This window comes from Pecten maximus, chromosome 8, assembly GCF_902652985.1.
Source record: "Pecten maximus chromosome 8, xPecMax1.1, whole genome shotgun sequence".
In the NCBI taxonomy this organism is placed as follows: domain Eukaryota; kingdom Metazoa; phylum Mollusca; class Bivalvia; order Pectinida; family Pectinidae; genus Pecten; species Pecten maximus.
In genome coordinates, this window is record NC_047022.1 from 11,869,378 (window position 1) to 12,013,556 (window position 144,179).

General features: G+C 37.5%; 3 protein-coding genes and 1 long non-coding RNA gene across 4 annotated transcripts; 2 read left to right on the plus strand and 2 right to left on the minus strand.

Moving 5' to 3' along the window:
• Nucleotides 1–17,259: 17,259 nt before the first annotated feature.
• Nucleotides 17,260–19,900, plus strand: LOC117333779. Its single transcript, XR_004534002.1, has 3 exons — nt 17,260–17,339; nt 19,203–19,331; nt 19,687–19,900. It is a non-coding gene; the product is annotated as an uncharacterized LOC117333779 (long non-coding RNA).
• Nucleotides 19,901–27,088: 7,188 nt separating this feature from the next.
• Nucleotides 27,089–27,591, minus strand: LOC117332121 (clumping factor B-like). Its single transcript, XM_033891003.1, has 2 exons — nt 27,561–27,591; nt 27,089–27,462 (listed from the first exon to the last, which is right to left on the minus strand). Exons 1-2 carry the CDS (start codon nt 27,589–27,591, stop codon nt 27,089–27,091), a joined length of 405 nt encoding a protein of 134 aa, XP_033746894.1.
• A 2,508-nt stretch (nt 27,592–30,099) lies between these two features.
• Nucleotides 30,100–57,592, minus strand: LOC117333524 (A-kinase anchor protein 10, mitochondrial-like). Its single transcript, XM_033892850.1, has 13 exons — nt 57,444–57,592; nt 54,857–54,979; nt 54,536–54,625; nt 52,255–53,019; nt 51,531–51,629; nt 44,705–44,789; nt 43,915–44,175; nt 42,621–42,765; nt 41,881–41,989; nt 41,331–41,514; nt 38,800–38,879; nt 33,852–33,889; nt 30,100–33,611 (listed from the first exon to the last, which is right to left on the minus strand). Exons 1-13 carry the CDS (start codon nt 57,472–57,474, stop codon nt 33,495–33,497), a joined length of 2,127 nt encoding a protein of 708 aa, XP_033748741.1. The 5' UTR covers nt 57,475–57,592; the 3' UTR covers nt 30,100–33,494.
• Nucleotides 57,593–63,313: 5,721 nt separating this feature from the next.
• LOC117332553 (VWFA and cache domain-containing protein 1-like) lies at nt 63,314–105,992 on the plus strand. The gene is made up of 24 exons (XM_033891505.1): nt 63,314–63,369; nt 80,950–81,078; nt 81,895–81,957; nt 82,794–82,959; nt 84,309–84,523; nt 86,653–86,815; nt 87,311–87,527; nt 88,848–88,976; nt 89,861–89,946; nt 90,426–90,558; nt 90,853–91,135; nt 91,748–91,862; nt 93,139–93,304; nt 97,170–97,303; nt 97,624–97,796; nt 97,995–98,105; nt 99,641–99,763; nt 100,304–100,418; nt 101,176–101,271; nt 102,051–102,173; nt 102,476–102,588; nt 103,035–103,154; nt 103,297–103,415; nt 103,757–105,992. The coding sequence occupies exons 4-24, from the start codon at nt 82,906–82,908 to the stop codon at nt 104,218–104,220; spliced, it is 3,252 nt and encodes a 1,083-aa protein (XP_033747396.1). The 5' UTR covers nt 63,314–63,369; nt 80,950–81,078; nt 81,895–81,957; nt 82,794–82,905; the 3' UTR covers nt 104,221–105,992.
• Nucleotides 105,993–144,179: the final 38,187 nt, after the last annotated feature.

Here is a 144,179-nt window from a genome sequence, read left to right on the forward strand (position 1 = left end):
CATCTTGGATTTTGACAATTGAAGTTTGTTATCGCTATTTCTCAGAAAGCACTGAAGGGATCTTTCTCAAATTTCATATGTAGGTTCCCCTTGGTGCCTAGATATGCATGTTGCATTTTGAGACCAATCGGAAAACAACATGGCCGACAGGCAGCCATCTTGGATTTTGACAATTGAAGTTTGTTATCGCTATTTCTCAGAAAGCACTGAAGGGATCTTTCTCAAATTTCATATGTAGGTTCCCCTTGGTGCCTAGTTATACATATTGCATTTAGAGACCAATCGGAAAACAACATGGCCGACAGGCAGCCATCTTTGATTTTGACAATTGAAGTTTGTTATCGCTATTTCTCAGAAAGTACTGTAAGGATCTTTCTCAAATTCCATATGTAGGTTCCCCTTGGTGCCTAGTTATGCATATTGCATTTTGAGACCAATCGGAAAACAACATGGCCGACAGGCAGCCATCTTGGATTTTGACAATTGAAGTTTGTTATCGCTATTGCTCAGAAAGTACTGAAGGGAATCTTTCTCAAATTTCATACGCAGGTTCCCCTCGGTGCCTAGTTATGCATATTGCATTTTGAGACCAATCGGAAAACAACATGGCCGACAGGCAGCCATCTTGGATTTTGACAATTGAAGTTTGTTATCGCTATTTCTCAGAAAATAATGAAGGGATCTTTCTCAAATTTCATATGTAGGTTTCCCTCGGTGCCTATAGTTATGCATATTGCATTTTGAGACCAATCAGAAAACAACATGGCCGACAGGTAGACATCTTGGATATTGACAATTTAAGTTTGTTATCGCTATTTCTCAAAAAGTACTGAAGGGAACTTTCTCAAATTTCATATGTAGGTTCCCCTTGGTGCCTAGTTATGCATATTGCATTTTGAGACCAATCCGAAAACAACATGGCCGACAGGCAGCCATCTTGGATTTTGACAATTGAAGTTTGTTATCGCTATTTCTCAGAAAGTAATGAAGAGATCGTTCTCAAATTTCATACACAGGTTCCCCTCGGTGCCTAGTTATGCATATTGCATTTTGAGACCAATCGGAAAACAACATGGCCGACAGGCAGCCATCTTGGATATTGACAATTGAAGTTTGTTATCGCTATTTCTCAGAAAGCACTGAAGGGATCTTTCTCAAATTTCATATGTAGGTTCCCCTTGGTGCCTAGTTATGCATATTGCATTTTGAGACCAATCGGAAAACAACATGGCCGACAGGCAGCCATCTTGGATTTTGACAATTGATGTTTGTTATCGCTATTTCTCAGAAAGCACTGAAGGGATCTTTCTCAAATTTCATATGTAGGTTCCCCTTGGTGCCTAGTTATACATATTGCATTTAGAGACCAATCGGAAAACAACATGGCCGACAGGCAGCCATCTTTGATTTTGACAATTGAAGTTTGTTATCGCTATTTCTCAGAAAGTACTGAAAGGATCTTTCTCAAATTCCATATGTAGGTTCCCCTTGGTGCCTAGTTATGCATATTGCATTTTGAGACCAATCGGAAAACAACATGGCCGACAGGCAGCCATCTTGGATTTTGACAATTGAAGTTTGTTATCGCTATTGCTCAGAAAGTACTGAAGGGATCTTTCTCAAATTTCATATGTAGGTTCCCCTCGGTGCCTAGTTATGCATATTGCATTTTGAGACCAATCGGAAAACAACATGGCCGACAGGCAGCCATCTTGGATTTTGACAATTTAAGTTTGTTATCGCTATTTCTCAGAAAGTAATGAAGGGATCTTTCTTAAATTTCATATGTAGGTTCCCTCGGTGCCTTAGTTATGCATATTGCATTTTGAGACCAATCGGAAAACAACATGGCCGACAGGCAGCCATCTTGGATTTTGACAATTGAAGTTTGTTATCGCTATTTCTCAGAAAGTACTGAAGGATCTTTCTCAAATTTCATATGTAGGTTCCCCTTGGTGCCTAGTTATGCATATTGCATTTTGAGACCAATCGGAAAACAACATGGCCGACAGGCAGCCATCTTGGATTTTGACAATTGAAGTTTGTTATCGCTATTTCTCAGAAAGCACTGAAGGGATCTTTCTCAAATTTCATATGTAGGTTCCCCTTGGTGCCTAGTTATACATATTGCATTTAGAGACCAATCGGAAAACAACATGGCCGACAGGCAGCCATCTTTGATTTTGACAATTGAAGTTTGTTATCGCTATTTCTCAGAAAGTACTGAAAGGATCTTTCTCAAATTCCATATGTAGGTTCCCCTTGGTGCCTAGTTATGCATATTGCATTTTGAGACCAATCGGAAAACAACATGGCCGACAGGCAGCCATCTTGGATTTTGACAATTGAAGTTTGTTATCGCTATTGTTCAGAAAGTACTGAAGGGATCTTTCTCAAATTTCATACGCAGGTTCCCCTCGGTGCCTAGTTATGCAAATTGCATTTTGAGACCAATCGGAAAACAACATGGCCGACAGGCAGCCATCTTGGATTTTGACAATTTAAGTTTGTTATCGCTATTTTTCAGAAAATAATGAAGGGATCTTTCTCAAATTTCATATGTAGGTTTCCCTCGGTGCCTATAGTTATGCATATTGCATTTTGAGACCAATCGGAAAACAACATGGCCAACAGGCAGCCATCTTGGATTTTGACAATTGAAGTTTGTTATCGCTATTTCTCAGAAAGTACTGAAGGGATCTTTCTCAAATTTCATACGCAGGTTCCCGTTGGTGCCTAGTTATGCATATTGCATTTTGAGACCAATCGGAAAACAACATGGCCAACAGGCAGCCATCTTGGATATTGACAATTGAAGTTTGTTATCGCTATTTCTCAGAAAGTACTGAAGGGATCTTTCTCAAATTTCATATGTAGGTTCCCCTCAGTGCCTAGCTATATATAGTTTTGCATATTGGGACCAATCGGAAAACAACATGGCCGACAGACAGTCAGGGCTGTTTCTGAATTTACACAGATTAGTAAGACTTAGAGGAAGGGAAAAGTAGAGAAAAGATCAATCTGACATGGAACCTATAAAGATCATTCAATGGTGGGCGCCAAGATCCCTCTGGGATCTCTTGTTTTTGGGGTTTTTTTTGTGGTGATTATCATGCGAAATACCCACCTAAATCACAGGACCACTGGATATATAACTATAACGACGAACTAAAGTTGTTACAGCGTGTCGTTTGTTCTTGTTTTATCGGTTTTGAACAAGAATACGCCAATAAGTCAGGGAAGCAGTAATGTTACTATCCGGGAATGCAAAATTAAAAATTCAGAAATTGAAAGCATCACCCTTATAATGCAGCTTAGTTGTAATAAAAAAGATCAAGGTAAGTGGTTAATGTTTACGTGATTCTAGAGTCCTTGTATTTAAAGTTCTATAGGGTATATGATTAGGGTTTTGTTGATAAAAGAGAACACGTCGTCAATACACAGATAGGTTAAATTGAAGGACGTTGTTACCTATTTTGATGAGGCCTTCAATGAAAAACGATTAAGTCTGCCAACAAAAGGGCACAGACTATTGTTAGAAGATCTGGTCACCATACTCAACAAAATGTTGTCGATGAGAAATCAATTTAATCGGCAAAATATCTGTGGGCCCTGGTCGTATGCTTAGCAAAATACACTCTCACAGTTTCTAACTATGTACTTATAACGCCCTTTTCTTGGAAAAGAAAGATATCATCACAATCTAACAAGCTCAAAGGCGTTCATGAAGATTGGAGTAAGGAATTATAGTGTAAATAGTGGAATTTTTGGAGCTGCCCATTTCCCAGATAACTGTTTGAGTTCTTTCAAATCAACATTCCATTAATTCCACTTTTGGAAAAAGGTCTCCCAGTACTTAGAATGGTAGTAAGAAGTTTGGATAAAGGCTTAATTGAACAACTACTCGAGCCAAGCCCCTGTGACTCGAGCCAGTAATAAAACGTTTATAACGATTCTTATTTAACATCAACGAGATACAAAACTACATCCTTCTTACTATCTGGTATTTTGTAAGGTTGCCATACTGAAGAATGATTGGTCAGTGTTTCGTCTTTAGGAAGAAGAAAAATGAGTAGATAGGATTAGCCTGGCTATCGAGCTACCCCTAGTTCTTTTTGAAAACAGTAAATGTAAAAGTGTCGGACGAGGATTAAATCATTAGATGCCTTATCTGTAGGCAAAGCCAAACAAAATACAGACGTGTATTTTCTTTTCCTTTTTGGATTGTTGGTAACTTATTCTTTTCCGAATTACGGATTTAATCCGCTCTGATATTACAATCACTGCAGCATGTTCTCACACATTCGGCTAACCTCGGCCGATACTGGTAAGTTAGATATAGGTACGAAATCGGCCGAGATGTGACGAGTGGTTATCGCACTATCCATTGTCAGGCGTATTCTTTGACGGGACCGTTTAATGGAATGAGTGGAGATTTCGGACCATTCATGAAAATACCTCTCAGTTATCATTTTGAAAAATGCAAAGATCGCCAGTTACGACATGTCTAAATGGACCGTAGATGTTGCTGGAGGAGTTGTGTGAAGGTCATCGAAATCAGCTGTTGCAGCAGTTTCTTGTAATATTTTAAAAAAAAAAAGGTGGCAATGGGTTTAGAATTCTGGTAAAAAAAAATACATTTTCATCGAAAGTACAAAGTTATGTAAACTTGGACAGACTTATCGCGGAGAATATTAATGGTGTTAATGACATCTATTCCCTTGTTGGTAAATTAATCTCTCAAAAAGTGTCGAGTTACTTGAAAACTGGCAATTTGTACAGGAAGAATTGAAAAAGTCTAATTAGTGCATTGTCATCAACAACAATAACTTTACGAAATCTCCCTGCTTATTTCAAATGGTCATCAGGGACAGTTTTAGGCGAATCCTCTTGTAATGTACGTAACACTCAAGAGAGAAGCAAATACAAAATAGTTCGAACATGATGGACACCTAATTAATGTTGTAGGGTCGTCATTCGATCTCTACCTAGTCGGCCTATTGGAGTTGTCGATGACTACGGCAACGTCGACTATGACAACAAGGACGTTGTATTTTGCTGACTGCATCATTGGGAGCACAATTTTCCTTCCAACGGCCATTGTTACCATGGGGCACATCAAGTTTGTTGTAATGTTCTTCTCTTTGTCTCCGATACGGCATTCTTATTGTTGGATTATTCAAAAAATGAGAGGTGTTTTTCCTGTCCGTTATCCTTGCAAGTTATAGCCAATTTATCATATTGTTCCGTGGTCGGGTTATTTTCCTTGAAGGACAGCATTATCACATCAAAAAAGGAGAAACAATGTCTCAACCGTTCTTCCGATCCCGTCTTCGGCGTTTATTTTCTATAGAAATTATCGTTGCCCGGGTGTAAAATTCATCGACGCCCAGGTGTAAGCACCGGCGCCCGGTCAGTACGATTGATTTGGTTTGTTTTTGTTAAACGTCCTATTAACAGCCAGGGTCATTTAAGGACGTGTCAGGTTTTGGAGGTGGAGGAAAGCCGGAGTAACCGGAGGAAAGCCACCGGCCTACGGTCAGTACCTGGCAACAGCCCCACGTAGGTTTCGAACTCGTAACCTAGAGGTGGAGGGCTAGTGATAAAGTGTCGGGACACCTTAACCACTCGGCCATCGCGGCCCCCTAGTACGATTGAACCCGGTGTTATTGGTATTGAGTATACTGACTCTCATATATAGTATTAAGTTGTCAGGGAGGTTAAGTTGTTGATACAAACATTGGCTCCCTCCACGATCCACTGCAGAACAATAACCATTCATACAGGTAGCTTGTGGTGTATGCTGTGTCTGGTCGTTTGTGTTTCAATTAAAAGTTGTTTTAATTGAGAAAAAAATGTTAAGACATGAATTTCTAAAAAAAACATTGATGATGAGAATAAATAAAAGCCGAAAGGGCCTGCATTGCTCGCCTGGATATTACAGTGATTGTGTCAGCGCTTGCATTTCAGCTATATTAAAAATACTTTCCAAGCTCGGGATCTACACATTCTTCGTTTAGCTAACATTCATATTATTTCCAAAGGAGATGAAAAGCAAATAAAGTTAAAAAAAAATTTTAAAAAAAATAAAAAAATAAATAAATAAAAAATAAACCCAATATTTATAACCAATTTTGACATCTATATTCTGCGCGGAATATACTTGTATCCAATTCATGTTGCCCAAGGATGCTGCACAAAGATTCTGTCAAAATTCCTTTATCCATTTAGGAAAAGAAGATGTATAAATAGGGGAACCCGCCTCTTCAATTCTAGGAGAGCCTGTCGCTGTCCTTTCATAGAATATTGGATCTCATAGCCCAAAAATCCTCCAGACCAAATTTGGTCAAAATCCACCCGGCTACTGAGATGTACTTTAAATGGTTTATCTCTAGTATGTCTGTTGTCCCTGTCCCTCCAACAAATGACGACTCAGATCTATCATTAATACACTATCAGCTCCCATGGTATTCACATTGTTATAGCTTTGGTTTAGAAATGTCGATGATAACTTTAAACAATTAACAAGTTTTTTTCTCAAAGCGGTACGGAAGCCTAGAACATGCAATTATATTCTTAAGACTGCTCATTGCAAAGCATGTGAATCGCAATGTGACATTTACCGAAAACTAGGGATTTTTCACATTTTATCATAGAATATTATCAAAAAGATTTGATGTTGACAAAAGGGATGTAACTTTCCTATAATGGATTATGGTGATATGATCATAAATACTATGGTTCATTTACGTTTCGTGGTAGTTCTCTACCCGTTCAGTATAAAGTGCCGTTTGGTGTGTCTCGCTACCTTTAGGTATGATATCTCGGTGTGATGACCCATCGTTGGTAGCATATCGTCCTCCTATGACCCTGGCTGTTGTGAGGACGAACGTAAAAACTCCCAACTTTCAACATCTAAGCACGAGCAGAAAGCAATCAATCAAAGAGTTATGAAGACACGTTGTGATCTAAATCTGTTTAGATACAATCTAGTTTCTCATTGGATAAACCAGTTTCTCTATATCAGAAACGCACCAGATTGTCTTCACACACACTTTAATTATTCGTTTTTGTTTTTGTAAAATGACAGCTACGAAATTCATGATATATCATATTGTCTAAGAAGCCTTTGAACAGACTAATCAGTTTGATGCACGCTGACAAGACTATGACTCATTATTTAAAAATTTAAAGTTTAAAGTGTGAAAAACTAATATCATCCACTTATGAGGAAATAGAATAATGCGCCCACTTCATAGGGAAGTAAGACATTGCGCTCACTTCCTGAGGAAGTAGAACATTGCGCCCATTTTCTGATGAAGTAGAACATTGCAGACACTTTCAGAGGAAGTAGAATATTGCGCCCACTTTCTGAGGAAGTAGAATATTGCGTCCACTTTTGTAGGAAGGAGAACTTTACGTCAACAGAAATCACACAGTATAACAATATTGCCTACCGACTTTTCTACTCATATTTAAGGAATATGTGCTAACGGTGTTTTGTAATTTATTAGCGTAGTCCGTCGACGGAGCAGACAAATCATCTTGGCGGCAGTTAAAATTATTGACTCAGTTATAATATAATCAAAAATGACATTTAAGAATGTACTCCTCTGTGATGTCAACAAATCCCTTTTTATTTTTCATATACATTTTTGGAATCAGGAATAAATTGCAGAAAACGTAAGAATAATTATATATGTCCGTGAGCTATGACCGGTCAAAGATACCAATTTGACATAATATGTAATTTTAAGTGAATTTTGCTGTTTCGACCTTATGCAGGACGAATACATACAATATCTTCCATATGTATTGTCAGAAATGAATTGATGCTTGCAGAACTGACAAAAACAGTATTTTCTTTTTGAATTATGGACGTTAAATTACCTTAACCTGCATTTACACTCAGAATAGCAATAGTTACTCTTCCCTTTAACTTTCAATGGCAAAATACTCAGTCTTTAACCATTTTTTTTTGCAGATTTAACGCTTCATAAAAAAACTTCTGCTATCAAACTTTGTAAAATGTTTAGCAAACAGCGGTAAAAATGGAAGGTACGTGTGCTTCCTTTTTTTGTCCCATCATTATTTGTGCTATTTTTCACCATTTCGGTGTCAGAAATTCAAAGTGCTGAAATTATACCAGAAATGAAATGAAAAATAAATAAATAAATAAATAAATAAATAAATATATTGAGCAATACAAAGTTGTACAACAAAAATAAAAATGGTTTGAGTGATCAGTTAAGAGTCAAAAAAGGAAACTTGGGCTTTCCTTGAAGGGCAAGAAATACACTTTTTCAAAATGGCCGCTGAGTTGGTAATTTATCACAACTCTTGTAAAAAAAATCTATAAACAAATCACGTTTAGATTTTTCCTTCAGATAAGTGTTCGCTCATAAAGTTGACAATTTTCTTGTTAAATATTACAAAAAGTAATAATAATAATAAAAGAAACTAAAAAGCAAAACAAACAAACAAACCCTTTCACTAAACTGAAACAGAGGAGTACATCCTTAAATGTAATATTAACAATCAGATGAAGACGTCATACATACTATTGATGTTGTGTGACAACTAAACGCGTTGTTAATGATATACGAGTATGCGCGCTTTTTATTTGTATTTTCAGTTTACCGGTTCCGAAATATTGTAACCCATCACCTCATAATGCTTTGTGTAATCAATACGGCTACCTGATAGTAGTTATGAGTTCAATGACTACACCCACCTGTTAGACGGCATAGAACACACGAATCAACACGCATAAGCAACTGAAATAACTACATGTACTAGTAACATTTGATATCGTCAGAATTGAAAACTGGTCAAATAGTATGACTAAAGACAGGATAAACATTACGAAGTTTAGAACAAAAGGTTTCAGTACTCGAATAGGAAGACTGGGTTTGACATTGAACATATTCAGTATTATATATATTATTGACAACGTAAACTGAAAAGAAAAACAGGAAGGTAGAATAGGGAAAAAACGTGAGAATACTGCGTGGTACCGGTATTTGGCGATCCATGTAAAAACTTTTTGATAAAACATTGAAGTACAACATTATTGCAGATATGAACACATCGTGTACTAAGTTATAGTAGCCGGATAGGGTGACCACGCAGACTTAAGGTCGAAATCGCTAATGCGAAAAAACGCTATGACGAAATTGCGAAATTTATTTCGTGTTTTCGTCTTAGTGTTTTCGCGATCGTGATCTACAACCGAATACAATTTACGGAATGCCTGTAACTGTACATACATATTATACCCTTGGATGGGCCTGATACCTGTTTATATAGAAAGGCTTAACATGCAACCTAAAGCATTTCCTCAGACAGGGGAATCACTAATCGGGTATTAGCAATGCACTTGGGGTAAATAAACATGTTCCTGTGCACATTGAGGGGTTATATATATGTATACAATAAATAGGTCATATACCTTAACAGATAAAGAAAAAAACTCAAAATGATTTTCATGCACACTTACTAGAGAGATGTGGGTGTCCATTAGATACATTGAAATGGGGAAGTAAATTATTACCGTATACTATATAGAGGTTACACAACGAGTGGTTGTTGGATATGGAATTTATTTCACACGAGTAAGTTATTTTTTAAAAGTTACAAAAGACACGATCTTTAGCGAGTGTTTTTTGTAACTTTTAAAAAATAACTTACGAGTGTGAAATAAATTCCATATCCAACAATTTCGAGTCGTGTGACCTGTTTCTACCACAGTAATATCGGCTTGAATCAAAGGGAAACGTGGCCAAGTATAATTTCGCGTATGCAAATAAAGTGTACCGGTGACGTCCGGGACCCGGTGATGTGACGTCATTAGATTATTGATGACGTCAATAACAATTGCAGCTTGGGTCAAAGTTCACCGTGTTAGCCAATCAAAATGCGTACAGAGTTTATACCACGTGTGGTATAAACAGATTGTTAATCAACAGCTGTAATGATTAACTGATGGTCTGAGAGTTGAATAATACAGGGTATTGTGGTAGAAACTCCTTTCTACCACAATACGCAGTGTTATTCCACTCTCAAGCCATTGTATAAATGTGCCAACTGTTGGATAAATATTTGTTATATGCCACTAGTGGTATATGACCTTCCGGTCTTTTGATTGGTCAAGAATTCGAACTTTGACCCGAGTTGCAGTTGTTATTGACGTCATCAATAATCGAATGACGTCACAACATCGGGTCCCGGCCATCACCTGTACACCTTATTTGCATACGCGAAATAATACTTGGCCACGTTTCCCTTTGATTCAAGCCGATATTATTGTGTTAGAAACAGATCACACGGCTCGTGATCTTTGGATATGGAATCTATTTCCAACTCGTTGGTTATTTTTTAAAAGTTACAAAAGACTAAAGCTCGTGTCTTTTGTATCTTTTAAAAAACAACCTACTCGTGAGATATAAATTCCATATCTAACAACGCCTCCTTGTGTAACCTCTATTTCTACCGCAATAGGTTGGTGTTATTCAACTCCCTTTTTGGTTTGGGTTATTTTGTTTAACGTCCTATTAACAGCTAAGGTCATTTAAGGACGGTCCTCCCGTGCGTGCGACATGCATGCATGTGGTGAGTGCGTATGTGTGTTTTGGGAGGCTGCGGTATGTTCGTGTTAAGTCTCCTTGTGATAGGCCGGAACTTTTGCCGATTTATAGTGCTACCTCACTGAAGCATACTGCCGAAGACACCCAGCAGGATACCTCACCCGGTCACATCATACTGACAACGGGCGAACCAGTCGTCCGACTCCAAATATGCCGAGCGCTAAGCAGGAGTAGTAACTTCCATTTTCTAAAACTCTGGTATGTCTCGGCCAGGGGACAGAACCCAAAGCCTTCCTCACAGGGGCGAACGCTCAACTAAAGGTCAAAAGTGAGGCACTGTCAAGGAGACATTAGGAAGAAGAAAGCTGTTAAGAAAGAAGAGAGAAGATAAGATCCCAAATTTAGTCGCCTCTTACGATCATGCAATGGGGGCAGCAGGTACAATTCTAACGCCCTACCTGCAGGGAAATTCAACTCCCAAGGCATGAAATAATCATTACAACTGTTGAATAACATTCAGTTTATACTACACACGTTTTGATTGGTTGACACAGTGACATTTGACCCGAACTGCAATTGTTATTAACGTCATCAATAACCAAATGACGTTACATCACCAGGTCCCGGCCATCACTTGTACACCTTAATTGCAAACCCAAATTAGACATGGCCACCTTCCCCATTGATTCAAGTCGATATTTAAAATATAACTTACTCGAGTAAAATAAATTCTATATCCAACAACCACTCGTTGTGTAACAACAACCCCCCTCCTACAATTGTCAAAGTAAGGGTACATCAGGTATGAATCTATCGTGAAATACACTAGAATGCGGGATTTTGCATTTATCTGCTAACATTTTTTTCCGGGGGAATACCCCCGGAAACCCCCGTAATTTGGCACGCCCCCCTTACTGAAAATCCTGTATCCGCCCCTGATTACGTGTGACAGTGGAACCAATAGTGATCATATTTACTCATGAACTCATTGTGTCAAACAGGTACAAACATCTTTTACCCCATTCAAAATCCTTAATAAGAGTCAAATGTATTTTCAATTGTATGAAAAATAGGTACAATTCACCGCTTGACAAATGATCGAGTGTAAGTGATATACTGTACCTAGTGTTTTGTCACTTCTTACGTACACTGTCCATGTTTAAAAGATTAAACAGTGGTGAGCGTTATTATGTTATATATTTACCACATGAAATGTTATGTTTTTGATGTATATTGAAGTTGGACAACGCAAGCTACCCCCAAAGAGGCGTCGTCATCGATATAAGCGTTGATAGTAACAATATACTTTATTTTGACGCAATCAGCATATTCTATCGCAAGCATGTAATTGTCAGAAATCGAGATTAAAAACATCATATTGAATGCACAGGCAAGGTGAATAAACACACCTTTAATGACATTACAAGGAACACCAGACAGATTAAAAGAAGCCTATGTAGTGAGGGTTGGTTAAAAAATAAACAATTCTGCGCATGCTCGTTTTCATTCATAGAGTATAGAGATAGACTATAAAAGATCATCCCTTTTGTGGTGCATTGCGAACAGGAGACGTCACATCAGACATCCCCACAACGACTGAACTGTAAGTACTTTATTATATGCTGTTGTTACTTAAAGTATAGACTGCACACATGTAAATATAATCTCGATATGTTTTTTTGTTCTTTTATCCAGAGAGAACATATTTTATAACACAGGAGGGCTTTCTAACGCCATTCGTCTTGTTGCACAGTCATTTCATTTTCATGCATCATAATTCTATATTTCTTGTATTATATCGATATTAATTATTGGTATTATAATATTACGATGGTATTCATTTCAGTGTTCTGTACTCTCAACCGTTTTCTTTCATTCTCATTTCTTTACACTCGTTTTTTTTTACCCGGTATTCTGAGAGATCCATGTATAATTGTGACGAAACATTTGATGTTTTGAAATCTGGCTTTTTCACACGTTTTATGATTTTGTTCATTTCCCTGTATTAAAAATACACGTATGATACCAGACGTATGGTGTGATACTTTTTTCAATAAATCAATCACATTTCTTGATGAATCTAATCAATTTCAATGCTGGCAAAATAGTCATCAAAATAAATGTGGAAGAGGAGATGTAACAGCTGAGCTGGGGAGATGTTAATTTCATGACATGGTCTTTGATATTGGATTTCAGATGAACGTCAAATACATATGCATATTTGGCTATTCGCTATTAAAATGAATTAAACGATAATGATAAGTCGTTATTAGATTGACCACTGTATTTCATGGGTTGGAATATAGACATGGGAAGGTTTTTTGGGTTTTGAAATGATGCAATAATGTACATAACGTTTACAGAATGAGTGGTTGTTGGATAGGGAATTTATTTCACACGAGTAAGTTATTTTTCAAAAGTTACAAAAGACACGAACTTTAGCGAGTGTCTTTTGAAACTTTAATAAAATAACTTACGAGTCTTGCGATCTGTTTCTACCACAATAATATCGGCTTGAACAAAGGGAAACGTGGCCAAGTCTTATTTCGCGTATACAAATAAGGTGTATTGATGACGTCAATAACAATTGCAGCTCGGGTTAAAGTTTTAATTCTTGACCAATCAGAAGACTGGTAGGTCATATTCCACTAGTGAAATGTAGCACATATATATCCAATAGTCGGCACATTTATATAATGACTTGAGAGTGGAATAAAACAGGGGTTTGTGGTAGAAATAGAAAATTTAGAATGTGGTGGACATATATGGCACAGGGAGGTTAGCTTTGAAAGTTTCAACTGTCTAAGCTCAAGTGGCTGTTAGAGGAAGGAGATTCTAATGAGTGATTGTATGTTTGGATGTCTGCAGGGGTTTGAAAGCGCGTGAATTTGGCTGAGAAGATCCTGTTCTCGTCTCTTATAGAGTTAGGAAATCAACGGCAGGAGATATATATAACAAGATTATTCAGAACTGCCAGCCTGAATTATGTTCTGGTTAATTGACGGAGAGGCCAGTGAAATTATTTCAACATTTCAGTTACAGATCTGATGTTTTTATATTTGTTACAAACGAACCTTGCAGCACGACGTTCGACTTTCGCCATATTGTTCATTTGGTTAGTACAATAAGGTCCAAGGCTGGTGAGTGAATTTCGGAAAAACTACGTTTTTGTAGGCATTTTTTTTTTTTTTTTTTTTTAGGAGAACTGACCTTTAAACCTATGGATTGATTGACTTTAGCAGTCATATCTATATCGAAACGTTTGCCAACTTTCAGGTTGGATTGTATGTGGTATAGTGACGCCGAATATGCAATTTCTTTGACGTCGGTCAAGATCTTCAAGGAAGTACATTTGTCCGGTTGTAAACTCATCAACCAGTCAATCTCCCATTTACCGGTAGTTGTAAGATAAGACCTTAACAGGTTCCTGGGATTTGCTTGGTTTTTTCTTTTAAACAATGCTATCATCGGAAAAGAGGTGGAGAGATCATTAAAAACATAAGGACAGACCCGATTATCGATCATTGGCACCTGATGTTACTGCCACTGTCGATACTCGATGGAGGTATATTGGAGAGAGAAAACAAGAAATCCATCTGGGTTTCTCATTTTGGTTATCATTTTAGATGATTTAAGAGGCGTGGGTGAGAAACCTTATCAAACCTTTCGTAGGGTCCATAATGTTGGTATCTGTTTGGACAATGGTCAAGTTATACAGTCAAACCTCGATGATTCGAAGTTCGTTGATTCGATTTTCTCGCTGTATCGAACTTTTTGCTTGGTCCCAAATTCCTCACTATATAACACCGCTACTTACGAAGTATGTATGATTCGACAAATCGAAGTTTTCGATGTATCGAACCTTTTTCATGGACCGTTCGCTATGATATTATAGGTAACTGACATGATTCGAACAAATAGTTATCTTAAATGCTCTGACAGATAATAGGGATTACAGTATACATGTACATATTTTTGTTCGTATTTGTCCTCTTTTTTCGATTTCGATTGGGAATTACGCTACCTTTTACTGTGGGTTTCTTTGGGTTTTTTTGCACAGGAAAATGAGCATGGCACTGATATCAAGAAAAGATGTAGTATTTACCATACTCTTATACAGCACATTGTTCAGCAGGACGCAGACACAGGACGTTTGTTCTTGTCAGAATCCATTTCAGCAAGAGCATTTCGATCAACTATGTGGTATGTTGTCTTAACACATTATTAGATATACAAATAACGTTTTGTAACAACTATAATATTGAAATATCATACATGTGTTTTGTTAAATTATACTTCAATCTTGCCTGTAAAAAGCTTTTCATTAGCTTAAAAAAATAATGTTATCGGCCAAATGACGTCGACGTTTGTAACGTTACTTTTGATTGGCTAATACCGCGGCGAAATAATTTATACTAAGTAATAAGAGAAACGATTTCATCACTGAAAGTGGATTTTCGTAGGGACTGTGTACTATAGATTGAATTAAAAGGATTAAATTAAATTCAGTTTTATATCATGGAGCCATAACACAAATAACTGAATGTATTCTCATCATTAACCTCTTCGCGGTTTACTTAGAATACACTTCCTTTTGTGTTATGGCTCATAGCATAAAAACATACCTAAGTATATTCAAATTAATCCTTAAATATTGTATAATATCCCATAACATCATATCATATCCCATTAAATTATATTATATCCTTTAATATTATATGATATCAAAGTATATCATATAATATTCCAATATATTATATTATATCCCATTATAGCCTATCATCTTCTATTATATCATAGTATATCCCAGTCTATTATATTATATTCCATTTTATTATATCCATTATATTATATTATATTCCTCTATGTTCTTTTAAACCCCGGTTTATTCTATTATATTCCAGTATATCATATTATATCCCAGTATATTATATTTTATTATATGATTGGTATGAAACACTATCACTCATTGGTCCAAATGAGATCACATGGCATTAATTATTTCCTTGGAAATACCCCATGACATCACCGAGGAATCAATATAATGTTTTGTCAGTTACGTAGAATCTTATATTGACTCCTGCTGAAAAAAGAAATCATTTGTGCTGAGATGTATTTTTAGCAGAAGTCAATGTAACATTCCACGCACCTGATGAAACGTAATGTTGACCTCCCGGTGATGTGATGAGGTATCTTAAAGGAATGTTTTTCAATTGTTTTTTTTTTCAATTAATATAAATCATAGAATGAAGTAAACGCAGACTTTAGTTTTCGACAATGCATAGTTTTACGGACCTGTCCTGAATATCCCCCCTCGGCCTTCCGTAAAATCATGGATTGCCCTCAACCAAAGTCTTATTTGTATACTATCCCAGTACATTATATTATATTATATCGCAGTATATTATATCATATTCCAGTATATTATATTCCAGTATATCATACTATATACCAGTGTATTATATTATATCTCATTATATTTTAATATACCCCAGTACATTATATCCCAGTTTATTACATTATATGTATTCCATTTAATACTATATACCAGTTAATTTTATTATATTCTATTATACTATGTTATATCCCAGTATATTACACTATATCCGAATATATTATATTGACATGTCGTTTTAATACAGAACTTGTCTCTAATGAAGGTGAGTACTGTACTGGTGTTGTGCTGAGTACCGTGTATAAACTACTTTTCTATCTGACTTTTTTTTATCTAGTTAATAACTGTAACTTATGGCTGCACATTTGATTGAGTTTAACGCTTTTATTCAGTAGGTAATCGTCGTGTTATTTGCATTTGGCTTATTCAGTAAACAATAACTATTTTGTGACTGAAAATTATATTTTGTCCATAAAACAATGCTCACAAAGAATAAGGCACTTTAGTTCATTGAACAACATTCGCATGAAACTTTGAATATGACGCTTTTGCTCCATTAAAAATCACGCTTGTAACTTTGAGTTTGACTCTTTGGTTCCATAAAAGAAATCTCGCATGTAACTTTGAATATAACGCCTTTGTTCTATAAAAAATCACGATTGTAACTTTGAATTTGACTCCTTGGTTCCATAAAAAAAAACGCTTGTGACTTTGAATATGACTCATTTGCTCCATAAAAAAATTCCGCTTGTCACTTTTAAAATGACGCTTTTGTTCCATAAAAAAAATCCGCTTATGACTTTGAATATGACACCTTGTTTTCCATGAAAAATTAACGCTTGTGACTTTAAATTTGACGCTTTTGTTCCACAAAATAGTCTCGCTTTCGACTTTGAATTTGACGCATTTGTTCCATGAAAACAAATCCCGCTTTTAACTTATATTATGACGCTTTTGCTCCATAAAAATTCTCGCTTATGACTTTGAATATGACGCTTTTTGTTCCATAAAGAAGTACCACTTGTGACTATAAATGTGACGCTTTTGTTTCATTAAAAAAAATCTCGCTTGTGACTTTGAATTTGACGCCATTGTTTAGTCAAGAACAAAGGAAATTAATTTAATTATTATTCACAAGTACTTGGAGATATTGCGGTGATCAACATTATGTTTCATTCATCTGCATGCAATATTTAACGAAATTCATAACGTCTAATTGTAATTTTTATTGACTTCGATTTTCTTAATAGATAATGCTTACTCTTATTTTATCAACACTTATACAATACCCGTATAAACTATTGATGTTATAGATGTATCCATTAACTCCCAGCGGTGTGATGATTGCAGTGAGAACGGTGAGATCATAGTTACTGATTCAAAGACAATTTAATGTTGATGTTTTACTTGATTGAAAAATTCAGCGTTTTTCCCCCAAATTAAGTAAAAATGTTTCATTTTGCAAAATATTATCAAAACGGATAACAAATTTCTACATTTTGAATTGATATTTTGCGATGTTATTGCTTCATTGCAAAAATCGAAAAATTGAACCATTTGAAAATCATAGCAACCTCTAACTCTATGCTAGGAAACAGTCAGAAATTAGTTATCTTCATCAACTGAAACATTAAAGTTGTATTAAAATTACTGATAAAGGAAATTATTATATTATATTTTACAACATTGTATTATATTATATAACATTATACATGTATTCTTTAATATGACATAATATTATACTTTATTATACTTTATTATACTTTATTATACGTCAAGGGGAAAAGGCTTAGTATAAACTTTGACAAAATGTGCCTAATTCTCTTGATAAACATAGAAACAAAATAAATATGTTGAAATCAAAATGTTAAGATTGTAATTACATATGTCATTTCCAAGGATGTATTAAACCTTGGGACCAGGTGAGATTAAAATGGTGTCAATGATTGTTACGTCATTTTCGATGAATTAGTAAAGTTTAGTTATGATTTATCGAAGAAAAGAATCCGTTTAAGAAAGTAAAAAATCAAGAAGTATGCTTTAAAATTTAATTTATTATTTTTGCTTTTGGATCGGTAACGTGAAACATTTAAATTAATTATGGTACTTCAATTTTAAGAATAGTGACAAGGAACTTTTTATGTGATTTTTTGTCCAAAATAAATGCTACATGTAATTGATGCATCCACAATAAGAAAATAACGACTTAATGACCCAACGCGTGCATGCAAATGATACTATTAACTGAAAAGTGAAAATTGTTATACATATACATGTACACGTTATTAGATGGCTGACATCAGTAAAGAGAAATAACCATTACCCATTCTCTAATTGGAAAGCATGCTCCAAATATGTGGTTGTAATATAAAGTGTATAAAACTAATACAAAAGGTCCATTGGCTTAAACAACCATCTGATTGCTACCAAACTTCCTTATCCAATATCAGGCATATATAGTCAAGACTGTGAGTACATGTATTCCATTCAAACAAATTTGAGTCTAACAAGAATTGGAGAAATTGTAATATATATCTGATTACTTTGGGCCATGAATCTTAGCCCCTTTTTCAGTAAGGGCCAATATGTGTATATCATTATACTGCCTTCCTATAATGATAATTCTAACCCAAGGTGCTTGCCTCGTCTGTATACTGAATATATTATCAAGCTTAAGGGCATTGAAATTCAATCTGCGTAATGAAATAAATTTTCGGGGGAATTGTGATTGACATTTCATATGTATAGATTATCCTGCTGTTCGCTCCTCCCAATCGCAATCGTTTATAAAAAAAATTCTGTGTCAGACTCTGTCATTTTTTAATCTGCATAACACATTTTTTTATTCCAACGATGACTGGCTACTTAATTTCAACCAACCAATCAGCGAGCGGAGTACATGTATTCTGACCAAGTTTTTTTCAAACTCAATTATAATGGAAACTCATAATTTTAGTTACGCAACTTCCATCTATGAGTATTTGATTCTATCGTATATTGGTATATCAGTCAATTTCATCCTTTTGAGCCCCGTCCATCAGCCCCTGGGGATCTGTCAAAGTCGATATGTGCAATTTGTCAAATTGCCATCCCTCACTGATTATTTTAATGACGTTTGACGGACTGCGACGGACAAAAGGGAATTAGAATAGGTCACATCGTCTCAAGTGACCTAAAATACAAATAATGGAATATCAAATTAAAACAATTTTATGTTGCAGTTACGCAGCGTTTCAATGACCACAGGTGTGCTACACGATATTTAGCTTCATCCATCTATAATCACAGAATATGTCCATCGCCCGTATCCACAAACCTCGTAAGGTACTACAGATGTGAAGTTCGAGAAGGTAAGCGCCGCTGCTAGAACGTTACATTAAAAAGTAGGTAAGAACTCCACTGACGATTAAACAGCTGTCATTTCCGGCTAAGTAAGCACCGGACGTAACGCTTGGTCATTACTTAATCCAAAAGATGTTATTTGTGGGACGGTAAAACAACACGAAACGCATGAATTTGTAATATACAGCCGAAAAGATTTATATATGTAACTCCAAATTCCTCTATGGTCCTCGTATAAGGTTCAAAAAGAGAGACAACAGAGGCCCTTTTGATCGGTAACATTGGCTTTCACACGCACACACGCACCCGCACACGCACACATAAAGCAAAACATTTTCTAATATTGATTCTGTTTATTTGTAGGAATATACACCTGCATTGTTCCCAGTGTGATACCAGGAAATCTTTCCATAGCCTTCTACAGCGCACTAATTCTGAACTATCACCCGAATGCATGTAGATCCTATCAAACAACGATGCAATCTGTGCTACATGATGCTATACCACAGCACACAAGTTCGCTTGCAGATTGTTGTGTAAAACTTTCAGCCTGTATAAGTCCTCTTCGTGTGCTTCAGAATGTTCCTAATGCCATAACACTGACTTTCGAGGTATCACAGAGTTACATGGTGATAGACAGTGACGCCGTTCTTGCCGTAAACTACATCTCCGCTTGTCACAACACGATATCTAGTGCAGATTCCAGCCCCGATCCATATCTCATGGCAAGGCTCCGAGGTTGACGAAACATATGAAAAATGCCCACACTATAGAGGAAACGCCAAGACCCTAGTATAAAAGAAGAAAGAAGTATTTGATAATTAAAGTGATAACAACAAACTGAACTTATGTTTTCGTTTGTCTTCTTTCTTTCTAAGATGTCTAGGGATATATGGTAAAGTGGAACAATGAAAACAATACGAACCAAAACAATGGGGGTCACCTAATTCTAAGTGGCATATTTTCATTGCAATTATCCATCGTCGTGCGTTTTGGGTCATACATCCTCGATACTCTACATGTTACATTTCATTTCGCTTTCTGCATCCCTGGAATATGTCATGACAAAATCGAAGGCACAGTCACCATCATCCGGTGGGTCAAACAAAGACTTGTTTATAACGAATTTGCTGACCTTGAAATTGTCGCTCCCCTATAATGTAACAATATTTGTAGATTGACCGGGTGGTTTCCGTGAAGTTTGTATCGCTCCTCTAAAATGTTACTATATTTGTAGATTGACTGGGTAATTTCCGTGAAGTGTGTATCGCTCCTCTAAAATGTTACTATATTTGTAGATTGACTGGGTAATTTCGTAGATGTTTGTTCTCTTTCCTCTAAAATGTTACTATATTTGTAGATTGACTGGGTGATTTCCGTGAAGTTTGTATCGCTCCTCTAAAATGTTACTATATTTGTAAATTGACTGGGTGATTTCCGTGAAGTTTGTATCGCTCCTCTAAAATGTTACTATATTTGTAAATTGACTGGGTGATTTCCGTGAAGTTTGTATCGCTCCTCTAAAATGTTACTATATTTGTAAATTGACTGGGTGATTTCCGTGAAGTTTGTATCGTTCCTCTAAAATGTTACTATATTTGTAAATTGACTGGGTGATTTCCGTGAAGTTTGTTGTCGCTCTCTAAAATGTTACTATATTTGTAGATTGGCCGGGTGATTTCCGTGAAGTTTGTATCGCTCCTCTAAAATGTTACTATATTTGTAAATTGACTGGGTGATTTCCGTGAAGTTTGTATCGCTCCTCTAAAATGTTACTATTTTTGTAAATTGACTGGGTGATTTCCGCGAAGTTTGTTGTCGCTCCTCTATGTTTCCATATTTGTAGATTGGCCGGGTGATTTTCTTAATATAAATTTAATAGCTAGATATGTGCTTTTGATTTTGCTCTGCCATATTCTAGGAGTGGAGAACGCAAAACGTTAAGATAACACTTTGAGCATCGAGGACGTTTGTCGTGCGTCGATTAATATGGGGTTTGAAGGAACTTTCCTTGGCTATATATAGGCATCAATATTTTTTGTTGTACAATCGGTGAGTTATTACAAAACGCGCTGAAACTATATGACGTCAACTAGCCGTCGGTGTCTAAGAAGAAGCAACACGTAATATTGTGAATTTTACTGTCCTTGTCAACATGGTCTCCGAAGTACGGATCTCAATTTTATTCTATTCCGTATTCACCAGCATGTCGAAATGCAGTACACATACATATTTTATCATATTTCATTTTTGCAAGATGTCGGAAAATACAGTCAACATGATTCAAAACTATACTTAAAATGCAGCTCACAACGCCATGACAAGTACAGACTGTATATTGTATTTTTGATCAATGCAAACGAAATCGTCAATGAATTTCTCTAACGACTTTCTTATATGTTAAGTATAGTTATGAAAATGGAAATTATCTAAATATAGCTTTTAAAAAGTATATGCAAACAACACGATAAATATTACATATACGATTATGATGTTCACAATTGATGAAATAGATACATTTATAAACTTATCGATGGAGGACAAACAGTGGGAAATAGTTATCGGATAAATTAACACATTTTAAGAAGTTTTAATGGGGAAGGGAATGCTCACGTCGCCAGATTAAATTTGATTTTAAACGGTTTTCGTATCCGCAACAACCAGCCGTATATGAAATGCTTGCTACCTTTCCTACTATTGTTTTCGAAACCGCTGTTAGGTATTCGCTAATGGAGACGCTTCTTGATAATATCAACTATTTGCATTTTGTGCAGAATAATAGAATCACGGGTAAAAGAGTTAACGAGACGCCAACAGAACATAAAAATGAATAGATTCCAACCTGTAGTAGGAGTGGTCTTAAATTACTATTTTATGTTTAAGTCTGTTTAATACAACTGATACAGCAGTTGTCGCCTGTTTACATTGTCTTCCAAGGTGTAACATCGAACTGTTAGCAAACGAATCAAAACGGAGGCTGTTTGAGGAAGGCTGTCGGAAATAACAACCGTTTATTATTGTCTAGGATAATGATTTTAACCAGATTGTCGGAGTGTGTAATGGTTATCTGATTTTAACCAGATTGTCGTAGTGTATAATGGTTATCTGATTTTAACCAGATTGTCATAGTGTATAATGGTTATCTGATTTTAACCAGATTATCGTAGTGTATAATGGCTATCTGATTTTAACCAGATTGTCGTAGTGTATAATGGTTATCTGATTTTAACCAGATTGTCATAGTGTATAATGGTTATCTGATTTTAACCAGATTGTCATAGTGTATAATGGTTATCTGATTTTAACCAGATTGTCGTAGTGTATAATGGCTATCTGATTTTAACCAGATTGTCATAGTGTATAATGGTTATCTGATTTTAACCAGATTGTCGTAGTGTATAATGGCTATCTGATTTTAACCAGATTGTCGTAGTGTATAATGGTTATCTGATTTTAATCACATTGTCGGAGTGTGTAATGGTTATCTGATTTTAACCAGATTGTCGTAGTGTGTAATGGTTATCTGATTTTAACTAGATTGTCGTAGTGTGTAATGGTTATCTGATTTTAACCAGATTGTCGGAGTGTGTAATGGTTATCTGATTTTAACCAGATTGTCGTAGTGTGTAATGGTTATCTGATTTTAACCAGATTGTCGTAGTGTATAATGGTTATCTGATTTTAACTAGATTGTCGTAGTGTGTAATGGTTATCTGATTTTAACTAGATTGTCCTAGTGTATAATGGTTATCTGATTTTAATCAGATTGACAGGGAATGGGATCAAAGCATTGGAAACGCACACATACTAAAACAACAACATCAAAAATCATTTGTCGTATTTATTCGGTTTTGATTATACGTATGTTAAATGGCAAAGGTACCAGTCACAATTTATCAGTTGCTTGCGATATGTACATATAATAATGTATCATATATTCATGTGTACGTAAACAGTAGCCGAGGAAAATAAATTCTGTCTGATACCTGTGTTATATGTATATGCATATGAATATTTTAAACATTCATTTTGTTATAATTGTGATTCCGTAACAAGCATAATAATTTACAAAATAACCAACAACATGCATGCATTTCTTTTTAACAATACCACATTATTTAATCATATACGAATATTGACTTGTACGTTTGTAACGCAGACTAGTCGTAATCTCACTATAAATATATATCTCCAGCACGTGTACTCATTCAGTCTTACCAATTCATTAAGGAAACCAATATATGTGGATTCACTTGAGACTTAATCTTCAGCATCCCTGTGAAGTATGTATTATTTAAGTTCATGTAAATATCGAATCCAGTGATATTTTACAAGCCTATAAAGTCACTACTTTGCTGCAATTTGACAGAAGTAACTTGATCAATTATTGGTTTATAGCACTGCTATTTATGGGTCTTGCTGTTGACGTGTAATTTGTTAAGCTGTGTGTTATCTTCGGCAAAAAATGCGTAAAAATGAAAGTTAAAGGAGAACACCGTTAGTTCATGTGGATCACGTATATTGCACGGAATACCAAAATATCACTGGATGAGCTATTTAGATGAACCTTAAAGTTGTTTATAAAAACACTTGTCATGCAATGGGTTAACATGAATCGTTGAGTTCTTACATCAAAGTTTTACTGCATTTACATAAATATACGCAGTAAAAATCTTGTTTTTGTAAGATGTTAAGATATATACCAGGTAATATTTAAATATTAAACACAAACTTAAGTATATACCAGTAAACAATTATACACGGGATAACAACCACAAACATTTAGCCATTCTGTTCCCGTAAATGGATAAATGTTTATTATCAAAAAGACATTTGGATAAATGTTTATTATCAAAATGACATTTTGCTTCTTATGAAAACACAAATTCTAATTAAAATCTATTACAGTTGGTTGTAAATGAACTTTCCTAATAAACTTGCGTTACGGAGTTAATAGACGTCAACAATGAGTATGGCATTGTCTATAGCAAAGAAACAATAACAAACATCTATAATCACAAATACAATTATCAATGTCTGTACACTCAAATATAACATGTCTGACACAAAAACACAATCATCAATGTCTGTACACTCAAATATAACATGTCCGACACAAAAACACAATCATCAATGTCTGTACACTCAAATATAACATGTCTGACACAAATACACTATCCCTAATGTCTGTGCAATCAAAATATATACGTGTAACAGGCCAGACAAAAAAATCACAAATAATAACGACATTGCAAACATAAAAAACTGTATTACACCTGGATATTTTATACCTGCAATTCAATAACATCTATAACGGTTATTAAAAAAAACAATTGACAATTAAAAACCACAGATATTGTGCAATCAAGATGAAAATGATCGATTTCTACCTGATGAGGTCTTTCAGAATGAAAAAAAAATAGGTGATGAGATCTCGGCAGAAAAAAATTCTTACTTGATTGTGTGTTCAACACAGCATCCGAAACGTTGAGTAGGGAAGCCCAATAAACTAAATACATAAAAAAAAACTTATTTCGTGTTGATTTCACCAAACTTAACTCCACCCTCATATACCTGCATGATACATTTTTAACTGTCTTAACAAAAGCATTGTTAAAATAAAGAGAAACCTCATTGTTAAGAAATCTAATTAAGTCTGCACCAATGTTTTTACTATCGATAATTACAAGTTAGAGAATTTCCTTCTGATCCAGAGCATTCATGAAACAACTTAGCCCCATATCTCACTAAAGCGTCAATATACACAGACTAAACCACTTGAACTCGCTCTATTGTTGGAAGTGTAGAAATCTTACAACACTACTTACGACAGTTCATAATTGTATCAGCTGCTATATAATCCCATCTCTGTATCCTTTACAATCACGTGACTGAATGTATCTGTCACCAGCAATTTGGGAAAAACATCTTCAGAAATAATACACTAACACGATCTTTATGTTGAATGTCTAGTTATTGTTATATGTCAAATGAATACTCCAAATATTCTATACATCAGATATTAACCTTACGTTCATTTTTTTAGGAAAAAAATATACTTCTTGGCAATCCTATTTCTATTTATTTCATGCATAACAAGAGATCCCAGAGGATCTTGGCGCCCATCATTGAATGATCTTTATAGGTTCCATGTCAGATTGAACTTCTCTCTATTTTTCCCTTCCTCTTACTAATCTGTGTAAATTGAGAAACATCCCTCCAGTACTTTTCAAACAAGAGGAACCTATATATGAAATTTGAAATTCAGTGATAATGGCTGTCTGTCAGCCATGTTGTTTTTAGATTGGTCCGAAAATGCAATACATGGGACAAAGGGGAACCTACATATGAAATTTGAGAAAGATTCCTTCAGTACCTTCTATGAAATAGCGATAACAAACTTCAATTGTCAAAATCCAAGATGGCTGCATGTCGGCCATGTTGTTTTCCGACTGGACCCAAAATGCAATATGCATAACCAGGGACCAAGGGGAACTTACCTATAAATTTCTGAAAGATCCCTTTAGTATTTTCTGGGAAATAGCGTTAACAAGGACTGTTCACGGACGGACGGACGGACCACGGACCACCATCGCAAGGCAATTTGAATAGCAATATGAAATTACATATTATTGCATGCTCTTATTTTCTTCCATATTTAACTTACAAAGGATACAATTTGTTTATCATTGTGTCAATAAACAACATGAAGTTGGGAACACATTGGCCATCTTAATAATGCAGTAGGATTCTGCTCTTGATTTATTTACCTCTTCTTCGCCGTTCTACTAATGATAGGAGTCAATGCGTGGAAACTTTTTGGAAGCGTCTGCCTTGTGATCTCAATAAGATAAAGATGCTTGGAAAGCAGTAAGTCAAATTTGACGGGTGTTTTTACTGTAGCACCTTTGTCTGTTTATTTTGAAGAAGGTACACAGTCACAAGATATGCGTACCTCACATTGTGTGTCAGCATACTTATGTAGCAATAGTGTCAGCAGGTCAACTTTATATGTCAACATATTGACGTTGCCAAGGCAACCATTATGATTTATATATAAGGAATACCTTCTTTTTCGTAGAACTGAAATTCTCAACTGTTACTGATGGTATTATTAACAGAGCTATTATTAGACATGGAGGGAATACAAGTATTTCATATTATTGTCCATTTTTTACAACAAATTAACCATTGGTATTAAAATAACCAACTGTTCCTCACTTAACAAAGTAGATGACGACTCCCCACCTCACCTCTTATCCTGAACATGACCTTTTGTGTGTGGCTTTTTAAAGTGTTCTGCATCGACATCACCATCTACATCAAATTTTGAAGGAATATATATTGAACTGATATGTATTATGGTTTAGACACACATCCCCACAATTTAATAATCATCCAAATATTTTGACCCCTTAATCTTATAATAAAAATTTACCTAAAACCCAATCTCAATCATTTGACCTCTAACTCCTTTACATGACTTCTTCAATGTTTATAAGGACCCGCATGTAATGTACAATAAACATTTCACAGGAAATGTAAAAGCAAACAGAATTTATGACCTAGAAGTTTAAAAAAAAAAAAACTTTGAACTATTGACCCTCTGACATGACCTTGGTACAAAAGAGTGGTTCATTTATGACATTTGTACATTTGTGACATTACTTCTGGAAATGTGGAAGCAGTCCTCAGTTATTGCCTATGAAAGCAAGGTATCAAACTCTAATTGGTAGACAGAATCTGATTGGTAGGCAGAATCTGATTAGTAGGCAGAATCTGATTGGTAGACAGAATCTGATTGGTAGTCAGAATCTGATTGGCAGTCAAACTCTGATTGGTAGACAGAATCTGATTGGTAGTAAGAATCTGATTGGTAGTCAGAATCTGATTGGTAGTCAGAATCTGATTGGTAGACAGAATCTGATTGGTAGTCAGAATCTGATTGGTAGTCAAACTCTGATTGGTAGACAGAATCTGATTGGTAGTCAAACTCTGATTGGTAGACAGAATCTGATTGGTAGTCAGAATCTGATTGGTAGTCAAACTCTGATTGGTAGTCAAACTCTGATTGGTAGTCGAAATCTAATTGGTAGTCAGAATTTGATTGGTAGTCAGAATTTGATTGGTTGTCAGAATCTGATTGGTAGTCATGATGTTGTTAGCTTATCCATCTGTCATTTCTTTAAGCAAGATTTTCATTGTTTCAATCTTTGTACAGTGGTCCCCCTATTTACCACCACTCTCAAGAACGACCACTCCCTGCATGCGACCAAGTTTCGCGTTCACCGACGTTTTCCAACAATAAATTACCCCTTCTAAACGACCACCCCGCTGTATTAAGAAAATTACTATAGAAAACTAACAAATTTCAAATCCTAACAGAAATAGCAAGTTACATATTTCATGAAAATATCGCGTGAATTTTCAAAATGACTAATTCTGATCCAGTGACTGATTGTCAGGTTTAATGCTGTTTGCTTTATAGAAAATACATATTTGATGCATCAAGAAGAATATTTTATTAATCTATATTATTAACGGAGAACATTGTATAAAAGAAACACACAGTTTCAAAATTCTCTCAACCCTGGCAATCCTTATATTTGGAAATTAAATTATGTATATGTCTGAGAAAATAAATCAATTAGACTGAAGAAAAAAATCTTATCTTCTTCTCAACACTGTATGCGGATACCTTTCAGCAATAAATATATATATACACCTATCTTCTTCTCTACACTGTATGTGGACACCAAAAGTAATCTGTGCTTGAAAAACTCATCAGTCACAGCAAAAGAAAAATTGTAACATTTCAGTTTGAAAAAAGAGGGTCACACATTAGGATGAATTCCCATAATTACAGTTTTAGGAAATCAGACTCATTGAAGTGGGGAAATGAAAATACATAATCAACCATTTGATCTGATAAAAAAATCAATGCAAAATTAATATGTATATCAAAGACTCTACATGTATGTCAAGTTGGAACAAATTCAAATTAAGTTGTGATGCAAATAAATTGGTATGATTACAGAATAAAAGATAACATAATCAACACTAAACTATCATTTCGCCACACGTAGACCTGAAATGACAGTGTTTATGCAGGAGGGGTGTTGTTCAATGTATACTTTTGAAATTGAAATGTGTTTTGATGGAAAAAAAAAATCTTAATTCCAAAACAGGGTAAAATTATTTGAGCATTGATGTCATTTTTTTTAGTTTCATCGGGGTATGAAACAAATTTTGTAAATTTTGCAAACTGTATGAATCCGCGTAGCAGATTTTTTTTAGTTTCATCGGGGTATGAAACAAATTTTGTAAATTTCGCAAACTGTATGAATCCGCGTAGCAGATTCTTACAGAAGTTTGTAAACAAAATTTGTTTCATACCCCGATGAAACTAAAAAATAATTGACATCAACGTTTATAATTAATTTTTGAAAATGATTTTCTAATTTAAAACATGTTTTATGTACAATTTTACTGGTTTTAAATGGGATTCTTTTTCTCAAATCAATACGCAACATCAATTGTCGTATTGTGAAGTTTTTCGCGCCATTCTCGGAATTTCTTTCATAGAAGAATGAAAAGAATTTTTCGACCAATCACATTTGAGTATTTACCATGAAAACAAAGAAAAATTAATTATAGACACATACAAACAATTTCAACACTGAATTGCTATGATAACATTGTCGATGTCTATGCCAAATAGGAAGGGTGAGGGATGTAAAACTAACACCAATAACTTCACAGTTTTGTGGTGAGAGGTGAATGCTGAGTAAATATCATCAGTTTATAATATTAAGGATATTGAAAAAAGGAGCTCAAAATTCTTACAAATGCATGCATGACAGTTACATGTTCTATACAAGGCTTATAGCACCACAAACAAATCTGGATAGAGAAATTCTACAGAGAAACCTAGTAACCGGACAAAACAGAAACCTCAGTACACATGAAACTACAGAAACATTTCTAACATTAGAGTTAAACATTAACAAAAAATTCAGTTTTAGGTATACTGAGTTCCTAATGTATTTTTCACTAAGTTGAAGTACATGTATATGTACTTGCAAACATATGGCATGATTCACAATTAACCAATTACACATATCCTCATTTTAATGTATACTTTCACCTCAACACATGAGCGCAAGGACAGTTTTTATTTTAACACCACTTTTATCAACACACACTATCTCACACACATGCCTATGTATATATCAAAACTTTACACTAAAAAAAAAGTTTTTTGGATGACAGTAAATATGAGAGATTATAAGATAACACAGACCAGGAATCCCTAATATTTCCAGCCTGATTAGACACCCTCTACAGGTAAAGGAAAGACAACTTTATCATTGTTAGTTTTACAACATTTTAAGTCTATACAGTCAAACCTGTCATATGTGACCTTCCAAGGGAGTCAATAAAAAGGTCACATATGACAGGTGGTCTCTTCATCCAGGTTCAAAGAAAATGACCCGAAAAGCAAAGCTCATAATTATTCTGCCACATATGTAAAATGTATCAGCTACAAGTATCAGTACAAATATGAAAAGGAATTTCCTCAGTCATCAATTAAGATTGTGAATATAAAAAAATCTGTAAGAAACCTCTAGAAAAAAAATCAATATTCACTTAATAAGATAGAAAAAAGTCGCTTTTCAGCATTTGGGACACGGAAATGATGGTCGTTAGTCGCATCTGACAGGTAGTCGCTTAATTCAGGTCACTAGTATAGTAAATAACGTTGGGAGGAAAATTATGACTTATGAATTATGAACGGTCGCATATGAAAGGAAGTCGTTTAATTCAGGTGGTCGCTAAGGCAGATTTGACTGTATATGGAAGTGCTATGAATACCCAATAGTATTAGAATCCCAAAGGCTCGGAATGTTTAGGATTATCGTTAATATATGACATCAGTAACTAATAGCAACACTGCAACTGATGCATGTTCCAATAGCTATAGGCTTTTATCTAAAGTGTAGTTAATATTATAGGGCTTAAAGGGTCTTACTGTGGGAAGTAACCGTGAGTACCCAGAGAAAGCCCACATGGTCAGGCAGGCCCAATCAGTGAATTAAACCCTGGCCGCTTAGGTAAAAGGCGGGAGTTTATCAATGTGTTACCCGACAACTAGTTTAATGACATTATTCATAATTCTGAAACTGGGTCATAACCCTGAAAACGAATCATAACCCTGAAATTCAAGTCATAACCCTGAAAACTAGTCATAACCCTGAATTCAAGTCATAACCCTGAATTCAAATCATAACCCTGAAACCAAGTCATAACCCTGAATTCAAGTCATAACCCTGAAACCAAGTCATAGCCCTGAAACCAAGTCATAACCCTGAATTCAAGTCATAACCCTGAAACCAAGTTATAGCCCTGAAACCAAGTCATAACCCTGAATTCAAGTCATAACCCTGAATTCAAGTCATAACCCTGAAACCAAGTCATAACCCTGAAACCAAGTCATAACCCTGAATTCAAATCATAACCCTGAAACCAAGTCATAACCCTGAATTCAAGTCATAACCCTGAAACCAAGTCATAACCCTGAAACCAAGTCATAACCCTGAATTCAAGTCATAACCCTGAAACCAAGTCATAACCCTGAATTCAAGTCATAACCCTGGATTCAAGTCATAACCCTGAAACCAAGTCATGACCTTAAATTCAAGTCATAACCCTGAATTCAAGTCATAACCCTGAATTCAAGTCATGACCCTGAATTCAAATCATAACCCTGAAACCAAGTCATAACCCTGAAACCAAGTCATAACCCTGAAACCAAGTCATAACCCTGAATTCAAATCATAACCCTGAAAACAAGTCATAACCCTGAAAACTAGTCATAACCCTGAATTCAAGTCATAGCCCTGAAACAAAGTCATAACCCTGAATTCAAGTCATAACCCTGAATTCAAGTTATAACCCTGAAACCAAGTCATAACCCTGAATTCAAGTCATAACCCTGAATTCAAGTCATAACCCTGAAAATGAGTCATAACCCTGAATTCAAGTCATAACCCGGAAATGAGTCATAACTGTGAATAGGAGTCCCAGTGATCAGAACCCTAAAAACTATTTATATTTGAGACACTGACAATCATGGCCCTCAGTTATGTAACAAACTACTGTGGTCTTTAAAAATGAAATTGGCACTTACTTACATGTATATTATATACACAATACATGGACTGTGGGTTAGGATTTGTACCATGTCCCTGTAACAATCTTTACACCAACACTTCATAACCCAGATCACAGACATTATCTCATACCGTATTGACAAATCATTTTCGAAGTAAAAAAGTTAATATCAACAAACTTTCTGTTGTAATTTACAGTGTATAAAACATGATCATTCTCTGTCAAAATTCATCTCTAACATGGTATTACTTCGGATTTTTATCTAAAGATGTTTTTCTATAAGTCATGCTTTCCGGAAATTAATAAATCAAATTGGCCTTTATTGGTATATCTGTATAATCTATTTTCAATTGTACATGCGTTCACACATTTGTGTGTTTTGTTCAAATACAAGAATTCTTCACCTTTTATAAAGTTTTACCAATAAATACTGTCACATTTGACTGGATTATCTGCCATAAAATATGTTGATTACAAGAAAAAGCTTTGTCAGAACATTAGGTTTTGTTTATGATTTTTTTTTTTCACTTCAGCCCCAACCAATTTCTACATATCTTCCTACTCCCATAAATAAAGTGTAATGGCGGCGACTAATATCACTTGCTTCGTAACCATGCTGAAAGATTTCTATATAGCGATGGAAAATAAATACTTGTAAACGTGGAAATTTTACGAGAGGGGGAAATTTATGCTAATTACGTGGAGTCTTTTTGATCGCGAAAAATTCTCTTATTCGTATTATTTTTATATCAATTTGCCTTACCTTAAACTACAAATGGGTGGATTTATCGCGAAAATTACCCCCAAGTGTATAGTTTGCATATTGAAATCGCAAAATTAACCCCCCACTTTTACAATACACATTTATTTCATTTTTTTCTAAAATTACAAGTGGGATACTTTTTCATTCTGAGTTCACAAATGAGAAAGGATTGCACGTGAGATTATGGCACTAAATGTAAACCTTACATATAAAATTCCAAGCAATATTGGTTAGAGAAAGTTTATCATACAGATAGTACGCAAGTGAAGGGGAACACATGTACATAAACACATGTGTACTATTATATGAACGAAGACATTTGATTGTTTTGATTATCCATAATTTTCTTTATATGCAAATTATATCTGTAACATGAAACTAATAAAGTTTACATGCATTTCTCAAAGTATCCAAGCCAAAAAAAAAAAAAAAAAACATTAGCAGACACCATTTGGGTGAGGCCGATAGCTTCAGAGAATAGGAAATAATATTGAGAGAATTTTTTAATGAGTCAACACTTCATATCAATTTTGATTGATAAAACCTGATATCTATATGATATGTTGTGTATCAACCCAGTCTGATTAAAATCACCTGTTCATGGGAATTTACTACTGGGTGTAGTATGCAGAAAACAGAGCCATGAACAGGTGATTATAATCAGACAGACTGGTGTTTCCTGTAAATATAAAAAAAAACATTACAGAACACATAGATAATGCTGAGTTTCCAAGTTACATGTCCGAAAAAAAATACATATTTCTGTTTAAGACTCTTAAGTATGTGGGTATGGAAGGCAATAATATTCCACCCTAAGGTATCGATGTGATAAAACTACTGAAAGAGAGCATAATATTACACTGTATTTTGTAAACCTTGGTGGAATATTCCAACATTTCATACCTATGCATATAAGAGTATTTTTTTCGCATATCTGATGACCTTATCAAACATTCAGCCACTATCTGACTTATCAGATGGCCGCCTTTGTGACCTCTCAGCACTGTTGATTACAGTATTACACGAGCACCAATGTTGTATGTACAGAGACAGAAACCATGCTAAGTATGGGATCATTAACCAGTATTAAACACAGAAACTCATAGTTGGCTTTCGCACAGATAATATGAATAGAGGTGAATCACAAACGGCTTACACACTCCATACATCAGGTCCCCATATCACTATCAACTATTGCTAACTTACATCATCTCCATAACCACATATCACATCGTTAGCTCCCGTCGTCCAGATCTTGCTCAGGGTTTTTTAATGCACCAATAGTCTGCGTGACAGAGGTCACATCATTGATAATCATCTGAGCTATCTTTAATGCCATATCTTCTTGCTCCTGGAAAAAAAAATTGAATGAATCTTACATATCACTAAATGGTAACAGCATCACAATGCTTAAAATTAAGCATTTAATTTACTACAATATACAAGAGTTTTAGAGATGTGGATCATTACATGCCAATTATATTTATCAATAAAATAAGGATAAAAACGAAAATGAGCATAAAAAAGTCCATCCTGATTTTTTCATGTTCATGAATAATGTTCAATAACTAGAAAACTTCCACTCCCTTACCTTTTCTTTTGCTTTCTTTCTCTTAAAGAGGCCAGTTGCTGAGATAGAAAATACAGTCAATAATCAAAGTACTGAAAGTACTGAAGACACAAACGAAAACAAATTATTTTAACTGCTTTTGTTTAGTGGGGACATGGTCAACTTTGTATGGAACATCACCAATACCTGATTAGGACTAGGACAAAATATTGGCAAGAAAAGAAATTCATATCTACTTTTGATTGCAAGTGCGTCTTGGCAGCTAATTTTCAGAATAGGTACTCGGGTAATCTTATTTGACATCTTCAATGGGTTAATGTATACGTAGTTGTAGATGTAATATGAAGGTCCTAGATTACCTGTAAAATTAATGAGGCCTTTCTTTTCAAACTTTTGAGGATCCCATGCCTATAAGCGCTTCACAAATTATCATTATCATTAGCATTTGAAAAAATATTTATACATTTGATGTAGCGCCCCATCTAGCTACCAGCTTTTAGATAAGAGAGAGCTCAGGTTAAAAACATTTGTGTGATTGTTTTAGGATTTTATCGTGTGTGCGAGCCCTGGTTTGAATGACGTTATGTCAAGGTTTTGAATGATATTTTGTGGCAGATTGTTCTATCCCTTCAGTGCCTTCTGTAAAATAGCGATAACAAACTTCAATTGTCAAAATACAATATGGCTGCCTGTCGGCCATGTTGTTTTCCGATTAGTCTCAAAATGCAATATCCATAACTAGGCACCGAGGGGAACCTACATATAAAATTTGAGAAAGATCCCTTCAGCACTTTCTGAGAAATAGTGATAACAAACTTCAATTGTCCAAATCCAAGATGGCTGCCTGTCGGCCATATTGTTTTCCGATTGGTCTCAAAATGCAATATGCATAATTAATGTAAGCACCAAGAGGAACCTACATATGAAATTTGAGAAAGATCAATTCAGTGCTTTCTGAGAAATAGCAATAACAAACTTCAATTGTCAAAACCTAAGATGGCTGCCTGTCGGCCATATTGTTTTCCGATTGGTCTCAAAATGCATTATGCATAACCACCCACCAAGGGAAACCTACATATCAAATTTTAGAAAGATCCCTTCAGCACTTTTTGAGAAATTGCGATAACAAACTTCAATTGTCCAAATCCAAGATGGCTGCCTGTCGGCCATGTTGTTTTCCGATTAGTCTCAAAACGCAATATGATGCATAACTAGGCACCGAGGGGAACCTACTTATGAAATTTGAAAAAGATCCCGTCAACACTTTCTGAGAAATAGTGATAACAAACTTCAATTGACAAAATCAAAGATGGCTGCCTATCGGCCTTATTGTTTTCCGATTGGTCTCAAAATGCAATATGCATAACTAATGTTAGCACCAAGAGGAACCTACATATGAAATTTGAGAAAGATCAATTCAGTGCTTTCTGAGAAATAGCAATAACAAACTTCAATTGTCAAAACCTAAGATGGCTGCCTGTCGGCCATATTGTTTTCCGATTGGTCTCAAAATGCAATATGCATAACTAAAAACCAAGAGAAACCTATGAAATTTTAGAAGATCCCTTCAGTACTTTGAGAAATAGCGATAACAAGAATTGTTTACGGATGGAGGGACGGACGGACCACTGACGCAGGGCGATTTGAATAGCCCACCATCTGATGATGGTGGGTTAAAAACACCTGGGTCTGATAAACAGACTCTGGAAGCGTAGAATGCGGATGTAGACAGGGCAGGGTATACCATCACGACGGGCACATTAAACTAAGCACTATATTCAAAACTTAGAATTACATGCTCATATCAGCTCAGACTTGAGACAGTTTCTTAAGAGTGAACATGATTTTCACTCTACGTTATATGTTTACACTCCATACTGTGTAGCTACAAATCATCTATACAACAAAAACACATTCATTCACATGTACAGTTCAAATCAATTTGAAGTGGAATTTTGTTTTTCACTTATGTACATTGCATCAAATATTCTCCGCAATAGTATATGTACCATATACATAACTATAACTGCATGATACATATATATGTATGTATGGTATATATATCATGTTAATTAATGTTAGTGAGATGTGAATGTAGCTATATGTATTGATATCATCGATTTCAAAATCAGAGGTTTTTTTTTAATCTGCAGCATCTGTCAGATGAAAATGTAGTTCGAATGCCCAAACTGGATGAACTGTACATGTAGTAGCATTCTTCAAAGTCCATTATGAATGCTTTTCATACAAATGTATTTCTTTCAATTGTTCATGTGTTTGAATTATTAGAACACTGAAGTAATTTTTATTTTCATAAAAATGGAAGTACTGCTTATCTTTAAAACTAAATTGGATATTGATAAGATAAATTTGCCAAAATGTTAAAAATCAAACCTTATTAAGTAGAATCTAAACAGTTGTAAATGGCTAAGCCCACTATTCTTAACAACAAAATTACTTATTTTGATTCTCTGTCAAATATAATCAGGTTACTTGAAGACTTTGTCAGAAAAGTTAACACATATATACATTATTAATAGTTGCTTTAATTAAATTAATCTGAATTTGAACATTAAACCGACTTAACAATTTAAATGAAAAAAATGTGTTTTCACCATTTACCATAATTGACAAGAAGAAAATAATTATTTAACTCAACCTATGATATAGTATGTAACAGTCATCAAGACAATACTATTATCTTTAGTCATGCCAAGTTATTTCACAATAGGATATATGCACAACACAAAAAAGTTTTACAAATTTTTGTTGTTTAGAAGAATAATGAACTTAGTAATTTTTGCTGTTCTTCTCAAATAATATGTACTAGTGTTGTAAAGAAAAAAGATTAAATAATAATAATAAATCTAAGTGATAATAAATTATTTGCATTGATTTATCAATACTTTACTGTGCATTAGTTTAAAGGTTAATTTAATTCAGAAGCTGAAATGATTTAAGACAGAAAAAACCGCAGATGTAGGAATATAACATTTCCACTGCCTTTAAATATCTCTGGTTAAATTTAGCAATCAGTACATTTCCATGAAAAATGGTGTTTTCTAAACAGTTACTGCCCTTTAACCGTCCCTGAAGCGTTGAAAACTCCACCAAACATAATAAAGGTCTATGTAGATGTACATCTTAGACCCCTTTCTTTTTTTATAATATGCTTCGACTGTTATGTAATATTTCAAATGATAATGATAGATCATTTTCTATTTTTTTTAAACCATCACGAATATTAGAAAAAAAGAATCAGTCGCTATAATTAGAGATGAAATTTTCAGTGACGTCTACATCTGCATGCAGACAGCCACGTAAATGCGGTACGCGTTCTGTAAACGAAAAACTTCATGTGCATTACGTAGGATATAATCAATAGATCCGAAGTCAATATTAATATTCACAAGTCCATTTGACATTTCGAAACCCTATTCAGTGAGAATTTATTTAACTTTTTATTTGCAAACATGCGTATGGTACTCGACTGCCGTTGTTGTGATATTGTCATGATGAATAGACAACTTTTTTTCTTTCGTAAAAAAACATCTATATAATCTAACCATCTGCAGACTACATCAATCACATGCAAGTTAATATTTCAGTGAGAAAATGACATTCAAAGTTGGGTTTGATCACCTACTCTTTCTTTTATTATTGTTTACATTACTGAAAGATGGCGGACAAAATCGGATGCTGGATGAGTGATTTTTCAATGTACAAAATAACAACGATATTCCGACGAAACTTTATCAATATTATAACCCATTCAGTAACATGCCACCAAAGAAAAAAAAACACATAGATGTCGATGATGAAAATTCAGCGTGATGTTAGTAGATTTTTCTTCCGGGTCACAGGTAAGCAGCAATATGGCGCCAGCGAAAAGTCGATTGTATCATTCCGCGTGAAATCTAATGCGTTCAACGCGGAAAAATATTCTTACGTATCATCGACAGAACATACTTAAATTAAATACTTTGAAAACTATCTATTTGTGAGGTTCTGTTGTTTTGTCATATATCTAACGAAACTGCAGTGTTGCATTTGACTCCGTAAGTCACGGGACTATTTTTTTTTTGCGATAGAATATGATTGTGAAGTGGCAGTGGAAGTTGTGTCAGAGCGAACGAAAATGCCAAAAAAAACACATTGTCCTGTCAGCTTTTAAAATACAACAAAACAAAAGGTGATTTTTTTTAATAGCTGAACTTCACTGTATGTCATTTTTTATCGTGAAGTTAAACAAATATTTACTGCATAACATTACGGAGTTACTGTAAAGCAACGTTTAGATTGGCCAACAGCAGTATCCGCCAGAGCCCTCAAAAGCGCTGACATAGACTCAAACTTACGTTTGTGTCTACGTTTGTGTCAACAAAACAAAAGGTAATTTTTTTATAGCTGAACTTTACTATATGTCATTTTTTATCGTGAATATTTACGATATTTACAAATATTTACTGCATAGCATTACGGAGTTACTGTAAAGCAACGGTTAGATTGGCCAAGGCAGTATCCGCCAGAGGGCATCGTAGATTTTGTCAGCTACACCTCAAAAGCGCTGACATAGACTCAAACTTACGTTTGTGTCAAAAAATCATTGAAATTTATACGAAAAAGAAACAAAGTTTGACGACCAACTAACTAGCAGCTTTAACCCTTTGCTTGGCTCCTCAGCCAGGGTCACTTAAGGACGTGCCAGGTTTTGGAGGTGGAGGAAAGCCGGAGTACCCCCAGAGAAAAACCACCGGCCCCACGTACGGTAGGTTTCGAACTCGCGACCCAGAGATGGAGGGCTAGTGAAAAAGTGTCGGGACACCATAACCACTTGGCCACCGCAGCCCCTTAATCAACAGTGACAATGGTTCATCAAAATTTTAATTAGAAGGTTATGATTTTATATCTACCACTCAAGAATCACACCATCAACAATTTGTCTTCTGCAATTAAATATAATACTCACCTTTTACCTTCTCCTGGTCAGGGTTGGGGTCAAACTCTGACACGAACTCTCCAAGGGTGTCAACCTTTCCCAAACTCATCCTACAAATGCATGAAAGGTCAAATTACAATAATTACTAACCTTTGTAAGCAAAACATACTTCAACAATGGTGTTGAGAAATGCATTTAATCTTAACCAGGAATGGCCACATCAGTGCCAGGAATCATGACAGCACATTTGTATATATGCAATTTTAATGTTATATATATATCATAGACTCAAAATTGTACATGAGGAACTGTTTTGTTTATTAAAGCCCCATCTGGTTTCGGAAAAAATGAAATTATGAAAAAAATGAAAATTTCTGAAATTTGGTAATTTTCCGAAACTGCTGATTTAAAAGTTATAAACTGTGACGTAATTACGACCCTGGTGTCGAATTGTAAGTCAACGGTTTTGGTGTGTCATTATTTTTCAGCTCTATACTTTTGGAGATGTAATGGCCCTGTAATGAATTTAGACAAACATGTCTTATGTGTTTAAGAGCTGGCTGTCCATGCCATGGACAATGAAGACCAAGAAGGAAGTATATGTACATTTATCCAATGAAAAAATATTTTATCAACATGTATTTGTGTCAACCATAACATTTTTTTATTATTACCCCCAGTTTATCATCATTACTACTAGATTTTGATTATTACCACTGGTAAGGTTACATTATCGCCAGTTTGGTTAAACTTCTACTAGGCCGCTAAATCTTCCATCAGTTTCTGAATACTTGCTGATGGCCATATCATGGCTGAGCGCATTCACCTGTGTGTATATACACAAATGCCTGTGGTGTATCAAACATGCAGATGATAAACTGGTGGTAATAATGATAAACTGGGCGTAATAATGATAAACTGGGGGTAATAATGATAAACTGGGGGTAATAATGATAAACTGGGGGTAATAATGATAAACTGGGCGTAATAATGACAAACTGGGGGTAATAATGACAAACTGGGGGTAATAATGACAAACTGGGGGTAATAATGACAAACTGGTGGTAATAATGATAAACTGGGGGTAATAATGATAAACTGGTTGTAATAATGATAAACTGGTTGTAATAATGATAAACTGGGGGTAATAATGATAAACTGGGCGTAATAATGATAAACTGGGGGTAATAATGATAAACTGGGGGTAATAATGATAAACTGGGGGTAATAATGATAAACTGGGGCGTAATAATGATAAACTGGGGTAATAATGATAAACTGGGGGTAATAATGATAAACTGGTGGTAATAATGATAAACTGGGCGTAATAATGATAAACTGGTGGTAATAATGATAAACTGGGGTAATAATGATAAACTGGGGGTAATAATGATAAACTGGTGGTAATAATGATAAACTGGGGGTAATAATGATAAACTGGTGGTAATAATGATAAACTGGTGGTAATAATGATAAACTGGGGGTAATAATGATAAACTGGTGGTAATAATGATAAACTGGGGGTAATAATGATAAACTGGGGGTAATAATGATAAACTGGTGGTAATAATGATAAACTGGGGGTAATAATGATAAACTGGGGGTAATAATGATAAACTGGGGGTAATAATAAAAATCCTGTGGGATATTTAGCAGAAAGTGTAAGAAACTTCTACTGGGACAAGGAAATTTCCACTTTTCTAATCCCTAGTGTAAGGATATTGATAGGAACATGTCGTCTGCCCTGCAGGTAGGGTGTAAGATTTGTACCTGCTGCCACCATTGCATGATTTGTAAGCGACGACTAAATTAGTTATCTTAACTTTTCTCTTCTTTATACTCTACTTTCATCTTTCTAATGTCACCCCTGCCACTGCCTCACTTTTGGCCCTTTAGTTGAGTGTCTGCCCCTTTGAGGAAAATTTTTGATTCTCTCCCTTGGCAGACACATACCAGAGTCTATAAAAATAGTAGTTTCTGCTCCTGCTTAGTGCACAGTATTATTGGGACGACTGGTTTGCCCATTTTCAGTATAATGTGACCAGGTGGAATGTCCTGCCTTCAAAAGTATACTTCAGTGAGGTAGCACTATAAAGTCAGCATCAGTTCTGCACTATAAAATGGAGACAAACATAAAAACATACTGCAGCCTCCCAAATCACATATTCACCACACAACTGCAGCTCGTAAACAGGGAAGACCTTCCTTAAATGACCATAGCTGTTGGTAAGACGTTAACATTACAAAACCAAACTGCACATGCCATTTAAAACTATTCAGGTCAGACTCATTTAAAACTGTTCTGGTCAGATCTGTGGTTAATAAAAGATTGGTTTTACACCTGCTTCAGACCAAATTCTTTCATCCCTATGGAAGGATTTTAAAAAAATTTGCTATATTTCCCTTATTGGGCCCTGCCCCTCAAGGCCTCTGGAGGGCCAGACCCTCCATTTACACAAAATTAAACATCCTTTTACCTAAGGATGTTTCAGAACAATTTGGAAGATATTTTTCATTCCTACAGAGGAAGAGCTGGATTCAGGTGTGATTAAACTAATTACTTTGGACTATGCCTTTTCCATAAAAGGTCAGGGTTCAGGAGCCCTGGGTCGAGGTTCATGGCCGTGTCAAGCTTATTCATACTGTGACGTAGGTGGCTTGTGTCTGTCGCCAGGTAAGTATTTTTGGATGATCGACTCTCACTCCCAGCGCTGTGACTACTGTGTTCTGATGAGGCATCACTGGCTGATATCAGAAAAAAAAATAGAGTTATACTTAAAACAACATCAATATACAATGTACTTGTCTCTGATTCATAATAAACTTCGAACACAAGGTATTAATTAGCATCTGACCATGAACATTAGCAGGCAACAGACAGTCTAGGAATAAAGCATAGCCATGTGTGTTAAGTTTCATTCAGACATTTTCAGAATCTAATACTTTGACAGAATTGGCATTTTAACTCGAACAATGACTTCGACCTTTATATGGACATAGAAGTGAAATAATACAGATAAGATGAATGCTTGTTGAAATAGTTTATCTTTACCATAATAAGATATCCTCACAATGATACCATTTTGGATGTCTAGCTAGCGTAATACAAACCTGTACGTTTCCGTTGTCGAGGTGGGTAGTTAGCTGTTTCGACCGTACTAACCAATTCAGACAGATACTTGTAATATACATCACTATGGAGGTAAGCTGTGAAGTAGGTCTGTAATAAAAAAGAAACTTAATTAGACATGAAACTGAGAAAGCTTCAATATGTTCTCTAATAACCCTTTCACCCCTACTGGCCATACTGGACTTCAAATGATGAATGAATGGTAGAGTCCACTTAAGTTTCTTAGGGTTGAAAGGGTTAAGGGCATGTCGGATGGTGGAGTGGTACTAAACTTGCTGTTCACCTAGGCGACCAGTGTTTTACTCCCCGATCGGCAACGGAATGTTATTGGGATCACCTGCCCCTGATAATGTTGGTTTGCTCCGGGTGCTAAAGATTCCTTCCAAAGTAAGACCCCTCGGGCACTTTGAATTCCTTCCGGGCTGACAAGAGTGATTAATGTTAGTTGACAGAACTTGTCTCACAAAAGAATATTCTGTTTCGATTTTTTTTTCCAGAGATAATTTTCACCTAATTAATAGAATGACCTAAACAACATGTATGTGTTGGTATATTAACTTAACTGTATATATAACTTCGATGACTAATTACTGGGCATGAGCTAATTACTGGGCATGAGCTAATTACTGGGAATGAGCTAATTATTGGGCATGAGCCAATTGCTGGAGAACTATTGTATTACATTTACAGTTCTGCTCTCCGCTGTTGCCATCAGCCTCACCTTTTCTATCGTCTTAAGGACTATATTTCGAGTTTTGGCAAAACAATCCGGAAGTGGACCTTCTTCCCGACATATATTTTCTTCAACTTCAAATCGGTTTTTGTCATCAAAGCCAAGTGGATCTGTGGCTTGCAAAGAAAAATATCTGAAAGAAATGAGTGAAAATATTATTTACTCTACAATGTATGTATGTATGATGCACGATCTTACTTGAAGCAGATGTTTCGAGCAATATTAACGGCTACTAAATAAAGAGAACATTTATAGTGTTATTGGCTTTACTGTATAGAAAAAAGTCAGGAAATGGCTGACCAAGGATGGTTGCGTTAGTAAATTACCAGCTGGCTATGCCTGGCTCAAATTTTATTGAAGTGACGTGACTTTAAGTTGCAATTCAGCTAATGTCATTTACAATGCCCCCTTACTCAGCTGTTTTTACAATTTTCATGCACTAATAAACTTTGATTTTTTTCTTTTTCATTTTAAATTCCCACTAGAGTCCTTCAGGACTCCTATTTTTGTCTTACTGAGTTTGTGAAAATTTGAATTGAAATTCTTTAAGTCAAATAGTCACAACACAGTGGAAAAATTTTGATCACAAAATGAGAATTACCATTATAAACTATATCAGTATCAGTTTACATATGTCCTGACCATAAAATGGAGGATGGTATCAATAATATCTAAAAGTCAAAGTGGCATTGTGAAAAACTCTAAACTCCAATACTGGAGGATGAAAAAGACTCAAGGATGGTTCAATAATGTGACATTGAACATGTATGATTGATTTATCATGGATAATTAATTGATATGTGGCATTCACAGAGACAGGATCCCATGTTAATCCCTGTCAGAGTCACCTGACAATGTCTGAATACATGTACTTGAAATGAATACCGTTTAACATGGTGTTAGAGGTTTTACACGGCGAGATACGCAGATTGTCGCAGTCGGCAAAATCATATCCGATATAAAAAGAGCCGACCAGGAGTCTCTTATGTTATAGGAGTAGGTGAATTTCATGCATTTAACAAGCATAATTTTCACATCAACAAAACTCTTGTTTATCTATATGTTTCAAAGAGTTATTTCCCTTGACTTGGAATAATTGTAGACGATATGTTATTGGCTATGGTGACAAGTTGACTAGCTACAACATCTAATGATTTGAAATTTATTTATGTCATTGGTATGTATTAGATTTAATCAGGTATATATTTTAAACATGGTGTATAAAAAGTTAACCAGATATTATCAGAGAGTATATATATGGTGCCGCCTAATGGACACTAACTTGTCATAAAGCACCATGGCATCTCTCTGGGCCTCCATGCCATCATACTGCCCCCTACAGGACACGAGATGCTGCTGAAAGTTGTCCGTGGCCAACAGGAATTGGAGAAAATGGCTGCCGCCCTCCTGTTCTAGGTACTCCATGAAATAGAAGAGTGCGCCTTCGTTGTACAACACGTCAGCTAGGTGGACTTGTGTACTCGTCAGTGTGTTTATCTGGTGCATGTAGTAGTACTCACTCACGATAAAGTCCGGGTAAAACCTTCAACATGATTATCATACTATCACCATATACAGTTGCAATGAAACAGATTCTTCGTAATAATTCCCATAGGGAGCTTTAAGTAGAATCACTACGGATACCGTTATATTTATCGTCTCGAAGGGAAATTTGTTTTATCTATGGACTCCAGTTGAATTACTTTCTAGATCTCGATTTGATTCAATCAAAATGATTTTTTATCAATATATAATGTGACCAGGGCCTTAACCCAATACCTGTATGTGTATATGTCCAGTACATGTTGTGAAATGTACCTGTGCGATTTGTTTACGTAATTGTCCTTTTGAATAGTTTAAAAAAACATTTGAAACAGTAGTTCTACAATCTTTCTTAAATCTGGAATAAGGACCTATGGATCACAGACAATAAAAGCCAGGCAATTTGAACTGTCAATCACCATATGTATGGTTGGTTAAAAACACAGGCACAGTCACAGCATGCAATGAGTATTATAAACAGTATACAGTATATGTAGGTAGCATAATTATATCTGAATCAACAAACTTACTCTTTTTCCATTTTCCTGAAAACAAATTCTTGACAGGATGAGAAACACTGCGGATCAACTTGACCATCTTCTCTGCAAATCTTGTCTGCAAGTAAATCAAGAATCATTGTTTTTTAAGAGTATAGTGATTTTTTGGTGATGAATTGTTACTCCTATATAAATGGAACCGATGTCAAAAATCTACCACATAAGTCCCAGATTGATACTGTAGAAAAAAACATTAGAGTTTTATCAGAAAATTTCAATTCATTAGCTTTAAAAAGGTTAATATTGATCAACCCACAATTGTTTTGGGTTTAATATTGTCTGCACAGCCGATTAAGGTGATAGATCATGTTCATGTGTGTTAGTCACATCCTCAATACTGCAGGGGTTCAATCATGTACTCTCTCTTTTAACATCCTCCATACTCGATCCAGGGTTTACAATCAAATACGCTCAATACTCCAGGGTTACGATAACATACACTCTCTTCTAACATCCTCAATACTCCAGGGGTTACAATCACATACACTCTCTATAACATCCTCAATACTCCAGGGTTACGATCATATACACTCTCTTATAACATCCTCAATACTCCAGGGGCTACGATCATATACACTCTCTTCTATAACATCCTCAATACTCCAGGGGTTACGATCATATACACTCTCTTATAACATCCTCAATACTCCAGGGGCTACGATCATATACACTCTCTTCTATAACATCCTCAATACTCCAGGGGTTACGATCATATACACTCTCTTCTATAACATCCTCAATACTCCAGGGGTTACGATCATATACACTCTCTTCTAACATCCTCAATACTCCAGGGGCTACGATCATATACACTCTCTTCTAACATCCTCAATACTCCAGGGGTTACGATCATATACACTCTCTTCTAACATCCTCAATACTCCAGGGGTTACGATCATATACACTCTCTTCTAACATCCTCGATACTCCAGGGGTTACGATCATATACACTCTCTTCTAACATCCTCGATACTCCAGGGGTTACGATCATATACACTCTCTTCTAACATCCTCGATACTCCAGGGGTTACGATCACATACACTCTCTTCTAACATCCTCAATACTCCAGGGGTTACGATCATATACACTCTCATGTAACATCCTCAATACTCCAGGGTTACGATCATATACACTCTCTTATAACATCCTCAATACTCCAGGGTTACGATCATATACACTCTCTTATAACATCCTCAATACTCCAGGGTTATGATCATATACACTCTCTTCTAACATCCCCGATACTCCAGGGTTATGATCATATACACTCTCTATAACATCCTCAATACTCCAGGGGTTACGATCATATACACTCTCTTCTAACATCCTCAATACTCCAGGGTTACAATCACATACACTCTCTTATAACATCCTCAATACTCCAGGGGTTACGATCATATACACTCTCTATAACATCCTCAATACTCCAGGGGTTACGATCACATACACTCTCTTCTAACATCCTCAATACTCCAGGGTTACAATCATATACACTCTCTTCTAACATCCTCAATACTCCAGGGGTTACGATCATATACACTCTCTTCTAACATCCTCAATACTCCAGGGTTACGATCATATACACTCTCTTCTAACATCCTCAATACTCAGGGGTTACGATCATATCACTCTCTTCTAACATCCTCAATACTCAGGGGTTACGAATCTATACACTCTCTTCTAACATCCTCAATACTCCAGGGGTTACGATCATATACACTCTCTTCTAACATCCTCAATACTCCAGGGGTTACGATCATATACACTCTCTTCTAACATCCTCAATACTCCAGGGTTACGATCACATACACTCTCTTCTAACATCCTCAATACTCCAGGGGTTACAATAACATACACTCTCTATAACATCCTCAATACTCCAGGGGTTACAATAACATACACTCTCTTCTAACATCCTCAATACTCCAGGGGTTACAATAACATACACTCTCTATAACATCCTCAATACTCCAGGGGTTACAATAACATACACTCTCTTCTAACATCCTCAATACTCCAGGGGTTACAATAACATACACTCTCTTCTAACATCCCCAATACTCCAGGGGTTACAATCATATACACTCTCTTCTAACATCCTCAATACTCCAGGGGTTACAATCACATACACTCTCTTCTAACATCCTCAATACTCCAGGGGTTACGATCATATACACTCTCTTCTAACATCCTCAATACTCCAGGGTTACGATAACATACACTCTCTTCTAACATCCTCAATACTCCAGGGGTTACGATCATATACACTCTCTTCTAACATCCTCAATACTCCAGGGGTTACGATCATATACACTCTCTTCTAACATCCTCAATACTCCAGGGGTTACAATCACATACACTCTCTTCTAACATCCTCAATACTCCAGGGTTACAATCGTATACACTCTCTTCTAACATCCTCAATACTCCAGGGGTTACAATCATATACACTCTCTTCTAACATCCTCAATACTCCAGGGGTTACGATAACATACACTCTCTTCTAACATCCCCGATACTCCAGGGTTACAATCGTATACACTCTCTTCTAACATCCTCAATACTCCAGGGTTACAATCGTATACACTCTCTTATAACATCCTCAATACTCCAGGGGTTACAATCACATACACTCTCTTCTAACATCCCCGATACTCCAGGGTTACAATCGTATACACTCTCTTATAACATCCTCAATACTCCAGGGGTTACAATCACATACACTCTCTTCTAACATCCTCAATACTCCAGGGGTTACGATCACATACACTCTCTATAACATCCTCAATACTCCAGGGGTTACAATCACATACACTCTCTTCTAACATCCTCAATACTCCAGGGGTTACGATCATATACACTCTCTTCTAACATCCTCAATACTCCAGGGGTTACAATCATATACACTCTCTTCTAACATCCTCAATACTCCAGGGGTTACGATCACATACACTCTCTTCTAACATCCTCAATACTCCAGGGTTACGATCACATACACTCTCTTCTAACATCCTCAATACTCCAGGGGTTACGATCACATACACTCTCTTCTAACATCCTCAATACTCCAGGGGTTACGATCATATACACTCTCTTATAACATCCTCAATACTCCAGGGGTTACGATCACTATACACTCTCTTCTAACATCCTCAATACTCCAGGGGTTACGATCACATACACTCTCTTCTAACATCCTCAATACTCCAGGGGTTACGATCACATACACTCTCTTCTAACATCCTCAATACTCCAGGGGTTACGATCACATACACTCTCTTCTAACATCCTCAATACTCCAGGGGTTACAATCACATACACTCTCTTCTAACATCCTCAATACTCCAGGGTTACAATCATATACACTCTCTTCTAACATCCTCAATACTCCAGGGGTTACGATCACATACACTCTCTTCTAACATCCCCGATACTCCAGGGGTTACGATCATATACACTCTCTTCTAACATCTCAACACTCCAGGGGTTACAATAACATACACTCTCTTCTAACATCCTCAATACTCCAGGGGTTACAATCATATACACTCTCTTCTAACATCCTCAATACTCCAGGGTTACGATAACATACACTCTCTATAACATCCTCAATACTCCAGGGGTTACGATCATATACACTCTCTTCTAACATCCTCAATACTCCAGGGGTTACAATCACATACACTCTCTATAACATCCTCAATACTCCAGGGGTTACGATAACATACACTCTCTTCTAACATCCTCAATACTCCAGGGGTTACAATCACATACACTCTCTTCTAACATCCTCGATACTCCAGGGGTTACGATCACATACACTCTCTTCTAACATCCTCAATACTCCAGGGGTTACGATCACATACACTCTCTTCTAACATCCTCAATACTCCAGGGGTTACGAATCATATACACTCTCTTCTAACATCCTCAATACTCCAGGGGTTACGATCACATACACTCTCTTCTAACATCCTCAATACTCCAGGGGTTACGATCATATACACTCTCTTCTAACATCCTCAATACTCCAGGGGTTACGATCACATACACTCTCTTCTAACATCCTCAATACTCCAGGGTTACGATCATATACACTCTCTTCTAACATCCTCAATACTCCAGGGGTTACGATCACATACACTCTCTTCTAACATCCTCAATACTCCAGGGGTTACGATCACATACACTCTCTATAACATCCTCAATACTCCAGGGGTTACGATCACATACACTCTCTTCTAACATCCTCAATACTCCAGGGGTTACGATCACATACACTCTCTTATAACATCCTCAATACTCCAGGGGTTACAATCACATACACTCTCTTGTAACATCCTCAATACTCCAGGGGTTACGATCATATACACTCTCTTCTAACATCCTCAATACTCCAGGGTTACGATCATATACACTCTCTTATAACATCCTCAATACTCCAGGGTTACGATCATATACACTCTCTTCTAACATCCTCAATACTCCAGGGGTTACGATCATATACACTCTCTTCTAACATCCTAAATACTCCAGGGGTTACGATCATATACACTCTCTTCTAACATCCTCAATACTCCAGGGGTTACGATCATATACACTCTCTTCTAACATCCTCAATACTCCAGGGGTTACGATCATATACACTCTCTTCTAACATCCTCAATACTCCAGGGTTACGATCATATACACTCTCTTCTAACATCCTCAATACTCCAGGGTTACGATCATATACACTCTCTTCTAACATCCTCAATACTCCAGGGGTTACGATCATATACACTCTCTTCTAACATCCTAAATACTCCAGGGGTTACGATCATATACACTCTCTTCTAACATCCTCAATACTCCAGGGGTTACGATCATATACACTCTCTTCTAACATCCTAAATACTCCAGGGGTTACGATCATATACACTCTCTTCTAACATCCTCAATACTCCAGGGGTTACGATCACATACACTCTCTTCTAACATCCTCAATACTCCAGGGGTTACGATCACATACACTCTCTTCTAACATCCTCAATACTCCAGGGTAACGATAACATACACTCTCTTCTAACATCCTCAATACTCCAGGGGTTACGATCATATACACTCTCTTCTAACATCCTAAATACTCCAGGGGTTACGATCATATACACTCTCTTCTAACATCCTCAATACTCCAGGGGTTACGATCACATACACTCTCTTCTAACATCCTCAATACTCCAGGGTTACGATCACATACACTCTCTTCTAACAACCTCAATACTCCAGGGTTACGATAACATACACTCTCTTCTAACATCCTCAATACTCCAGGGGTTACAATAACATACACTCTCTTCTAACATCCTCAATACTCCAGGGGTTACGATCACATACACTCTCTTCTAACATCCTCAATACTCCAGGGTTACAATCACATACACTCTCTTCTATAACATCCTCAATACTCCAGGGTTACAATCATATACACTCTCTTCTAACATCCTCAATACTCCAGGGGTTACGATCACATACACTCTCTTGTAACATCCTCAATACTCCAGGGGTTACGATCACATACACTCTCTATAACATCCTCAATACTCCAGGGTTACGATCATATACACTCTCTTCTAACATCCTCAATACTCCAGGGGTTACGATCATATACACTCTCTTCTAACATCCTCAATACTCCAGGGGTTACAATCACATACACTCTCTTCTATAACATCCTCAATACTCCAGGGGTTACGATCACATACACTCTCTATAACATCCTCAATACTCCAGGGTTACAATCATATACACTCTCTTCTAACATCCTAAATACTCCAGGGGTTACAATCATATACACTCTCTTCTAACATCCTCAATACTCCAGGGTTACGATCATATACACTCTCTTGTAACATCCTCAATACTCCAGGGTTACGATCATATACACTCTCTTGTAACATCCCCGATACTCCAGGGGTTACGATCATATACACTCTCTTCTAACATCCTCAATACTCCAGGGGTTACGATCATATACACTCTCTTCTAACATCCCCGATACTCCAGGGGTTACAATCATATACACTCTCTTGTAACATCCTCAATACTCCAGGGTTACGATCATATACACTCTCTATAACATCCTCAATACTCCAGGGTTACGATCATATACACTCTCTTCTAACATCCTCAATACTCCAGGGGTTACGATCATATACACTCTCTTCTAACATCCTCAATACTCCAGGGGTTACAATCACATACACTCTCTTCTAACATCCTCAACACTCCAGGGGTTACGATCATATACACTCTCTTCTAACATCCTCAATACTCCAGGGGTTACGATCATATACACTCTCTTATAACATCCTCAATACTCCAGGGGTTACGATCATATATACACTCTCTTGTAACATCCTCAATACTCCAGGGGTTACGATAACATACACTCTCTTCTAACATCCTCAATACTCCAGGGGTTACGATAACATACACTCTCTATAACATCCTCAATACTCCAGGGTTACAATCATATACACTCTCTTCTAACATCCTCAATACTCCAGGGGTTACGACCACATACACTCTCTTCTAACATCCTCAATCTATAACATCCTCAATACTCCAGGGGTTACAATCATATACACTCTCTTCTAACATCCTCGATACTCCAGGGGTCAGATCAGTAGCTTCCAACTCTTCCCAGTCACATTATACAGACAATGTGATATACCCAACCTATACTGTCACCTAGTATCTGTATGTAATTAACTGACTGACAAGTTGAGGAATACCGTTTTTCCACCGTTCACTTACGTATTGTTTCATTGCGTAACTCGTCTGGAGCACCAATCGGATCTGTCGCATCATGTGATAAGTATTTTTGAAATATCTTTACAGCATCTCTCTCTATACCTTTGAAAGAAAAAGAAGAGGACCATAATCATGCTATATTTATTCTTGATAGTATAGATTCTGATCTTTATTGATTTATTTATTGACAGAGACTTACTTTTAAAAAAGTTTGAATATTACTGGTATATATAGTAAGTGATTCTTTATGGTATGAATTCAGAATTTCATCATCTAATATAAGGAATCAAATTCATGGTAGGTTCAATCTTTCTATCAATAACCTTTTCGCATCCATTATCATCGATCCTCTCTAATCATATATATACGCCATTTATGAAGACAGAATTTGATTCTCACTACAGAACATATGAAACTGAGATCATCTTGGGCAAATCTTAAATAACACTTTTCAGAATATTTTCTAAAATTTCTAATTGGAAAAAACAATTGAACACCATACAACAAACATTTGGAAAAGGGAGTTTCTGCTTAATGATCTCATGTCGCCAAGCTTCATCTTAAATGGCATTATAACATTGCTGACAAGAACCCAAAACTGATTTAACACACAATGGATGACATTCAAATACAGATAAATCATAATGACGAAGGAAAAACAATCGGTCACCTCACAATAAAGTGACCTAAACAAGGTAGAAATGAAAAACATTTAGATCAGACATACTTCTTTTTAACTTTTCTGCGAGATCGTCATGTGATACTGCTCTATTCGCCTTCCTCTCCCCATCCTCTTGTGAACTTGACCTAGATATCACAGTAACACTATCAGGATCCTCCTTGTCTTCCCCCTCTCTGTGGGGTTCAGTCATTTCTACTCCAGGGGGGTTTATATCCCCCGAGACAACGCCTACACTACTTCCTATCACAGCATCAAGCTTTGGTAAGTCAATATGTCTAGAGGATATCCCCGGTGTAAACATTTGTCCTTCTGTTTCTGGCAGGTCGGGACTAGACTTTTTTCCCTCCGACCCTTTATATCTAGACACTGTATTCACAGAACCCGAGGACATGTCTTCATCCCTACATTCCTTGTTTGTCTCCATTTGACTAGAATATCCACTTGTTGGTTGTGGTGTGTTATCGTTGTTAACTTTCATATTCCCATCAACTTGCCGTGTATCACTACTTAACTGTTCAGGGGTTATCTCCCCTGTTCTGTTTGGTACCACTACCCTAATTTCATCCACAGATTTGCCAGACGACAAACTCTTCTTTGCCGAATTTAAAGAATGAGTTCGTAACCTACTCCAAGTTGATGCCTGGAAGCTTTCAGCATCCAGCCAAAATCGTATATGCTGGGCATTTTTTATAGCATCCATATATTTAATGAATAAGCTTAGGGCATCTTTGTCATTCAAGATCTCCGACAAAGTCTTGGATAATCGTGAGGAAGTTTGCATCCTTGATTGTAAAGATGTGCCGCAATCACCTGCAAAGTGAAATCACTCAAGCTTATTTATTTTTGTTTTGTAACAAACAGTTTACATTTGAAGAACTGCCAATGAAACATTTTGATAGTTTATATGAATTATATGGTACTGTATACAAATGTATATGGTGTACGTATAATATTTTCTGGTAAAATGTATAACAAAGTAACTTTAATGCTGATTCTGTGATTGGTTTACATCCGATCATGTGTACATGTCATTCCATCCAAGTCAAATGCACTCTACAACAGTGATAAATCATCGTATTGCACGCGCGTGTAAGTGTTCCATGAAATTTCGTAATTACATGATCAGTCAATCCAATTTGTCAGACAAATTCCGTAAGGCTTCACAAGAGTGCAGTATGATGTTTTATCACTGCATTGACAGTATTTAGGATGTCTGGTGAATAATATTGAATAAGCTTGTTTAAACGGTTTCGGATTATACCTTGACCATTCTGTGCTTTGGTCCTTATATACCATAATGTAATAAAACAGTTTGTTTCTACAGATGATTTATGGAGCTCAGATTGCCAATATCGAGCTTGGCCTCTAGTGTCGGTCGATAATGGTCATCTTCATTCCAATAATTCTAATAAGCTGGGCAAAAAAAATTTGTTGCAGCAGAAACAGACAACTGTAGATCTAAACTCCTTTTTTTCAAGGAAATCTGTTTCTCAAACATTTCCTTGTACATCATTCAGTGTTATATAACACAGCAGGGCCAAACAGGGAGAATAACAATTTTCAATCTTGTAGAAATTAAAGGAAGTTGGCATTGGCTTACGGACACAGGTTATGAGTCATAGCAATAGGGCAAACTGACACCTTGTATACAAAAGTCATACAATAGTAACATGTGCCAGCTGTGTCAACTGTCAATTATACTGAAGGAAGAAGAAACACAATTAGAAATTGCCTGGTTTACGACTGGAAATAAACATATATGTTATAGAATGTGATAATAATGTATTTGAATGACTGGGGAACACTTTGTCATCTGTGAATATTTCATTTATGAATGTTTAGTACCCTTGACAAATTTCAGGCTAATCCAATGGTACCCATCTCAAAATGAATAGCGTTCTGCGCCCATCAATATCTGTATAGGCCCCTTCTCCCCCATAAGCTGCAGTGGTTGTACACCTTCTCCCCATAAGCTGCAGTGGTTGTACAAACTCTTTTGTGCATTGAACTGATCAGGATATTGACCCTCCTCATTGGAATACGGTCCTTAACATTCCTTATCCAGGGCCAATGTCAACAGAGCGACACTGATTTGAGGGACTGACCTACGTCTAATCCTTCTGTCTAACTCATCGCATAACTGTTCTATCAGGGTGAGGTCAGATTAACCTGAAATACTATGAGGGCACTGAAGTATATGGATGAAATTTTCACAGACGACAGTGTGATTCTCAATATTTTAACAACACCATTGCATCTTTTTATTTTCCGTAAACTGGGTAATTTCTAATTACGTTTCTTTTTCCTTTCGGTATATATACCATACCCAAGTCTCCTGTTTCTTGCAGATCCTCTGGAGACAGAAGCAGTTTGGCAGGTCGACTTTTGGTACTGCCTGCCTGACCTCCCACCACACCTTCAAACAATTAGAGTAATAGGCGGTATTTTAACCTTCGTTATAGCAATGCATAATCAAATGTATTTATATTCAATTATTCAATTCTGTACCTGTGGTGCAAATTTGAAAGTGTAACATTGCTAAATTGGCAACATGCATTAACATCTTGATAATGAGTTTATCCAATATCACATCAATTTGTCAAGAGACTTATATATACCGGTACATGTAGATATATAGTAGGCTTACCAACATCGCCATTAAAAGGATCAGTCTTTCCTACTGACACAGCACTTCTATTGGACGGGGTCCTCTTAACCGACTTCCTCGCTCCTGTTTCTTGACTAGGCGGTACAGGCACCTTTTGTTTATCTAGTAATGTCAAAAATATATATCTATATATATATATCCATAAAAAATTATTTTTAGAAAGTGGCAGATCTAGAATCCTAATAAAAGCAAATTGAACAGGGGTTATTATTATTATATATCCCCACATCCCTGATAATTAATACCTTCATAAATTAAATGGTCATGGGTAATTATAACCATGATCTTATTGTAACCAAATCTAATCAGTGGTAGATGTAATGCCTATGGTGAGAATATGAACTAAATCTGCATGCCCTTAGCCTGCAGGGGTTCATGAGATACCATATGTACCATACACATATATATACTTGTACATGAATGCATACACTCAAGCAGACACACAAAACGAGTAATGCTATATATACAAACCTTTAGAATTACAATTTAGATTTAGAAACTACACTGATTGAATCAAATATAACCATTTGTACACAGAAGAGTTTTTCAGTTCACACTTGACATTAAAAAACATGATATGATCAGAAATCAAAATCTGAAACTTGAATCACTATCACTGTGTGATTTGCATATTTTCTCTGTATACAGGTCTTCTTCTCTTCTTTATAATCTGCTAATTCTGTCAGAAATGACGATTACATCAGCATCAATCTGTTGGAGTAAGGGGCCTGAAGAGGGTTATATATAGTGATGATTTTTTTTATATTATATATAAGTGCAGATAAGATAAAACAAGTAAAAGATCTGGTGATTTAGTGTGTGAGGACTTCAAGGGCTACGAGGATATGTGCCTTGAAGTCCTCAAGCATATTAGTGCATTGTACTGTTGCTACAGGAAGGAGGTTCCACTGTGTTATTGTGTACATGTGTGGGAAAAATGAGTATTTGTATGTGTCCTTCGTAGCAGAGATATGTCTGAATGAGTGCGTGTGTTCATGTCTAGTTCTGGTGCACTCTACTGGATGGGGCCGCGGTGGCCGAGTGGTTAAGGTGTCCCGACACTTTAACACTAGCCCTCCACCTCTGGGTTGCGAGTTCGAAACCTACGTGGGGCAGTTGCCAGGTACTGACTGTAGGCCAGTGGTTTTTCTCCGGGTACTCCGGCTTTCCTCCACCTCCAAAACCTGGCACGTCCTTAAATGACCCTGGATGTTAATAGGACGTTAAACAAAAACAAACAAATTAAACAAACAAACTCTACTGGATGAGAATGGATGTGTAAACCATGGCTACTATTTGATGTATTATATATATTTTGTAGAATAGTATTAGTCTGGATTGTAGCCATCATGTTTGTAGTGTTGCCATTGATGTTTATATATCATATGCATGGCTGTGACAGAACTAGTCAGTGTTATGATAATTGACATATCATGCTGCTCTGCATTGTGTTTTTTTCTCTATCTGTTGAATTTGGTTTGTGTTATAGGGGTCCAATATGGAAGAGCAGTATTCCAGTTTGGGTCTAATTAGTGCTTTGTATGCATGTTCTTTTTTTGTGTTTTGGGGGGTCTTTTCCCCAAGGCGCGCAGTTCTAAACTAGAAAAAACATGAAAGCAAGGATGTTGATGTATACCCACCTAATCATATTAAATAAATTGAATGATGAATCAAATGAAATCAGACCATGACTGCTATATATAAACATATACAGCAAATTTGCTATAATTAATGAATACACACTTTTTACTCATTTATATTAATTATAGGGCACATTTTACATAATTTGCAATCTAAGTATTTATACATAAGTCAAAGTATAATTAAAATTTCCTTTAAAGATAAGAAAGTAGAATAAATTGATTGTCTGTATAGAAATAAAGACATTTCCCATTCGAACACATTTAAACAGCAAGCTTATTATATAAGATTTAATTGTTGATTCATTGCATTGCAAGGTTAAGCGGTAATTTGTTCGGATATGTTTTGAAGAAGAAATATCTGCATGTATATGATTACTGATTAGCCTTACCAATAGCACTTGGGAATTGTTGCAGTGAGGAATAGGACAGGAGAATTGGGGAGATTGACTTGACTGTTGCAGAGATGGTATCAGATTGAGGTCTTTTATATGACTTTTAAGTTTCATTTAGCAAAACAAAATTACTAAAATATTCGATTTTTACAGAAAACTTCCAAATAAATCAAGAAACAAATATGACCCTAATTCTAACAATGACGATAATTTAGATGGTAAAATACCCTGAAAATTATACTCATTCTTAGCTTGAACCCTGCTCATTCGCAGAACAGCTGAGCTCAACAAAACTGAAAATATACCTCTTCCGGGATAACTTTTAATAATCGTAGTCGTGATTATTCACGAACAATATTATTACTTGCTGTCACTCTAAAGGTATTTTCCAAAACAAGCCATCATTTATCAACAAGTCACTAATTTTACTTCACGTCAACTCATTTTACCAGTGCTGATAAGGAGACCCTCCCCCAAACCGATGCTGTCAGCTGAGCTGCGGGTCAGCGAAATGGAAAGGAAATCACTCACCGTTTGCCGATTTTCTTTTAAAGAACGGCATTTTCGTTCACCAAATAAATTCTTGGGTCAGGGTTAGAATGATCGTGCATGCTGGCAAATACAAGCATCCAGTAGAAATGAGACCGAAAAAGATAAATAAACTTTTCCAGAGAAACACCTCCTGGTGGCCGCCATATTTGTTTTTCCTGATTGGTTTGTTGATATTACGGATTATGAAACGAATTATAAATAATACGGACCGAAAAAAAACAAAAAACAAAAAACAAAATGTTAAAATAATTTCACGGTACCGTAATAACATGGTTTTCACAGATACATGGAACTTTACACAGAATAACGGGTATGCAGAAGCTATTTCTAAATTTTGTAATCGGTCTTGCCACGTACAATGTATATGATGTAAAGCAAGCTAAGGGCGGTATTAATTAAGCCTTCACGTGCACGTGGCCAGTTTAATACTATTATGAATTGTGTCATAAACACCACGGGCTACCATAACTTAAATCCCATATATAAATATGTAGATCTTTGTTTGTTTTTACCTACTATATAACTCTGCGTTTACACATGCATTCATCTTGTCAGTGAGGGATACAATTTGTACGCCAAAATTATTCATTGTAAAGTTTGGGGTTTACGCTCTTCTTCAAAAGTTCCCTATTACTTAATTGACCATTTGGAAATATAATTGAATTTCTACGTATGTGATACTCTTGTTTATCTCTTAATTTGATACTATTTATTATTATTATTATTTCGTAGGATCACTTGAACAATATTCTTCTAGTCAAGCAAGTATTATTTGAACATTTAAATATTGTTAATTTTATGTGTAATGTAAATTTTTCTGCTCAAAGTTATTGCTACAGCTGTAATATTATCTGTGATATTTTGTATTTATCTATGATATTTTGTATTTATCTGTGATATTTTGTATTTATCTATGATATTTTGTATTTATGTGAACTAAATTACTTTTACCTGAATAAATGTCATAATTTGTATACAAAGAACATCAGATCAAATCCAGTACATATTCTGTACCTAGATATAAGATAGCATTAAAGTAAACAAAAACAAAAAAACGTTAAACTGTTAGTGATGAAAAAAAACACACTATATATTCTGAGGACAAACACATAGGATTTTAACAGCCAATTAAATAGCTTGCCATACAAATAGATCTTTCTCTTTTATCTACGATGGAATACGTTGGGACACAGAAATCTCATTTACTTAAGACAACACAATATGAGATGGCCTTTTTTACGTTAATATATTGCATTTGTTACAAACAATTGGAGTTCGATCGTACTGGTGATGTCAGTGGGAACAGGGTCGACAACGACGACCCGCTATGATTCTATTTACACAGCTTCCTTGACTTTAACGTTTCAAAATCAAAGAAAAAGAAGTGAAACACACATATTGACATTTATTGTCATTTTATGACTTGTTTACGATACACCCAGTGTCCCATTTAACCAGCTTGTCGTAGTTCGATAACTACACGTTGAGGGAACGTGTTTTATAAAACATGCACAATTCGCAGTCTCTAATTTTCAAGTGTATGTATTTGGTTAATCACGTAAAGGTTGGTATGATGCCTTAAAACACACGACTGATAGTAATTGCTTAGTCTTAGTTGAAAAATAACAAAAACAACTTAAGTTTATAGTTTATTATACGTAAGGTATGTTTTCAGACTCTCAGAAGAATTTTAATGTTCTTTATATGAAATAACTACTAAATATTTCCTGATTTCAACGAAATTCCAGTTTGTTTGCTGTACGAACTATTGCCCCGTGAACAACCTCTTTTTGAGGCGAATTTTCCTTTTAGTAGCTGATGGCTATCTCATTCACCCGGTCCAGGTAATATCGTGATGTAATTGCTCGTTATTGGGCAGGATTCAAAGAACAATTTTCTTACGGTATCGGAAAGTTTTGATATATATTTTTTTTTTTTTTTTTTAGTTTTTCCGTATGCTATGAATCCCATGTTGGTTATAGCATATTATAGTAAATAAAACAATATCAATATAAACATTGTTTTTTTTTTCTATTGCTATTCCAACCAACACAGTGTATATTGAAGTTAAGTCAAGAAGTCCCTCTCATTCCGCAGGATTAGAGGTGATATGATTGAAACTTACAAGATACTGAGTGGCATATATGATCAAGACACCAACAATATCCTTACGCCTTGGGGCAGCTTTGCTGAGAGGAGTAGGTCTAGGACAAACTCAAAAAAATATATCCACAAAGAGCCAAAACAAGCCTCAGAAGGAACTTCGTCCTCTATATACTTCGCTCCATCTATGAACAACACCAACATAATATACAGCGAGCCAGAGTGGACTTTAGCGGAACACCCGGCATTTATTACAGTTTTAGCATAATTATATGCAACACTACAAAATATCAATACAACTATTTCCCTTTTCACTCTCTCCATCTGACCAATTAAAACGCTTGCATTACACTCAGACCTCCGCGTAAAAATGAATTAGCAAAAAAATTGGAATGAGCCAAGCAAGACACCCAACCTGAAAACCTTAATAGGTGAAGCAGGAGGTGTACCAACCCTTAAGGCTTAAGACTCAGATGTTGGATTTCTAAAAAAAAAAATACCTATGGAAAAACTGCTAACGTATTCTGAACTAATTAAAACTGATATCAAATTAATTCGAAAATTTTGATGACCGCTAATGTTGGGAGTCCACGACTAGAATGCCTGATACTCCCCTATACATGCACTACCGCACGTGCGGACAACACGTCGAGCCCTCTTTGGCTAACGCAAAATAACAAACAACTCACGGAAACATCCGAATACCGAAACTATAGGACAATTATTTTCCGCTATACTCCGAAACGCGGAAAACATTAATTCTCTCACAGAGTATGGAAAGTGTGGAATAACCTGCCCGAAGAAGTAACGAGTTCTCCAAACACCAACACATTTAAGAATAGGCTAGACAGACTATGAAAATACCAAGATTTATACTATAACTATAGGGCTACAATTACAAACATTAGGATAAGAAGTGACAAAAATAATATTATAACTACCATTGAGTCCGGTGAAGAGGAATCATAATTCCAGTACAAGTAACTATAAGTAAGTAAGTAAGTCTAAAACCCCTGCTGTAGGTCAGTTTATTACCCTCTTTTAATGGCCTGGAGGCTCTGTGTTCAGTTTGGTTTGGTTTGGTTTGGTTTGTTTTTGTTTAACGTCCTATTAATAGCCAGGGTCATTTAAGGACGTGCCAGGTTTTGGAGGTGGAGGTAAGCCAGAGTACCCGGAGAAAAACAACCGGCCTACAGTCAGTACCTGGCAACTGCCCCACGTAGGTTTCGAACTCGCAACCCAGAGGTGGAGGGCTAGTGTTAAAGTGTTGGGACACCTTAACCACTCGGCCACCGCGGCCCCCTACACTGTTTTCAGACTTGATGATGCATATGGCATGATTACCTCCATGACCCTTGTATAAGTAAATGTACGTTAGTCTATATGGACTATGATGATAACTGTAAGTTTATAAAATCATTTCAATCCAATTATAAAGTAAGTAGATTAAAAGAAAATACAACGGGACATTCGGTAAATACACTACCGTCCGAAAACACATTCATACTTTGTTTTTACAAGGTAAGCCGATTAGAAAAATTGAAATTGTTGTGCTTTCTTTGAAAGTATAATGGCAATTTTCCTTGACCTATAAGACCTCAAATACAGGAAATTTCCAGTGACGCAATGGGAATTCCCACAGTACCAAAATAGATCGCCATGGTCTATTGCTACACACCCACTCAGGTATATCTCTTGTCGACGCAGTAGTTTGCTTACATTTTACTTTGAACGATACAGATTGAATAAGTTATGTCACTTTTTTTTATCCAAGCGAAACATTTTCATCTCAAAATTTTTATCTTTCTACTAAATAATATACATGAATAATAAAATTAAATGGCACAGTGTATTAAGTACAAAAATGTAACATGAAATATAAACAGATACATCTTGATGGAAAAATGACGTTTATAATATTATTCTTAGTCAGTTTGGTCAATGCAAAAACTGAAATATTTCACCGACTACATTTTTATTAATTGCCAGCGCATCGGAGGACCACTTTTTAGGAATAGGATTTTAGTTGGTTGTCTTTTGGAACTCAGAATAAAATAAGACAAGGTAAAAGTTGGTTCTCCGATGCGCTCTATGTAAAAAAAAAATTTATTTGAATTCGGTTCGGGAAAACCTCTCGAAAGTTGTAAATAGCCCGAAAGCGAAACTTTTCGGCCATATAATGAAATAAACTATAATTAGCAAACACATTTTTTTGCAAATAAGCATATTTATATGCAATACATTAAAAGTTTGTATTCAAATACTCAGTTTTTAACATATATATTTTTTTTTTCGTTGGGAAAAGGTCACCGTTTGGTCGAAAAATATGCGACATACCCCTTTTTTAAAGAGGAATCTGCCAATGTTTTGAAAACAATAACACCTTTTGAAAATACGGGTATAGTCAAGAAACTTTCCTAAATTTCAAAGATGTTCAAAATGCATACGATACCGACTCTTAAAACCTAATTTGATTTACAGTATCTTATCGCGGTTTACCAATGTTTTGTGTGGCTGTGATCGTATAACGACGATAACCACGGAGCCTTTAACGGACATTTTTATAGTACCAACATACTGAAATGACAACTGAATAGAACGAATACGGGTTGTCTCGGCCTCTCAGGACAGACCTAAGGATTTCCTCGTCAGGCGGATACCCAACCTACAGGTGTTTCTCTATGAGACTTTAAAGAAAGGACAAGTAAATATGAAGCTACGAAACAGATCGAAAACATTAACCCCAAATGCTGCGTCGTGGGCACCAGAGTGTACCAACTATATAGAAGGTCATGGAGCAAACGAAGCCGACAACGCCAATATCCGATGTTTGTTGGAGGGACCACAGAGACTTTGATATTTGTGACAAATCCCTTTGTGATGATGATACATTCCAAGTGTACAGCCGAACACACTGTGTGGGAACAACTGTTTTCGTCTTTGCTATTGCATATACATGTACTTCATTCTAACTTATTTTCCTTCTAATCGATGTTATTCTCCAGAACAGAAGAGAAAATAAAGAAGTGATATCACCTAATATTATTATCTTACTTCTTTAATTTGAGCGTCGCGCGCTTTTAACGGCCAGTTTTTTTGTTTTTTTTTTGTTTTTTTTTTAGGTGTTGAGCGTTGGTACCTGTGAGATTGGTTTTCTTTCAAGGCTGTCTCTAAAAATGGCAATTTTTGTAGTTTCTATTCCTGGTCAACGCTCAGAATTTTGTTGGCGATGAAACGACTGGTTCGCCTGTTGTCAGTATAACATTACCGGATGGGGTATCCTGCTGAGTATCTTAGGCAGTTAGTTTAAGTGAGGTAGCACTTTAATGTCGGCATAAGTTCTGCGACGATCCTCCACAGCCTCCCAAAACACACGCATATACGCCACACGCCCGCATGTCGCACACAGGGGAGACCGTCTTTAATTACCATAGCTGTTGAAAGGACGTTAAAGAATACAAAATCAAAACCAAACCGATTAGGTTAGGCAAGAGTTCTTCCATTTAGCCGCCACCCTTCTATATTTCAGATAATTACAATCCCGACAAATACTATTCGCGTAAATATGACTGTCTATGTATTCTAATTTTTTAAACGTCTGCTGTTTACAACTGTGCTGTACGCATTCCAGAGATTGAATGGCAGGCTATTTTTGAATACCTACGCACCCTTATGTTTTGTGTATCAGAATAAACCGGGTAGAAAGCGATGCATGAATGAGTTTAGGACCACTGCCAAACATAGCACTGAGTTAGTTCGGTAATTACTTCCCTGTTGAGAAACAGGGCGAAGCTGTTGCATGGTGAGTGTTTGTTTAATATATCTTACATTTTGATCATACATATCTAGAAATAATAAGTTGGATCTTATAGAAAATACATTCTCATGTTGATGTAAATTACTGAAATGACAGATACACTGTGTTTTTGTCGTGAATACAGGTTAGTGACAAGTTCAATACTGAACACTGCGTCAGAGTGACTACGCGTATTAAACGCATGTACTACTCGGTAACGATGAAACTGCATGCTATTTTGAAAGCAAATTGGGTTTAATGCAATGCTTGAGTGTCAGGACTTACATAACGATCTATCGGGAAAAGTTTGCTGTAAATGAAAAAAGAAGTCTGCGTTGTTAACATGTTTTATACATTCACACTTTAAGACACACACACGTTCATTGAGCAGTTTGCCATGATGCGTATAGTGTATGAACAATTAAAACAGTTTGTATTCTTCAAGGTCCTTCAGTGATGAATTAGATAGATTGGAAACTAATGGAGAGGATAGAAAAATGCATTCAAGAAACGAAGGTTATTATACACGACAGTAAGGTACCTCGGTATTGTAGTTTATGTATAATAAACGACAGCTAGGTACCCCGGTATTGTAGTTTATGTATAATAAACGACAGCTAGGTACCCCGGTATTGTAGTTTATGTATAATAAACGACATCTAGGTACCCCGATATTGTAGTTTATGTATAATAAACGACAGCTAGGTACCCCGGTATTGTAGTTTATGTATAATAAACGACAGCTAGGTACCCCGGTATTGTAGTTTATGTATAATAAACGACAGCTAGGTACCCCGGTATTGTAGTTTATGTATAATAAACGACAGCTAGGTACCCCGGTATTGTAGTTTATTGTATAATAAACGACAGCTAGGTACCCCGGTATTGTAGTTTATGTAATATTAACGACAGCTAGGTACCCCGGTATTGTTGTTTATGTATAATAAACAACAGCTAGGTACCCCGGTATTGTAGTTTATGTATAATAAACAACAGCTAGGTACCACGGTATTGTAGTTTATGTATAATAAACGACAGCTAGGTACCCCGGTATTGTAGTTTATGTATAATAAACGACAGCTAGGTACCCCGGTATTGTAGTTGATGTATAATAAACGACAGCTAGGTACCCCGGTATTGTAGTTTATGTATAATAAACGACAGCTAGGTACCCCGGTATTGTAGTTTATGTATAATAAACGACAGCTAGGTACCCCGGTATTGTAGTTTATGTATAATAAACGACAGCTAGGTACCCCGGTATTGTAGTTTATGTATAATAAACGACAGCTAGGTACCCCGGTATTGTAGTTTATGTATAATAAACGACAGCTAGGTACCCCGGTATTGTAGTTTATGTATAATAAACGACAGCTAGGTACCCCGGTATTGTAGTTTATGTATAATAAACGACAGCTAGGTACCCCGGTATTGTAGTTTATGTATAATAAACGACATCTAGGTACCCCGGTATTGTAGTTTATGTATAATAAACGACAGCTAGGTACCCCGGTATTGTAGTTTATGTATAATAAACGACAGCTAGGTACCCCGGTATTGTAGTTTATGTATAATAAACGACAGCTAGGTACCCCGGTATTGTAGTTTATGTATAATAAACGACAGCTAGGTACCCCGGTATTGTAGTTTATGTATAATAAACGACAGCTAGGTACCCAGGTATTGTAGTTTATGTATAATAAACGACAGCTAGGTACCCCGGTATTGTAGTTTATGTATAATAAACGACAGCTAGGTACCCCGGTATTGTATGCATAATAAACGACAGCTAGGTACCCCGGTATTGTAGTTTATGTATAATAAACGACAGTTAGGTACCCCGGTATTGTAGTTTATGTATAATAAACGACATCTAGGTACCCCGGTATTGTAGTTTGTGTATAATAAACGACACCTAGGTACCCCGGTATTGTAGTTTATGTATAATAAACGACAGCTAGGTACCCCGGTATTGTAGTTTATGTATAATAAACGACAGCTAGGTACCCCGGTATTGTAGTTTATGTATAATAAACGACAGCTAGGTACCCCGGTATTGTAGTTTATGTATAATAAACAACAGTCAGGTAACCCGGTATTGTAGTTTATGTATAATAAACGACAGTTAGGTACCCCGGTATTGTAGTTTATGTATAATAAACAACAGCTAGGTACCCCGGTATTGTAGTTTATGTATAATAACGACATCTAGGTACCCCAGTATTGTAGTTTATGTATAATAAACGACAGCTAGGTACCCCGGTATTGTAGTTTATGTATAATAAACGACAGTTAGGTACCCCGGTATTGTAGTTTATGTATAATAAACGACAGTCAGGTACCCCGGTATTGTAGTTTATGTATAATAAACGACAGCTAGGTACCCCGGTATTGTAGTTTATGTATAATAAACAACAGCTAGGTACCCCGGTATTGTAGTTTATGTATAATAAACAACAGCTAGGTATCCCGGTATTGTAGTTTATGTACATTTTTTGTAATATTAACGACAGCTAGGTACCCCGGTATTGTAGTTTATGTATAATAAACGACAGTTAGGTACCCCGGTATTGTAGTTTATGTAATATTAACGACAGCTAGGTACCCCGGTATTGTAGTTTATGTATAATAAACGACAGCTAGGTACCCCGGTATTGTAGTTTATGTATAATAAACGACAGCTAGGTACCCCGGTATTGTAGTTTATGTATAATAAACGACAGCTAGGTACCCCGGTATTGTAGTTTATGTATAATAAACGACAGCTAGGTACCCCGGTATTGTAGTTTATGTATAATAAACGACAGCTAGGTACCCCGGTATTGTAGTTTATGTATAATAAACGACAGCTAGGTACCCCGGTATTGTAGTTTATGTATAATAAACGACAGCTAGGTACCCCGGTATTGTAGTTTATGTATAATAAACGACAGCTAGGTACCCCGGTATTGTAGTTTATGTATAATAAACGACAGCTAGGTACCCCGGTATTGTAGTTTATGTATAATAAACGACAGCTAGGTACCCCGGTATTGTAGTTTATGTATAATAAACGACAGCTAGGTACCCCGGTATTGTAGTTTATGTATAATAAACGACAGCTAGGTACCCCGGTATTGTAGTTTATGTATAATAAACGACAGCTAGGTACCCCGGTATTGTAGTTTATGTATAATAAACGACAGCTAGGTACCCCGGTATTGTAGTTTATGTATAATAAACGACAGTCAGGTACCCCGGTATTGTAGTTTATGTATAATAAACGACAGCTAGGTACCCCGGTATTGTAGTTTATGTATAATAAACGACAGCTAGGTACCCCGGTATTGTAGTTTATGTATAATAAACGACAGTAGGTACCCCGGTATTGTAGTTTATGTATAATAAACGACAGCTAGGTACCCCGGTATTGTAGTTTATGAAAAATAAACGACAGCTAGGTACCCCGGTATTGTAGTTTATGTATAATAAACGACAGTTAGGTACCCCAGTATTGTAGTTTATGTATAATAAACGACAGCTAGGTACCCCGGTATTGTAGTTTATGTAATATTAACGACAGCTAGGTACCCCGGTATTGTAGTTTATGTATAATAAACGACAGCTAGGTACCCCGGTATTGTAGTTTATTGTATAATAAACGACAGCTAGGTACCCCGGTATTGTAGTTTATGTATAATAAACGACAGCTAGGTACCCCGGTATTGTAGTTTATGTATAATAAACGACAGCTAGGTACCCCGGTATTGTAGTTTATGTATAATAAACGACAGCTAGGTACCCCGGTATTGTAGTTTATGTATAATAAACGACAGCTAGGTACCCCGGTATTGTAGTTTATGTATAATAAACGACAGCTAGGTACCCCGGTATTGTAGTTTATGTATAATAAACGACAGCTAGGTACCCCGGTATTGTAGTTTATGTATAATAAACGACAGCTAGGTACCCCGGTATTGTAGTTTATGTATAATAAACGACAGCTAGGTACCCCGGTATTGTAGTTTATGTATAATAAACGACAGCTAGGTACCCCGGTATTGTAGTTTATGTATAATAAACGACAGCTAGGTACCCCGGTATTGTAGTTTATGTATAATAAACGACAGCTAGGTACCCCGGTATTGTAGTTTATGTATAATAAACGACAGCTAGGTACCCCGGTATTGTAGTTTATGTATAATAAACGACAGCTAGGTACCCCGGTATTGTAGTTTATGTATAATAAACGACAGCTAGGTACCCCGGTATTGTAGTTTATGTATAATAAACGACAGCTAGGTACCCCGGTATTGTAGTTTATGTATAATAAACGACAGCTAGGTACCCCGGTATTGTAGTTTATGTATAATAAACGACAGCTAGGTACCCCGGTATTGTAGTTTATGTATAATAAACGACAGCTAGGTACCCCGGTATTGTAGTTTATGTATAATAAACGACAGTTAGGTACCCCGGTATTGTAGTTTATGTATAATAAACGACAGCTAGGTACCCCGGTATTGTAGTTTATGTATAATAAACGACAGCTAGGTACCCCGGTATTGTAGTTTATGTATAATAAACGACAGCTAGGTACCCCGGTATTGTAGTTTATGTATAATAAACGACAGCTAGGTACCCCGGTATTGTAGTTTATGTATAATAAACGACAGCTAGGTACCCCGGTATTGTAGTTTATGTAATATTAACGACAGCTAGGTACCCCGGTATTGTAGTTTATGAAAAATAAACGACAGCTAGGTACCCCGGTATTGTAGTTTATTGTATAATAAACGACAGCTAGGTACCCCGGTATTGTAGTTTATGTAAAATAAACGACAGCTATGTACCCCGGTATTGTAGTTTATGTATAATAAACGACAATTAGGTACCCCGGTATTGTAGTTTATGCATAATAAACGACAGCTAGGTACCCCGGTATTGTAGTTTATGTAATATTAACGACAGCTAGGTACCCCGGTATTGTAGTTTATGTATAATAAACGACAGCTAGGTACCCCGGTATTGTAGTTTATGTATAATAAACGACAATTAGGTACCCCGGTATTGTAGTTTATGTATAATAAACGACAGTTAGGTACCCCGGTATTGTAGTTTATGTATAATAAGCGACAGCTAGGTACCCCGGTATTGTAGTTTATTGTATAATAAACGACAGCTAGGTACCCCGGTATTGTAGTTTATGTATAATAAACGACAGCTAGGTACCCCGGTATTGTAGTTTATTGTATAATAAACGACAGCTAGGTACCCCGGTATTGTAGTTTATTGTATAATAAACGACAGCTAGGTACCCCGGTATTGTAGTTTATTGTATAATAAACGACAGCTAGGTTCCCCGGTTTAATAGTATATATGTATTATAAACGACAGCTATGTATTTCTATTGCAGTGCATATATATAATGTTAGAACCTATTTGTTATGTGTAGTGCATGTCATTACAAATACCATTGTGATGAGATGAACTGTGTCTAGGCAAATACAGGAGATATACGGAAGAATGAACAAACAATTGCGCCACAACAGACATAATAGTTTGGTTCGGTGTGTTTAAGAATCCTTGATCCTGATCGTCGTGGCACACTTATTTGTATGGCGTGGTTGTTGTAAGAGTAAGGCAATATATGTCTGGCTAAAAGTCTAAAAAGCCTTATGTATTCTACATTCCTTATTAAAGGTATAAGCAGGTCAACCGTTGCCAAAATAACGATGATAAAAAAATTGAGATATTAAAATAAGAATGGAACAGGAAATTAACTGCCTTGGAATGTTGTACACTTCCTGTTACTGTGTATAAATTGTACAAAAGTCTCACACATATTAGTACTATTCAAAACAAACTGGAAGTTAGACGCAGTAGATATGAGGCTGCCGATATGAATTAAAGTACATCATCATACAGCTAGTCCGTCCTAGTCGTAATGATCTTTGGGAACATCGTACAGCTGTTCCGCCCATCTAGGAATCGTCAGTGATGTTAGGGACATCATACAGCTGTTCCGTTCTTCAAGGACTCATGCTAATGCTAGGGACATCGTACAGCAGTTCTGTCCCTCTAGGAATCGTCAGTGATGTTAGGGACATCTTACAGCTGTTCCGTCCTTCTAGAACTCATACTAATGCTAGGGACATCATACAGCTGTTCCGTTCTTCTAGGACTCATAATATGATAGGGAAATCGTACAGCTGTTCCGTCCTTCTCTGACTCATAATGATGGTAGGGACATCGTACAGCTGTTCGCCCTCTAGGACTCATAATGATGCTAGGGACATCGTACAGGTTTTCGTCCCTCTAGGAATCGTCAGTGATGTTAGGGAAATCATGCATATGCTGCGTTCTTCTAGGACTCATAATGACGCAAAGGTACTTCACATGAAAAACTATATACAGAATTAGGGTGGGAATCATTGAGTTGCAGAAGGCAAAAACACAAACTTATCTTAATGTTCAAAATATTAGATAATGAAACCCCAGATTACTTAAGAGAAATTATTGAACCATATATTCATGATGAAACCTTATTTAGATATCCACTCCGTACAGCTCGATTATTTGACCCCCCTTTATGTCGTACAGTAACTTATTTTGAAAGTTTTTTCCCATCCATGTTAAATGAAATGAATAGACTCGCTCCTGAAATCAGTAATATTCACTCCACTAATCAATTTAAAAAACTTTTAAATAACAATCACCATATTATATCCACTACAACTGATGTATTTAAATATTCCGGCCGGCGTGATATAAACATTATTCTATGCCAATTAAGAAACAACGTAAGTAATCTAAATTACGACCGTTTTAATGATCATCTAATTGAATCTCCAATGTGTCAATGCAATCAATCTGTTGAAACTATATCACATTATTTCTTTGAATGTAATTTATATCAAAATCCTCGTCTAGTACTTATACAACATTTAAATCACCCACATCATAATCATTTATGTACCAATGTCATTGTCAATGGATGTACTCTTTGTAATAATATTCAAAATTTTAGCATCTTGACACATGTCTCAAATTTCATCCTGCAATCAAAGAGATTTTGAAATCATGTCTGATGTATAATGATCTAATATTTTTAATATTTCTTTTTAACCCCTGGTGACTCCAATTATACAGCAATATAATTAAATAATTAAATAGACATCTAAATACATGTTTAGAATATGTAATATGAAATTGAGTGAACAATGTCTATTTATTATTGATTACCAAATATACTTGATTAATGTAATAATGAACTCTGGGCAGTCTATTAACAACTTATCTTCTGTTAATCTATTTTATCTATAACCTTATTTGTTTGTGCTTATATGTAAGTGAGGTAATTCCTATAAAGGTCTTTTTGAAACAATCATTTTATTTTCAAGAGTTGGTGTAACTCTACTAACTTAATATGTTTCTATGGGATGAAATTGAATTTTGATCCTCTTCAGTGGATGGCTTGTGTGTTAAACATATGGACTTTATGGCCTGTATCTGTTGGGGGAATAAACTCAATATCATCATATAGATACACCTACTTTACAAAATACACTATGTTTGAATATGCAGCTGTTCCGTCCTTCTAGGACCCATAATGGTGCTAGGGACATCATGCAGCTGTTCCGTCCTAGTTGTAATGATGTTGGGGACATCGTACAGCTGTTCCGTCCTTCTAGGAGTCGTCAGTGATGTTAGGGACATCATACAACTGTTCCATCCTTCTAGAACTCATTATGATGCTAGGGACATCATACAGCTGTTCCGTCCCTCTAGGAGTCGTCAGTGATGTTAGGGACATCATACAACTGTTCCATCCTTCTAGAACTCATAATGATGCTAGGGACATCATACAGCTGTTCCGTCCCTCTAGAACTCATAATGATGCTAGGGACATCATACAGATGTTCCGTCCTTCTAGAACTCATTATGATGCTAGGGACATCATACAGCTGTTCCGTCCCTCTAGGAGTCGTCAGTGATGTTAGGAACATCATGCAAATGTCCCGTGCCTCTAGGAATCGTCAGTGATATTAGGGACATCATACAGCTGTTCCGTCCCTCTAGGACCCATAATGATGCTAAGGACACCATACATCTGTTCCGTCTTTCTATGACTCATACTGATGCTAGGGGCATCATACAGCTGTTCCGTCCCTCTAGGACCCATAATGATGCTAAGGACACCATACAGCTGTTCCGTCTATCTATGACTCATAATGATGGTAGGGACATCTTTCAGCTGTTCCGTCCTTCTATGACTTATAATGATGCTAGGGACATCGTACAGCTGTTTCGTCCTTCTAGAACTCATTATGATGCTAGGGACATCACACAGCTGTTCCGTCCCTCTAGGACTCATTATGATGCCAGGGACATCATACAGCTGTTCCGTCCCTCTAGGAATCGTCAGTGATGTTAGGGACATCATGCAGCTGTTCCGTTCTATTACAGGAGGCGACCAACCATTCGAGATTGACAAAACGAACTTTCAAGCTCTTGGTAGACACAGACCACCCTTTATATCATAATTTTATATTTGATTTCGAAAGTACATGTGTAGATACAGAACTGTGTCTCTATTCAAATGAGTTAATACGCGAAAGCAGGTTACAGAAGTTTCAGTAAAAAAAATGTTCTACAGCATTAGAAATAGGGAGACGGATATTTAGTAAGTTTATTTTCGGTATCTACCTAACTTTGTGTATCATTAATTGAAATGCCTCTCAGCAATGTAAATTGGAATGACATTTCAACCGGGCACTTTTTGTATGTTTCGTTTTGATATATTTCCTTCATTCAAGTCATACGTCTGAATTGTTTGGTAATGATAAACATAAGACCGCATTAAGCTAAATAAAAACAAATTTGTAATAGTACTAGTGTTATGTATGGTTCATTTGAATATATATTTTCCCCTGTGATGTTCTTTAAATAAGAATATAGTTATAAAGTTTTAGGAATATTAATTCTACAACAGTCTTGGCTGGAATGTACACACACACAATAATGATAAACCTAGACGTTTAATAATTATGTAAAATATCTAAACAATTTTTGTGCAGACCTGATCAGAATTGTACTACACATCAATAGATTATCGGCCGTTAAATAGACAACGAAATTGGGCAAACACATTGAATTCTATTAGAAATTGATATCGTAATTATTACAGGTGGACGCATTTCCATTCACGGTGTTCTTTTATAGTTCTTTATTACTTTAAACCACATGGTTTATCAGTATATAAATTACATGTACAACAAGTTCTCACAGTCCTCACAAACACTCACACACCCACACTGATCCACACCCACCCACTCACACTGATCCACAGACAAACTCTCACACACTAATCCACACATGTACACTACAGCACATACACACCTATACCCACACACTCACACTGAACCACACATATGAACACCGGTCGGTTACATATAGAATAGTGTAGAGGAATATCTCTCACACTTCAATAATTAAGTACATTGTTTTGTAATACCTGTTAGACGGCTCTAACGCAGGAGTCAATGAGCCCCTAGCTATACATACGGGTCTGAATAGCTAATGCGTCAAGCACACCTTTTTAACGATAGATAATCTTTATCTTCCGTATGCAATCACCTGAAGATGGCCTGAAAAAAAGTGATAGATACAGTCTTGAAGGGCCTTCGTTATTAATTTAATTGCAAAATATCCTCGTCCTCGTTGTATATCCTGCAACAATACACGAATCATCGTTAATTATTTCTTAAATAAACTATCCTCTTATTCCCCGACTTTCTATATAACCTACCTATCCTATCTCTAACTTTTCTGAAACTTCAACTCACAATTGATGTGAACCAGATATAATGTAAATTCTTATTTATGTTTCTCTATTTAATGTGTTTGATAAGAAAATAAATAAAAATGATAGCTAGAAGAACACGATTGTACATTAGCGAAAGATTGCTAGGTAGGAGTATTTACATGGAGAATTTGAACAGAGAAAGTGGCTGGAGTGTGTAGCTAGTATGCGCCAGGCGGATATATGATATCTGACATTATATGTATTTTTATTATGCAGTGTATTGTTGTAAAATTGCCATTTCCCTGTACTTCTAATCTGTCTTTTCTTTAACTCCACTGGTTTCTGAATATATGTCTATTGTTGCTGTTACATCGTTGAATTAAATTGTGGAGGAGGGGGCTTCTATAAGTTGCTATACCTTGTGCCCAATAATTTATTTTTTTTTACAATTTTTTTCCACATAATCACATACATCTATACATTGCATATGTAATTGGATATATTATTATTCACCTTACAACTTAATATTCAATGACAATTTTAAAAAGATTATTCAAATTATCATTATATTCCTAATATGAATGTACAGTACATTACACATGTAAAAAAGAAAGGACATGTTTCTGTTGCTACCTCATGAAACATGGTAAAACTTTAAACGGAAACTGTGCCCCATAATCTTGCTTGTTTTTAAGAAGCAATAAAAACACACTTAATAGTGTGGGTATATATGTCATGTCTCGAAGTATCAGAAAACTTGTGTGTCACATATTATTCATTTAAAAACTTATCTGTTTATTCATTCCTGGTTAAATAAAATGGAAAACTCGTCCAGGGAACGTGTATTTACTACATTTGTATTTTTAAAAATAATTTTGGTATGGAAGATTATTTGCTAGGTTTGAATAAAAAAGATGCAATAATCATTTGTAAACTTAGAAGGTCAAATATCAAACTTCCAGTAGAAGTAGGAATATGGCGAGTAATTCAGCAGCAGGACCGGACACTTTGTTATAGTGGTATAGGAGATAAATTCCATTTTTTATTTGTGTGTAAACATTGTAATGTAACACAACTGAGGCTCGGCATATCACCAGAAAGTCACCACAAAATGAAAAGAATTTTTCATAAAAGAATATACATGTAAGCCTATTTACTATTTAAACAAGAAATATTTTTAAAAAAGATAAACGACATAGTTTTAATGCTGGTGGTTATAATGTAAAACTGATGGTGAAATAAATCAACGAACGTTTTAGCACGAATAACAAAATTATATCAGTTTGAATCATTTTTTGGTAATAATAAGACTGCATTTGAATCAGGAATATGATTTTATTAATGTGTCATTTAAAAAGATACTCTACTTATTCAGCTTGCCTTCAATCTTATCTTTGATTCGTTTTCAACTGCATCCGTATTTTGCATTTACCGCTACCACATACTTCATCTTGATCAGTAACGCCACCTGTCGCGTCATATCCGGGACCAAAAGAAAATTAAACGGCTATGCCGAATAAACTATCGTATGTTCTAGTGCGGTGAAGTTATTACTACTACTGAATGCTTTACATTAACGTTTGATCCAAATACAATATGTATACTTTTTGCATATTATCGTGTTTTACCGATACCGTCGATGCATAGATTATGTCTTTTCATACGGTGTCCGCCATGCGACTGAAGAAGACTGCTTGCAGACGACCCAGCGCGCCTTAAATGTCACGCCAATGTCCATTCCAGGTAGCTGTATTACAGGGTACCAGACACTCCTGAGAGAGATTCAGGCATCCGTGGCCTCGTCTAACAGTCCCTCAAGCTGCGGAAACACAGCCAGCGCCGTGAAAGGAGACGAAAAACCTGTAAACTAACCAACCAACGAACGAGAACCCTCAGCAGACGTTGTAAATTGCCTTAACGTCATTTTTCAATTGCACACGATATAGGTTCTAATCGTTTTAAGAAATTGATCAACACTCGGTTAATTTTCAAAATAAAAATGATGTCTCTGTTATGAGTGACAAACCCTATAGGAAATACTCCGGAGTAATTTATTTCAGGTAAATTCGATATATTCTTTACAAAAATATGAAATTCAAACGCAATCTAGACGTGCAGTTAATTTGATTTAAAGATGGATTCACCTTTCCTCTGTGAATGTAAAGCAGTTTACCCCGTTTTATGAGGTATGAAATAAGATACTATCTCGACACCTTTTAGTACGTTTTAAAACCCGTTTTTGTGCGTAAAGAAATTGAGAAGCGGATGTGAAAGAAAATGTCCAATATGTACTTGTGTATAGAAGTTTAGACTACTGTACATGTAGTTGATTAATTAGTTAAGGAACAGTTTACGTTACTGTCAAAATAAACCACTTTTATTATCTTAGTTACCGGTTTACTGCCTTCATGATTCATTCCTAAGTTTTATCTCACCGGCTGTAGTCAGTTTTCTGTCAGCATTTCAGTGAGACTACACTATAATATCGTCCCCGAGTTTGGTTTGGTTTGTTTTGTTTAACGTCCTATTAACAGCCAGGGTCATTAAAGGACGTGCCAGGTTTTGGAGGTGGAGGAAAGCCGGAGTACCCGGGGAAAAACCACCGGCCTACGGTCAGTACCTGGCAACTGCCCCACGTAGGTGTCGAACTCGCAACCCAGAGGTGGAGGGCTAGTGTTAAAGTGTCGGGACACCTTAACCACTCGGCCATCGCGGCCCCTCGTCCCCTCGTCCCCGAGAAGCTTCTTCATCACCGAACAAACATTTACACGTTTGATACCAAAGCGTTATAAATGTTTAGTACAAACACGTTATACACATCAACACATTTTTGTTGTTAGGGGGGGGTTCTTGTTTTAAATCAATAGGTAGTGAACGCATTGTTATTCCTCATACATTCCCCTTTCATTATATAAAGTAATTTGCGGTCTTCACATAGAGACTAAAAAAGTTAATTAAAGCTCACCTGAGATAAATTCTAAGTATCTCATACGTGTTTTACGATCCGGGGTAGCATGCTTGTGTCATACTTCAGTGCATCTAAGTGTCAACTATATACTTCTAACCTCGAATTTAATGTGATGTTGATTACACTCATAGCGATAACAATGCACTTATAATTTGGTTTCTTAAATAAAATGAAATAAATAAATAAATACAAAATTGTAAATAAGAATAACTGAATCATACACATTGTATAAACTAGGCGGTTTAAGTGCTTAGAGAGTTGTTTATTAATCTTAACATTCCAATAGGTAAATGTAAATAAAATACACCTACATATCTATCATCTTTATTGCTTTACCACGAAAAGCATTCATGACTCGCGTATTTTCCTGGAAGACTGGGGCCATCGAATTCTCCATATGGGACAACACTTTACAGCCTATACTTCCGGGATGGGACACACGTGGTCGTGTTTTCTCGAACATTTTTATCAAACTATAACTCTCCCTCAATTTAAATGCAACTAACTATTCCATCTGAATATATATATATATATAGTTGTATATACGTTAAAAAATGACCAACCCGTATCTTGTGTACCACTTTGTATGCATGTCCTTTTGTAATATTTTCTGTTCTAGTTTTGATGTCTCCTATGTTCTCGTGTTACGATTTTGTGCTTGCATGTTGATGCTAATTTTTCTGTTTTATATTACCTTTCATGCGAAATAGAAGTAAACAAAATAGTTTTGACAAAATACAGAAAAAAAACCCATGCCGGGCTTCAGCTAAACGTCTACTATCCTTTAAAGTGTTTTAAATGTTTTAGGATGTAAAATTAACTAAGAATAAATTAACTACACATATTATATGTAGGATATCAATTGGTGTATCATCTTTATTTCCATTAGTTTGAATACTATTGTAGAAAACAAGGTTACTCTGCAGTATTCTTATAACACTGACTTTGTTAACAGTGTCAAATCGGAAAAAAAAAGAAAAAAAGAAGAAAAGAAAGAAAACAAAAACAAAAAATCCCGGAAAATAAGACGTTACATTACGAAAAAAATATTCCACGGACATAATGAAATGGTTGAGCTTAACGTCCTCACAGAACCAAGATCATAACAAAACGACATGAAAAGATGATATGTGACTCAAATTCAATAGCTTTGAATTGTCAGAAAATGTTTTAGATTGGTTTTATTATACGTCCTATTAGTCCTAGTGTAATCTAATGACTGGCCCACTGAAAGGTGAGTTTATAGTGTTATCATACTGAAACGCTATAGACGGTAGCGTGATACTCGACCTGTTAATATCATACTGACTACGGGCGAACCAGTCCTTACAGCATTTTTTCAGTGCTGACAATCAGACCATCAAAGCAGCAATGTTATAGACATTAGTTTCTCTCGGGCACGTGACACGAATTTTGTTTGTCTCCTTCACCTCACGGCACTCGTTTATCATTGATCAGAACGTTCTTTTGGTGTTGTTCAGGAGACGGAATATAAAACACATCTCCATTTTAAGAACGCGCAATACACAGGTTGAAGTTTAAGCATTGCCATGAAAGACATATTGAAAAAAACAACAAAATGTAGTTAGAAAAAAAGGAAACATTTCCGAGTGTTGCAATGGGTCCTTAGTTTTATTCTGGTCACCTTCTGATCTTTAAGAAGATGTCACATATAGCCCCGATTCTGATTTGGATTCAGCATTAATCACCTCTGATTATCATGCAATGGGTTTGTAGCAGGAGTTCCTTTCTTCTCTCATTGTCTGACCTTCAAGGGGCCGCGGTGGCCGAGTGGTTAAGGTGTCCCGACACTTTATCACTAGCCCTCCACCTCTGGGTTGCGAGTTCGAAACCTACGTGGGGCAGTGGCCAGGTACTGACCGTAAGCCGGTGGTTTTTCTCCGGGTACTCCGGCTTTCCTCCACCTCCAAAACCTGGCACGTCCTTAAAGACCCTGGCTGTTAATAGGACGTTAAGCAAAAACAAACCAAACCAAACTGACCTTCAAAGGTACATATTTTACCTATCTAACATAACAATTTATCGGTGCCACGCGATCATAAGTTTTTGGAGTTGAATCTAATCGTATGGCGTAGTAATGCAATGCGCGTTTACTTTGGTATTGAGCGATGATAAAGATTTAAAGTATATTGTTATACGATAACGTACACTAAACTTTGCAGGAGACAATGTCCCGTTTGTGTTCTCTACTTGAGAACATTTCCTGCCACCACTAGACTTTTTTGTTCCATTTTCAGAAACATGGGAATGATACTGACACACGATGCTAAATCTCAAAATCGAAACTTAACTAGGGTTATGGTCAAGATAGGTGCATTGATACATGCGCTCCGGAAGGCAAGCGTCTTCTGTCTAATCGACAACACCGTTATGTAAACGTACTTTGTTTCCCTAACACCTGATTTCACACAGGTGTTCTTGATAAAAAAACTTCTGCAATGACTATTTGAATTGCCTTTGCTGAGGATTGAAATTTTAACGGGAAGCATGATAATGATGACCGTTTAGAAACTTTCGCATGCAGACATAGCATCCTCACTGCTATGGAGCTGTGACTCAACTATTGTGAATGTAGTACTTATATAACCCCGGATGCTACAAGGGCTTAACACGTTAACAACCAAACAAAAAACAGCAAAGCTGAAGTTATAATATATACAGTACATACATCACGAAATCCTCCGACTAAAACATTCATTATGAAAATGCATTGCAGCGTATCTTTCTATTAATCGGATGACGTTGTAGTTGGTTCAGGCTACAATTCGATGGGCTGTGCATCCTAATTAGTATCTGTATTAACAGGGAACGTTCTGTATTATAATGTTGGTGGAGTAAAAAAAAGTTTATTCAATATGTAAATAATCTCTCTTTTGAAGCTTTGTTCAAGGCCGCCTATCTACCTACTTATAGCCTGTTATAACAAGAAAAATAAATATCCGTGTCTGGTACGACTTGGCATCAACGAAAATAACGGGAGGATTAATGAGCAACTGCTTTGAAACCCTTCATGTAGCAAACGTGATGCTTCAAATAAAAAGGTCTTGATGTCGTAAGGTGACGAAGGCCGGAGTTAGGTGCCAGAAATTGCAATGTGTTGGGAATATTTAGCGATTTTCTTTAAAAAATGTTCGTAACCTCGCCACAGGATCTTCGTTTTTTCTGACGTGTTGTTTTTAATAACAGGTTGGAGAAGCCTAAGTTTCTGAATTTGTGACGAAAATAAAGTTTATCGGTTCCAGTGTGTACAAATATAGATGCTGCATTTGTGCCTATCTTTATATCACTATTTGCATAATTATGTAAAATTGACTTATTTAAACTTTGAATTTGTAAATGTCTATGTCATCAATTGTGTAAAATGTTTTGTTGATGGCTTCATAAGTTGTCATAACTTGTGCCTAATCCTTTGTGTCTATTTTGGACAATAAATATGTTTAAAGTCAAATTAAAAAGTATAACTACATGTGTCTTACGTGATCAGCATGTGATAGCGGTATATGGATGTGGCTGTCATTCTTATAAGCGTGATTAATATAAGTTGCTATAACTTGTTTCGCAATAGTTATAAAATAAATAACAGTTTACATTTACATCAGCCTCACACATAGCTCACTTCACTTTATTACATGACGAAATTGGCTTGTTTTATTGGAAGTGGTTTGTCCATAGGCACGTACCACCAACTCATAGCCCAACGACCCACTTATATAACCTAAGTAACGAATGGCTCTGTTTCTAACATTTTGAATTAATTATTAATTATTATTAGAATCGTATATTTTCATTAAACGAGGGATTTTAACAATGGTACTCGCACGTTGATTTCTGGGAATGCAAATCATACCAGACACGGACACCTGTGTTTTTCTTGACAGAACAGAAGGCTATGGGTAGGTAGATTGGTGGCCGAGTTGTTGACATTTATTTTCACATATATATTATCTGTAACGTAATTTACCCTGCATATTTACAACGCAGATTATGTCACTTTTAAAAAAACAACTTTTATAATCTTCTTTGGAGTTCTTATTCGACACAATGAAGCAGTAACCTGATAAGTCATTCAGTCACGCGATGGGATAATGACAAAATCTGCTCGAGTAAAATATAATGATAAATATCCTATAATGAAGAAGTATTTAACTTGTTTTTCAACATTCATCCTTAACAATCAATGCTGGGTTATACAACACTACATATTAACTTAAACCTAAGGTACGAGGCATGAGGGCCATGTATAGAAAACTATCTTCATTTTTTTGTTAGTAACTTGACATTTCGAGTTATTAAGACGATATCTCGAAATAACGAGTTAGTAAGACAAACTTTTGAGTTTGTCATTAAAATTTTCGCGTATGTATCTCGAAATTTCGAGTTATTACGTAAAAAAAAAAAAAAATTAAAAAAAAAAACGGCACTTGAAAGGGGGCGTTTGACTTTTAAGGATTTCTGGATTTACATCCAGCAAATATTATATTTCTGCGAAATTGCATAATTTAGTCGACATGATATCTATTGTTTAACATTACCCACTTCAAAAAGTCGATCACTCGACCTTGAAACCCCATCGACCCGTATAATCATTGGTTGTTCTACTTGTAAGTACAGTTAATACTATTAACACAAAACCTAATTCTTTAAGAACATTTCTAAAATTCATCGGAATATATCAAACAATCAAGCCAAATAATTGTCTCACGTTAGTGTAAAATACGTGCCTGACTTTTTCGAATGTAACGTTGATGTATAATATGTTCCTGACTTTTCCGAAGGTGTTTTGAATGTGATGCATGTTTTCACATTGTAGATGACCATTAATTATGCAGTGATTCTGGTTCTGACCTGTGTCTGCACATGTCTTGCCATGGACGGGAAAGGACTTGCAGACTATTTACAAAGATTTGCAGAAGATGGCATGGGTGTTAATGAACTGCAGGTAATGTTTATATTACAAATAACCGAACTGTTTGAACGCATTCAAGTTTTTTCCCCTTCTTTCTCAATGTTCAAACCATGAAACACTTATCTAAAAAGAACGAACATTAAATATCCAACACAGAGACAAACGTTTGACTTTTTTGACAATTTCTTGGGTTGATCAATATATTGTGTTAGAACAAACATTTACATTGAGCATGAACCTGTACAAAAAGCTCACGACAACGCGTTGCGGAAGGGAAGCCGTCCTCTGTTTTACTGACAACACCTGCCATATCAATAAAGACCATTTTGGGCAAGGCCATTTAAAAATGACAATCGGAGTTATGAAACCATCTGATGTATTTACGAGCACATAATAATTCAAATTCCGCATCGCACTTTGAAATATGATATTTCTCAAAGATGTCATGATGACGACCACAATACTTACATGGCTATTATTGTATGCATATGTTTCGGACAAATCTGTTGGCCGACCTTAACTCAAAGTCAGTATCTTCCCAAATTATAGCGATTCCCAATATTGAAGTTACCTAAACCAAATAAAAAGAATTTAGCACCCTTCTAAAGTGTAATGATTGCATGTTGAAAATGGGGTCAGTAGGTATACTTAACATCGACGTCGTATGCCCTAGTTACGTAGAAGACGTGTTGTTTGTAGGCACTTTTTGTGTCAGGATTGATAATTATGCAAGCTTTAACCATGCAGGAAATGTGTTGTTTTTTTTTATATGTAGGCACTTTCTGTACCAATAATTAATTATTATGCACGCTTTATCTACATAGGAGACATTTTGTTTTTTATATGTAGGCACATTATGACAGTCTGAGTTACACAAGAAGTGACGTCGATGGGGCTGCCCTGGTCGACCAAGTAAGTTGGATATGTTTCCCTATTAACTCGTATTAAGATTACAGGAAAGGTCATTTTTTGCTTTTCCTTTTAAGTTTATGTTTCACTGACTGAGCAGTTGTATAACTTTGATCGTTTTTAAATCAAAGACTTTTATCAAAGGTATCTTCCATCTTATGTACATATATAATAATGATATAATCATAATTCACCTATTTAATAATTAATCATAGCATTTAATTAAAGGATGTTCGTAAAAAATAATAGTATTGAATTATTTAATTGCCTTATATATGCCATCGATGTTCTTGTTTCATTGATTATGCAAGTTATCGATGAAATTGATACAAAATGTACACCGAACCATATGATAAAGACCGTTTAATTACCGAAATATGGGGGCCGCGGTGGTGGAGTGGTTAAGGTGATCCGACACTTTATCACTAGCCCTCCACCTCTGGGTTTCGAGTTCGAAACCTATGTGGGGTAGTTGTCTGGTACTAAAACAAATACCGAAATATATAATGAACAACAATGAACTATTAACTAACCGAACGATGCCAACATTTATCACGATCATTAAGTCAAAATGAGATTAATATGAAAAAAATGGCAGCATATGCCACAAGATGTCAAAGTGTATCATGAAAAGTGCGAAAAATAATAAACTAGTCGAGCGAATTCAAGAAATCATGAATCACACGACAAAAACAATGAACTAGATAAAATATGTAAAATTGTACCATGAATAATGCGACAAAATACAACCAACACTAAAACTAGTGTTTTTGTATCATGAAAAATGAAGATTGATGTTACAGCCTTAGCTTGTTTATTCTTAAAACCTTTTGTTACAGCTTTCAGAAAATATTGGTCAGACATTCGGGAATCTGAAGGAAGCTGCTGAAAAAATCAAGGTTGCAGTTCAGGATCAATATGTCAATTTTCCATCAAGCTTGACAGGCAGGCATGGAAAACTGTTGCAACGTAGCTGGCTCACCAAACCTCAAATTCCAAGCAAACGTAAGGATTTGTATGGTTAAAAATCATGAAATTCCTAAGTTTTGATTTCAAAGCCGTCGCCAATTATTTTGTTTTGATTTAACAATTAAACGCTTGGTAGATTGTATTTATTGGCAACGCATTGCCAAACATTTTTTGACGCTGACGGAAGTGACGTCATGTGATCTGGGCTGCATTTATACGGTGATCAATACCATCTGGTTTAACACAGGAGTAATGGGAGACTGTCACACAGAATGTAAATATAATCTGATAGATGAAGATTTTGTTGTTGTTACATTGTATTAATTTATTACATTCACTTAGTTATTCTTACCGTGGAAATGATGCATGCGTACATCGTGCGCACTCTTACATTAGCTTTTAATTAGATTGTAATTATCATAGTGCACTTATATATCACGGAGTACTTATATCGTGGCACTAATTTAGGGTGTTCAAATTATAGCGCACTTATATTATAGTGCACCGTAAATGGGTGTGTATTATTGCGCATTTAACGCTCAGTGAGGGTGTACATGTTATTTTCTAGTTTTGTGAGTTTGATATATCAATTTCATTTGTTCTGACGTTACATCAATAGTCATGATTATTTCCTTCATATATCTCGGTTACTTATGGTACAGTACAATCTATATTTAATCTATGATGGATGTCTTTTCGTAACTTTTTCGATCCCGATAGGATTATGAAAAGTTATGTTGACATCGACATGATTTTCCTGGTTTCCATGTTTGCTTTAGTCAATATTCGATAATGATCTCGTATCTTTTGAAGTTGGTTCACAAAGCAGTGTATGTAGAATGTGATATTTCATTGTTTGCTTTAGTCAATATTCGATAATGATCTCGTATCTTTTGAAGTTGGTTCACAAAGCAGTGTATGTAGAATGTGATATTTCATTGTTTGCTTTAGTCAATAATCGATAATGATCTCGTATCTTTTGAAGTTGGTTCACAAAGCAGTGTATGTAGAATGTGATATTTCATTGTTTGCTTTAGTCAATAATCGATAATGATCTCGTATCTTTTGAAGTTGGTTCACAAAGCAGTGTATGTAGAATGTGATATTTCATTGTTTGCTTTAGTCAATAATCGATAATGATCTCGTATCTTTTGAAGTTGGTTCACAAAGCAGTGTATGTAGAATGTGATATTTCATTGTTTGCTTTAGTCAATAATCGATAATGATCTCGTATCTTTTGAAGTTGGTTCACAAAGCAGTGTATGTAGAATGTGATATTTCATTGTTTGCTTTAGTCAATAATCGATAATGATCTCGTATCTTTTGAAGTTGGTTCACAAAGCAGTGTATGTAGAATGTGATATTTCATTGTTTCCTTATTTCAGATCTCATACGATTCTTCCTGTTGGACGGTATCGCCAAAATCTCCACAAATTAAAAAATTTCCGAATCAATATGTGGAAACAGTTATGCGTACCAATTACAACGGGAATAGAAAGTTACTCTGGCAGTATTTTGGGGGTGAAGACGGCACTTCCATTCTATATCCGAAAGCCAAAGTGTCTCCTACATCATGTAGTTCCTTTGACCCTAGATTCCGGTAAATGTGACTTTTGTAATAATCGATATGTCTGTAAAAAAAAAATGCTAGTTGTTTTCCTGAAGTGAACCTTTTGGTTTTATTTTACATAATTCATGATAATGCATCGCGACTTTTACAAGGTGTAAACTGATATATGATGGGGAGGCTGAACTTGGTTCCGAGTTCCGAGTTCCGAGTTCCGTTTAAGTAAAACGGAACTAGGAACCAATTCCGAGTTCCGTTTAAGATAAACGGAACTCGGAACCATCGGAACTGGTTCCGAGTTCCGTTATCTTTGCACTTATTAACATATCATTTCTCTTTCTGATTCGGATCTCATATTGAGATAAAGTACGTAGAATATTTTCTCTAAGGAATTTGATTCCTAGTTCCATTTTTCTTAAACGGAACTCGAAACTGGTTCCTCGTTCCGTTTTACTTAAACGGATCTAGGAACTCGGAACCAACTTCAGCCTCCCTATATGATGGATGTAGCATTTCATCGATTCTATCTGGTACTTATTCTTCGCTGTAGAAGTATAACAATATCACAAGTATTTGTCATATATATACTAGAATCACTAAACATATACTAGAATCACTAAACACTTACTAGAATCACTAAACATATACTAGAATCACTAAACATATACTAGAATCACTAAACATATACTAGAATCATTTAAAATATACTAGAATCATTTAAAATATACTATAATCACTAAACATATACTAGAATCACTAAACATATACTAGAATCGCTAAACATATACTAGAATCGCTAAACATATACTAGAATCACTTAAAATATACTAGAATCACTAAACATATACTAGAATCACTAAACATATACTAGAATCACTTAAAATATACTAGAATCACTAAACATATACTAGAATCACTAAACATATACTAGAATCGATAAACATATACTAGAATCGCTAAACATATACTAGAATCACTAAACATATACTAGAATCACTAAACATATACTAGAATCACTAAACATATACTAGAATCGATAAACATATACTAGAATCGCTAAACATATACTAGAATCGCTAAACATATACTAGAATCACTTAAAATATACTAGAATCACTAAACATATACTAGAATCACTAAACATATACTAGAATCATTAAACATATACTAGAATCATTAAACATATACTAGAATCACTGAACATATACTAGAATCATTAAACATATACTAGAATCACTAAACATATACTAGAATCACTAAACATATACTAGAATCACTGAACATATACTTGAATCATTAAACATATACTAGAATCGCTAAACATATACTAGAATCACTAAACATATACTAGAATCGCTAAACATATACTAGAATCACAACATATACTAGAATCACTAAACATATACTAGAATCACTAAACATATACTAGAATCACTGAACATATACTAGAATCACTGAACATATACTAGAATCGCTAAACATATACTAGAATCACTAAAATATACTAGAATCACTAAACATATACTAGAATCACTAAACATATACTAGAATCACTAAACATATACTAGAATCACTAAACATATACTAGAATCACTAAACATATACTAGAATCACTGAACATATACTAGAATCACTGAACATATACTAGAATCACTAAACATATACTAGAATCACTAAACATATACTAGAATCACTAAACATATACTAGAATCACTAAACATATACTAGAATCACTAAACATATACTAGAATCACTGAACATATACTAGAATCACTAAACATATACTAGAATCACTAAACATATACTAGAATCACTAAACATATACTAGAATCACTAGACATATACTAGAATCGCTAAACATATACTAGAATCACTAGACATATACTAGAATCACTAGACATATACTAGAATCACTGAACATATACTAGAATCACTAAACATATACTAGAATCACTGAACATATACTAGAATCATTAAACATATACTAGAATCACTGAACATATACTAGAATCATTAAACATATACTAGAATCACTGAACATATACTAGAATCACTAGACATATACTAGAATCACTGAACATATACTAGAATCACTTAACAAATACTAGAATCAGTAAACATATACTAGAATCACTAAACATTTGTGCGTATCACTTTTGCAGACCATACTATGCCGCTGCAGCTACACCGATAGCTAAAGATGTTGTTGTCTTAGTGGATACATCCGTCTCAATGCATATAACAGACAACAAAGACCGGTCCCGTCTCAAGCTAGCCAAAGAGGTGGCAACAACAATACTTCAGACGCTTAATTCAAACGACAGGGTAAACATCCAACGAAAAACCAAATTGTGTTTAGCCGTACAGTCTCTTGTTTATCTTATAGTTAAATCATGCTCGAAACTTTGTTATCATCCTATCGCTTAAAAATGACGTTGTTATTTGTATCGTTGCTTTTGATTGGTTGAAATAGCTGTGTAGTAATTTCTCAGAGAATAAAATCTGTTAAAAAGATTAACAAAATAATATTGAGTGATATCTATTGATATGTTTTGAAAAAAAAATCTCTTTTCATCAACTGGGGTTAACAATATTTTTATTAATATTTTTTTTTGATGGTCCCCAAAAATTAAAAAAAAATAGTCGGCTTAATTCTAAAATGATAAGATAATTGATCTGATAACACATAGACAGGATAATGTAACTAAAATTCAAAATAATCAAGTCGTATCTCATAAATTGAATTAATATTGCTATTTTGCAAGTAAATGTGTGATTGGTTCAAAAGAATCTTGTTCCAATGGGGCCATATATTTTCAGATGGCTGTATTATCTTTCGACCCAGACCCAGAAAAACTCAAACCGACTGGTTGTTACGCTGACCAGCTTTCACTGTATACAGCCGACAATGAAGGAGTTTTATCTGAATTTGTCGGTAACCTGAATGCCATAAGTAATTCCGACATTAACGTGGGTTTGGAAGCAGCCTTTCATTACTTCAGTAATTCATCAGCACCAAAACAAGGCGAAGAAAGATGTGAGACTTATACTTTGTCTGTGCTTTTTAAACCAAATAGATTGTCTTGATATAATCATAAGTAATGTGATTTGATACCTTCTAATTCTACATTAATTCTTTTGTAACGTCAAATGTTTGTTTATAGAATCTGACAGTAATTAGAGGGTGCTCAATAGTTTCTTCAGTACAATGAAATATACTTCAAGGATATGCATACAAATTGTGATTTCTGTAAATGTTGGTTGCCATGGTTACCTAGTCACTTACACAGTTTTCAATAAAGGTCCAAAGCCCATCAGCCCTTGGTTGTCTTTGTAACCGAAAGAAAACGTATGATTGGACAAATCTTATCCAGACTATATCTTAACTTGTAACTAATTTCAATGAGGAAATATTTGGTTTATATGGTAACCTTGTCAATAAAATGTTTCTGTAAAAGGTCTATAACTCGCCAGACATAGATCAATTTCTTCAAACTTGATAAAATGGTAAATTAATAGAAACCTACAATTCAATTTATTAGTTGTTGCCAAATCCATGACTATGGTAAAATAAATTTTAGAGCTCTAAATGGTCTAAAATGAGAGTATTATTCCAGTATAATCCGCTCTCATTTGGTTGCCATGTTGAAAGAGCTATATAGGAACCACGGAACCAAATAATTTCCCATAGACGGTAATGTTAACGTTTACCACCGTACTGCTTAAATGGAGTTTTCAACACTGGTCCACTAGCCATAATTTTGAAGAATGTCATCTCGGAAACCTGTAAATAGAATGATTAAAAATTCTACCAATTTGAACTTTTTTATATGGGGGCCACCATCTTGTATTTAATTCAGCACCAAAAATTCATCTAAATTTACAACAAAATACACACTTAATTAACTCCCCCTGACAAAAACAGGCTAGGGAAAATATAACTTTTTTTCTATATATTTCACATCTACATGTATTGCCCAGCCCACACATAACACTTTGGAAACTTCTCTCGCCTAAATATCCAATCAGTAGGCCCCGATGCATTCACCTTCCTATTAAATCCTCTGCCCAAACGGGGAAAACCCACAATCTATTTTTGATTTGGTTCTGTGGTCTCTATACTTTATATTCATCACTGTTTATACAAGTGTATAAAGTATATTGCGAATGATAATAATCAAAGTATTAGTTAGCAATTGGCTTACAGTTCTTGTTGGTTTATAAACAAACATTTTAATGCCGAGAGATTGTTTGCATATTTAATGTATGAAATAACAACCGGAGAACTGTTAAAAATTAATTTTTTCTTTGATTTAATACAAATGAATAAACACGTGTTTGAATTCTTTGTTATCAGACCAGGTGATACTCGTGCTATCAGACGGGGCGGATTCACCATCTGACAAAAGTCCTCTAGACGTTATTCGAGAGAAGAACGCCGAACTTGGAAACCGTATCCACATCATGGTGTATGGTATAGGGAATGGTATGTAAATATAGCAATTACTGACCATCTATAAAAGATGGTTACATGTAAGGAAAACTCAAAAGAATGCGTGCATACAACATGAACCAATTCTAAAAATTAAAGAGTCGTAAAATGTGGGTTCGCTAATGAGCATTCTTATTCTATCAGAGTTACCTCTCTTCGTTCAACAGCTTGACAGACAGCCGATGGGACAATGAATGCTAATGAGATACATAGAAAACTTACCGTGTGTGTATTACGACCCAATGATATTGTTTGTTATTTATATTGTAATTAATTTGTTAAAATCATGTGGATGCATTTCAATTATAGAGCATATCCTTGATTCCTTATTTTCTTAAGCATCAAACAGTTTGGGTGGTGATGACCTGTGCAGTAATTGCACATGGACTTTTGGTCTAGCCACTCAACTGTAGTTGAATTAAACAATTTGTATGTGCACGATTAATTATACTTACTACTAATTAATTTCAACTACATGTATATACTAAATATTGACTATGTTTGTAACTATTGTACTTTGTGTGAGTGGATGTGTTGTATGTGTTCTTGTGTTATCTTGTTATAATTTCATTCAAATGAGTTACCTCCCCTTATATAGTTATTGTTAACATTTGTGTATATGTTTATAAAATTTCATTTCACATATCATAATTATCATATAATGAATATTTATTTGTAAAACTTGTTCGACCTATGGAGAGAATTTATATAGGCTTTGCCTGTTATTCAATCCAATTGACTTTTCCATCTGTCAATAAAATTTGTTGAAATGAAAATTACGACCCAATACCATATAATGTTAAAATATCAAGATATAAACACGTAAATCATACAAACCATGAAATGTATATATCTGTAATATTCTTCTGTTGACCTAGGTATTGAAGAGGACACCAACGCTAGGGAAATGCTTCGTAATATTTCGTTACAGACAAACAACGACGCCAGTGCCGGGGCTACGAAAGTAAGAGAAATAGATTAACAGTAAAGAACATTAGAATAATTTTGAATAAAAACAACAGACTGATTGTGTACACACTGTTATAATTAATTTTTCTTTGTTTTCATTGTAAATACTCAAATGTGATTGGTCGAAAAATTCTTTTCATTCTTCTATGAAAGAAATTCCAAGAATGGCGCGAAAAATGTGACGTAACAATACGACAATTGACGTAAAACATGTTTTAAATTAGAAAATCATTTTCAAAAATTAATTATAAGCGTTGATGTCAATTTTTTTTTAGTTTCATCGGGGTATGAAACAAATTTTGTTTGCAAACTTCTGTAAGAATCCGCTACGCGGATTCATACAGTTTGCAAACAAAATTTGTTTCATACCCCGATGAAACTAAAAAAAATGACATCAATGCTTAAGTAGATAAGACCTTTTGTAAAATGTGTTAAAGATCACAATTTTTTAATCATTTAGCTTTTAACTTTCAGATTGGCTTTTTCGAAATCATACCAATCGCAGATGCCGTCCGTTCGAAGATGAGGAGCTATTACAGCTTTTTCAAATCCTCAAACACTGAAGCTGTTATCTCGGATCCATTCATAGACACATTTTCTAGTATTGGTAAGTCACATATCTCTTCTGTTAATTTGGCCTGTCTTTTCGATCGGTATGTAAATATGATTAATTTATGTTTAAATCAGATTTCCCGTCTATCCTAAACCTATTTTTCTGGCTTTGGAAGTGCCTTTTTATATCCAAATTTAGTTCATTGGTAGATTTTATGCTGTCGTTTGCATAGAAAGGAATTTTATGGAGATAGAACTAAGTCCGTCTAACATGCACAGGCTGGAATTATAAAGGACAATATCCTACACAAAAATATTAATAAAACATCCACTACCTTTCATTTTGTAGGTCTATTGATATCTGTTTGCCGGCCCGCGTACGACAAGACTGACCGATCTATTCTGTTGGGAGTTGCATGTGCCGATGTGAAACTTAGTGATTTATTCTCAGAAGCAGCCGTTTTTCACGAAGGAGATTCGTCATATGTTTTCATCATAGATAGCAAAGGACGTACGCTAAATCACCCCCTATTGCCACTCTCTAGGACTGTAAAGACTAGCTACACCCTCCTAGATATTGCCTATCTTGAACGATCTCAAGGGACAGCTGACATTATCGAAGCAATGAAAAGGAAAGTGATTTTTCATTTTATTTTATTTACCTGAATCTCCTTGGAGGATCCCTTTAAGTTGTTTTCAGTATGCACGCAATGTATTTCTGAAATAGAATAACGAAAATCAAGAAATTCACAGAAAATTAACAAATTGATTTTGGCATTTCGTCTGATCCAGTTATTGTTTTGTTTTTGGTCGCATCCTATCATCACTAATGCGTCCTAGCAGGTCGAAACAGCTGTATAGATCAATATTATTCATTTTGGCTGTACTGTATCTAACTCTGAGTTTGTTTCAAAATGTGCTAATATATGGTGCGTCTTTTGTAAAATCCTTCTTGCAATGTCACTCAGAGTATATCGTTATTTCAAAAATTGTGAGGACGTTAGATACAGTTTAAAATGTAAAAAGTTAAAACAACAAAACAAAAACAAAACAAAAGCAAAACAAAAAACACAACGGGAATATCAACATTCAACGAAACTGAAATAAATATCTTATTAAAAAATCCGTAGAATATTTTTAAAAATAAACCCGTTTGTGACATAATTATTTATCAAAGTTTCAAATGTGATTCTACTTTCTTGACCCCTTATTTATATAACCATGCTATGTGTTTTGTATTTCAGGAGAGAGGCTGGGAGTCAACAGGTAATCTCCTCAACCAGAACGATGGCGAGAGGTGTGGTTTTGACAGAGGGCATTGTAACAAGAACGGTCAAATCTACATACTTTTATGCACCGGTAAATATTATTATATTATTATTATCAACAACTGTTGTCTTTATATTGTTGATATACCTTACATACCTATGGTAAGCATGTTGTCAACGCAATGATGCATGCCGAGATGCGATGATAGCGTGTCCTAGTTTAAAAAAAAATTGTGTGACGTCAATTGAAATTATTCCTTTTTTTTATCATTTGGCTATCAATAGCAAAGAAATTCAACTTTAAAGAAACATGACAGAATCTTGGGAGTTCAAATTAACTGCAGTTAATTTTCATACTAAGGTGTTTGTTTTCATAGACGTAAACAATATATATATGTGATTAAGTTATATAAAACAAAGAATATTCACTTTATGAAAGTATACTAATATCTTCACAACTGAAATAATACCCTTGTATACGACTAAAAATAAAGAATACATTTCTTCAAAATTATCACAATTCAGGGAACAATGATAATGCAAAATACAGTTTTTTTTAATTGATAAGTAAATAATCTGCGTACTAACAGTTGCTCAAATGGAAATGCTACGAAAATTATGTCAATGAATTCTATATAATCCTAGAGTACATACTTAAGGCTTTAGGCTATGAGTAAACACTATGTGCATATAAAACGTATTGTTAATGGGAGACTATTTGCCAACATGACCAGTTTTCTAATATTAGATATTTTGTCCAAGTAACAAGTGAGTAAGGATGTTAAATTGATAATCCCATCATTTGAAGATATCGTCCACATGACCCTTTCTTGTTCTAGTTGGGGGGCATGATGACTAAGTCGGTACGAGCGTGGACTACGCAATCTCGGGTGAAGGTCAGAGGTGCGTGGTTCGACACTCCATACTGTGGCGGTTTTCTTGGGAAGCTGATAAACGGACCGGTCTGTGCCGCCTTGACTGTGTCATTGGGCAAAACACTTTACCCTATTTTTTTCTAGATGGCATGCGACGGGTCCCGTGTATGTTATTTTTATCGAGGTAGTCATCTGAATGACACTTGCTGTTCACAGGAAGATCAATCCAGCAAACAAACGAATATGTTCTCAATGTCGAAAAAAATTCAGCTGTAGTTGAATGTCATAATGTATAACAAATAAAACCTGTCGGAGAAAATTAAGTATCATTAACTCAACATACTTGTGGACGTGTTAGAAAACCAACAAGTTGGATAGGCACAGCTTAAAACCTCTTTAACACCTTCAAAAATCCTTACCAGATATACCGAAGCGCGAGAGCGAATCGGGATGAAATGGACGTTAATTTGTATGCAAATTCTCTTCAAATAGATTGCAAACAGTGACTACTCAATTTGTGTGGTAGTTGGAGATGGTGCCAAAATTGCTAAATTCCCAACTCAGACAAGGAAACCGGGAGTTTTTGTTTACCATCGACGCGACATATACGATGACAGCCTGAAGAGCTGCAAGAATTTCAAAAGGAGAGCAACAATTGGTAACGTGTAATTGTCAATGATAATGCTAATAATTATGTATAGTACTGTTCCCTGTAGTTAAATAGATGTCGATAACAGCTGAACTCATTTGTTGCCTGCCCTCTCTCCGATGGCGTTATTTATCATGACGAACATTCATTCACAAAGGTCAGAGCTTGGATTTAATACCAATAGCAAGTGTATCTAAACGATCTTTACAACATTAGAGACGTGATGTGTTGATGGCATTGTTTGATTGAGAACAGTAAGACCAAACCTGGAATTATTGTTATTAGGTTACCTCTTACTGTATTACAATCGAGCATATGTATATTAATATAATAATAAGGAAACATATGTTTAAGACCCACTTTATTCTAGATATAAAACGCCTTTTACTTACGGAATGATTCAACAGCCAATCAATTCATTATTGAAATCTGCGCTTTTGTGCATCTAGCGAGGGGAAACTCCATCTACCATATTATATCTGCTGAACTTAATGTTATTTTTGAAATCCTAGAATATTCTTCTAACTTCCTTCTCAAAAGTACATCACTGATTAGGTTTATGCCATTTTGTTATGTAGCGTTCATCCTTTTAAACTGTTCACATCAAAATACAAACCAATGCGGGGGCAGAGAAAGAGTTTGCTCGCTATAATTCAATTCAAGAGACGACTCAAGTGGCCTTCCCTCAACCTCCCTTACATCATCGTGGTTGTTGCTCCAATATTTACCAGAAGGCGGCTCTAAAATATTGATTAGCTGTTCTCAAAACAACACTTTGGATTTTACGTCTTCGTTTCATGACAGTTTTCAGTTCTGTTGTTGAAACCACCTTGGCACCCGTCCCTTACCGCATGGTTCCCTTGTTTGATTAGAGTTGATATTGGATGTATTACCCCATACAACGTACGAACACAGGTAAGTCTCCAAATACTAACCTGTTTGAAGCACGTGAACAGGTTAGTATTTGGTTATTAACCTCCACTCGTGCGTTACAATTAGGCCACGTACCATCCTGAACTCATCGCGTATTCTCCGAGGTGTTCCCAATGGTAACGTTCAATGCAGCACGATAGCAAATAAAAACAGTAAAATACTGTATCAATATATATAATAAGTCATACATTGAAAACCAATTGCAACGTCAGTCATATACATTTTTGTAGTGTTGCTTATAATTTAATTGCGTAAACGTGTATATTTTTTTTTTATACTTAATTATTTAAACTTCATTATGTATTATAATTAACTATCACCGCACAAAAAAAAGAGAAGAAAACATAGTATAAAATATAATAACAAATAGATAAACAAAAAATCTAATTAAAAAAAAAAAATTAAAAAAAATAAAATCAATAAATGATGAAACAAGAACAAGAATATATATATTATGATCTTATAATAGCGATACCTGTATCATAGAAAAGGTCATGATCAGCATTCATATCCGAGGGCCCTGCCTCGTCCAACATATCCGAAATGCCTATTGCCTCTCTATTTTAAAACCGATTTGATTTTTTTTTAGAATCTCGAAAATCTGCAAAAGTGTTTTTGATGATGAAAATGCTATCTTTTTCCGTTCCCTGCATCTATTCCTCGTACATATCCAAATATTAGCAAATGATGGTGTCGGAGTCGTATCGGACGTCCATTTTTCTTTACATGTAATTCGATACAAAGGAAAATAACTTCCGGGAGTGCAAGGTGTATTAGGGAAAGTAAGTAATCGAAGTTATCGAAGGTCAGAATGAATTCATCTAATTTTTGTAACAAAAATATTTATACACCTTTCACCCTACTGGGATTCGAACCCACATAAACACGTTCTCAAAACAGTAACTACCACTCATTAACAATTTGTCTACTCTGAAATTACACGCAAAATATATGAATGTTTTATTTTAGCGACAATGTCTACCACAATATCGATATGCATCGCTATACTAACTTGGGACTCGTGCACGTGCGAATATCTTCGCGGCGAGGTATTCGCACGTGCACGAGGCCAGGAGAGTATAGCGATGCATACCTCCACTTCGGTCGATACCAATTACTTAATGACCCAGAGCTCCAAAGCTGAATGATTACTTGGCTGATCAGAACTGATACTTGTACTGAAGTTACCTCTAAATATGATTTAGCTATGCATCAAGATAGGTGTGGATGTGCTCTGTTTGTATAAAGATTAAAAACATAACAGAATCAAGATTGAAAGTGAAAAATGTCATTTATTAAATCTTATAAATGACGAATAAATTTCCACTTTACTTTTTTGTACAAACTTGTACAAAGTGATCTGTTACATAAAATGGGACTAATATTTAGAACCCCTTTATACAAAGATGGGGAACCAATTACGCCAACTCATACAATGCAACTCATACAATGTGATAAAACATCATGAAGTCTTAAGTCAGACATACCTGACTTATGTATAAAACTCATACAACAATAATACTCATACAATGTCATAAAACATCATACATCATGAAGTCACAAGTCAGACATATCTGATTTCATGTATAAAATTCATACAACATTAATACTCATACAATGTCACAAAAACATCATGAAGCCGAAAATCAGACCTACTGACTTTCTGTATAAAAGCATACACCATTTAATATATATATCTCGATATTTAACAACTTCGTGATCAAGGAGGAAGGGGTGGGTGGTGGTTTTTGATGGAATTGATTGAAAAAACAGCTACAAATTGTACACGCTTTACCGCAGATTTTGATTGTAAACAACTGACCACGCATGTGCGTCAATCAAAATCTGCTGCTATTCATAACATCGGAAACCTTCGGTAATTTCCGTAATTGAGAATCTGTCTGGTGTATGCCAGTACGAGTTATCTCCCTTATCACGAGTTGAAATAAAACAAAACTGATCATCGCTAAAATCATTTATATTTACAACATAAATTAGCCTTTAAATGGTAGTCTCAAAACAAAATCTTCTTGCCATGTCTAGAGTGCTTTATAGTGTCTTATAGGAACATTTTCGATGTTAAAATACATCATTATGTGCAATATTCGAGTGATATGATTCCCATCCGCCATTTGCATTTCAAGGTCAAAATAAAAACCGTGTTAATACATGTTATAAAGTCACATCTGGTCAAAGCAATGCTCCTTTTTTGTGCTTTAGACTTTTGTGAGCAAAATGACATGACTACTTTGTGCAGTATATGCGATACAAATGACCTAATGATGTCCCCCTGAAGCATGCATTTTTTCGCTTGTTTTGTTGAAATTTACAAACAGCTTAACAAATGACATGTCAACAGCAAGTCCCGTGGTTTGCCATGAAACATACTAAAAGTTCATCATGTTACTTCTGTTAAATGGCACCATAGTAGGAATCTATAGGCCTGTAAAATATCACTGTAATGACTGGATTTGCTGTTCGGATGCCTCTTAAGAAGTGATGTTTTAGAAAAGAAAAATACAATAAATATCAATAAATAACATCGCAAATCATTTTATAAAGAAATAGAGGATAACTAACAGGCTAATATTTTGATATTTTTCAAAAAATATCAAAATATTAGCCACACGAGTGAAATATATTTGGTATTACTGAAGACACTGTTAGATTTTCTGTTTATTACTTTTTTAATCAACGAAAAACCTACCCCGTATGCTAACTAGGTCTACAGCGATAATTTGTAAACAAAAAAAGTAGTTCTCACTGTCCAGGTGCTGACATATATGCCGGGCTTTCTGATTGGTCAATTATTTTGGTATTTTCGAATCATTAATTTGATTGGTCAAATCACTTTTATAGAATGAATAATTTTTGAAATTTCACTGGTAAAAATGTAATAAATTATGAAAATTATTATATACGGTATTGTTATTCTTTTCAGAACACTCGATAGTGAAATTTAACGCCAATGCCTTTACTGACATTGGTAAATACCTATATATAGAAGAGAATGCGAACACCGTCGACGGATACACAAAGTACTTCAACGGAGAAATCAGTCATACAGGATTTACGGTAATTAAACAAAAACACAAATTGATAATGTCCTGAATCGTTAGTGACGATGCATTGATATACTTGTATAGTTTTATCAATCCCGAACGCTTACTCTTGCCGAACACTGGGTCTTGGTTCTTTTTCAAAAGTCTTTATGTAAAACCTAAAACTCAAACGAGGGCAAAACATGGAGGATAAGTAACCAAGCGTTTTCTGCTTCGAATATATACATATGAATTTATTACATTTGAGTAAAATGTTTTTACACTTACTAACTTTATAAAAATAAGCATATCAATTAGTAATGAATCGATACACCAATCTATTCTCGTCAACAGACCGAAGTCACCAATTCTGTAGTAATATCGATTAAGGCTGAAGAGATATGGAAATCCAAAACGGACTTATCCTTGTACACTATTTGGAGGTATTTCGGAACAAAGGATGGGTTCATTCGTGTTTTCCCGGGTGTGCAGTTGACTAACGATTACGATCATGAAAAGAGACCTTGGTAAGTTCATAAACAATAGGTGATGACCATTTTAAACACGCGTGTGAATACGATCAATCTTATGTACTCTTCTTATACTCCACAATCATGCTTTTTCACTATCTCTTCCCAAACGGTAATAAGGAAAACCAGTCGGTTACTAGCCTGTAATATTGAATTTCCTACTTTAGAACAAACCTTACAATTTCTCTCCCTTAGGTGGCGGCGGGCTAAGTCTCAGAGAGAGATCATGACAATGACCACACCTTACCTTGATGCATGGGGTGCAGGTTTGGTTGTGACTTTATGTCGCACAATTTTCGTCGGCAGGTAATCTTTTATTCCAGTTCAAACTGATAAACATACCAATGGATGCAAATGTCACCAATATGAATTCATTACTGTATCTTCCTGTCCTGTTGATCCTTGCTTTATTAGAATGGTGAATATTGTAAAAATGATTACTGTATTCCATCTGGGTCATAACGACATCCATTAAGATGTTCACAATAAAGCGTAGGGACTATTTATAACAAGTTCGTATATTTTGTATTGCAATCCTGCTACAGTTTCGTAACATAAGACGTATATGACGTCGGTATCGTGACGAAATCACAATGGCATTCTCGGTACACAAACACAGAAAGGGAATGTATCCTTGATGAAGACCAAACTAAAATGGAAATAGCGCAGACCAAGAGCGGTATTTCAATGTCTTACACTTGCATCTGACAAGGACATTTGTTGAATCCGTTCTTAATCATCTCAAATGCTTAAAGGACATAAAGTAGCAAATCAAAATCAAAGGATCGATTAAAGATATACATTGTATATGTATTAACTACGTGACAAATACCGATATTCTGTCATAATCTTGAAATATATGTTATATTCACCTGGAAACCATTCAATCTAATTTATGTATTAAAATTTTTATTTGATACTTCAAACAGTTCTTATTGTCTTTGTATATGAAAATTATTTCGTTTCGACTCTAAGTAACTTCTAATTTTGACTTCAAGATAGCATTAGAATACGGTTATGTTTTCTACAAAATATTCCAGCTTGAGAAATAAATGGCGTGTATGTTTATTGGAATAACTTTTATTACTGACTTCCAAAGATACATGGTATGCTTAATTAATTAATGAAATAAATGGTCCGCCACATTGTCGTCTGCTGTAGGTTTTCCTATGTCCAGGTATCTCCTTTCACACTTGAAAATCAATGTCCTTGAAAATTTTAGACTTTATGATTACGCTATATATGTTTGTTTACTAGAGTTTCGATTCAATAACTTTTGAAGGATTTTTTTGTCAGTGGTTTAGTAGGTCATAGTAGGTTTTTCTCTCCCAGGTTATGATCGACCCCTTAAAACAAATATCGATTGATAATCTTGATATCCCGTTGTGTTCTATTATCAGTATTTTGATTCAACTTAAAGCGGTCTTAGGTGATAACCTGGTCCAGATATCGTCTGATGTCTATGAACCTTGATAGAATTGGTTACGATTTGTTATTTCAAACAATTCTTCTTCTTACATTCCCATATTTTATGCAGTTTCTACTTTCTGGCCTTGGACTGTCGTGTTCGTTTCACCCCGTTGTACCCTTGTTATCGTACAGCACAAGCAATTCTCGGTTAACTAGTTTCATACATTACCTAGAGTTCAAACTACATTTCGGAAAACCCTTGTTGCTACAGACATACATAACATTATTTTGTCTGTATGTGTGTGCGTCAATCTGTTGAATTTGAAATTGTGCTGCAATTTGAGTGCGCTGTGAAAAGACCATAAGCCGTGTTGCGATCATTACGCCGAAAGAAAGTAAATGACACGGGCAGTTGTAATTTTATATTTCAGACAAGAGGGGATACCTCATACCGAGCAAGATGACGTAGAAGGGGTGTTAGGTTACGACATTGGACTGTCGTATTTAGAGCGACTGATAAACGAGATTTATCCGGAATGTGAGACGGGGAATACGTAAGTGGTTGTCAAATGTTTTGTTATTGCCGCTGGACTTACAAAAGTAGTTAAGTTCCATCTTGTTGAAACATTGATATATGCCATTCTAAATTCATTCGATTATCCCTCTCTTAATTCAAGAAATATTCATGCAATTCTCATTTTAATGTGACTGTATTAATCATTTCCAAAAGAAAAAAAATGTTTTGTTGTTTTTCACTTATACAAAACGAATTTTTAGCAATAAAGAAATTATCAGTTAATGAAATGTGCCTCAAGCCCCTTAAAGGTTTTTGTCCCTTAATTTAATCCTTGATTGATGGTCAATACTATTTGTTACTACAATGATAATGTTGTCCGACGCGTCTAATACTTAATTTTTGTGCGTGTTCATTAATTCACATTTTCATTCTTTTTATCAAGGACGTCCAATGACGAGCCTTGTTTTCTGTTTGTTGTCCTAGTAATGTCAAAACAAACAGCACGTTCCAACGATCAAATTGATCTAACGGTTGTTTAGACAATCAAAAGTGGTAAGCAAAAATAGTTCTTTTATAGATGCATGCTGGTGGACAATTCGGGTTTCATCATCATTCACCCAGATTTCGTGGACCCAAACATTCAGGAATCCGAAAGAGTAGCTGCAGTAGAAAATATCCATATTGTCCAGAAGGTATGCAAAGTATTTTATATTCACATTTTATTTCAAGAAGTTCAGACCATGTGATATTAACTGATTATATGGAGATATGATTATTGTGTATGTCTCGCTGTCCAATAAATCCGAGCGAAACTTGACGAGAGCTCCTGTCAGTGGAGCAATAATAAGCATTGTTTTGTTTGTTTGTGATAGTTCTACATCTACACGACAATTTTGTCCCATGATTGCTTATTGTTTAGTGCATTTGTGTCGTTATACAAATGCAAATCTTTATTACATTTAATCAAAAAAAGATTAATAAATCGTCCCAAAAATATCGAAACAGACCATTTTTGACTGGAAACGCATATAATAACTGACGCGGGGCAAGGTTTATTATTGATTTTATTTTCCTGTAATAAACACATTTTATTTACCGGGTAAAAGTTCATAACAATCTAAAAATAGAATCAAATCAGACGTGATGGATAATATTTATAAGGCATTCAACAGTTTTAAGAAAGTACATTTATTTGCCGTATTTTTTGCAGTATTTTTTAAGTTAAAGAATATTCATCAAGTTGAAGGACATTAATAATACCAGGAATTACTGTTGGTATCTTTATATTGTGTATAGTTTAGTATACGTCACTTATTTTTGGTCATCATAAGTTTTGTTCTGCGTGTTGATATAACATATTATCTAAACCTATCAAAAATAAATATCATCGATGGTGAAATTACTTGGGCTGTTGTTAAAATGTATGTTTATATATTCTGTTTATTCCAGGAAAGTGATATTGCTAGAGATTTGATCGCCAGGTCGGTAATGGGTAAACGAAGTTGTGCAGATTTTGACAATCACAAGTTACAGGTCACATACAGGGTAAGTACGTAAAATGATATATTCATTGTCGGCATACACATACCACTTATATTTTTACTGTAAAAATAGCTGTGTTTTAGCACGTATATGACTTCGACAGAACTACTTTCTTAGTGACCTGCACTTTGACCTTTGGTCTCTATAAACCTACATCACACATATGTCGTAATTGAGCAATAATGATGAAACCTATTATTGATTCTTTATTTCAAGTTTTTTTTCAATAGAATAAAGAGGGCAAATGTTAAGCTGATATATTTTCCCGTCCAATACATTAATTCGTACGTCAAATGACACTGTTTCATTTTGACACGAAGGTGACACAAAGGAAACGATGTTTAGGCAAACATATCATGGAAAATTGTTGATCTTAGATCTTAGATCTACTTATTTTTATGAATGTTGTAGGAGGAATAGAATACGAGGCTATTTTGGTTCGGGACAAAAATACACCTTTGTCTATCATAACGCTCGCCAAGATGAGCTTTATTCTAAGACATTATTATACATTTTCTCTAGTCATAGTGTATTCGTTCAACTTTATCCTTAAACCTCAAATATAAAATATAAGATATATAAAATATAATCTTTTTTATATAAAAGAACAGGTCTAATGTAAAATTCGATAGATAAAATAATTTTCTGATTGACAGGATATTAGATTGACTGAGGATGTTAGACCCCGGAAAAAGTCAAATGTTAACACCATTTTAAGTGAGTCCTTGTGATTACAGACATAAAGCTATTCGAGGTTCTTGTTATTTTCTATTTTATGACAGATACAGCTAAATGATGGTGATATTCACATCAAAGGGACAAATTATGATTTATGGAAATTGGAAGACACGAACGTCTTCTTGATCAGGAAAACAAAAGCGGACGTTTCATTTCAGTGCTGCACGGTAACTTTCTCCATTTTAGAATATACGTTGAATTTCAGTTAAGATAATTGTAATATTTTTTGTTATTTTGTATTTTCTTAAAATTTGAAAAAAACTAACCAGTTCTCTTACAGCTTTGGTAGCATAATGTTTTATAAATTTTCTAAATAATATTTAAAAAAAAATATAAAAAGATAAATAAATAAGATTAACCGGAGATTATAAGACTTAATTTTCGTGCCACCTGTATTGATATTGAAGCACCTTAGTTTACAAAGCCAGTCTTGTTTTACTGGTAATGATTATTCTATCATTTTCTACAGGATATTCCAATGATATCATCAACTGCAAAGATGTGTACTGGCACCAAGTTCTGTGACTGTTTATGTCATACGCCTATCCCTTTTGATGCGTGTTTGAATATAAACAGTAGAGAGTAAGTTTCTTTTGTAATTATGTACATTTCTAAAACGAAGTTACAGGGATATACTGGAATCAGGTTGTTTGTCCGTCCATTTGTTCGTCGTCGTTTAGGTTATTGTCCAGGTAACTTCTCCAAAAGGTTTCTTCTATTTTTTTTCGAAATTTCGATGATGTAGTTTGAACGTACTGAAGTTGTGCACATGAAGTTACATTATACATTCAACCGTTTTCATTTCCGTTAATTTTATGTTGTGTCTGTTTTTTTCCCCTGTTATCTAAATTAACTATTTGGGTAGAATGGGAATCATGGGAGACAAGGGTTTAAAAGGCTATCCTGTCCATAGTTCTAGTTAATATATTATTTATCAGAAGGAACTTTTATAATAACCTTTGTAAAATAAAATGATGCGTGATGATCGCATTATACATGGTACAGAGCACAGGTATTTATATTTCCAGTGGAATCAGCGCGACGTGTATCGCAAAGGCACCCGATAGCACATCAACAAAGGAACCAGACTCCCTAAGCGGTCTAGAGGACTGTTATAACCCCATATGTGACACAAGGACAAAGGAAGAGTAAGTGGTGTTCACGGAATTATTCAGAATGATGAATCTGGAAGATGGTGAATAGTAATACATAATAAATATACAATTATAGAAAGAAATGGGGAGTTAAATAATATAAATGTTGAATAGGCATTACATTTTAATATTGCAGAGATTGCTACTCGGTGTCTGGCTGTAGTTGGTGTGTACGTGACGATTCCTCTCCACTATCAAAACCGTGCTGCAGAGGTGTTGACACGTGCGACTTCGGAAAAGTCCTTGGAGGAAAACGTAAATATAAAAGACGTTCTTTTAGGGTACCGGTATATTACGCCAAATTAAAACGACAAAACTGAGAAAAGTTACCTCTTTTGCATATTATATAAAATTATATAAAATTATATTTTCGTTCTCCTTTGACCATATGAATTAATGATGCTAGGGAACAAAAAGTGTGGAGGAAGTTAACATGTTTTGTGAATGACTAACTTATTTGTAAATATATTAATATTTCTAGAGAAACAGTAACATATGATACTTTTACTTTATCAAACAACACCCTCAACTCCCCTGGGATATGATCAAACATCAAGAAATTAGTTTTCTGACATATAACAATTATATGATTACAGGGGATGTTTGTCCGGACACTACTACTAGTGCGTCTGTAGGACCAGTGACGACAACGGAAGGACACCCTAGTAGTTCAAAAAGTGATGTTGCTGTAGTTGTCGGAGCCGTTTTGGGATCAGCTGTAGTAATTTTGTCGGTTGTGATCATCGTCATACTTTATCGTCGCTGTTCACGCGATACTCGTCATAAGCCGGCTGATGATTACCTCACGGCCATGCCGTCCGTCAGAGACAACTCTCAAGTCCAAGGCGTCGTGAATCAACAATATGCTGGAATGCACCCTCGACATTATGACGGAGGTTCGGATACACATTCGATGCCAATGCAACACAACGTGACACCAAATAGTTACGATGCAATGCCGGGATCGTCCAACTCGTCGACTTCCAGCGGCAATAATCCATCATTACAAGGAAACAAGACCATGGCTCCGAATACAATACCGATTGATAAGAAGTTGTAAAAACGGTTACATAACCATTTTCTTCCGCTTTTGTTGTCGTGTTATGCTTTTGAATGAATTTAAACTATAATATGTTGTTGATTACGGCGTCATGATCTTTTATATGTAACAGACATTTCAACGATGTGCAGCTGACGTCACAACGGCTATATTTTATAGTTGTCATTTATTGTTCTTTAAATCATATTCCTTTCAGGTTGATTTATATCCTGAAATTGTCATTCAAATTCAGATATTTGTGCTACGGTTGAGTTGTTTATTTTCACCTGATCACGAATTTTTAAATTTTGTATTATAAACAACAGTAAACAGGTGATACATCTTTACATTTTGTGTACGCATGATATAAGTTTATGATTCAAGGAATAAATATCAGTTGGGTATTTATTTTCGCGTCATATTCAATTACCACAAGGACAGCGAAATTAAAATGAAACCCCCTGCAAATATAATTTTATTTTTTATTATAACTATAGTTATTTATAAATGTATCATCTCCATTGTTTTCAAACATTTGTAACATCTACATGTACCAATGAACATTGGAATCATTTTTAGGTTTTTTTAATGATAGTTTTAAAAGTTCATATTTTAAGTTATCTTACTGTATTCAATTGAGAATAAAACAGGATATATTTATTTCATATATGCTTTTTAAGTTGAATGCCTTTTCTGTCATACCGTATATTTGGTAATAATGGATGCCTTTTCTGTCATACCGTATATTTGGTAATAATGGCGGATATTTAATTTGCTATATTCGCTGTCATTCAGAAGAGTACAAACATAAATGCCCACCAAATATTTACACACGTATATAAGTATTAACTGCAGCATTTGTTTTCAAGGGAGTTGTGGTATTATGGTAAATATTTGATTTCATTAGATGGGTTTATATTCGTGTTAAATACTCTACTTCGATATTTATCTTGATCCATTGTCTTTGGTTCTCATTGTTTGCCATTATTGAAATACTCTTTGTCATTTATTCAATCCATTGTATTAGCAGTCAAATGCAAATTGACGAGCTTCATTATACATGTATTTACATATGTATTTTGTATGATCTCTACCATACCGTCCATTAACATATGACGGTACAGGTTTAAGTATTGGCACTAACCGTCGCTTCTAGGCACGCAGTTAATAGCTCAGTCGGTGGGTAATCGACCTAATGTAATGCTGTGGATCTGAAGAAGATGGTTTGCATAGACTTATGGAAGAAGCTTCGTCTTAGTTCTTCTAGAGCGCATACTATGATCTTCAATGGATGTTCACATTTGTCATAATTTCTGTGTTAAAATACTCATCTTCGATATGTATCTTGATTCATTGATTTTCATTCTCTTTGTTAGCCATATATTACTGAAATGTTACTTGTCATTTAATCAATGAATTATATTAGAAGTCAAATACAAATTAATTAGCTTCATATTATATGTATGTATTGTTACGATCTGTCCCTTCTAGTTACTACAAGACGACGCGACCTTAAAATGATTCTTGCTTTTCACGGGGCAATGATCACATGGAACAGTGTGTATCAAGTCATCAATCTCATTACATCGAAGACATTACGGTCATTTCCAACGTCTGTTATTTTCCAAGGCCAGTTCTGTCGGCAATGTCTTAAAATTTTGTAAACAAAGGATGTCTGTAAAACCTCATTTTGAATAAAGAAATAACTTCAAACTTCAGTACGGTATACATAACAAAATATTTGCTTGTTGACATGAAATAAATAATAAAAAATCGTGTGTCACAACATTTTTTAGCAAGTGTCCTTCCTTGTACATTTACCTGATAGTGGTCAGAAAGGTCCCAAGTGAAAAACTTCGGGAGATGTGTCGGACATGATTACCATCCTAGTGTATTGTATAACATTGAGCGTTAGTCTTGTTTATTTAATCATTTTGGGTTGAGCGTTCGCCCCTGAGAGGAAGGCTTTGGATTCTGTCCCCTGGCCGAGACATACCAGAGTCTTTAAAATTGGTAGTTGCTACTCCTGCTTAGCGCTCAGCATATTTGGAGTGGAACGACTGGTTCGCCCGTTGTCAGTATAATGTGAGCGGGTGGGGTGTGCTGCTGGGTTTCTTCGGCAGTATGCTTCAGTGAGGTAGCACTATAAATCGGCAAAAGTTCCGGCCTATCACAAGGAGACTTAACACGAACATACAGCAGCCTCTCCAAACACACATGCGCACTCACCACACGCATGCATTTCGCACGCACGGAATGCCGTCCTTAAATGACCTTAGCTGTTAATAGGACGTTAAACAAAATAAACCAAACCAAACCAAACTTAATCATTTTGGTTTATTCTGCCAGATTTATAAGGTCATTAACTAATAGGAACCCATGTTTCAGTTGTTTTATGGCCCACATATAGGACTCCTATAAGCAGAGCCTTTTAACGATTGGCATTTTTGTTTCACTAATAACGTTATGCATATTAGTAAAATGCTTTTATTCAATATCTAAAATTGTTCCCGTGCACATGTCATAATTTCACATGATATTATTTTATAAAATATTAATTTTACATATTCACGTTAAGTCTTTAACATATTTCTCCAGAGTTTTGAGTGTACATTTTTCAGCAAGTAATTTCCTTGTGGATAAAAAAGTTGTACAAACTTACGAGGAGTCAAAACGTATACAACAAATAATATATGTAATATAAATATACTGACTTGATCATCCTGTCTGTGTAACTTACATTCGCAAACAGTCCAAAAACCATATATATCATTTGCTAGTTTTTGGATCTGCAGAAAGGGGTTATACACACTTATCAATTTTAAGTGCATACGTATTTTCTACTGTGATCGTTGGATATATGAAATAAAAAATATATATATTGTTTTAACTTATGGTTTTCCTTATTAAGTGTGTACTTCAAAGTTGTAATTAACAAGTGTGCATACAGTTGTTTCCCTTTATTAGTGTGCAAGCTATTGTTTCTGTTAATTTTGTCCTTAATCAGTGTGCATGCTTTTGTTTTCCTTAGCTAATGTGCGCGTTTTTGTTTTCCTTGATAAGTGTGCATGCTATTGTTGTCCTTAACTGGTGTGTATGTTATTGTTATTCTTAACAAGTGTGCACGTCATGGTTGTCCTCAATAAGTGTACACGCTATTGTTTTTATTTACTAGTGTGTAAGATATTACTTTCATTGACTGGTATGCATGCTATTGTTTCCCTTGACTAGTGTGCACGCAATTTTTGTCATTAACAAGTAAGCATGTTATTTTTTCCTTAATAAATGTGCAAACTATTGTTTTCCTGAACTAGTGTGTACGTTATTGTTTTCCTTAACAAGTATGCACCCTATTGCTGTCCATAACTAGTGTGCGCGTTGTTGACCGTAACTAGTGTTCACGCTATTGTTGTCCGTAACTAGTGTTCACGCTATTGTTGTCCGTAACTAGTGGTGACGCTATTGTTGTCCGTAACTAGTGTTCACACTATTGTTGTCTGAAACTAGTGTTCACACTATTGTTGTCCGTAACTAGTGGCCAAACTATTGTTGTCCGTAACTAGTGTCCACGCTATTGTTGTCTGTAACTAGTGTCCACGCTATTGTTGTCCGTAACAAGTGTTCACGCTATTGTTGTCCGTAACTAGTGTTCACGCTATTGTTGTCTGAAACTAGTGTTCACACTATTGTTGTCCGTAACTAGTGTCCACGCTATTGTTGTCCGTAACTAGTGTCCACGCTATTGTTGTCCGTAACAAGTGTTCACGCTATTGTTGTCCGTAACAAGTGTTCACGCTATTGTTGTCCGTAACTAGTGGTCAAACTATTGTTGTCCGTAACTAGTGGTCAAACTATTGTTGTCCGTAACTAGTGTCCACGCTATTGTTGTCCGTAACAAGTGTCCACGCTATTGTTGTCAGTAACAAGTGTCCACGCTATTGTTGTCAGTAACAAGTGTCCACGCTATTGTTGTCCGTAACAAGTGTTCACACTATTGTTCTCCGTAACAAGTGTTCACGCTATTGTTGTCCGTAACAAGTGTTCACACTATTGTTGTCCGTAACAAGTGTTCACGCTATTGTTGTCCGTAACAAGTGTCCACGCTACTGTTGTCCGTAACAAGTGTCCACGCTATTGTTGTCCGTAACAAGTGTTCACACTATTGTTGTCCGTAACTAGTGTTCACGCTATTGTTGTCCGTAACTAGTGTCCACACTATTGTTGTCCGTAACTAGTGGTCAAACTATTGTTGTCCGTAACTAGTGTCCACGCTATTGTTGTCCGTAACAAGTGTTCACGCTATTGTTGTCCGTAACTAGTGTTCACGCTATTGTTGTCCGTAACTAGTGTTCACACTATTGTTGTCCGTAACTAGTGTTCACGCTATTGTTGTCTGAAACTAGTGTCCACGCTATTGTTGTCCGTAACTAGTGGTCACGCTATTGTTGTCCGTAACTAGTGTTCACACTATTGTTGTCCGTAACTAGTGTTCACACTATTGTTGTCCGTAACTAGTGGTCACACTATTGTTGTCCGTAACTAGTGGTCACACTATTGTTGTCTGTAACTTGTGTTCACGCTATTGTTGTCCGTAACTAGTGGTCACACTATTGTTGTCCGTAACTAGTGTTCACACTATTGTTGTCCGTAACTAGTGTTCACGCTATTGTTGTCCGTAACTAGTGGTCACACTATTGTTGTCTGAAACTTGTGTTCACGCTATTGTTTTCCTTTACAAGTATGCACCCTATTGCTGTCCATAACTAGTGTGCGCGTTGTTGACCGTAACTAGTGTTCACGCTATTGTTGTCCGTAACTAGTGTTCACGCTATTGTTGTCCGTAACTAGTGGTCTCACTATTGTTGTCAGTAACTAGTGTTCACACTATTGTTGTCTGAAACTAGTGTTCACACTATTGTTGTCCGTAACTAGTGGTCAAACTATTGTTGTCCGTAACTAGTGTCCACGCTATTGTTGTCCGTAACAAGTGTTCACGCTATTGTTGTCCGTAACTAGTGTTCACGCTATTGTTGTCTGAAACTAGTGTTCACACTATTGTTGTTCGTAACTAGTGTCCACGCTATTGTTGTCTGAAACTAGTGTCCACGCTATTGTTGTCCGTAACAAGTGTTCACGCTATTGTTGTCCGTAACTAGTGTCCACGCTATTGTTGTCCGTAACTAGTGTTCACACTATTGTTGTCCGTAACTAGTGTTCACGCTATTGTTGTCCGTAACTAGTGTCCACGCTATTGTTGTCCGTAACTAGTGGCCAAACTATTGTTGTCCGTAACTAGTGTCCACGCTATTGTTGTCTGTAACTAGTGTCCACGCTATTGTTGTCCGTAACAAGTGTTCACGCTATTGTTGTCCGTAACTAGTGTTCACGCTATTGTTGTCTGAAACTAGTGTTCACACTATTGTTGTCCGTAACTAGTGTCCACGCTATTGTTGTCCGTAACTAGTGTCCACGCTATTGTTGTCCGTAACAAGTGTTCACGCTATTGTTGTCCGTAACAAGTGTTCACGCTATTGTTGTCCGTAACTAGTGGTCAAACTATTGTTGTCCGTAACTAGTGGTCAAACTATTGTTGTCCGTAACTAGTGTCCACGCTATTGTTGTCCGTAACAAGTGTCCACGCTATTGTTGTCAGTAACAAGTGTCCACGCTATTGTTGTCAGTAACAAGTGTCCACGCTATTGTTGTCCGTAACAAGTGTTCACACTATTGTTGTCCGTAACAAGTGTTCACGCTATTGTTGTCCGTAACAAGTGTTCACACTATTGTTGTCCGTAACAAGTGTTCACGCTATTGTTGTCCGTAACAAGTGTCCACGCTACTGTTGTCCGTAACAAGTGTCCACGCTATTGTTGTCCGTAACAAGTGTTCACACTATTGTTGTCCGTAACTAGTGTTCACGCTATTGTTGTCCGTAACTAGTGTCCACACTATTGTTGTCCGTAACTAGTGGTCAAACTATTGTTGTCCGTAACTAGTGTCCACGCTATTGTTGTCCGTAACAAGTGTTCACGCTATTGTTGTCCGTAACTAGTGTTCACGCTATTGTTGTCCGTAACAAGTGTTCACACTATTGTTGTCCGTAACTAGTGTTCACGCTATTGTTGTCTGAAACTAGTGTCCACGCTATTGTTGTCCGTAACTAGTGGTCACGCTATTGTTGTCCGTAACTAGTGTTCACACTATTGTTGTCCGTAACTAGTGTTCACACTATTGTTGTCCGTAACTAGTGGTCACACTATTGTTGTCCGTAACTAGTGGTCACACTATTGTTGTCCGTAACTAGTGGTCACGCTATTGTTGTCCGTAACTAGTGGTCACACTATTGTTGTCCGTAACTAGTGTTCACCCTATTGTTGTCCGTAACTAGTGTTCACGCTATTGTTGTCCGTAACTAGTGGTCACACTATTGTTGTCTGAAACTTGTGTTCACGCTATTGTTTTCCTTTACAAGTATGCACCCTATTGCTGTCCATAACTAGTGTGCGCGTTGTTGACCGTAACTAGTGTTCACGCTATTGTTGTCCGTAACTAGTGTTCACGCTATTGTTGTCCGTAACTAGTGGTCTCACTATTGTTGTCAGTAACTAGTGTTCACACTATTGTTGTCTGAAACTAGTGTTCACACTATTGTTGTCCGTAACTAGTGGTCAAACTATTGTTGTCCGTAACTAGTGTCCACGCTATTGTTGTCCGTAACAAGTGTTCACGCTATTGTTGTCCGTAACTAGTGTTCACGCTATTGTTGTCTGAAACTAGTGTTCACACTATTGTTGTTCGTAACTAGTGTCCACGCTATTGTTGTCTGAAACTAGTGTCCACGCTATTGTTGTCCGTAACAAGTGTTCACGCTATTGTTGTCCGTAACTAGTGTCCACGCTATTGTTGTCCGTAACTAGTGTTCACACTATTGTTGTCCGTAACTAGTGTTCACGCTATTGTTGTCCGTAACTAGTGTCCACGCTATTGTTGTCCGTAACTAGTGTTCACACTATTGTTGTCCGTAACTAGTGTCCACGCTATTGTTGTCCGTAACTAGTGGTCAAACTATTGTTGTCCGTAACTAGTGTCCACGCTATTGTTGTCCGTAACAAGTGTCCACGCTATTGTTGTCCGTAACTAGTGTCCACGCTATTGTTGTCCGTAACAAGTGTCCACGCTATTGTTGTCCGTAACTAGTGTCCACGCTATTGTTGTCCGTAACTAGTGGTCAAACTATTGTTGTCCGTAACTAGTGTCCACGCTATTGTTGTCCGTAACTAGTGGTCACGCTATTGTTGTCCGTAACTAGTGTTCACGCTATTGTTGTCCATAACTAGTGGTCTCACTATTGTTGTCAGTAACTAGTGTTCACACTATTGTTGTCTGAAACTAGTGTTCACACTATTGTTGTCCGTAACTAGTGGTCAAACTATTGTTGTCCGTAACTAGTGTCCACGCTATTGTTGTCCGTAACAAGTGTCCACGCTATTGTTGTCCGTAACTAGTGTTCACGCTATTGTTGTCTGAAACTAGTGTTCACACTATTGTTGTCCGTAACTAGTGTCCACGCTATTGTTGTCCGAAACTAGTGTCCACGCTATTGTTGTCCGTAACAAGTGTTCACGCTATTGTTGTCCGTAACTAGTGTCCACGCTATTGTTGTCCGTAACTAGTGTTCACACTATTGTTGTCCGTAACAAGTGTCCACGCTATTGTTGTCCGTAACAAGTGTCCACGCTATTGTTGTCCGTAACAAGTGTTCACGCTATTGTTGTCCGTAACTAGTGGTCAAACTATTGTTGTCCGTAACTAGTGGTCAAACTATTGTTGTCCGTAACTAGTGTCCACGCTATTGTTGTCCGTAACAAGTGTCCACGCTATTGTTGTTCGTAACAAGTGTCCACGCTATTGTTGTCCGTAACAAGTGTCCACGCTATTGTTGTCCGTAACAAGTGTCCACGCTATTGTTGTCCGTAACAAGTGTCCACGCTATTGTTGTCCGTAACAAGTGTCCACGCTATTGTTGTCCGTAACTAGTGTCCACGCTATTGTTGTCCGTAACTAGTGTTCACACTATTGTTGTCCGTAACTAGTGTCCACGCTATTGTTGTCCGTAACTAGTGGTCAAACTATTGTTGTCCGTAACTAGTGTCCACGCTATTGTTGTCCGTAACAAGTGTCCACGCTATTGTTGTCCGTAACTAGTGTCCACGCTATTGTTGTCCGTAACAAGTGTCCACACTATTGTTGTCCGTAACTAGTGTCCACGCTATTGTTGTCCGTAACTAGTGGTCACACTATTGTTGTCCGTAACTAGTGTCCACGCTATTGTTGTCCGTAACAAGTGTCCACGCTATTGTTGTCAGTAACAAGTGTCCACGCTATTGTTGTCTGAAACTAGTGTCCACGCTATTGTTGTCCGTAACTAGTGGTCACGCTATTGTTGTCCGTAACTAGTGTTCACACTATTGTTGTCCGTAACTAGTGTTCACACTATTGTTGTCCGTAACTAGTGGTCACACTATTGTTGTCCGTAACTAGTGGTCACACTATTGTTGTCCGTAACTAGTGGTCACGCTATTGTTGTCCGTAACTAGTGGTCACACTATTGTTGTCCGTAACTAGTGTTCACCCTATTGTTGTCCGTAACTAGTGTTCACGCTATTGTTGTCCGTAACTAGTGGTCACACTATTGTTGTCTGAAACTTGTGTTCACGCTATTGTTTTCCTTAACAAGTATGCACCCTATTGCTGTCCATAACTAGTGTGCGCGTTGTTGACCGTAACTAGTGTTCACGCTATTGTTGTCCGTAACTAGTGTTCACGCTATTGTTGTCCGTAACTAGTGGTCTCACTATTGTTGTCAGTAACTAGTGTTCACACTATTGTTGTCTGAAACTAGTGTTCACACTATTGTTGTCCGTAACTAGTGGTCAAACTATTGTTGTCCGTAACTAGTGTCCACGCTATTGTTGTCCGTAACAAGTGTTCACGCTATTGTTGTCCGTAACTAGTGTTCACACTATTGTTGTCTGAAACTAGTGTTCACACTATTGTTGTCCGTAACTAGTGTCCACGCTATTGTTGTCTGAAACTAGTGTCCACGCTATTGTTGTCCGTAACAAGTGTTCACGCTATTGTTGTCCGTAACTAGTGTCCACGCTATTGTTGTCCATAACTAGTGTTCACACTATTGTTGTCCGTAACAAGTGTCCACGCTATTGTTGTCCGTAACAAGTGTCCACGCTATTGTTGTCCGTAACAAGTGTTCACGCTATTGTTGTCCGTAACTAGTGGTCAAACTATTGTTGTCCGTAACTAGTGGTTAAACTATTGTTGTCCGTAACTAGTGTCCACGCTATTGTTGTCCGTAACAAGTGTCCACGCTATTGTTGTTCGTAACAAGTGTCCACGCTATTGTTGTCCGTAACAAGTGTCCACGCTATTGTTGTCCGTAACAAGTGTCCACGCTATTGTTGTCCGTAACAAGTGTCCACGCTATTGTTGTCCGTAACAAGTGTCCACGCTATTGTTGTCCGTAACTAGTGTCCACGCTATTGTTGTCCGTAACAAGTGCTCACACTATTGTTGTCCGTAACTAGTGTCCACGCTATTGTTGTCCGTAACTAGTGGTCAAACTATTGTTGTCCGTAACTAGTGTCCACGCTATTGTTGTCCGTAACAAGTGTCCACGCTATTGTTGTCCGTAACTAGTGTCCACGCTATTGTTGTCCGTAACAAGTGTCCACGCTATTGTTGTCCGTAACTAGTGTCCACGCTATTGTTGTCCGTAACTAGTGGTCACACTATTGTTGTCCGTAACTAGTGTCCACGCTATTGTTGTCCGTAACTAGTGTTCACGCTATTGTTGTCCGTAACTAGTGGTCTCACTATTGTTGTCAGTAACTAGTGTTCACACTATTGTTGTCTGAAACTAGTGTTCACACTATTGTTGTCCGTAACTAGTGGTCAGACTATTGTTGTCCGTAACTAGTGTCCACGCTATTGTTGTCCGTAACAAGTGTTCACGCTATTGTTGTCCGTAACTTGTGTTCACGCTATTGTTGTCTGAAACTAGTGTTCACACTATTGTTGTCCGTAACTAGTGTCCACGCTATTGTTGTCTGAAACTAGTGTCCACGCTATTGTTGTCCGTAACAAGTGTTCACGCTATTGTTGTCCGTAACTAGTGTCCACGCTATTGTTGTCCGTAACTAGTGTTCACACTATTGTTGTTCGTAACAAGTGTCCACGCTATTGTTGTCCGTAACAAGTGTCCACGCTATTGTTGTCCGTAACAAGTGTTCACGCTATTGTTGTCCGTAACTAGTGGTCAAACTATTGTTGTCCGTAACTAGTGGTCAAACTATTGTTGTCCGTAACTAGTGTCCACGCTATTGTTGTCCGTAACAAGTGTCCACGCTATTGTTGTCCGTAACAAGTGTCCACGCTATTGTTGTCCGTAACAAGTGTCCACGCTATTGTTGTCCGTAACAAGTGTCCACGCTATTGTTGTCCGTAACTAGTGTCCACGCTATTGTTGTCCGTAACTATTGTTCACACTATTGTTGTCCGTAACTAGTGTCCACGCTATTGTTGTCCGTAACTAGTGGTCAAACTATTGTTGTCCGTAACTAGTGTCCACGCTATTGTTGTCCGTAACTAGTGTCCACGCTATTGTTGTCCGTAACTAGTGGTCACGCTATTGTTATCCGTAACTAGTGGTCACATTTTTGTTGTCCGTAACTAGTGGTCACACTTTTGTTGTCCGTAACTAGTATGCGCGTTATTATTGTCCTCATTAGACATCTTTAGCTTTTACTGTAGACGTAACACCCACACTTACACAGATGGGTACTATGCAATGGCTTTGGGTCGTATCAAATGCGAAACACCTAAATCAAATATGGTACAGCACCGACAAAGAATAAGCATGTTCGATTTGAAACAAGACTAGGCTGCTGTATACTTTTATATAGTCCCCAAAGTTAAATACTTTATGTTATCACCACGCTCTAATAAAAATGAGCTTCTAAATGTATCTTTTTAATCTCCTGATTACCCTTACACCTGAACTTATTTTTTTTTTTTTTTCATTTGTTGTTGTTAATTAGATTAATTTTGTATATTGTGAGTGTTTTATGCATTTTGTGGTAGGCAGTGTATAGGTTGTTGGCAGTGTATCATCTTGAAGCGATTTTTATTATCTTGTTTGAGCAGCCAATATTTATGAGATGTGTGTTCACTGAAGGATCTTAATTATAGATATGACATATATTTACTGAACGTAATCATTTCATGGTTACTCCAGTACGCATAGTGCGAGATAAAAATCGATTTTCTAAAGTGCAGGGCAGTTATGTGTGACATTCGTACACAACAGACCTTTATCTATCTCTCAGATCGACACCTTAGTGGCATTTCATACGAACATCATACATATATAATTCAAAAAAGGTAGATAAGGCATGTTTACATGTCGAATAAAATGAATGCGTAATATAAGTAAACAAGCATTCTTAGAGTATTGCTAAAGCAATTCATGTCTCCTACCGGCCCCTGCTAAAAATAGTAACAATTACCCTGACCCCCCCCCCCCCCCCCCCCCCCCCAAAAAAAAACAACTGAAACTCGAACTTGATATGTAGATACTCATACTGGAGTTACATACCAACTTTCACCAACATGTGGAAAACTGAGTGGACGGACTGATAGATAGACGGATAGACAGATGGACGTGCCGATGGTTTCACCGGGAGGGGACTAACGAAAGTAAATGGATGTTTTATTTAGTCCGCGTAGGCTACCGTAGTTTAACGTAGTTATAAACATAGTGTGAACTTCAAGAAATTCATGATTTTGGCGTGGTATGCCCAACATTTGCAAATATGCTGAAAATACCCCTGCTGTCAGTTTGGATAGCAAGCCCAAGCTACAGTTTGATCCTAGTTGAAAGTAACTTACCCTGATTAACCCTATTATTTATGTAATTGACAGTAACTGGCCCAGATTGACCCTAGTATTTATGTAATTGACAGTAACTGACCCTGATTGACCCTAGTATTTATGTCATTGACAGTAACTGACCCTGATTAACCCTATTATTTATGTAATTGACAGTAACTGACCCTGATTGACCCTAGTATTTATGTAATTGACAGTAACTGACCCTGATTGACCCTAGTATTTATGTAATTGACAGTGACTGACCCAGATTGACCCTAGTATTTATGTAATTGACAGTAACTGACCCTGATTGACCCTAGTATTTATGTAATTGACAGTAAATGACCCAGATTGACCCTAGTATTTATGTAATTGACAGTAACTGACCCAGATTGACCCTAGTATTTATGTAATTGACAGTAACTGACCCAGATTGACCCTAGTATTTATGTAATTGACAGTAACTGACCCAGATTGACCCTAGTATTTATGTAATTGACAGTAACTGACCCTGATTGACCCTAGTATTTATGTAATTGACAGTAACTGACCCTGATTGACCCTAGTATTTATGTAATTGACAGTAAATGACCCTGATTGACCCTAGTATTTATGTAATTGACAGTCACTGACCCTGATTGACCCTAGTATTTATGTAATTGACAGTAACTGACCCTGATTGACCCTAGTATTAATGTAATTGACAGTAACTGACCTTGATTGACCCTAGTATTTACGTAGTTGACCATACTAACATCACAAAACGGTTAATGATACAGCTAATACTACCTTCATGTAGGGTCAAGTAGGAAACTATTAAACTACTAGAGCTCCACTGCACCCTATGTCGCCCCAGCTGACTACGGTTATCTGTAAATGTAAACTTTATTTATTGTACAATAATTGCGAAACAAGTTATATCAGCTCATATTAATCATGCTTGTTGGCTCGGATGGAACCGCGCGAGGGTCTTACTGTGGGAGAAAACCGGAGTACCCAGGTAGAATTCACGTGGTCAGGCAGGTGACCCCATACCTTTTCACCTCCGATCAGGGAATCGAACCCTGGCCGCCTAGGTGAAAGGCAAGTGTGTTACCACTGTACATCACTGTGCCATCCGGCAAGGTGATATGTGTTTATGTCATACCCAAGGTGATATGTGTTTATGTCATACCCAGGGTGATATGTGTTTATGTCACACCCAGGGTGATATGTGTTTATGTCATACCCAGGGTGATATGTTTATTTCTCCCACCTTTCACTGATTTGTCTCCCGTTTTGAGTGTACAAGATTTCTCTGTCTTTTTTAGCGCGTGCAATCTGTCATACCCTAGGGTGTGACAGATTGCACGCGCTCACTTTCTTCACCGGAAGTACTACCGGAACTACTTGTTTTTGTTTACATTACGTCGTCTGCTACGTCAACAAACAAATTGTGTACACAATAATACAAAAATCCCCAGTCTCTAAACAACTACAGACAACTGAACAGTTTCCAAAAACAAAAAATGTCTGCCATTCTTTCAAATACAAATGAATCCCCCAACTGTAGGCCTACAACTGAAACTGAGAGCACAAGTGCGCCTACCTGCACCGATCGCGACAAAATTGTTCAACTGTCACAAGTAAAAAGATCGCACAACAGCATTTCCTTGTGCCCAACTCCGTCCGATGTCACAAGATCGGTGTTTTATGGATCCACAATCAGTGGGGGAACATTTAACATCCATTTCCACAGCCATAATGACAGCACAAAGTCGATTTCAAAGCGACCTCGTGTGATTTACTCCGAGTCGGACAGTGATGAGTGAGTGACGTCACCCCACGTGAAATGGATGAATGGAAATGTGTGCATATTTCCCGCGGTTTTTTTGACATGTGTACTTGTTTACAAACAGACGGAGATCGCCGATGGGAAAACACATAAAGAAAAGAGGTGGGAGAAAAATAATCATTCCCTACCTTGAGGGTGTAACAAAGAAATTTCAACCTTCGGGGGAGATTCTTGAATGTCCAAACCCTCGGCAAGCCCCGGGTTGGACTTTCAAGAATCTCCCCCTCAGATTTCTCTGTCACACCCTCAAGGTAGGTAAAGATTCTATGTCATACCCAAGGTGATATGTGTTTATGTCATACCCAGGGTGATATGTGTTTATGTCATACCCAGAGTGATATGTGTTTATGTCATACACAGGGTGATATGTGTTTATGTCATACCCAAGGTGATATGTGTTTACGTCATACCCAAGGTGATATGTTACCTCAGACTTGTATCACAGCTTCTGATTAGTGAAAACCATGTCACGTGATTAAAAACATTCGTTATGTCAACCACAACTTTCCAAATAATTCATTATTGACTTGCTGTCGCTTTCGAAACATCATGTCACCCTCTGAATATCATAATGTCACCCTCTCGTGAGCCCTCCAAAATCGTTATGTCACCCTCTCGTGAGCCCCAACTCGGAACTCTCTTCCGGAACGTCTTCAAAAGTAGTCGAATCAGAGAAGTTCCGAGTATTCTGCTTGACAACAACAATGGCTGCCGGCGGACGCTATCGTCTGCCAACAGAGGAGGAATTGGCGAAATTATTGCAAGAAAAGGATTCTAAAAACACCAAAAGGGTCATCAGGATGATATGCTTATGTCATACCCAGGGTGATGTGTTTATGTCATACCCAGGGTGATATGTGTTTATGTCATGCCCAGGGTGATATGTTTATGTCATACCCAGGGTGATATGTGTTTATGTCATACCCCGGGTGATATGTTTTTATGTCATACCCAGGGTGATATGTGTTTATGTCATACCCAGGGTGATATGTGTTTATGTCATACCCAGGGTGATATGTGTTTATGTCATACCCAGGATGATATGCTTATGTCATACCCAGGGTGATGTGTGTTTATGTCATACTCAGGGTGATATGTTTTTATGTCATAACCAGGGTGATATGTGTTTATGTCATACCCAGGGTGATATGTTTATGTCATACTCAGGGTGATATGTTTTTATGTCATACCCAGGGTGATATGTGTTTATGTCATACCCAGGGTGATATGTTTATGTCATACCCAGGGTGATATGTGTTTATGTCATACTCAGGGTGATATGTGTTTATGTCATACCCAGGGTGATATGTGTTTATGTCCCACCCAGGGTGATATGTGTTTATGTCATACCCAGGGTGATATGTGTTTATGTCATACCCAGGGTGATATGTGTTTATGTCATACCCAGGGTGATATGTGTTTATGTCATACCCAGGATGATATGCTTATGTCATACCCAGGGTGATGTGTTTATGTCATACCCAGGGTGATATGTGTTTATGTCATACCCAGGGTGATATGTGTTTATGTCATACCCCGGGTGATATGTGTTTATGTCATACCCAGGGTGATATGTGTTTATGTCATACCCAGGGTGATATGTGTTTATGTCATACCCAGGGTGATATGTGTTTATGTCATACCCAGGGTGATATGTGTTTATGTCATACCCAGGGTGATATGTGTTTATGTCATACCCAGGGTGATATGTGTTTATGTCATACCCAGGGTGATATGTGTTTATGTCATACCCAGGATGATATGTTTATGTCATACCCAGGGTGATGTGTTTATGTCATACTCAGGGTGATATGTTTTATGTCATAACCAGGGTGATATGTGTTTATGTCATACCCAGGGTGATATGTTTATGTCATACCCAGGGTGATATGTGTTTATGTCATACCCAGGGTGATATGTTTATGTCATACCCAGGGTGATATGTGTTTATGTCATACCCAGGGTGATATGTGTTATGTCATACCCAGGGTGATATGTGTTTATGTCATACCCAGGGTGATATGTGTTTATGTCATACCCAGGGTGATATGTGTTATGTCCAACCAAGGATGATATGTGTTTATGTCATACTCAGGGTGATATGTTTTTATGTCATAACCAGGGTGATATGTGTTTATGTCATACCCAGGGTAATATGTTTATGTCATACCCAGGGTGATGTGTTTATGTCATACTCAGGGTGATATGTTTATGTCATACCCAGGGTGATATGTTTATGTCATACCCTGGGTGATATGTGTTTTTATTATACCTCAGACTTGTATCACAGCTTCTGATTAGTGAAAACCATGTCACGTGATTAAAAACATTCGTTATGTCAACCACAACTGTCCAAATAATTCATTATTGACTTGCTGTCGCTTTCGAAACATCATGTCACCCTCTGAATATCATAATGTCACCCTCTCGTGAGCCCTCCAAAATCGTTATGTCACCCTCTCTTGAGCCCCAACTCGGAACTCTCTTCCGTAACGTCTTCAAAAGTAGTCGAATCAGAGAAGTTCCGAGTATTCTGCTTGACAACAACAATGGCTGCCGGCGGACGCTATCGTCTGCCAACAGAGGAGGAATTGGCGAAATTATTGCAAGAAAAGGATTCTAAAAACACCAAAAGGGTCATCAATGTGGCCGTGGATTCCTTTAGACATTTCCTATCTGCAACAGGTAGGCCTAGACCAAGGATTGTGAAAACTTCGACGTCCATACATTGAAAGTTCAACTGGGAGAATTTTATGCCGGGTCCAGAAAGACGATGGGGTACCTCTTAAAAACTTTTCTTAAAAACTGTTGATAGTAATAAATAAACTTATTGATACCAAAATTAATTCACTTATGTTTTTTTCGGTATAATAAAACAATTACTGCCCTTGTTCCGAGTTGACATGAATATTTTCCCACCCTTGAGGTGTCATGTCACCCTCGGGCTACGCCCTCGGGTGACATGACACCTCTCGGGTGGTCAAATTTTCATGTCAACCCGGAACAAGGGCAATAATTGTATAATGTCATACTCAGGGTGATATGTGTTTATGTCATACCCAGAGTGATATGTGTTATGTCATACCCAGGGTGATATGTTTATTTCTCCCACCTTTCACTGATTTGTCTCCCGTTTTGAGTGTACAAGATTTCTCTGTCTTTTTTAGCGCGTGCAATCTGTCATACCCTAGGGTGTGACAGATTGCACGCGCTCACTTTCTTCACCGGAAGTACTACCGGAACTACTTGTTTTTGTTTACATTACGTCGTCTGCTACGTCAACAAACAAATTGTGTACACAATAATACAAAAATCCCCAGTCTCTAAACAACTACAGACAACTGAACAGTTTCCAAAAACAAAAAATGTCTGCCATTCTTTCAAATACAAATGAATCCCCCAACTGTAGGCCTACAACTGAAACTGAGAGCACAAGTGCGCCTACCTGCACCGATCGCGACAAAATTGTTCAACTGTCACAAGTAAAAAGATCGCACAACAGCATTTCCTTGTGCCCAACTCCGTCCGATGTCACAAGATCGGTGTTTTATGGATCCACAATCAGTGGGGGAACATTTAACATCCATTTCCACAGCCATAATGACAGCACAAAGTCGATTTCAAAGCGACCTCGTGTGATTTACTCCGAGTCGGACAGTGATGAGTGAGTGACGTCACCCCACGTGAAATGGATGAATGGAAATGTGTGCATATTTCCCGCGGTTTTTTTGACATGTGTACTTGTTTACAAACAGACGGAGATCGCCGATGGGAAAACACATAAAGAAAAGAGGTGGGAGAAAAATAATCATTCCCTACCTTGAGGGTGTAACAAAGAAATTTCAACCTTCGGGGGAGATTCTTGAATGTCCAAACCCTCGGCAAGCCCCGGGTTGGACTTTCAAGAATCTCCCCCTCAGATTTCTCTGTCACACCCTCAAGGTAGGTAAAGATTCTATTAGTTATACCCAGGGTGATATGTGTTTATGTCATACCCAGGGTGATATGTGTTTATGTCCCACCCAGGGTGATATGTTTATGTCATACCCAGGGTGATGTGTTTATGTCATGCCCAGGGTGATATGTTTATGTCATACCCAGGGTGATATGTGTTTATGTCATACCCCGGGTGATATGTGTTTATGTCCCACCCAGGGTGATATGTGTTTATGTCATACCCAGGGTGATATGTGTTTATGTCATACCCAGGGTGATATGTGTTTATGTCCTACCCAGGGTGATATGTGTTTATGTCATAACCCGGTGATATGTGTTTATGTCCCACCCAGGGTGATATGTGTTTATGTCATACCCAGGGTGATATGTGTTTATGTCATACCCAGGGTGATATGTGTTTATGTCATACCCAGGATGATATGCTTATGTCATACCCAGGGTGATGTGTTTATGTCATACTCAGGGTGATATATATTTTTATGTCATAACCAGGGTGATATGTGTTTATGTCATACCCAGGGTGATATGTTTATGTCATACTCAGGGTGATATGTGTTTATGTCATACCCAGGGTGATATGTGTTTATGTCATACCCAGGGTGATATGTGTTTATGTCATGCCCAGGGTGATATGTGTTTATGTCATACCCAGGGTGATATGTGTTTATGTCATACCCAGGATGATATGCTTATGTCATACCCAGGGTGATGTGTTTATGTCATACTCAGGGTGATATGTTTTGATGTCATAACCAGGGTGATATGTGTTTATGTCATACCCAGGGTGATATGTGTTTATGTCATACCCAGGGTGATATGTTTATGTCATACCCAGGGTGATATGTGTTGATGTCATACCCAGGGTGATATGTGTTTGTCATACCCAGGGTGATATGTGTTTATGTCATACCCAGGGTGATATGTGTTTATGTCCCACCCAGGGTGATATGTTTATGTCATACCCAGGGTGATATGTGTTTATGTCATGCCCAGGGTGATATGTTTATGTCATACCCAGGGTGATATGTGTTTATGTCATACCCCGGGTGATATGTGTTTATGTCCCACCCAGGGTGATATGTGTTTATGTCATACCCAGGGTGATATGTGTTTATGTCATACCCAGGGTGATATGTGTTTATGTCATACCCAGGATGATATGCTTATGTCATACCCAGGGTGATGTGTTTATGTCATACTCAGGGTGATATGTTTTTATGTCATAACCAGGGTGATATGTGTTTATGTCATACCCAGGGTGATATGTTTATGTCATACTCAGGGTGATATGTTTTTATGTCATACCCAGGGTGATATGTGTTTATGTCATACCCAGGGTGATATGATTATGTCATACCCAGGGTGATATGTGTTTATGTCATAACCAGGGTGATATGTGTTTATGTCATACCCAGGGTGATATGTGTTTATGTCACACCCAGGGTGATATGTGTTTATGTCATACCCAGGGTGATATGTGTTTATGTCATGCCCAGGGTGATATGTGTTTATGTCATACCCAGGGTGATATGTGTTTATGTCATACCCAGGATGATATGCTTATGTCATACCCAGGGTGATGTGTTTATGTCATACTCAGGGGGATATGTTTTTATGTCATAACCAGGGTGATATGTGTTTATGTCATACCCAGGGTGATATGTGTTTATGTCATACCCAGGATGATATGTTTATGTCATACCCAGGGTGATATGTGTTTATGTCATACCCAGGGTGATATGTGTTTTTCATACCCAGGGTGATATGTGTTTATGTCATACCCAGGGTGATATGTGTTTGTCATACCCAGGGTGATGTGTTTATGTCATACCCAGGGTGATATGTGTTTATGTCATACCCAGGGTGATATGTGTTTATGTCATACCCAGGGTGATATGTTTATGTCATACCCAGGGTGATATGTGTTGATGTCATACCCAGGGTGATATGTGTTTATGTAATACCCAGGGTGATATGTTTATGTCATACCCAGGATGATATGTTTATGTCATACCCAGGATGATATGTGTTTATGTCATACCCAGGGTGATATGTGTTTATGTCATACCAAGGGTGATATGTGTTATGTCCCACCCAGGATGATATGTGTTTTTTGTCACACCCAGGGTGATATGTGTTTATGTCATACCCAGGGTGATATGTTTATGTCATACCCAGGATGATATGTGTTTATGTCATACCCAGGGTGATATGTGTTTATGTCATACCCAGGGTGATATGTGTTATGTCCCACCCAGGATGATATGTGTTTTTTGTCACACCCAGGGTGATATGTGTTTATGTCATACCCAGGGTGATATGTGTTTATGTCATACCCAGGGTGATATGTGTTGATGTCATACCCAGGGTGATATGTGTTATGTCCCACCCAGGATGATATGTATTTTTTGTCACACCCAGGGTGATATGTGTTTATGTCATACCCAGGGTGATATGTTTATGTCATACCCAGGGTGATATGTGTTTATGTCATAACCAGGGTGATGTGTTTATGTCCCACCCAGGGTGATATGTGTTTATGTCATACCCAGGGTGATATGTGTTATGTCCCACCCAGGGTTATATGTGTTTATGTCATACCCAGGGTGATGCGTACAACGTTTACATTCCAATTTCTACTCTTTAGTTTCATATTCACCAACAACCCTGGTCGAGACACACAAGAATTTCTACAAATAGCAGATTTCTACCCTTTCTTAACGCTCAGCTCAAGTGAGGTAGTAGTATTGTAACGCCCAGTTGCGCTTCGTCTGGATCCTCTCGTCAATATAACGAGTCGTAGTCACTGACTACTACCTTTGAAGATTTATGATACCGCTACCAGTATAGGTCGGTTCCGAGAACCAAGGTTATCTGTTGTGGTCCACTTAGGTGTTTCCTTATGCGATGGAGAGTTATCTCCACTAAGACTAGTACTATATTGGCGCTCAGGTTATTATAAGACAGGAACACTGAGCGATGCTCTAGATAAAACTGTAATTCCCTAAGTTTATGTGAAAGAATAACCAGTAACTCCGATAAACAAGTCAAATGTTGATTATTGATAAAACAATAGTTAAATTATGAATCTTTACATAAATACAATCTCACACACTCAACTCCTAGCTTATCCATACACAATGGCCAATAAATTAATTCCACAAAGTCCACCTTAGGGTAAGGAAACAACGTTCACACATTAATGTAATAGGAAAACTTGATAATCAACAGTATATATATATATCTAACAAATAGCCACAACAAAAACTTGGATGGAATGACAGTTATAAAGAGTGGTGACACTCTTAAATCGAAATTAGCCCCGCCCCTTCCAAATAGTAAACAGACAGCGGTGATGACACCGGCTTCTGCCCTAGAATGATAGGATATAATTTATAAGTTCTTGTTTAACACTTAGAATTCGAATTTCCCTAAATAATAAAATAACTAGTATAAGCCTTACTGCATATATAAGGAACTGACCACGGCGGACATCGGAAAACTACACTAAAAACCCGGTCTAGGTCGTCTGCCCAACTGAGGATTCGCCGCTGAATCCGGCCTTTTATACTTTTTCGGCGTATCCTCAATCCCGCCCCTTTTACCTTATAAGGAATGAAATCGCATCCCCAGGCATCTTCGCCCCGCCCCTAATTACCATAAAAGGAGTGGTCGCATCCTCAACCGTATCTACAAAACTCCCCAAAAACATCCCCAACCAAATCACCGTCGTATCCCCCATACTATCCCAACCGGCAATAATATGCAAATAGTGCGCTTACGCCAACACATATAGTTCTACCCAATAAGTTCGTAATAAAATACTGGGAAAATATCCAAGTCAGAAACATTATGAAGTTTATCATAACAATGCATACAAACATTTTCTAACTATAATTTAGCTTTCAAGAATGTCGAATTCGTGAAATAACTGAGTTTGTCGTATGTTCACTGTTCCGCCATTTACAACAGTTGCTCGAGGGAAGCAGATGAACGCTGCACAAACAATCGCTCAATATAGCGAGATTAGCCCGTTTACCAATGAGAGTATGGATCAATAAGGTTTCTGACCAGGTATTTAAACTAACTTAATATGACTTGGCTCAAAAACCATGCCTATAAACTTACACTTGTTCGGATATCAGATACCTCTTTGGCTTTGTGTTGTGAATGTAAACAAAGATGGCGGCGACCCTATATTTAGGTCAACACCACTAGGAATACACAAAAATACTAGAAAAATATTTAACAAGCTCCGATCGAGCTGAAACTTTGTCAACGTATCACTCGAACATAATTTTCATTATTTTCAACACTCCCTGATTGTAGTAAACGTTATTTACAATAAGAAACCAAAATGCTCCCGGACACAATCAGCTGATTTTACGATCAGCTGATCTTACAAACAGCTGAACAGCAACACTGAGTTTACAAACTAGTTCCTGTAGAAACAACTTTTAACTCTACAACCTAGGCCTATATGAACAGCCATATTCCAGCATTTATACAATAACTTTCATCTTTACAAACCACTTTTAACTTTATAACATAGAGAATTCACACAATTTATCCAGGCTGCTCAAAAATACTATAACACTAATATAATTAAGGTTGGTAGGGCACAACAGTGTGAAAATAACCATAATAAATATCCCATCAAGTGCTACCAATTAGACACTTTTTCGACTTTGTTACAATGCCCTCAACCTTTAAGTGTTGTCGTCCTCGACAACATACCAAGACAAAAAAAATGTACAGAGGCCTAAGTCTAGAAAAAAATGTGTCTAGTTATAAAAAAAAAAAAAAATTAAAAAAAAAGAAAAACAACTCTAACTTATAAGCCTCCAATAGACTTCTTGACACTATACTACAGTCACCGATGTTTAAAAATGACAATCCATCTGGTGTTATTTTGCCTACCCCACACTAATGCTAAAATTTACACAGCATCAGCGTATCCTAACCACTTTCACATCACAAACAATCATTATTAAGCATTTTGCACACCGCTATTACCTTACAACAATAAAACAAGACTAACAGCACACTGGAACTCTCTGCTCTTGCATACATATGTTTAATGAAATTAACTATTTACAAGATATATATACGTTTGACCCCAGACCGACATCCTACCAGTACACATTTGTATTATAAAAGCTTCCATAATTCCCATGTACCGGGATTATACAAATAATTTTTACAATTCCTACTCATCACCCATCTTGCTTCACACCTTTACATCCACCCTGACCCTGACAAACCCTGACTACACTAAACTGTCCCTAAACTGACATCCGCCCCCAGCCCACACTGCCTATCTATAAAATCCCCAAAATTACCCTTACTTAACTCCCTAACAATAAGTAGCTTTCTCCTCCTGTAGGACTGGTACCTGGGAGCTCGGTGGGTTCAACTGGTCGAACGTACCGTCCCTACCCGCCGAGCGCAAGGCCGCGAACACGCCGTCCCTGTCGCTCCCCGTCAACGCTACCTCCCGGAGGGCCACAAAATTGGCGTGCCTCAACTGAACAAGGCCCGCCTTTTCTGTAGCCTCCGGTGTACGCGTTCCAGGAAGCGCCAGGAACAGCTATTGCTCACATGCCTCCCTACGCGACAGCTCAGGACGGTTGCCAGTCAGCTGAAGCGCCGCCGCCTCCCAGGCCAGGAGCCTCCTGTCCGGTGTCATGGTTCTCCACTTCAGCGGAAGCCAGGCAATCCATCCCATGTCGATGCTACCTTCTTCCACCACACTCCAATCCCTCCTAGCTGGGGGAAACAGAGGGAGTCCTCCCCGCCTCAGGAGTTCCCAGGCATCCTCAGACAATGAGTTTTCCTGACTCTTCTCTACCACTGTAGGTGGCGATGGGGCCGCTTCCTCAACCTTTCTGGGTGGATCTGGAAAAAGGGCCTCCATATGTATTGGTATTGGGGAAGGCAGATCAGGGGGCATCCCCCTCTGCTCCTCCCTCAGTGGCCTCTTGCGATAGCTCACCTACATCATCCTGTTCCTCAGGGCTGCTGCTTGGGGAAGGTTTTCCCATCACCTCCATGGGGGTCCTGGTTACGTCGGCCTTCCCCAAAGACGCAGGCGTTCCCAAGTCTTGTTTTCGAGCCTGCCTCCAACCCCGTTTTACTTCCTTCTCCTCATCTGGACATACACTGTAAACCCTATCGAGCACCTTATGGGCTCTCTGGACATGTAGAGCCATTCTTGCCCGTCGACTGGCTGGGCACCTATACGTGCAACCTGGATAAGGGCAAGCCACCTTCTTCCCATGCTGGTCCCTTATGTGCTGCCTCAGCAGACTCTGCCTGGTGTATGTGCCCTCACACCCATGTGGGCAAGTTAAACAGACCATCTGTAATATATACATAATTTCACCCATTTAAATATCAGGCCTACTAAAATCTGCTTTCATATGCAGTGGACTCTGTGTTACACTTATTGGCCTTTGTTTCGCTTTTTTTTTTTTTTTTATTTTTATACCCAGACCGCTTCTCTAACTAAAACCCTTTTGAAAACCAACGATATAGATTAACTCTGGCTGATTTCCTAATAAATCAACCAAATCTTTGCATGGTTAACATTACTTTTATATAATAACAAACAATTTTAATAAATCTTCTTTCTTCTGAGGATTGCTTCTCAGTCGGGAACTCATCTCTCAGGAGGGATAACCCCAGTGACTCCCTAGGATATATCCACTGGTTCTAAGCTCATATCACGCTCCACCTATGGGCCCTGGTGTCTGCGGACGGCTTGGACGTTTCTCAGCTAAGAAGATTCCCTAATATCCCTAGTCAGCAGCACTCAACCTATACCTTGATACCTGGATGCCTCCAAGCAGCTGTCGAACTGATCAGCAGGCGGTTAAAGTTAATTTCACAAGTCTGCCATATACGTCTCGACTTCACATCGTCAAATCCATACCCTTGTACATTTCTAACTGCATACAATTGATGTCTAGATGTGTGTAGCTTATTTTGTATAATCCGCCATCCAAGAAGGTGGCCTCCTGTTTCTTCTCCCTTTGTTCTCGTCAGTCTTTGACACACTCTGACCCACCTTGTCTTGGGTAACGCAACTGGTGTCCACCATATTTTCTTTAATAATATCTCGCTCCTCTGTTAAACCTCCCGAGTTGTGTTCGTCCGCGGACAAACTAATAAAATTATTGTATACTCCCTGAAATGGCTTCAATAAGTCATGGTGCATAGTCTTGCACTTAGCTGTTGGGCTCTTTCTTATTTCATATACTAAATCGGAGATACGCTTCACAACTAAGAATGGCCCCTCCCAATGACCTTGTAATTTTGGCGAACGACCTTTGACTCTCCTCGTAACCTTGACCCATACCGCATCGCCCTCTTTGTACTGTACTTTTATCATGTTCTCCCGCGCCTGTTCATGTACATCCCACAATCTCTGACGCAGCTCCTGCACAAAGGCAACATTAAGTACCTCTTTTTCATCTGGCGGCGGCTTACCATAGAGTAAATCAACTGGCAGTTCAATCTCTCTCCCTAGCATCATCATACTTGGCGAGTATCCTGTGCTGTCGTGTACCGATGATAAATATGCTAATACCGCTGCTGGCAAATGCTGGTCCCAGTCTCTCTGGTTTGCTGCTACATATTTACTAAGTATGTCTTCGACCGTGCGGTTAAAACGTTCACAAAGACCATCACTCTGTGGGCGATAGGGACAAGTTTTCGTTTTGTCCACTCGTAGAATTTGGCATAGCTGTGTAAACAACTGAGAAGTAAATTGGCCCCCTTGATCTGTATGGATCTGTCTGGGCACCCCGAATCGACTGACGAATTGGTCGAAGAATAAAGTTGCCACTGTCACGGCCTCCTGATCCGGCATGGCGTAACACTCCACCCACCGCGTAAAATAGTCAGTAACTACCAGTATATATTTGTTCTTACGGTAAGTCTCTGGTAGTGGTCCAAGTATGTCCATAGCTACCCGTTCTAACGTACCTCCCACAACATACTGTTTCATCTCGCCCCTTAAAGTTCGCGGACTATTCTTCTGCTTTTGACACTCAGTACATAGGGCACACCAGTTTTGTACGGCCACTCTACAGCCGACCCAGTAAAATCGTTCCAGCACTCGGGCAAGTGTCCTAGCTACTCCAAAATGTCCAGCTGCTGGATCATTGTGCAACATCTTCAGGACCTCCTCCCGAAGACTGGTAGGAAGCACCAACTGCAGTTTGTCACCTAACACTGAATCATGCCATCTTCTATAGAGTACCCCCTCTTGTAATATCAAAGTGTCCCACTTTGACCAATAAGCTTTACAGTCCACTGACTTGTGACTTATATCCTCCCAATTGGGCTTGTCTGTAAATTGTTCCTTCCATTCGATCACTGTCATTAATGTTTTGTCGTTGATCTGCGCCTTACGTAAGTCTGAAAAAGTTTTCCTTTGTAGCCAACCTTCACTGCCCTCGAGCTCCTCTTCTTCGACCTGTCTTAAGCTCCGGGCCTTAATGTGAGCCTCACAATCACTTGCCTCTTTTTCTTCTTGACGATCACAGTGATTGCACTGACCATATGGCCGTCGTGACAGACCGTCCGCATTTCCATGCAGTTTGCCTGCACGGTGTTGAATTTCAAGATTGTACGTCCCTAAAATCTCCAGCCAACGCGCCATCTGACCTTCCGGGTTTTTGAAACGAAGTAGCCAACTTAGCGCCCCATGATCCGTCCTAACTAGGAACTTGACCCCATAGAGATAATGGTGGAAATTTTTGATCGCCAAGATGATCGCCAGAAGTTCTCGTCGCGTGACGCAATAATTCCGGTCGGCTTTACCCAGCGCTCTACTGTAATATGCCACGACTCTTTCTCGCCCCCCCAACTTATTGCGATAAGACTGCTCCAACGGCAAATCCGCTAGCATCAGTGTCCAGTATGAAAGGAAAATCCAAATCTGGGTAACTGAGTATTGGTGCAGATGTTAGATGACGCTTCAGAGCGTCGAACGCCTCTTGACATTCACTTGTCCACTTAAAGTTGCTCTGCTTTTCTGTTAGTTTATGTAGAGGGCGGGCAATTCCAGCGAAATTTTTAATAAACCGCCTAAAGTAGCTACAGGTACCCAGATAGCTTCTAACCTGTCGAGCATTTTGTGGCTGTGGCCATGACTTTATTGCTTCCAATTTCTCTGGGTCTGTAGCTATACCATCCCCTGATACCACGTGACCTAGAAAAGCCACCTTCTCACGAAACAAGTTGCACTTTTTCGGCGACACCTTAAGTCCGGCTGCCTTGATACGGTCTAACACCTCGGCCAGTCGCGTCAGATGAGTGCTAAAATCCACCGAAAACAGGATAATGTCATCTATGTATACCAGACATGTCTTCCAATGTAATCCCGCTAAGACGTACTCCATGAGTCGCTCAAAAGTCGCTGCGGCATTGGACAAACCAAAAGGCATAACCCTAAATTGATACAGGCCTGTTTCTGTTATAAACGCTGTTTTATGCTTGTCATCCGGATGCATGCCTATCTGCCAGTAGCCACTAGCTAAGTCAAGCGTCGAAAATAGTTTTGCTCCTCGTAGCGCATCTAAGGAGTCATCGATCCTGGGTAACGGGAAACAATCACGCTTCGTAACGGCATTAACGGCCCTATAGTCAAGCGCATAACGCCAAGTGTTGTCCCGCTTTAACACTAGCACCACAGGCGATGCCCATGCACTTGTGCTAGGTTCAATGATCCCATTCTCCAGCATCCGATCCACCTCCTTAGCTGCAGCTTCTCGCTTGCTCAGTGCTAAACGTCTTGGTCGCTGTTTAACGAGTGGCGCAGTGCCAGTATCCACCCTGTGTCGTACTAAGTTTGTCCGCCCAAGGTCATTCTTTGATTTGGCAAAAACATCTTGATATGCTATGAGTAAATTCTTTATTGCCTCATGTTTGTCCGGTTCCACATGCTCCCTACACCGGTTGAACATGTCCTCTAAATGTGCAGGTAACTCATTCGTCTCTTTAAGCGAATTAATCCGGTCGTCCCCATACGACTTCCCATGCTGAGTTCCTACAGTGACTTGTTCTCCATAGGCGGCGCACGTGCCTTTGTATAGCTGTTTTGGCTCTTTATTTGTGTTTATCATCCGAATAGGTATAACCCCATCCTCGGGCTTTACTACTGCCCTGGCTACTCCTTCAGCATCCATACGCACCATATTTGACTCCACAAGAACTGAGTCGCCTCCTTGTGTTTTTCCTTGAATGTCAGCCATGACTATCATCTCACAGTCAGGTGGGACCACAACATTCTCGTGTATAGTAACACGAAAAATAGACTCCATGCGGCTCTCTCTCTGACACTTTAATTTCTCCCCAGCGAATAACAAAGAGCCTTCGCCCATATCTATTTGACAATCATGCGCGTGAAGAAAATCATAACCGATTACAGCAGGCGCATCTATATCAGCGACAAGCGTGCTATGTTTAACTAGCTTTCCATTTATTTCTAGAATAGCTTCTATGGAGCCAAGGGGAGTAACTACGCTTCCATCCGCCACCTGGATATTAGACCTCCGCTTTTCGAGCCGTGGTCTATCCCGGCTTGGTATATCTAGATACTTTGTAGGATATAAAACCGTACTGGTCGCTCCTGTGTCAATTAAACAATTTACATTCACCCCACAAATTTTTACTGAAATATACAATCCATCTGTTGTCACATCTGCCTTTGGTTTAATAAATTTCCTGGACCTCTCCATTTCGTCTTGGGCTTCGGCTGGGATACGGTCCTCTATTCCAGCCTCACCTAGTTTTCCGATTCCGCATTCTGCCTTTGTCCCTGCATCTTCTTTTTGTATGCATAACAATCCCGTTTAAGGTGTCCTAATTTGTGACAATAATAGCACTCGAACTGTGAGTTCGGTCCAGTAGTATTTGATTTTCCCGCTTCCACCGCCTGTAGCTTTAGGACCTTCTCTAATAAATTTTCAAGACCCTCCTCACTTGTTTCCTTTTGTTGTCGAACTCTGTTCTTTTTATGTCCTGCTTGGAACGCCTCATACTGCAAAGCAATGCGGGCAGCGTCCTCTATAGAAGTAACTTGTGCCTGGTGTACTGTCCATTCTAACTCTGAGTCATTTAGCGACTCGATGAAAGTGTCTAAAACTAGCTGTTTCCTAATGTCATGCTGTGCCACCGGGTACGCCATGCGTACTAACCTCTTGACATCTGCGACTAATTCTGGAATGGTTTCCCCTTTTTTTCTCAACCTATTGCGTAGTTGTGTCTTGTATAGCGCACTCTGATTCTCGGGTTCAAATCTGTCTGTTAAAGTGGACACCAATCGGTCATAACACCGCCGTTCAGTGTAGCTTAAATCAAGTAAAATACTTTGCGCCTCCCCCCGTAATGTAGTGGCTAACTCCATGGCCATTGACTGACTATCCCAACCATTTATTTCTGCTACCATCTCGAACTGTACCAGAAAATCCTGCCAACTTGTCTTCCCGTCATAAGTCGCGGGCTTCCTGGGCTTGGGCACACTAGGAGTGTGCTGTCCTGTGCGAAACCCTAGAGCACCCCCTGACTCTCGGCTCAATGGTTCCTGCGTCTCTTGCCGACGAGTCATGCGCCCGTTTTCCAGATTTCGCACCCCTGAGTACCTCGTGTCCAGCTCGGAACCATTAGTTTGTCTAAACATACTGGGTTCACCATCCAAACCCCTGGATGCATGTGGTTGTCTTCTCTCCTCGGCTCCGGTGTCTAACAAACCCACATGAAGGTCACTCAGATCAGATCTTCCCATCAATCCGGTACTAGAAAGATCCATCGGTCCTGGCCTCCCCACCTCCGGCCTCATCACCATTGGTGTTTCTTGAGATGCCCTCTGCTGTGACCGAATTACCTCCAAAGCCCCTTGTAATTCCGACATCTGTTTGCGTAGGTCTGAGTTGGACCTCTCTAAATCCCTTATAGTCCCTTCCCTTATAGGTTGTGGTAGGGATAACCCTAACCCACTGTCCTGTGCTGGTAACCTCATTTGTACCTCTCCACTTGGAGATCCATTTATGTACTGGCCGGTCTGGGGGAGTGGTATCCGTCCTGAACCGGGTTCTTCCACGAAGTCCGTGAGCGTGGTCTCACTAGCGTCCGCCGTGGCCATTACCCTCTACTTCTCTCGTGTCCTCTAGCGATGACCTTCAAAAGTCAAAGATCCCACCGCTGCCACCAATGTAACGCCCAGTTGCGCCTCGTCTGGATCCTCTCGTCAATATAACGAGTCGTAGTCACTGACTACTACCTTTGAAGATTTATGATACCGCTACCAGTATAGGTCGGTTCCGAGAACCAAGGTTATCTGTTGTGGTCCACTTAGGTGTTTCCTTATGCGATGGAGAGTTATCTCCACTAAGACTAGTACTATATTGGCGCTCAGGTTATTATAAGACAGGAACACTGAGCGATGCTCTAGATAAAACTGTAATTCCCTAAGTTTATGTGAAAGAATAACCAGTAACTCCGATAAACAAGTCAAATGTTGATTATTGATAAAACAATAGTTAAATTATGAATCTTTACATAAATACAATCTCACACACTCAACTCCTAGCTTATCCATACACAATGGCCAATAAATTAATTCCACAAAGTCCACCTTAGGGTAAGGAAACAACGTTCACACATTAATGTAATAGGAAAACTTGATAATCAACAGTATATATATATATCTAACAAATAGCCACAACAAAAACTTGGATGGAATGACAGTTATAAAGAGTGGTGACACTCTTAAATCGAAATTAGCCCCGCCCCTTCCAAATAGTAAACAGACAGCGGTGATGACACCGGCTTCTGCCCTAGAATGATAGGATATAATTTATAAGTTCTTGTTTAACACTTAGAATTCGAATTTCCCTAAATAATAAAATAACTAGTATAAGCCTTACTGCATATATAAGGAACTGACCACGGCGGATATCGGAAAACTACACTAAAAACCCGGTCTAGGTCGTCTGCCCAACTGAGGATTCGCCGCTGAATCCGGCCTTTTATACTTTTTCGGCGTATCCTCAATCCCGCCCCTTTTACCTTATAAGGAATGAAATCGCATCCCCAGGCATCTTCGCCCCGCCCCTAATTACCATAAAAGGAGTGGTCGCGTCCTCAACCGTATCTCCAAAACTCCCCAAAAACATCCCCAACCAAATCACCGTCGTATCCCCCATACTATCCCAACCGGCAATAATATGCAAATAGTGCGCTTACGCCAACACATATAGTTCTACCCAATAAGTTCGTAATAAAATACTGGGAAAATATCCAAGTCAGAAACATTATGAAGTTTATCATAACAATGCATACAAACATTTTCTAACTATAATTTAGCTTTCAAGAATGTCGAATTCGTGAAATAACTGAGTTTGTCGTATGTTCACTGTTCCGCCATTTACAACAGTTGCTCGAGGGAAGCAGATGAACGCTGCACAAACAATCGCTCAATATAGCGAGATTAGCCCGTTTACCAATGAGAGTATGGATCAATAAGGTTTCTGACCAGGTATTTAAACTAACTTAATATGACTTGGCTCAAAAACCATGCCTATAAACTTACACTTGTTCGGATATCAGATACCTCTTTGGCTTTGTGTTGTGAATGTAAACAAAGATGGCGGCGACCCTATATTTAGGTCAACACCACTAGGAATACACAAAAATACTAGAAAAATATTTAACAAGCTCCGATCGAGCTGAAACTTTGTCAACGTATCACTCGAACATAATTTTCATTATTTTCAACACTCCCTGATTGTAGTAAACGTTATTTACAATAAGAAACCAAAATGCTCCCGGACACAATCAGCTGATTTTACGATCAGCTGATCTTACAAACAGCTGAACAGCAACACTGAGTTTACAAACTAGTTCCTGTAGAAACAACTTTTAACTCTACAACCTAGGCCTATATGACCAGCCATATTCCAGCATTTATACAATAACTTTCATCTTTACAAACCACTTTTAACTTTATAACATAGAGAATTCACACAATTTATCCAGGCTGCTCAAAAATACTATAACACTAATATAATTAAGGTTGGTAGGACACAACAGTGTGAAAATAACCATAATAAATATCCCATCAAGTGCTACCAATTAGACACTTTTTCGACTTTGTTACAATGCCCTCAACCTTTAAGTGTTGTCGTCCTCGACAACATACCAAGACAAAAAAAATGTACAGAGGCCTAAGTCTAGAAAAAAATGTGTCTAGTTATAAAAAAAAAAGAAAAGAAAAAAAAAAGAAAAACAACTCTAGCTTATAAGCCTCCAATAGACTTCTTGACACTATACTACAGTCACCGATGTTTAAAAATGACAATCCATCTGGTGTTATTTTGCCTACCCCACACTAATGCTAAAATTTACACAGCATCAGCGTATCCTAACCACTTTCACATCACAAACAATCATTATTAAGCATTTTGCACACCGCTATTACCTTACAACAATAAAACAAGACTAACAGCACACTGGACCTCTCTGCTCTTGCATACATATGTTTAATGAAATTAACTATTTACAAGATATATATACGTTTGACCCCAGACCGACATCCTACCAGTACACATTTGTATTATAAAAGCTTCCATAATTCCCATGTACCGGGATTATACAAATAATTTTTACAATTCCTACTCATCACCCATCTTGCTTCACACCTTTACATCCACCCTGACCCTGACAAACCCTGACTACACTAAACTGTCCCTAAACTGACATCCGCCCCCCAGCCCACACTGCCTATCTATAAAATCCCCAAAATTACCCTTACTTAACTCCCTAACAATAAGTAGCTTTCTCCTCCTGTAGGACTGGTACCTGGGAGCTCGGTGGGTTCAACTGGTCGAACGTACCGTCCCTACCCGCCGAGCGCAAGGCCGCGAACACGCCGTCCCTGTCGCTCCCCGTCAACGCTACCTCCCGGAGGGCCACAAAATTGGCGTGCCTCAACTGAACAAGGCCCGCCTTTTCTGTAGCCTCCGGTGTACGCGTTCCAGGAAGCGCCAGGAACAGCAATTGCTCACATGCCTCCCTACGCGACAGCTCAGGACGGTTGCCAGTCAGCTGAAGCGCCGCCGCCTCCCAGGCCAGGAGCCTCCTGTCCGGTGTCATGGTTCTCCACTTCAGCGGAGGCCAGGCAATCCCTCCCATGTCGATGCTACCTTCTTCCACCACACTCCAATCCCTCCTAGCTGGGGGAAACAGAGGGAGTCCTCCCCGCCTCAGGAGTTCCCAGGCATCCTCAGACAATGAGTTTTCCTGACTCTTCTCTACCACTGTAGGTGGCGATGGGGCCGCTTCCTCAACCTTTCTGGGTGGATCTGGAAAAAGGGCCTCCATATGTATTGGTATTGGGGAAGGCAGATCAGGATAATCAAAGGGGGCATCCCCCTCTGCTCCTCCCTCAGTGGCCTCTTGCGATAGCTCACCTACATCCTGTTCCTCAGGGCTGCTGCTTGGGGAAGGTTTTCCCATCACCTCCATGGGGGTCCTGGTTACGTCGGCCTTCCCCAAAGACGCAGGCGTTCCCAAGTCCTGTTTTCGAGCCTGCCTCCAACCCCGTTTTACTTCCTTCTCCTCATCTGGACATACACTGTAAACCCTATCGAGCACCTTATGGGCTCTCTGGACATGTAGAGCCATTCTTGCCCGTCGACTGGCTGGGCACCTATACGTGCAACCTGGATAAGGGCAAGCCACCTTCTTCCCATGCTGGTCCCTTATGTGCTGCCTCAGCAGACTCTGCCTGGTGTATGTGCCCTCACACCCATGTGGGCAAGTTAAACAGACCATCTGTAATATATACATAATTTCACCCATTTAAATATCAGGCCTACTAAAATCTGCTTTCATATGCAGTGGACTCTGTGTTACACTTATTGGCCTTTGTTTCGTTTTTTTTTTTTTTAATTTTTATACCCAGACCGCTTCTCTAACTAAAACCCTTTTGAAAACCAACGATATAGATTAACTCTGGCTGATTTCCTAATAAATCAACCAAATCTTTGCATGGTTAACATTACTTTTATATAATAACAAACAATTTTAATAAATCTTCTTTCTTCTGAGGATTGCTTCTCAGTCGGGAACTCATCTCTCAGGAGGGATAACCCCAGTGACTCCCTAGGATATATCCACTGGTTCTAAGCTCATATCACGCTCCACCTATGGGCCCTGGTGTCTGCGGACGGCTTGGACGTTTCTCAGCTAAGAAGATTCCCTAATATCCCTAGTCAGCAGCACTCAACCTATACCTTGATACCTGGATGCCTCCAAGCAGCTGTCGAACTGATCAGCAGGCGGTTAAAGTTAATTTCACAAGTCTGCCATATACGTCTCGACTTCACATCGTCAAATCCATACCCTTGTACATTTCTAACTGCATACAATTGATGTCTAGATGTGTGTAGCTTATTTTGTATAATCCGCCATCCAAGAAGGTGGCCTCCTGTTTCTTCTCCCTTTGTTCTCGTCAGTCTTTGACACACTCTGACCCACCTTGTCTTGGGTAACGCAACTGGTGTCCACCATATTTTCTTTAATAATATCTCGCTCCTCTGTTAAACCTCCCGAGTTGTGTTCGTCCGCGGACAAACTAATAAAATTATTGTATACTCCCTGAAATGGCTTCAATAAGTCATGGTGCATAGTCTTGCACTTAGCTGTTGGGCTCTTTCTTATTTCATATACTAAATCGGAGATACGCTTCACAACTAAGAATGGCCCCTCCCAATGACCTTGTAATTTTGGCGAACGACCTTTGACTCTCCTCGTAACCTTGACCCATACCGCATCGCCCTCTTTGTACTGTACTTTATTTGCCCGGTGATCATACTTCCGTTTTTGTTGGTTGCTCGCCTTTATCATGTTCTCCCGCGCCTGTTCATGTACATCCCACAATCTCTGACGCAGCTCCTGCACAAAGGCAGCATTAAGTACCTCTTTCTCATCTGGCGGCGGCTTACCATAGAGTAAATCAACTGGCAGTTCAATCTCTCTCCCTAGCATCATCATACTTGGCGAGTATCCTGTGCTGTCGTGTACCGATGATAAATATGCTAATACCGCTGCTGGCAAATGCTGGTCCCAGTCTCTCTGGTTTGCTGCTACATATTTACTAAGTATGTCCTCGACCGTGCGGTTAAAACGTTCACAAAGACCATCACTCTGTGGGCGATAGGGACAAGTTTTCGTTTTGTCCACTCGTAGAATTTGGCATAGCTGTGTAAACAACTGAGAAGTAAATTGGCCCCCTTGATCTGTATGGATCTGTCTGGGCACCCCGAATCGACTGACGAATTGGTCGAAGAATAAAGTTGCCACTGTCACGGCCTCCTGATCCGGCATGGCGTAACACTCCACCCACCGCGTAAAATAGTCAGTAACTACCAGTATATATTTGTTCTTACGGTAAGTCTCTGGTAGTGGTCCAAGTATGTCCATAGCTACCCGTTCTAACGTACCTCCCACAACATACTGTTTCATCTCGCCCCTTAAAGTTCGCGGACTATTCTTCTGCTTTTGACACTCAGTACATAGGGCACACCAGTTTTGTACGGCCACTCTACAGCCGACCCAGTAAAATCGTTCCAGCACTCGGGCAAGTGTCCTAGCTACTCCAAAATGTCCAGCTGCTGGATCATTGTGCAACATCTTCAGGACCTCCTCCCGAAGACTGGTAGGAAGCACCAACTGCAGTTTGTCACCTAACACTGAATCATGCCATCTTCTATAGAGTACCCCCTCTTGTAATATCAAAGTGTCCCACTTTGACCAATAAGCCTTACAGTCCACTGACTTGTGACTTATATCCTCCCAATTGGGCTTGTCTGTAAATTGTTCCTTCCATTCGATCACTGTCATTAATGTTTTGTCGTTGATCTGCGCCTTACGTAAGTCTGAAAAAGTTTTCCTTTGTAGCCAACCTTCACTGCCCTCGAGCTCCTCTTCTTCGACCTGTCTTAAGCTCCGGGCCTTAATGTGAGCCTCACAATCACTTGCCTCTTTTTCTTCTTGACGATCACAGTGATTGCACTGACCACATGGCCGTCGTGACAGACCGTCCGCATTTCCATGCAGTTTGCCTGCACGGTGTTGAATTTCAAGATTGTACGTCCCTAAAATCTCCAGCCAACGCGCCATCTGACCTTCCGGGTTTTTGAAACGAAGTAGCCAACTTAGCGCCCCATGATCCGTCCTAACTAGGAACTTGACCCCATAGAGATAATGGTGGAAATTTTTGATCGCCAAGATGATCGCCAGAAGTTCTCGTCGCGTGACGCAATAATTCCGCTCGGCTTTACCCAGCGCTCTACTGTAATATGCCACGACTCTTTCTCGCCCCCCAACTAATTGCGATAAGACTGCTCCAACGGCAAATCCGCTAGCATCAGTGTCCAGTATGAAAGGAAAATCCAAATCTGGGTAACTGAGTATTGGTGCAGATGTTAGATGACGCTTCAGAGCGTCGAACGCCTCTTGACATTCACTTGTCCACTTAAAGTTGCTCTGCTTTTCTGTTAGTTTATGTAGAGGGCGGGCAATTCCAGCGAAATTTTTAATAAACCGCCTAAAGTAGCTACAGGTACCCAGATAGCTTCTAACCTGTCGAGCATTTTGTGGCTGTGGCCATGACTTTATTGCTTCCAATTTCTCTGGGTCTGTAGCTATACCATCCCCTGATACCACGTGACCTAGAAAAGCCACCTTCTCACGAAACAAGTTGCACTTTTTCGGCGACACCTTAAGTCCGGCTGCCTTGATACGGTCTAACACCTCGGCCAGTCGCGTCAGATGAGTGCTAAAATCCACCGAAAACAGGATAATGTCATCTATGTATACCAGACATGTCTTCCAATGTAATCCCGCTAAGACGTACTCCATGAGTCGCTCAAAAGTCGCTGCGGCATTGGACAAACCAAAAGGCATAACCCTAAATTGATACAGGCCTGTTTCTGTTATAAACGCTGTTTTATGCTTGTCATCCGGATGCATGCCTATCTGCCAGTAGCCACTAGCTAAGTCAAGCGTCGAAAATAGTTTTGCTCCTCGTAGCGCATCTAAGGAGTCATCGATCCTGGGTAACGGGAAACAATCACGCTTCGTAACGGCATTAACGGCCCTATAGTCAAGCGCATAACGCCAAGTGTTGTCCCGCTTTAACACTAGCACCACAGGCGATGCCCATGCACTTGTGCTAGGTTCAATGATCCCATTCTCCAGCATCCGATCCACCTCCTTAGCTGCAGCTTCTCGCTTGCTCAGTGCTAAACGTCTTGGTCGCTGTTTAACGGGTGGCGCAGTGCCAGTATCCACCCTGTGTTGTACTAAGTTTGTCCGCCCAAGGTCATTCTTTGATTTGGCAAAAACATCTTGATATGCTATGAGTAAATTCTTTATTGCCTCATGTTTGTCCGGTTCCACATGCTCCCTACACCGGTTGAACATGTCCTCTAAATGTGCAGGTAACTCATTCGTCTCTTTAAGCGAATTAATCCGGTCGTCCCCATACGACTTCCCATGCTGAGTTCCTACAGTGACTTGTTCTCCATAGGCGGCGCACGTGCCTTTGTATAGCTGTTTTGGCTCTTTATTTGTGTTTATCATCCGAATAGGTATAACCCCATCCTCGGGCTTTACTACTGCCCTGGCTACTCTTATTCCTTCAGCATCCATACGCACCATATTTGACTCCACAAGAACTGAGTCGCCTCCTTGTGTTTTTCCTTGAATGTCAGCCATGACTATCATCTCACAGTCAGGTGGGACCACAACATTCTCGTGTATAGTAACACGAAAAATAGACTCCATGCGGCTCTCTCTCTGACACTTTAATTTCTCCCCAGCGAATAACAAAGAGCCTTCGCCCATATCTATTTGACAATCATGCGCGTGAAGAAAATCATAACCGATTACAGCAGGCGCATCTATATCAGCGACAAGCGTGCTATGTTTAACTAGCTTTCCATTTATTTCTAGAATAGCTTCTATGGAGCCAAGGGGAGTAACTACGCTTCCATCCGCCACCTGGATATTAGACCTCCGCTTTTCGAGCCGTGGTCTATCCCGGCTTGGTATATCTAGATACTTTGTAGGATGTAAAACCGTGCTGGTCGCTCCTGTGTCAATTAAACAATTTACATTCACCCCACAAATTTTTACTGAAATATACAATCCATCTGTTGTCACATCTGCCTTTGGTTTAATAAATTTCCTGGACCTCTCCATTTCGTCTTGGGCTTCGGCTGGGATACGGTCCTCTATTCCAGCCTCACCTAGTTTTCCGATTCCGCATTCTGCCTTTGTCCCTGCATCTTCTTTTTGTATGCATAACAATCCCGTTTAAGGTGTCCTAATTTGTGACAATAATAGCACTCGAACTGTGAGTTCGGTCCAGTAGTATTTGATTTTCCCGCTTCCACCGCCTGTAGCTTTAGGACCTTCTCTAATAAATTTTCAAGACCCTCCTCACTTGTTTCCTTTTGTTGTCGAACTCTGTTCTTTTTATGTCCTGCTTGGAACGCCTCATACTGCAAAGCAATGCGGGCAGCGTCCTCTATAGAAGTAACTTGTGCCTGGTGTACTGTCCATTCTAACTCTGAGTCATTTAGCGACTCGATGAAAGTGTCTAAAACTAGCTGTTTCCTAATGTCATGCTGTGCCACCGGGTACGCCATGCGTACTAACCTCTTGACATCTGCGACTAATTCTGGAATGGTTTCCCCTTTTTTTCTCAACCTATTGCGTAGTTGTGTCTTGTATAGCGCACTCTGATTCTCGGGTTCAAATCTGTCTGTTAAAGTGGACACCAATCGGTCATAACACCGCCGTTCAGTGTAGCTTAAATCAAGTAAAATACTTTGCGCCTCCCCCCGTAATGTAGTGGCTAACTCCATGGCCATTGACTGACTATCCCAACCATTTATTTCTGCTACCATCTCGAACTGTACCAGAAAATCCTGCCAACTTGTCTTCCCGTCATAAGTCGCGGGCTTCCTGGGCTTGGGCACACTAGGAGTGTGCTGTCCTGTGCGAAACCCTAGAGCACCCCCTGACTCTCGGCTCAATGGTTCCTGCGTCTCTTGCCGACGAGTCATGCGCCCGTTTTCCAGATTTCGCACCCCTGAGTACCTCGTGTCCAGCTCGGAACCATTAGTTTGTCTAAACATACTGGGTTCACCATCCAAACCCCTGGATGCATGTGGTTGTCTTCTCTCCTCGGCTCCGGTGTCTAACAAACCCACATGAAGGTCACTCAGATCAGATCTTCCCATCAATCCGGTACTAGAAAGATCCATCGGTCCTGGCCTCCCCACCTCCGGCCTCATCACCATTGGTGTTTCTTGAGATGCCCTCTGCTGTGACCGAATTACCTCCAAAGCCCCTTGTAATTCCGACATCTGTTTGCGTAGGTCTGAGTTGGACCTCTCTAAATCCCTTATAGTCCCTTCCCTTATAGGTTGTGGTAGGGATAACCCTAACCCACTGTCCTGTGCTGGTAACCTCATTTGTACCTCTCCACTTGGAGATCCATTTATGTACTGGCCGGTCTGGGGGAGTGGTATCCGTCCTGAACCGGGTTCTTCCACGAAGTCCGTGAGCGTGGTCTCACTAGCGTCCGCCGTGGCCATTACCCTCTACTTCTCTCGTGTCCTCTAGCGATGACCTTCAAAAGTCAAAGATCCCACCGCTGCCACCAATGTAACGCCCAGTTGCGCCTCGTCTGGATCCTCTCGTCAATATAACGAGTCGTAGTCACTGACTACTACCTTTGAAGATTTATGATACCGCTACCAGTATAGGTCGGTTCCGAGAACCAAGGTTATCTGTTGTGGTCCACTTAGGTGTTTCCTTATGCGATGGAGAGTTATCTCCACTAAGACTAGTACTATATTGGCGCTCAGGTTATTATAAGACAGGAACACTGAGCGATGCTCTAGATAAAACTGTAATTCCCTAAGTTTATGTGAAAGAATAACCAGTAACTCCGATAAACAAGTCAAATGTTGATTATTGATAAAACAATAGTTAAATTATGAATCTTTACATAAATACAATCTCACACACTCAACTCCTAGCTTATCCATACACAATGGCCAATAAATTAATTCCACAAAGTCCACCTTAGGGTAAGGAAACAACGTTCACACATTAATGTAATAGGAAAACTTGATAATCAACAGTATATATATAT

Coding starts and splice junctions, on each gene's coding strand:
- LOC117332553 (XM_033891505.1), top strand. CDS start 82,906: ATGGAAAACTGTTGCAACGTAGCTGGCTCACCAAACCTCAAATTCCAA. Junction 84,524..86,652: donor TCCTTTGACCCTAGATTCCG/GTAAATGTGACT, acceptor TCACTTTTGCAG/ACCATACTATGCCGCTGCAG. Junction 88,977..89,860: donor GGTGTATGGTATAGGGAATG/GTATGTAAATAT, acceptor CTGTTGACCTAG/GTATTGAAGAGGACACCAAC.
- LOC117333524 (XM_033892850.1), bottom strand. CDS start 57,474: ATGCCGTTCTTTAAAAGAAAATCGGCAAACG. Junction 38,880..41,330: donor TGGAAAAGGCATAGTCCAAA/GTAATTAGTTTA, acceptor ATGCATTTGTAG/GATGAGTTTGGGAAAGGTTG. Junction 33,612..33,851: donor GAAAGAAAGCAAAAGAAAAG/GTAAGGGAGTGG, acceptor TTTTTTTTCCAG/GAGCAAGAAGATATGGCATT.
- LOC117332121 (XM_033891003.1), bottom strand. CDS start 27,591: ATGCAGGGAGTGGTCGTTCTTGAGAGTGGTG. Junction 27,463..27,560: donor GGTCGTTCTTGAGAGTGGTG/GTAAATAGGGGG, acceptor ACTACCAATCAG/ATTCTGACAACCAATCAAAT.